The sequence below is a fragment of the Narcine bancroftii genome, chromosome 3 (genome assembly GCF_036971445.1).
Source record: "Narcine bancroftii isolate sNarBan1 chromosome 3, sNarBan1.hap1, whole genome shotgun sequence".
NCBI lineage: Eukaryota > Metazoa > Chordata > Chondrichthyes > Torpediniformes > Narcinidae > Narcine > Narcine bancroftii.
The window spans coordinates 89,482,898-89,627,076 of NC_091471.1; the positions used below are offsets into that span (position 1 = coordinate 89,482,898).

The 144,179-nt window shown below is 40.4% G+C and overlaps 2 protein-coding genes across 9 annotated transcripts; both read left to right on the forward strand.

The window, feature by feature from the left end:
- The first annotated feature begins 7,896 nt into the window (after positions 1-7,896).
- Positions 7,897-18,172, forward strand: shld3 (shieldin complex subunit 3). Of its 3 annotated transcripts, none has more exons than XM_069924519.1 (2): positions 7,897-7,963; positions 16,468-18,172. In XM_069924519.1, exon 2 carries the CDS (start codon positions 16,658-16,660, stop codon positions 17,420-17,422), a length of 765 nt encoding a protein of 254 aa, XP_069780620.1. In that variant the 5' UTR covers positions 7,897-7,963; positions 16,468-16,657; the 3' UTR covers positions 17,423-18,172. The 3 variants fall into 3 exon arrangements, with proteins under 3 accessions (XP_069780620.1, XP_069780619.1, XP_069780621.1); XM_069924518.1 differs by lacking the exon at positions 7,897-7,963 and adding an exon at positions 13,469-13,628; XM_069924520.1 differs by lacking the exon at positions 7,897-7,963 and adding an exon at positions 13,475-13,551.
- Positions 7,901-89,263, forward strand: trappc13 (trafficking protein particle complex subunit 13). 6 transcript variants are annotated; one of them, XM_069924516.1, is made up of 14 exons: positions 7,903-7,963; positions 8,358-8,453; positions 25,195-25,263; positions 27,437-27,536; positions 31,883-31,967; positions 42,654-42,781; positions 47,998-48,070; positions 53,854-53,898; positions 74,751-74,768; positions 77,047-77,180; positions 81,511-81,709; positions 85,444-85,544; positions 87,060-87,210; positions 88,392-89,263. In XM_069924516.1, exons 3-14 carry the CDS (start codon positions 25,197-25,199, stop codon positions 88,497-88,499), a joined length of 1,209 nt encoding a protein of 402 aa, XP_069780617.1. In that variant the 5' UTR covers positions 7,903-7,963; positions 8,358-8,453; positions 25,195-25,196; the 3' UTR covers positions 88,500-89,263. The 6 variants fall into 6 exon arrangements, with proteins under 6 accessions (XP_069780613.1, XP_069780614.1, XP_069780615.1 ...); XM_069924512.1 differs by lacking the exon at positions 8,358-8,453 and having other exon boundaries at positions 7,901-7,963; XM_069924513.1 differs by lacking the exon at positions 8,358-8,453 and having other exon boundaries at positions 7,901-7,963; positions 87,063-87,210.
- The last annotated feature ends 54,916 nt before the right edge of the window (positions 89,264-144,179 follow it).

Sequence of the window (144,179 nt, forward strand, 5' to 3'; positions counted from 1 at the left end):
TATAAAATGGGTTTGTACTTACTGAATCAAGAAATGCATAGGTCTTCAATATGAAGCTCCTTTTTTTTTTAAGCTTTATCTTTTGGCTTGGCTTCGCAGACGAAGATTTATGGAGGGGTAATGTCCACGTCAGCTGCAGGCTCGTTTGTGGCTGACAAGTCTGATGTGGGACAGGCAGACACGGTTGCAGCGGTTGGAAGGGAAAATTGGTTGGTTGGGGTTGGGTGTTGGGTTTTTCCTCCTTTGTCTTTTGTCAGTGAGGTGGGCTCTGCGGTCTTCTTCAAAGGAGGTTGCTGCCCGCCGAACTGTGAGGCGCCAAGATGCACGGTTTGAGGCGATATCAGCCCACTGGCGGTGGTCAATGTGGCAGGCACCAAGAGATTTCTTTAGGCAGTCCTTGTACCTCTTCTTTGGTGCACCTCTGTCTCGGTGGCCAGTGGAGAGCTCACCACGTAACACAATCTTGGGAAGGCGATGGTCCTCCATTCTGGAGACGTGACCTACCCAGCGCAGTTGGATCTTCAGCAGCGTGGATTCAATGCTGTCGGCCTCTGCCGTCTCGAGTACTTCGATGTTGGTGATGAAGTCACTCCAATGAATGTTGAGGATGGACCGGAGACAACGCTGGTGGAAGCATTCTAGGAGCCATAGGTGATGCCGGTAGAGAACCCATGATTCGGAGCCGAACAGGAGTGTGGGTATAACAACAGCTCTGTATACGCTAATCTTTGTGAGGTTTTTCAGTTGGTGGTTTTTCCACACTCTTTTGTGTAGTCTTCCAAAGGTGCTATTTGCCTTGGCGAGTCTGTTGTCTATCTCGTTGTTGATCCTTGCATCAGATAAAATGGTGCAGCCAAGATAGGTAAACTGGTTGACCGTTTTGAGTTCAGTGTGCCCGATGGAGATGTGGGAGGGCTGGTAGTCATGGTGGGGAGCTGGCTGATGGAGGACCTCAGTTTTCTTCAGGCTGACTTCCAGGCCAAACATTTTGGCAGTTTACGCAAAACAAGACGTCAAGCGCTGAAGAGCTGGCTCTGAATGGGCAACTAAAGCGGCATCGTCTGCAAAGAGTAGTTCACGGACAAGTTGCTCTTGTGTCTTGGTGTGAGCTTGCAGGCGCCTCAGATTGAAAAGGCTGCATCCGTGCGGTACCGGATGTAAACAGCATCTTCATTGTTAAGCTTTAACCAGTACAGGAACTACCGAGAGGGCTCTGTCACCAGCCCCAGTAAGAGTGTTTGTCTGAACCGAAGGTGAAGCATCCCCTCTGACTGTGTCTTTTGTCTTTGATTCAGATTGTTTGACTTTCTTCTCAACTTGGGATGCTTTGAACTGAATATATCACAACTGAGTCACTTTCTTACAAGTTTTGCTGATGTATCCCTTACCCAAGCAACCAAAACATATTCCATTCTTCTTTAAAAAGGTTAATTTCTCATTGTACAATTTTTTCTCCAATCATGAACATCTTTCTAAAGCATACTTATTTTTGCAATACAGCTTTCCTGAACAGTCTGATCTTACTTTTCTTTTGTTTCCTTGTGCTTGTATCTGACACAGCAGTAACAAAGGTACTTCCCTTTGGTTTCTGTTGAGACGATGATTTAGACTTCTTTACATCTTCAGGAGCTATTGAAGTATCTTGAATATTTCCAAATGCTGGTACAGTGTAAACAAATACATGCCATTCCAAGAATTGTACAACATCCTCAAAAGTGGTGTCCCTTCTGGAAAGCATCTTAAGCTCTGCAACTTTGGTTTTCCAAAAATGCTTCAGCTTATAAAGTAATTTATTTACAATAATTGACAAATTAGCAAGCAAATTCAGCTCTTGCAAATGTACACTACTTCCCATTGCATTACTACATCTTCTCAGAAAGAATGCATCTGCTTTAAAGCCTTTGTGTCCTTTGATTTTATTACTGACCAAGAAAGAATCTTGTCTATGTGGACCCTTGTGATTTTATGTTCATCGCCATCATGACGACACAATAATTCTTTTGTCCTTTTAAAACCTTGTTCTGGATTCATATATTGGCAACTTTTCACTAACTCCTTCATCTTTCCTCCAGTATACGGTTCCAGGTAATACAGACGAACTTTAGCATTTTTAGTAATACCTTCAATGTGATGTTCAAAGGAGTTCATGAACATCAGATATTGTAATGGATCTCCATTAAAAACTGGAATTTCCTTCTTGGGTAAACCATATGAACCTTGTGGCTGTGCTAACATAGCAGAAGTTTCATTTTATTTTGTTACGAGTGATAATATATTGTCTTGTCCACCATGGCTTGCAACTGATGGTCTTGATGTGAATGGAGAAAACGGATCTTGAACTGGTGCCAAAGTACCTGGAGTTGTAACTGATGGTATTAATGGGGTTCCTTGGAATGTAAGTGATGGCATTGATGGGGATCCTTAACTCATCGCTGGTTCTTCAGCAACATAAAAAGACATTAATGGTTGAGTATGATCAACTTGCATGTTTGAACTTTTTTGAAATACTCTCCTTTCGGGAAGATTCATATATTGTGCACTCTGAAGAGAATGAATGTCGCTAGCTCATTCCACAGGATTGGTCATTGTTATTTGAGCACCAGCAGTGCCACCCATGGCTCCTTTCCTGAGTATATTTGTTTTTTGTGACTACGGTATCCATTGATCTGCTGGAATGTTAGGTGCAAGCTCTTTGGGTATTTCACTTTGAGTGATAAATCTTGCAGAAGTCTGAGCTAATGCTTTGACTTTGTCCATATTCATAGCATGTTGTTCCTCAAGCTAAATCTTTATTTCAGCTTCTTGTCTTAGTTACTGATTCTTCATTTCAGCTTCCATATCTTCCAAAGCACGTCTTTTCTTCGACCACTGTTGTTGTGCACAGATAGTAGCCAAGTCTGCTTGCGCCTTAGCTTGCATAGCTGATATGCTTGAAGCACATAAAGCTGTACTTGCTCTAGATGCCTTTGAAGACTTTGAAGATCTTCCTTTGCTCATAACCTTGAAAATACTATCGACAGGATTCACATCTTAACTTTCAGATACTGCTGATTGAGTCTCTATCTTCTGCTTTTCGCTTGGTACAGTGGGACTTTGCAATGTACATTCATCTGTTCCAGTTCCACTAACCTTTAAGTCAGCTAATGAGGTCTGCAGTACTTTATTGATGTCTTCTTCTTGCTTGGCAGTTGGTGGCTGGCTCCAACCTCCTGCCAAGCATGTCAGTCCACCTTCCTGGCTCAACTCACAATCAAACAGTTATTTGGGAGGAACTGTTTGCTTAAGGTCTTTAGCACAATGAGACGACTTCTTCTTCATCTTGGGTTGTTCACACTGCATCCTGGCTTCTTCTGGCTCCTGGGAACAGTAAACAAATTTGAATCTTGCTTGGTCCCTGTAAGAGAATATGTACACAAACTTTCCTTATCTCTGGATGTTTATAACTTTTAAGAATACATTCTTCTGGGCTTCCTGCCAAATTCTGCAAACCAGAGCTGTACCTTATCTTTCTATGGTCACAGGTCTTCCAAAACTTTAGCTCAATTTTAAACTGCACATTTCACAAACATAAATAGATTCTCATAAAATTGGAAAATTCTATTGTTACAGTGAGAATGTCACTTTACTTTTAACAAGTTGAGTTCTTTCAGACAAACTTTACGAGTCTTTTTTCCAAACAAACTTCACAATTATAATTTTCTTTGAATCAAAATATAGAGGACACTTTCCAGGATCTAGTATTTCCTAATTTCAAAATGTGGAAATCTTATTAATCCAATAAACCAAACTTTGTAGATGCAGCTTTAAATCATTGATAAAACAGATAAACATTTTGCATAACTTTGCATTAAGATTTTCATAACGATGAATAAACAAAGCATATACTGTATTTAAAGATATAACAATATTCAACTTTAAAGAGATATACAAGAAGAAATAAGACGAATTCAAAGAAAATGATCTCGAGCTCACGTTCCCTTCATAGTTCGTTGAAGAATGAGATGCAAGCCCTTAGTCTGCATGGATATTACAACATATTATGTCATAGTCACTATGGCAACACTACAAACAATAGTCTTTCTTAAAGAGACAAGCACAAAATTAACTAAGAATTAAAAACACAAGGTTTTAACCTTTACACCATCTGATACTGCAAAGACCACTGTCAACCTTTGTATTTCTTTACCCCAAAAACCTCATTCAGATCATTGACTATGTCCAAGGTCAATATTAAAAGATTTTTAATCTGCAGGAAAGTTAAAGGTTATGGGAAACAGATAGGGAAGTGGAAAGCAGTAGCTTACTACTTCTGTTTCTCATGTTTTTAATAATCTTGATTGACTAAATGGCCCTTTTCATTTATTCAGTAAGGATATATGCTTATTTAATAAATGCTTTGATGTATGAATTGGACTTGGGTCACAAGATATAGAAACATTGGCCCATCGGGTCTGCTCTGCCAATCCATCAACCAATTCAACCCCACTCCCCAGCTTTCTCCCATAACTCTTGATACCCTGACTAATCAAATACCTGTCAATCTCTGCCTTAAATACACACAATGACCTTTCATACCCGCCTGTGACCACAAGTTCCACAGACTCATGAACCTCTGACTAAATACATTTTTCCACATCGCTCTTTTAAATTGATGCCCTTTTATCTTGAAGTTATGCCTTGTCTGAGAATCCTCTACCATGGGAAACATCTTTGCCACATCTATTCTGTCCAGACCATTCAGCATTCAAAATGCCTCTATGAGGTCCACCCTCATCCTTCTGTACTCCAACGAATAAAGCCAAGAGCCAACAATTGTTCCTCATATGCTAACCCTTTCATTCCTGGTATCATTCGAGTAAATCTTCTCTCAACCCTTTCCAGCGACGGCATGTCTTTTCTCAAATTTGTCGAGTAAAGTCAAGTTTATTGCATTTGATTATACAGGCACCACCCGACGAAACATCGCTCTCTGGTCCTCGGTGCAAAACACGCAGATGTACAACACATGCAGACAAACAATACATATGCAGGACAAGTATTTAATCTATCAAATAAATAAATAAATGATATTTCATGAATATGAGAGTCTCAGATGGTTAGTGTGAGCAATTCTTTAGGTCGTTCAGCATTCTCATTGCCTTTAGCAAGAAACTGTACTTCAGCCTGGTAGTGGTGGCTCTGATACTCCTGTATCTCTTCACCAACAGGGCAGCTAAAAGATGCCGTGTGCAGTGTGGAAGGGGTCCTCAATGATTTTGCACACACTCTTCAGACAATGATCCTGGTAGATCACATCAATGGAGGACAGGGAGACTCCAGTGATCCTCTCTGCCATTCTTATGATTCTATGGATTGAACGGCGATCCATTTCTGTGCAGCAACCATACCACACTGTGATGCAGCTGGCCAGGACACTCCCAAAAAAGCTCCTATGGAAGGTTGACATGATGGTGGCTGGTAGCCTTGCCTGCTTCAGTTTTCTCAGGAAGTGCTATCTTTGTTGCGTGTTCCTGACAAGTGAAAAGATGTTGAGTGTCCATGATAGGTCATTACTTAAATGAACTCCAAGGAACATAGTGCTCTCCACTCTCTACCACAAATTTGTTTATGTTTAGCAGAGGGTAGTCGTTCCTGGTCCTCCTGAAATCCACGATAATTTCCTTAGTCTTGACCATGCTGAGAATCAGGTTGTTACTTCTGCACCATTTCACGAGATTTTCCACCTCTTCTCTGCAGTGTGACTCATTGTGGTTACTGATGAGGCCAAATACTGTTTAGTGATCTGCCAACTTGATGACACCGTTGAAGATGGATCTGGTGAAACAGTCGTGGGTCAGTAGTGTGAACAAGAACTGGCTGAGCACATAGCCCTGAGGTGCACCAGTGCTCAACATGATGGTGACAGAGGTTCTTCTACTGACCTGGATAGACTAGTCAGGACAGATATAATGTGCCCAAAACTGTACACAGTGAGGTCTCACCAGTGCTTTATAGAGACTTAGCATTAAATCCCTGCTCTTATAGGTTATTCCTCTAGAAATGAATGGCAACATTGCATTCACCTTCTTCACCATTGGCTCAACCTGGATGTTAACCTTTAGAGTATCCTGCATGAGGATTTGCAAGGCTCTTTGCATTTCAGAATTTTGAATTTTCACCCCATCTAAATAATAGTCTGTCCATCTGTTTCTTCTACCAAAGTGCACTTTCCAAGTTTGCCACTTTTTAGCCCATTCTAATGTATCAAAGTCTCCCTGCAGCCTTTTGGTATCCTCTACACCGTGTCCCCACCACCTATTTTTGGATCATCTGCAAATTTAGCCAGAAAGCCACCTATTTCAAAATCCAAGTCAATTATATACAATGCAAAAAGAAGCGCCCCCAACACTGACTCATACAATACACCACTGGTAACTGACCAGAAAAGGATCCCCGTTTCCTGCCGATCAGCCAATGCTCTACCCATGCTCATATCCTTCCTGTAATTCCATGGGCTCTCATCTTGTTTGCCAGCCTTATGTATGGCATCTTGTTGAAAGCCTTTTGAAAGTCCAAGTACACAACATCCACTGCATTTCCCTGCTATCCAACTTGTGATCTCTTTAAAAAAAAATGCAATAGGTTCCTTGAAGGAAACCATGTTGACTTGGGGCCTATCTTGTCATGTACCTCCAGGTACTCCATAACCTCATCCTCGACAATTAACTCCAACAACTTCCCAACCATCGACATCAGGCTAATGGGCCTATAATTTCCTTTCTTCACCAGTTAAAGATTGATATAGTAACTTGTTAAAATGTTGGCTAAAATTATTCAATTTTACAAACAGAATTTCTTCCTATGCATTTAAATGATGCATTTGAATTATGTAATGAATTGAGATTTCAGAAATAAAGGCATTAAGTACATTAAGGATGTTTGATTCCGATAAATAGGGGAGATATAATCTATCCATATATTTATATTGTGTTTTATATTCTAGTTTAATCTAAAATAAATAAGATAATATAATTCATACAATGCAGATAAGTGTTACAGATTGGCAATTATTAGCTTGGCTCTATTTCAAAACATTGTCAAGGGTCACAACAGGCAACATTGCAAGTTGATGAAATGGAAAATCTGACAACTATTTCACTCATCACCCCTGACCTCGCTCACATTCAGAGTACAGGTACTTCATTTTGAAAATCATGGCATCATAGACCATGAAGGTGCTTGGAAGTTGTGGAAATAATGAGCAGGCACCTCAAACATTGTTCCTACAAAAAAAACTGAGAGGACAGGCGAGCCAATGCCAGATCAATATCAGTACTGAAGACATAATTACTCCTTACACCAAGACTACTTAAACAAATTAAAGACAAAAGTTGCAGATGGTTTTCATCCTCCGAGGCGGTCAGGCCTGCTGAGTTTTTCCAGCAATTTTTTGTTGCTACACAAGTACCCTGTCGCGGCAAGAGATTAACAGGTGGACATTGGAAAATATGTTAGCATTTTCTCAAAGCGTCCAAGAAGAAGAAAAAAATACATTCCTACTGACCGCTGGAGAGCTGGTTCATGACTTCTTAAAGAATAGATCCAGATGAATGCAGGAGAAACTCACCACCTCATAATCCACCCGTTGCCCCATCTGGGCATCGCTCTTCAATCACATGGACACCCAAAGAACTAGAATGCAAGTTATCTGCACTCACTCCCCCGTAAGATGAGTAAAAATTCAATAAAACTTCAACTATGTATCTGTAAGAAATGCCTGGAGATGAATGTGTTGAAAAGCATTAATAAAATATGACTTGGACGGAGATTTCTGGTCTCTCTCGTTTGGTTTCGAAATCTCTTGCACCGCAGTTCCCGACCTTGTCTCCTTTCAGTATCCGTAGGGCCGTTGGCGCATGCGAGTCGGGGGCAGGGAAGATGGACGTGAATCAGCTGAAGCAGGAGCATCTGCTCGCCCTGAAAGGTAATGGGCAGGGCTGGGACCCCGCTGCACTTAAAATCAATGTGGGGCCAGGGCCGGGTATTTGGGGAGAGGCCGAGCAAGGCAGACGGGAATGGAGCTGATCAGTTCGCTCTGGGCGAGCAGCCTTTACTGAGATTTCTCGCCCCACTCATCAGCAGTTCCCGGCGGTTGGGATCCGCATTCTCTGGGGAGGCAAGAGCTGCGACTAAACACTTATTCCCAGGTACGTGCAGTGCCAATTCATTTTGAATGGCCCAACTCTGGGAATAGGTGGGATCAGTGAATATACCTGTAAACACTCAACTTCCTGTCCGGAACCCCATCACCTTTCAGATTCATTGTCAGAGAGGGCATACATTACATCACATAAACCCTGAGATTCTTTTTCCTGCAGGCGAGGCAGAATAAGGGCAGTGCAAAAGAAAAAAACAGACTGCAATACAGAGAGAAACAAAAAATATCAGTAAAATGCTGTCCTGAACCTGGTGGTGTGAGTCTTGTGATACCTATTCTTTTTTCCTGATGCTGGGTGGTGTGGATCCTTGATGATTACTGATGCTCTCTGATGGCAGCGTTCCCTGTAGATGTTCTTGATGGTAGGGAGGGTTTTACCTGTGATGTCCCGGACTGTGTCCACTATCCTTTGCAGGGCTTTTCATTCAGGGGCATTGGTGTCCACAGACCACAAAGTGATACACCTGGTCAGCACGCTTTGCACCTCTGAGCCATTCTTCAGTTTTTTCCCCTCCCCTGCCTTCACCCTTGATATCACTCTTTCCTATTTTAGAAAGGGTCTTGATCTGAAATGTTCACTGTCCATTGCTACCCATTGTGTCTCTCCACATGTCAAGATTTCATCATCTGTAATTTTCAGTATTTTACTTTAGCTTAAATGCTAAGTTCTTGTAAATTGTACTTTGGATTGAATCGCAAAATCAGATGTGCCAGCAACCTTTGCCATCAAATCGGAGTTTGAAACCCTCCAAGCATTTTTTAACCCAATTCCAACTCGAGAAAACGGGTGATTTTGTTGAAAATGAAAGATTCACTCTGACAAATGAATCAGAAGTCTCAGATCTTTAAAATTTGCTTCAATTGGTTCTTAAATTTTAGCCATAAACTTAAATGCACCATCAAATTATAAATTAAATTTTGCAGACTCAAAGGTTTGTCTTATTGTAAAGGTTCCATTATTGTCAAGTAAATACGCATTTAAAAAGTAACATATATGAAATTCTTTAACCTTGTCTACCGTAAGGAAGACAGAGTCACCATTTTGTCAAGCATCCCTCACGGAAATGAGGCCCCAGTGAGGAATGGACTGACGACCCCGGTTTACAAGACCATTGCTCTAACCATTGAGCTATTAGAGCATGGATGTAATAATATATTAAAATGCAATATATACGATATACTTCAACATTTGTCTGCGTAAGGTAAAGAATCTCCATAAGCATTGCCTAGCTTCTCCAAAAATAGGAGAAAGAGAAGAAAAGGGAGTCCCTTCAGAGATACTGCTTGTGGATTTGCCTCCAGCAAATGTTACTCTGCAGCTGCACAGACTTCAGTTCAAACCATCAATAACCTGAGCTCCAGATCCAAACCTTGATATGATCAGGAAGCATTCAGATCTCTAGGCCCCTCAGGAGCCATTCTTGCCCTCAGCATCCTTTTGAATCCCAATTCCAATACCTGGTTCCCATGAGCCATTTTCCATCAGCCTCTGTGGGTCCTTCAATTGCAAGTCACCAATAGCCCTGCAGCCTGTGTGGGTCCTTCAGCTGCTGAACCCCTCATTGGTCTGCTGCCATGGTCACCATCCTGCAGAATTATCTGCTATGTTTCTTCTTCTCTGTTGTCCCAGTTTCTGGTGCCGTGTGCCGCATCACTGCTCCCCTGGAATCTGCAACACCTTATGGTATTGCTGCCCAGCACAGGCTGGATCTGTATCTTGGGTACAGATGTGCGGTTGCAGGATTTTTTTAAAAAAAACACTGTTGGCTCTTTTAACAGGCCATTTTCAAGCCTGGAGGGAGTCATCAGCATTAGGATCATGCAGTTGAACCCTGTGGAGGAACACTGTGACTCCACTCTTCTGGGCCTGCACCAGTGGCAGTGCTGCCATTTTTTGATAATTAGTTTTGTAAACTATCAGAATCTAATCGAGGAGTGTTCTACAGGCTCTATTATCAACACCCCCCACTAATTTATAATTATCAGGTGGTGCGGACTAGAAGGGCCTAATGGCCTGTTTCCGTGCTGTAATTGTTATGTTATGTTATAATTGGGAATATAAAGTGTACATGAAGTGTACACAGATGCATCATCAAATCTCATGTAAAACATGGATAATGTATTATTGACATATTTGCTTTTTTTTTGGGGGGTGTTAGAGATGTAGAGAATATTCATAAACTTTTAAAATTATATTATAGAATTATAGGAATTGTTTGAAATTTATGTTTAGAGAGGATAGGGAGTTATAGTGTTTTATAGGACTGGAACAAACCTTGTTCATGCTGACCAAGTTTTTTTTTTATCCAAGCAAATTCCATTTGCCTGTGTTCCGCTCATATCTTAATAAGAACCCTGTACGACCATAAATCTAATTCTGAATACATTTGGCCAGATAACTCTGGATCCCGTGATCTGACTTTCTGAACTGCCTAGCATACAGGTCTTGCTAAAGTCCATGATGCCGTTTACAGCCCCGCCAACATCAATCTTGGTCACCTCTTCAAAAAAACTCAAATCAAATTTCTGACTCATGATTTCTCACACACAAAGCCATGCTGGCTATACCCAATCAGGGATTAAATTAAAAGCAGTGGGACTACTGTGAGGAAATAATTTGAAGATACAAAAATTGTATCTTATTTAATATTAAGCACATTAGTATTTTTAAAAATCTTTCCTTTTTACCTTTCCGTAAAACCAGAAAGAGAGTGCAGAGATTAGGGCAGAAGGTCAAAAGCATGATCCTGCATGTTCTGAGTTTGTGAGGAAGGACAGGCACTGGACAAAACATAAATGTGGTCAGTTAGAGGCTTTGAAATGTGTCTATTTCAAAGTCAGGAGTATTAAAAATAAAGTGAATGAACTTAGAACATGGACCTGAACTTAGAACATGAACTGCAATGTTGTGGCTGCTACTGAGACTTGGCTGGTGTAAGGGCAGGATTGGAAGATGCAGGTACTGGGGTTTAGGTGTTTTAAAAGGAATAGGATGGGAGGTAAGAGAGGGGGAAATGGCATTACTGGTCAGAGATAATATCACAGGTATAGAAAGGAAAGATGCTGCTGAGGGAGTGTCTTTTGAGACAGTGTGGTTGAAAATCAAAAATAAGGGAGCAATCACTGTATTAGTAGTAGACTCTATGCCTCCATATAGTCCTCAGGTCACTGACGAGTAGATAAGCAGACAGATTTTGGAATGGTGCAGGAAATACAGGGTTGTTATGGGAGACTTCAACTTCGCTAATATTTACTAGCACTTCCTGACTGCAAGAGGGACTGAATTTGTCTGGTGTGTTCAAGAACGATTCCTGACACAGTATGTGGACTAGCCGACAAGAGGATCTAATTCTGGGTAATGAACCTGGTCTCGGTGGGTGAGCATTTTGGTGAGAGTGACCACAACTCCCTGAACTTTAGCATAGCTATGGATAAGGATAAAAACAGACTAAATGGGAAAGTATTTAATTGGGGAAGGGAAAATTGTGATCGTATGAGGCAGGAACTAGTCGAAGTAAATTGGAATCAGTCGTTCAAAGGTGAAAGTACAGAACTAATATGGAGGAAATATAGGGACCACTTGTGCAGGGTTCAAGATAGGTTTGTCCCACTGAGACAAAGAAAAGATGGTAAGAAAAGGGAACCTTGGTTGACGAAAGAGGTGAGGTAGTAAGTCAAGAGGAAGGAAGCAGGAAACAGGAAGAGCTCATGAGAAGTATATATTAGCCAGCAAGGAGCTTAAGAAAAGTCCTAGGAGAGCTCGAAGGGGGCATGAGAAGGCCTTGGCATGTTGGATTAAAGAGAACTCCAAGGCGTCCTATGTGTATGTGAAGAACAGAAGGATGACAAAAATGAAGGTGGGTGGGGCTGCTAAAGGATAAAGGAGGCAACATATGGCTAGAGGTGGAGGAGATTGGGGAGGTTCTAAATGAATACTTTGCTTCAGTATTCACAAGAAAAAAAGGACATAGGGTGAGATTGGTATAGAACAGAATTGTGTGCTGAACAATGTTGAGATTAACGAAGAGGAAGTGTTGGATCTTCTTCAAAACATTGATTGATAAGTCCATGGAACTGGATGCAATATACCTCAGGTTGCTGTTGGAACAGATAGCTGGGGCAGTGGCTATGATCTTTGAGTCCTCTTTGGTCACAGGGGAGGTACCAGAGGATTGGAGAATGGCAAATGTGTTCCTCTTGTTTAAAAAAAGGTAATAGGGAGAATCTTGGGAATTATAGAACCGGTGAGTCATAAGTCAGTGGTGTGCAAACTATTGGAAAAGATTCTAAAGGATAGGATCTATGAGCATTTGGAAAAGTATGGTTTATTCAAGGATGGTCATCATGGCTTTGTGAAGGGAAGGTTGTGCCTCATGAGCCTAATTGAGTTTTATTGATGAGGGTATGGCAATAGATGTGGTCTATATGGATTTTAGTAAGGCATTTGACAAGGTCCCCCATGAGGGATATGCTCAGAAAGTCATGAGGCATGTGATTCATGGAACCTTGGCTGTGTAGATAAAAAATTGGCTTGCAGGTAGAAAGCAGAGAGTAGTAGCGAATGGAAGGTATTCTGCCTGGAGTCAGTGACTAGTGGAGTTCCTCAGGGATCTGTTCTGGGACCCCTGCTCTTTGTGATCTTTATAAATGACCTAGATGAAAAGGTGGAATGATGGGTCTGTAAATTTGTGGATTATGCAAAGGTTGAAGGAGTTGTGGATGGTGCTGATGGATGTTTAGGTTACAAAAGGATATAGACGGGGTGCAGAATTTGGCAGAAAAGTGACAGATGGAGTTCAATCCAGCTAAGTGTGAGGTTATGCTTTTTGGAAGGCTGAGTACAGGGTTCATGGTTGATTACTTAGAAGTGTGGATGAAGAGGGACTTTGGGGTTCAAATCTATACATCCCTTAAGGTCACCGAGCAGGTTGATAGGATAATTAAGGCGGCCTTTGGGATGCTGGGCTTCATTAATGGGGGATTGAGGCCAAGAATCGAGAAGACATGTCTACAAATCTCTGTTGAGACCACACTTGGACTATTGTGTTTAGAATGTGGAAAAAGGAGAGGTGCAGAGCAGATTTACCAGGATGTTGCCTGGATTGGAAAATAAGTCTAATGAGGCAAAGTTAGTAGCTCTGGGACTTTTCTCTTTGGAATGTAGAATGATGAGCTGTTACGTGACATCACAAGCATGAGTGTTCCATAACAATGCGGTGCCTGGAACATGCTGATAGGGGAGGGAATAAAATAGCAATATATAAGAGGCATTTCATCACACATGTGAAAAGGCAGAAATGGACATTGTGCAGGCAGTTGGATTTATTAGATGGCATCAGGATCAGTATAGACATGTTGGGCCAAAGGACCTGTTCTTTTATTGTCCTGTTCTAACTTTCAACAACCTTGAGACTATGCAGTGTTTGCTTATGTACTATGATTACAAATGGCTTAATTTAAACATTATGACTTGAATGTCTCCAAAATATAACATGTTGAAATGGTTTCATTTTCTAAAATGCTGAAAATAATTGTCTATATGATAGTTTACATTTTTGTACTGCACATGAGACTGCACATGTGATTGTGCTGCATGCAACAGTGATCAAAGGAATGTAAGAAAATGATATTGGTAGGCAGAAAAAGGTTGCTTCCTGCTTGGTCACTGTTGGTAAACAGCAGTTCTTGTGGGAAAATTTATTGAGGTGTTAGTAATAAATTGCATATTTGTTGATAATTGACCATTTTTAACTTTTGGATGGAAGCCATTTATGTTTCGCCTCTCAGCTTGCCCATTCAGTGAAATCATACTTGACCAGATTTTTAAATCCTTTTGTCTGCCATGGTTTCATATCCTTTTGTACACTTGTCTGAGGTAAATCTGTTAATCTCAGGTTTAAAGTATTTAGCCTGGCATCCTTTTTTAAGGGAGAATTTAAAGGCCACTTCATATCAGGCCTCCGCCTGGAGGCCGGCTACAAGAGCAGATCAAAAACTTAAAACTTACCTGTCAGATAGCACCCTCTGGAGCTGATGGAGGCGGGGCGACTGGTGCCATAGTGCCACCCATCATAAATATGTGGCAGAACAATAGCTGTCTTCCCTACCCATAATCTCCCAAGCAGCTGGAACTGCTCTGTGGTTCGTAGAACAGTTCCAGCTATGTGGGAGGGGGGTAATGGGTAGGGAAGATGGCCATTGCTCTGCCGCGTTCTGACCCACAGAGAGCGGCTCCAAAGGCCGAAGTGGCCCGGTGTGGCTGTCACAGCGCGCATTGGATGGCCCCTCCTGCCCCGAGGGTCCCCACTGCCCTGACGGCTCCCACCTGCCACCCCTGCCTTGAGGGGGTCATGAAGGGAGAGGGGTGAGTGGGGAAATGGATCGCAGGCTGATGGCATCATCAGCTCATCCCTAACCAGCTGCTTGCAGTGGTTGTACATTCAGGTCAGGTAGAGGAGTGCAGCACACTGCTGATTATCCTTCCCCAAGAAGGGTTGGAATCGGTGCCTCAGAGCCGGCCGGCCATGGCACATTCAGAAAAGTATGTCTTTAGCCATAAGGGCGAAGCCTTTTCAGACTGGCATTTTACCTGCATAAAAGTGCCTTAAGATTGTGGTGATAATATTTATACCCGGCTACTGTAGTTGAATGTTCTATGTGTGGGACCCCTCATACTTTTTTTTGAACCTTTGCACACCTTGTGTTGAAAACCACTGGTGATTTGCATAATTGAGAAAGCTTTGAAGATAGTGGGCCAAATCTTTCTGGTAAGTGCAAGCAGTTCTTTCTGAAACTGCAATCATCTATCCACGTAACTGTACAAGTTTTGGACTTCAGTACCTGTTTGGAGAAAAGCAGAAGTTCCAAGCAGTGTATTTCCTATTTTAAACAAAAACTCCTAAAAAGGAGTTACATAAGTCAAGTCAGAGGTGGACATAATAAATGGAGAACAGTGCTGGTCCAATTTATATCAAGACAGTATGACAAATACAGTAAATGTGAGATATAATTTCTTGCATCAGTTATATCTCATGTCACAAAAATTAAATAAATCAAAAATTTCAGACCGAAGTTTTAGATGTGAGGCCTTTTTGGGTAGATCTAGGGAATTTCCTAGAACAAATTATAGGAAAATATTTTCCACAAAACCCAGAATTGTTTTTACTGGTGTAAGACCAATAATGAAGCTGTCCAAATTTCAAGCGCAATTAGTAAACATCACATGTCAGTAGCCAGGAAATGTTTAGCAGTTACCTGGAAATCTGATTCCCATCTAGGAATGGCATGATGGAATGCTGAAATGCAATGTTGTGTTCCCCTTGAGAAAATTACTTACAGTTTGAGGAACAAATAGGATGTTTTTATCAACATTTGGTAGCTGTATTTATAGCAAATAGCTGTAAATCTTTAGTTTTCCTCCTTGCTTTGGAGCGCCCCATCTGTACCCCTTCCCCCGGATCCAGAAAAGCTAGATAATTTAAGGCCTGGAAGGTGGATGGAACATACCTGACAACCTCTCATTTTTTTCTCTTTTTAGTTTTGTATACAAAATTTTTTTTAAAAATTAAAATGTTTTAGTAAGCCTGTACATATTCCTATTTTCTTATTGTTTATGTGGACAATGAAAGGTTGAACTATTTAGTTTCATACCTGGAACAGATATTTTTATCTGGCTCTACATTTTCCTTATTCGTTTTGCACAAAAAATATACAGAGCCATGGTGAGGATGATTAATTGATGGAGGGCTGTGGAGTTGGAGATGCTTCCTTTTGGCTTCATTTTTTCACCATAACTATTTGCTCAAATAAATAATATTTTCAGTTCTTCTTAAATTATATAAGCCCAAATATTGGCAACTTGATGCATAGCCTATTGAATTAACAATTATTCATATTAGAAAATATAAGGTGCTTGTCTTCAGATGTTCAAAAGTGTTCTCCGAACCAATTAATTACTTTCAAAATGTAGTCTTGATTGTTGTCTTGAAAATACAGCAGTGAGATAACAGAATAGTTAATCTTTTTCCTTTCTACCTTCAAAAAAATAACAATTAAATAACATTGGACAATTTTGTGTACTATCAGCAGGTAGTACACAGATAGCAGAAAGATCCAGGTCCAGAAATTGCACACATCAGGTTGAGATCATGATTGTGTGAGAACCATTAAAAGAGGAAAAGGTGTAATTGTTTTTTAAGCTCTTATTGAAATGTTTGAAATTGCTAAGTTTAAGCATTGTTGTCAAGATTCAAAGACATTTATTTCTGCAGGGTAGCGCTTGCTGAAGGGGATTGATTGATGCCTCACAATTTTATACTTCTTCATGAAGCACTTTATCTTCTAACTTGTGTTAAAACTATGAAGGAATTATCCACTGATTAAAAAATTTATGGAAGCACAAGGAGAAAGACTGGCCATTCTTCACTGGTCAGTGAAAATTCAAGATGAGAAAATTAGTTGATGGCCAAAATTGTTAGTCATATGGAATTAGTAGTACATTATAGACCTAATCAAGATTGTTCAGAACTATCAAAAATTGTAGAAAGATTGCTTGAAGACTTCCCTCAAAGAAGAATGCCAACAATCACACCATGGCCTCCAAACAAACTGCAAAATTTACCACTGAAGCCTCAGAAAAGTCCACCAATTATTTCAAAGGAAGAAGCAAAAAAATTGGAAAAATATTTGGTTGAGAGAGAACTCAAAGCAGAAACTCAAAATTATAATTGTACAGATAGTCTTCTGGAATTTTCCACAAATCTGCAGAGGCATAATCCAGTAATTCAAGTGACTGCAGTAGAATTCCTTTCAGAAATCGGTTTGCCATGTGGAATTACAACTAAGGAATACAGATCAGAAAGATCTTGGAGTATTGCAATGCACAGCAGGCAACGGAGAAACCACACTTTTACAGTCAGTCAAAAATTTCAGGCAATCAAGGAAAAGTTGCATCTTCATTCTTTTCAAAGGGCAAAATGGGTCGTTGATCAATCCAATTGCAGTTCTTGGAAGCTGGAGGAAGTCTGGGCAAAACTAAACAATGTTATGAAATATGGTGACCTTCCTGGTTGTAATGCTAAAATACATGCACAGTTTGGTCAGATATGGATCTTCTGTGATGTTCTATGCTGTGAATATGTTGGTAATCTGATTAAACAGGAATTAAATCTTGTGGGTAAAATCAACTTACTTGTACGGGAACACGGTGTTGTTTATCAGTTGTAGCAAAATGTTATTTTAAAAACAACCTGCCATTAAGTATACAGGTTTACCCTGCTTTACGAATGCTTGCTTTATGCAAATTCACTTTTATGAAGAAACCTGTGTTCGCTATTTGAAATAAATTTGAATGCGTTTTCGCTTTTATGAAAAGAGCCTTCAATAGTAGAGAATGGGTCTTCACTTTACACCATTTCAGCTTGCAAAAGTTTTCATAGGTACACTCTACTTTTGTAAAGCGGGGTATACCTTGTACCTGTATATGAATTCTGTGATACTGTCTATGGACTTTTAATCTAAAGTTGCATGTAATATTGAAAAAAAATTTGCATCTAATGCTAATAAGTAACATGCTGTCTTTAATTTTGGGGAGACCATTATCTTAGGTGTCAAGTCTAGCGCTGTGGTTGCTCTCTATCCTCAAAGAAAATAGTCACTCAAATATCACTCCAGTGATTAATACTTAGTGTAAATTGTTATGTGGCATTCTTTTAAAGATGAAAAGTTTAATTCTATCTAATCATAGAGCCAATATTTAATTCTCAAACAACATAATCAAAACTAGATAACTGATGATTATCATGTTGTAATTTGTATAATCTTGCTCTGCATATTGGCCACGCTATTGCTTGAATCACAATTGATGATGACTCAAGGCTGAGGATGTTCTGTCACATGAAAAGAATTGTATAAGCATAGATTTTCCTGTTTGTAGGATTCTGCGAGTGCAATGGATCATAAATTGAATAACTTTTCTTTTACAAGACTATCATTTTAAGAAGAAAAAATTTCTAACTAATGATTACATTTTATGTGTGTTTTATTGGCAGTTCATTGTAATATATTTATCAGTATGGTGCTGCATTACTTGGGAATGGAAAGTTAGTCTTGTTGGTCACTGCTGTGTCAGGCATTTAAATCAGTCATGGTGCTAAAATTGGCTTCCTCTTCATAAGGAAGATTGAAAAAAGCCAAAGCTGCCGGCTTCTAATTGTTATCTAACGATCTTTGCAAGGAAGGTAGATAAATGTTGGTCTGAGTACAACATTAAATTTGATTATAAGAAGTCACCATAATTGAGTTAGCTGTTAATACTTGTAGAAGATCTCTTTTGACTAGTTGGGGATATTTGAATGACATTACGTTGTTCTTTCTTTTTAAAATATTTTAATTAATTTTAATAAAGAACTTATACAAAAAATATAATTCAATAAAATGATATGGATATTTATACAAACTTAAGAAAATATTCAGTATATCCAAAACATACATAAATTGTATCCATAATTTATATTATTCCAAATGATATTTTTTTTAAAATTTAATAACAAAAAAAAAGAAAAAATAATAAAGGAGAAAAACTGAAAATCCCTGTGTAACAGCATTGCCAGCATTATCAACATTAACAGCGTTAACATATATGATTAATATTAAAAGAAAAAACAGGCATAAAAAATATTTTTTAAAAAGTGGAAAAGGTACGAGTCTGACAATTTAATTTACATTGAAGGGAACTTGTAAAGTAAAATAATGAGTCATAAATGACTCCTATAACATCTGAAATCTTCTATCTGAAGATAGAATAACGAATCATTTCCATATTCAAACAAGACATGATGTCATGCAACCACTGATCATGAGTAGATGGGGCAACATCCTTTCATTTAAGTAAAATCACATGCCTCGCCAAAAGAGAGGCAAAAGAAATAGCACGACTGAACCAGAGACAAAGAAGAATCATTCCCTCCCATTGTACTAAAGAGGGCCACCAAAGAATTCAGTATTAAATCTATATTAAATTTTTTTGACAAATTATGGAAACCTCCAATATTTTTCTATACTATGAAGCTTTTCCACTTTTGCACATGGCACAACAGGGGCTCATATCAGGATAAAAACTAGACAAATCAGCCTAAGACAAATGTGTTTGATGTACCACTTTAAATTGTCCCAACCCACATCTGAAATAGTCAAATTTAAATTCTGTTCCCAAGCATTTTTAATTTTAACAAACGAAGTCTGATTTAAACATAACAATTTCTCGTAAATAATAGATATTAAACCTTTACGAGAAGGCATTAAACTAAAAAAATCAGGACAAAATTTGAGTCAGACTCACTTGGAAAATTGGGTAATTGTGTTTCAAGAAAATGCTGGACTTGCAAATACCTAAAAAATTGAGATTTGGGCAGGTTATATTTAGCAGAAAGCTGCTCAAATGAATAGATCCTTAAAACTTAAAATAGCATCATGTAAAGAAGGTTGAAAAAAGTGATCAGATTCGATAGGGCTTGAAAGAGAGAAATTATGAAATGTAACATTTTTTCTAAACTGTGCCCAAATTCTCATAGAATATTTAACAATTGGATTATCTATTAATTTAGTTGAAAATGGAAGTGAAGAGCTAGAAAGCGCTAAATTAGAAAACATTTTGGGGGGAATTCAGCTCCATTGATACCATAATGAGCAGTCAGAATGATTATGAAAAAAGGACCAAAATGTAAGACTTTGTATATTGAATGCCCAATAGTAAAATATAAAGTTAGGCAGAGTCATTCCACCATCTTTCTTAGATCTCTATAGAAGAACTTTATTAAGGTGGGGATGCTTACCCTTCTATATGTAAGAGTCAAGTAAGTAAAAAAAAATGATGTAGGAGTTAATGAAATGATTATCAATAAAAAAATAATCAATATGTGAGCAAGTGTGATGAACCTGTGGGGTGGGGGAAATACTCTATTAGTCGGATAAAATAAATGCCAAACTCCTGAAATGCCAAAATCCAATAGAAAAGAATGTATGTATTAATGAGACAGATTTACTTAATGTAGCCAGATGAGAAGATGAACAATCTAGGATAGGGACCAACCAGCAAAAATGCCCACTTAGAATAAGTGAATATAAACTTAAATCTGGCAAGGAAGTAAAAAAAAAAGTTTTCAGAAAAACCACAAATCATCAACATTGGGAGCATAAACATTTGAGAACACCACCATTTTCTCATGTAATTTCCTTGAAACAATAACAAAATGATCATTAGAACCTGAAACATTAGATATACCAGTGGTTCTCAACATTTTTCTTTCCACTCACATACCACTTTAAGTATTCCCTATGCCATAGTTGCTTTGTGATTGCTTAAGGTGGTATGTGAGTAGGAAGGAAAGGTTGAGAATCACTACTCTAAACCCAATTATTACTGAAATATTTTGCTTGAGAAAAATTGTCATTGGCCCATTTCCTTTGGAGTTATGAAAACATGCACATAACGAGTCAATTAGGTATAATTTTAAAATAGTGGTTTTCAACCTTTTTCTTTCCACCTTAAGCAATCCCTTACTTAGCACAGAGCACCTATGGCATAGGGAATACTTAAAGGTGGTATGTGAATGGAAAGAAAAAGGTTGCGAACCACTGATGTATACTAAAAGTAATATTCTGATTAATAAGAATAGATACCGCTCTGGATTTAGCTTCAAATGAAGAATGATATTGCTGCCCTTTCCACCACAACATCAGGTCCGAAACTTCACTGCCAAGTATATGTGTCTCCTGTAAAAATATAATCACAGATTTAAGTTGTTTTAAATATGAAGCTGCTTTCCTTCATTTTACTGGATAATTTTGACCGTTCACATTCCAACTCAGGAACCTAATAAGATTAGCTATGGTCACTCAGTTATAAAAAGTATACACTAACAGTGAAACTAATTTCAGAATTTCCAATGCACATGTGCAGAGCCGAGTTCCTGCAACATGTACAATGACCTCCGGCATGCAGATGGCCTTATTAAACCAGAGAGTACCACTTTATAAGTTGGAACAAAAAAACATAAAGCACCATGGCAACGCAAAACACTCGTGACCCCATCCTCGTCCTTCTCCAGTCCCACCCCTCGTAAGACTGACGAATAGACTGACAGTGCACTAATTAATTCTAGAAACCCACCATCTTCCAGTAGAGATTAGATGTTCCTGTTATAAAGGAAAATAATAAATGTTACCCCTGAAGCTGTTCACAACAAACTAAAGGAAGCCATGTTTAATCTAAATACAGTACACAAATTGACAAAAACATAAAGACTTCTTGTGAATTTTTTTTTAAACGTGTTACAGGATATATATATATATATATAAATAATCCTGTTTTGAAAGAACAATCTTAATTGTAAATACAATCAAAGTATGTTGAATTTTTATCCTTTAACTACTCCAAATTAAATCAACTCACAATAACAATGCTCTCCTTGTGAAAGCCTCAAAAACAAATGAATTAACCTTTAACATATTAAAATCTAATCATCGGTTCAAAGCAGCCATTCAACAGGGAAAAAAAGAGGGAATGTCATTCAGGAGTTGGAGTGGGAAGGTTATGAGGGCACTCCCAAGCGTCCTTCACCAAACCAAACCATTTCTTGCTCCTGCTGGGAAGAGAGATGCAAAGACGTGTTGGGAACAGCAGTGAAGGCTTACAGCCCCACTTGTATAACTCCAGCATAACTTCCCTGTAGATGGCCTGCTGCTTCAAATTTCGGGAAAGTAATCTTCTACATTCTAAATTTTTTGTCTTGGTATTGTAATGTACCTTTACGACAGGCTTCACGGATCAGCAGTTCCTTCATTTAATAACGATGTTGGTATATAATCACTGAATATGGTTTTTGCCATGATTTAGGCTCTGTGAAGCTCCGGTGGTGTCAGAAACATCTCGTCCCTAAACACTATTACCAACAAATTAGAAAAATTTATTAAGCTTACCAGTTTCAGTATCTTAAACTAAGCCTACAATGCGCAGGTCTGCTGCCTACTTCAACTTTCCAAATAGATAATTCTTGCCGTTAGTCTCTCATTATTGTCTTTTAGGTGGCAGACCCAGTTGTTCAAATTCTTTAAAAGTAGATTCTGCTAAGATCAAATGCTCACCTTATTCTTCTGTAGATTTTACAGTGCCAAAAGCCGATCATCTAAATGTTTAAATCCTGCATCAATAAATTCTTTGATTTGTTCAAGTACGTCGGAGAAGCCCTCAGTAGTCGGGTTTGCCTATGGATTAGGTGGAGTTTCTTGTTTCTTTCAATTTTTTTTCTGTTTTTCCAATCTTTCCAGCTCTTGTATCCATTTCAAATGCAGATTATGCAATTTGACACCACTTTGAAAGTTTTATAAAAAGTAAACAGGGGAAAAAGTATACTGGAGGTATGGACCTGTGATAGAGACGTCTACTCCATATCACACCCTAACCGTAAGTCTCTGACATAACATTGTTGATGCTGTGGTACTATTCAAGCATGAAGGAAGAAATATGGGTACTGTGGCAGTGAAAACTTTGGAAACATTCTGTAAATAAGTGATGTCTAATTTATCTATGTTAAGTGTTCAACTTATCAACAGAAAATATTCCTATTGTGATGCTAACTGTCCAAAAAAATTAGTACCTTTATCTGTGAAGGTTGTACTTTATTTTGCAATTTGAGTAAAAATATTACAAAAATGGGATAGAGGGTATCAACCAGGGAGGTAATCATAACACAAATCTTGTGGCCAAAGAAACAGTTCATTCTGATGGTAGAAATGAACTCCAGTGCTATGTTTTAAAGAAAAATACTTTTGTTGGCACAGCAATGTATTTCCATTCTTAATATCTTCAACTGAGAAGGGAGGAGTAAAAGAATGTTTGGAAATAAGTTGAGAATACAAAGCAGATGAAACCCACCCAAATTTTCAGACACTAAAAATCTGATGTGTATGAAAGCTGAGTGTATAAAAATACAATGGAAATAAATATTTAAAATGTGTAAATAAATTTGTCACTCTTTATTTTTCATATCAGTTTACAGTTCAATTGTTTAACTTTATGTTTACATTTCCACATAACTCCAGGAATCTGCGTTGCAATACTTATCACTTAAGAATTCAATTCTTAAATTCACCCATGCTTTATAGAATATGACTTGCTATTTTTATATCAGTGAAAAGTTAAATAACTTTCCCATAAGTCTCTGAGCCATCATGTTATTGAGTTCACTTGGCATCTTTAAGATTGTGTTATTCTATATGACCAAACGAAGTTGCACTTTAAGAACCTGCACACTGCAAAAAAAATCATTTCATTTACTAGTGGGAAATTACCTCTTTTTTTTTAATAAATGGGATAATATGCCAAAATCATAGAGAATGGCAATGAATCTTTTTCCTTTTCACATTTAGAAACACCTTGTAATCCTACTTTAAATTTTTTTAGCATATTTTATGAAATCACAATAAAGATTATTTGAAGATTAGACAAAATAGGCAATCATACACCTCCTGACCATTATGGGTTTTGCTTTACTAGTTTAAGTGCTCAGAAAATCTCCACGCAAAACCTTTCCTGTTTCCACAAAAGTGTTGGGAGGAACTCAGCAGGTCATGCAGCAGCCCTGGAAAATAATAAGCAGTTGACATTTTGGGCTTGAGCCCTTCATCAAGGATGCCAAAGATTGGGCAAAGGACTCGAACATTTTGTATGTTCCAATTTACCAGCATATGCAGACATCTTGTTTAATTTGTTCTGCAACACCAAATTGTGGACCTGTCTTGTCTCCCAAACTCCAAAGCTAGTCCGAAGGTTTATATAAATAACTGCTAATTGGACAATGTTCTTAATTAAAATTCTAAGTCACATGTATTTCATAGAACAATGCACCATGGGAACAGACCCTTAGGCCACAATATCCAAACAGAACTGACTAGAAGGGCCGAGAGGGCCTGTTTCCATGCTGTAATTGTTATATGGTTATATTTATTATTTGCACAATTTTGATTACAAAAGCTTATGAATTCCACATCAAGTAAATTAGTCCAGTCCAAATATCCAAGCTAATGAATGTAAACATAGAAAAGTAAAAATCAAGTTTTATACCACAATATAGATGACAATTGCTCACTACTGTAAGAATGATCCTTGACAAAAGTGAATGGATTAATGGTTATATAACATAGAGTCCACGCCCTTTGGCCCACGACGTTGTGCTGACCTGTGTATAACTAACACAAAAAATCCCTACAGGGAACATATCTTCAATGTGACTTGTTTTTGAATGAAGTAAAACATGAAAGCTTGCAGAAGCTGTGATTGTAGTAAAAGCACAGAAACGCTGGAGGAACTCAGCAGGTTTTAAGTGTCCATAGGAGGTAAACTATATATAACCGATGTTTCGGGCCTGAATAAGAACTGAGTTGAGCATCCTATTTAAAATTATCCAAATTATATTCCTATGAACTCTGGAGAAAAAAAATAATGATGAGTTCAGAGGTTTTTTTTTCTAAATTTTAATATTTTGTTTTGAAACAAAGTATCTGCAAGGCAATGTCTTGTAGGACAATCCAAGTGGCTTTAATTCCTGTATAGTTAAGGAAACAGTCAATCTTCAATTTCTATCTTCCAGTAGTTAATCTTTGGATTAATATCACATGAGTCAAATGATGCAGCAATTTCATAATATTTTTAGAATATTTTCTATTAATTTCGAGCAAATTAGTTTGAGTTTGAAACATGAGTGGACATTGCGAGAGAAGGAGGTAAATATAGTTGAATATCTGGATTTAAGTGAAAATTATGTCACAGATATGATGGATCCGATGGCTTGCAGTTTCAATAGTCTTATGTTAGCTGTTAAATTTGAGCTATTTTCTTTCAGTGTAAGTGCAATTACTTTTTGTATTTGACAAGTTTTTGTAATTTTTTGCCTTAATTGTTTTGGATCTCTATAATATAATTCTTTTCTTGTTTATTGTAGTAATGAGATTAACAAAACCAACATTGTTTACCAACTTGCCAGTGACTTGTGAAGATCGAGACCTTCCAGGTGAGTTAAGTTAATGACATGGTGATAGTGCACAATCATTTTAAATGTCTATGAGTCTAAAATGCAACATATAAACATATACTCAATAATTAACACAATAATTTAAAAGTGAATTCAAACTGTTCACTTGCAATGAAATACCTTGGAGTGCGAAGATGGTCACTTTAACTGAATGAAATATGTTTTCTGTATGCTGTTATTTCTCAGAATTAGATTCAAGCTCATTGCTGATCTAACCTAAATAAATAGACAATAAGTGTTTATGTAAGTCTTTTTATGCAAATACATTTTTAAAATTAAAAAATGCAACATAGTGTATACCCAACACCAGAGGTACATCATGTAGTAAGTAAATGATAGTTGTACCATTTTTGTTTGGTACAATTTGAGCCATCTTGTGTTAAAACCAGAAGAAGAGTGAGGTTAAGCACAGACTAGGATTTTGTAGAATTGGTGTAAAGGAGTGTTATGACTTATGAAAGTTGATAATAAGCTTTAATTGCTACAAAACAGTTGATATTTGAGGTATGTATCCTCAATTTGCATCGCTTTTTTCACTCTAATAAGCAATCTTGAATGCTAGCAGCTGAAGAGAGATTACTGTATATACTCATGTAATTGTTGATAGCATGTAATAGTCAACCCCCTCTTTGTCCTAAAATCGGGTGTTTTTGCATTACCCATGTAAAGGTTGACCCCTACTTTGGCCCAGCCACCCGCCCAGCAGAGCTCCTGATGCCCCAGCCATGAATCCTTGCCCCAGTCGCCTGCCCACTGGAGCTCACGATGCCTCAATGGTGAACCCTCGCTCCAGCCGTCTGCCCACCGAAGCTCCTGATGCCCCGACAGTGGACCTTTGTCCTGACCGTGGATCCTCACCCTGACCACCTGCCCATCTGATCTCCCGATGCCCTAGCCTTCCAACCTCTTAACTGCTGATCCTCAGCCCAGCTGCCTGCCCATCCAAGCTCCCGACCACGGATCTTCACCTCAGCCACCTGGCCATATAAACTCCAGATGTCCTGGCCGGCCACTTATCCGAGCTCTTGATGCCTTGACCACTGACCTACCACCTGGTTATCCGAGATCCCGAAGCCTTGAATGATGTGTATACTTACCCGAGGTTAAAAATTTGACCTGTGTAAAAATTGACTCCCCCCCCCCCCCCCACCTTTTATGGCACAAAAAAGTGGTCCAAAAATTTGGAGATTACATGGGGTATATAGATATTGCTAATAAATAACAATGGAAATCCCAAGGGCATACACATTAATGAAGATCATCGTCTGCTAGGTTGAGTCACAGTTCTCTGAAATAGTCGCCTGTTTAATCAAAGTAGGGAGAAAAATACCAGTTGAAACAAACTGCAGCCTATTAACATAATCATCTCTTCACACTTTATTAACTATTGACAATTAAGCACATTTGATTGTAACAAAATGTTACTCCTGAAAGTATATAATGAAGGTTGGAGATGTTATGATGGACAGAATCAACAGCCTACATCCCTAAGAAAAATGCATTGAACCTCACTGATGCCCTCCAAGTCCACTGCTCTATCCTTGGTCCATATCTCTATGTAAAGCTCTAAATTGTCTCCAGAATTGTCAACACAAAACTCCCCTTGGAAGATGTTTTAGAAACTATCTTCAAAAACGGATTAATTCTAAGATCTATCCAGTATTTTATTAAAGAAATTTAAAGTATGATTTATAACACAGGCCATCGTTTGGCCCATTGTGTTCATATCTAAAGGAAGTGACATCATAACTGGGTATTGGCAGACTCTCAGTGTCAATTCGTTGATTGTGATATTGATGACATCAGAATAATTCAATCTAAACAATTTGACATTAATTTTATTCTTAACTTTTTCTTGAATTAATATAACCATTTTGTTTCATACACGAAGTGTGTAAATAGCTAATGAAATAGAAGGCTGCACAGGGAAATATGTTCTTACAGGAAGGAGAAGAGCTCGAATTCCAAGCAAATTGGTCAAAATAAAATCAAAAATGGTCCTTATGCTGGAAGGTGAAGAAATAGCGATTAATATCTGCTTCCAGCATGCGTATTGAACAGTCTGAAATATTAATTTCCTGATTTTTGGTTACATACTTTTTTTTAATGAAGAACTACCCACTTAATACTAACAGTCTAATTTTTATAATAGGGGATCTTTTTAGCCAGCTAATGAAGGATGATCCTTCTACAGTTAAAGGAGCAGAGATTTTTATGTTGGGCGAAATGTTGACTCTTCCTCAGAACTTTGGGTAAGAATGCTTCAATTATGTTTATGTTTTCTGTTGTAGGAACAGGAGTAGGCCAAAAATGGCCCATCAAGCCTGCTCCGCCATTCAATACGATCATGGCTGATCTAACTCCACCTACCTGCCTTCTCCCCATATCCCCTAATTCCTCTATCATGTAAAAAATTATCTAACCAAATTGTAAATATGTTTAATGAAGCAGCCTCAACCACTTCCCTGGTTAGAGAATTCCAAACATTCACTACTCTCTGGGAAAAACTATTTTTCCTCATCTCTGTCCTAAATCTACTCCCCCGAATCTTGAGACTGTGTCCTCTGGTTTTAGTTTCCCTGGCCAGCTCAAAAAACCTTCCTACATCTATCCTATCCATACCCTTTCATAATCCTATATGTTTCTATAAGATCTCCTCTCATTCTTCTGAACTCGAGCGTATACAATCCGAGACGATTTAATCTTTCATCATAAGTCAACCCCTTCATCCCAGGGATCAACCTAGTAAACCTCCTCTGGACCGTCTCCAAAGCCAGTATATCCTTCCTCAAATATGGAGTCCAGAACTGGACACAGTTCTCCAGGTGCGGTCTCACCAGTACCTTGTACAGTTGCAACATTACCTCCCTACTCCTGAATTCAATTCCTCTAGCGATGAAGGGCAACATTCCATTTGCCTTCTTAATAACCTGCTGCATCTGCAACCTAACTTTTTGTGATTCATGCACAAGCACTCCTAAGTCCCTCTGCACAACAGCATGCTGTAGTTTTTCACCCTTTGAATAATATTTATATCATTTATATTTGCATTCCTCCTTATTCTTTCTCATTTATACCCCAAATGTTAAATAAAAGAAAGTGAAATGAAAGAAAGATTTGTAGTATGGTCCTTGTGGTACAAAGGAATTAGAATTTGATGAAATAGCCAGTGCAGTCAACCAAAAGACTAACATTTTGTTCTGTATTGGATTTTCCCATAATTAATTCTGTATCATTTATTGAAACAAAGACAAAATACTGCAAATGATGGCAATTTGAATTAAAAACAGAGAATGTTGGAACTTCTTAGGAGATCAAACAACCCCTGTGGAAAGAGTAATGGAGCAAACACCAGATTGATGACCATATATCAGAATTGGGAAAAGTTTAAGATGAATAAGCACAAGGGAAGGGAGGAGAAAAAAGATCTGTGATCAACTTGAGGTAGGAACAATGTGCAAAATAAATGTAAGTGGAGAATGATGAGATGAGAGTTTATTTTCATAACATAAGTATGACATAAGTGCAATGTACAAATGAATTGACATTCTCGTTGCTGCAGTGCACAGTCAAATACAATGCAACATAAAGCAACGAATAAAAATTAAATTAGCTCACAAGAAGAAAAAAAAGAATACATGTAAAAGATTAGATAAGTATTCACAGTTTCAGTTAATGCAAAAAATGATGTTAAAATAATGCTGACAGACCTTTGGACCTGGAGTGGTGTTCTGATTAGGGTAATATGGATAGGTTCCTGAGCCTAATAAGGGTTGAGGTAAAGCTTTTGAAGCCTGGGTTTCAGGCTTTTGGCTTCTGTACTTTTTAAAGTTTGAGGTGGGAAGAAGCATGCCCATGGTGATGGCGATAATTTACAATGTTGGCTGTTTTCTTGATGGGGTGCTTCATGTAAGGGTGCTTCATGTAGAGGTCTTCAATGGACAGGAGCGGTCAGTTCCTATGATGAACTTGGTTCGGTTTGCTACTATCTGGAGCTGATTGTGTTCCTGAGGGTGTTGGTGGAAGAATTGTATATCTGTTCAAGAAAGATCTCAAAGGTCTTGGGCACAGAGAGAATTGATGTCTGTGATGAAAGTAGGAGGGTGTATTGGGAAGGGTTGTGGCTGTCACGTGATAGCATTGCCCTCTACCTAGTCAGAGGACACACCAGCTGCCAATCAAGGTTTGGTTCTGCACCACCTATTAGGGCACACATTGCCATTGGTTCAATGTAAAGTACCTGGTCTGGATTCTCCAACCTGCCTGTACTTGGCCTTGGGCCATTGGCTGTTGTAATTAGATTAACCCTCCTGGCACCAAGACATTTTTACCCTGCTAATGACCTGGGCTAGATCCTCCAGCAACATAAAGGTGCCATGTGTGCTTTGTTCTCCCTTTGCCAGCTTGGGACCACCCTGCATCCCTCCAGGCCTAAAAACGTGGAAGGGCGCTGGAGAAACTGTTGGTAAGATGTGCACTGTTTAAAAGGTTTGGGAGCATTTAATTAGTGTCCCTTGTAGCACTGAATCAAGGGATGGTGGGGCATCATAGTGATTTTTCCATGATCATTGTATGTACCAGTTCCTTTTGTGTGTGTGTATGTGTGTGTATTTTGTTCCCATGCTATTTCCTCATGTTCGTTATGAATTGTCCGCTATTACTTTCCCACGGCTGCTGTGTGTGTGTTTGTGTGTGTGTGCGTGCGCGCGTGCACTGCATCTGTTACCATTTCCTACAATTGGCTTCTAAAATAAAATCCTTCCCATTAAAAATGTGTCCAGAGACCTTACCTTTGAGACCTACGAAAGACAGAATTGATAATGATTTGTAAGAATGTAGGCAATAAAAGCACTGAGTGTCTACTCTGTCATCCAATAAGATCATGGCTGATTATCTCAGCACCCACTTCCCTACAGTAACTCTAAATCCCTTGATTTCCTTAATATCCAAAACTATCAATCAGTCTGGAGTATACTTAGTAACTAGACACTATTGAGGGTTCAAAAAATTTACTATTGTCTGGTGGAAGAAATCTTGTCTTTCGTGGCACAACCCCCTCACACTCCACTCCTTCATTTTGAAACTCAACATCCCAACCCAGTCCTTAATGAAATCACTGTCATTGCCGCTGTAGGTGGAGAGTGGAAAAGGGAAGAAAATAAGTCAAAGTAAATGCTGTGGGACAAGTGCAGATTGAAACATGTGCTCTATCAAGGTATCACCTCTTGGCAATGTGATTGTTTTGATTGGTCTCTATGAAGATTTTTCTAACCATTCTTAATTTGGACTGTGTCTGTTTTATCTTTCGCCACATTTTCATGCAAAGCAGAGTCAGGTACCATATTTGATGGCATATAAAGACCTGCTGGTATTTAGGACCCCCCCCATTTTTAGCATGAGATATCAGGAAAAAATTCTTTTAGTGTATTTACCTCATTCAATTTGCTCGGGGGGGAGGGGTCCCGTCGCTAGCTCCCTCCCATCAATCGCTCCCACCTTCCTTCCCATCAATTGCTCCTTCCTGTCAATCACTCGCTCCCTCCCTCCCGTCATTCGCTCTTCCCACAGTGCTTTGAGAGAAGCGCTGGGCATCAATGATCAGGCTCGTCAAACAAAGCCTGATCAATGAGACCTGCACTCTCTCAAAGCACTGTGGGAGACAGTGAGTGACAGGAGGAAGGGAGCAAGTGATAGGACTCTTCGAGCAAATTGAATGAGGTGTGGGGGAGGGTGGTAGTGAGTAAGTGGCCTGAGCCGCTCGCTCACTGCCACCTGCCCCTTTCAATCTTCAGGGAGCTGTGCTCATCGAACAAAACCTGATCAATGTGGCCCAGCACTCCCCTCAAAGCACTGTGGGAGACAGCGAGCGGCAGGGGGACAGTGAGCGATGGGAGGGAGACTGAGTGACAGGAGAGAGAGAGAGAGAGTCTTCTTTTCAGGGGAAGTGAGCGACTGCAGCGACTCCAGAAAACATGGGTGAGTAGTTTGAGTTCTTTCCTCCTGTCGCCATCTTGCAAATAGCAGTACCAAAATGTCACCTTCGCATATAGGTCCTTGGGTGGTATTTTAGGCAACTTTTTTGGGAAAAGAAAAGTGGGGGGGAGGTTCTAAATGCTTTCAAATATGGTACTTTTGAAAAGTAGTCAATATTTTGTATCTCTTGTGCTTCCTTTATCATCAACTCCATCTGTTCACCTGCTCTCTTAGTTAAAGAACCAACACTTTTAATTATATATTTAATTTTGTGTATATATCTATCTATTTGAAAATTTTATATATAATATATACATAATAGAGAGAGAGAGAGAGAGAGGTATAAATACACACATGTAGAGTTTCAAATGGATGGCTTTTGAAGGTTATCCATATGCAGGATTAGTAAGTAAGGTCCAAATTGCCAAATGCAGGCGGAAGGAATAGTGGGACAAAATTTAAGGTAGTAGAAATATATAAAAACATTCTCAGTTCTTGTCTGAAAAATGCTTTGTTCCAAAAGCTGTAGCATTAACCCCTGTAAAGTAAATTTTGATATAAATTGGTTTGGTGTTACTTTTGTCTCTTCATCAATAATAATGTGACATTTGGTTTTTTTGTGCAGGAATATCTTTTTAGGAGAAACATTTTCAAGCTACATTAGTGTACATAATGACAGCCCTCAAGTTGTTAAGGATATTTTAATTAAGGTAAGGCAATCAACTGTATTCTGCACATGATTTACATGTGGAAATGTCAGATTTCAGATTTATTGTCAGAGTACATGATATCGCATACAACTCTGAGATTCCATTTTCCTGCGGGTGTGGCAGAATTACCACTAATTGGTAGTGTAGAAAGTAAACTGTACACAGCATAAACATGTAAACAATCAAAAGAACTGTAAACAGGTAACAAATGTAAACAACTGTGCAATACAGAAAGAGCAAAGAAAAATCAATAAAGTGCACAAGTAAGAGTCCTTAAATGAGTCTCTGAGTTTCTCGATGAAGATTCTGATGGTAGAGGGGTAGTATCAGTTTCTGAACCAGTGGTGTGAGTCTTGAGGCACCTATACCTCTTTCTTAATGGCAACAGTGAGAACAGAGGGTGTTGTGGGTCTTTGATAATTGCTGCTGCCCTCTGATGGCAGCGCTCCCCGTAGATGTACTCAATGGTACTGCCATTTGCCTGTAATGTCTTGGGCTGTGTCCACTACCTTTTGGAGAGTTTTATGCTCAGGGGTATTGATGTTCCCATACCAGACCATGATGCGTACTTTCCACCACACATCTACAGAAATTTTCCAGGGTTTCTGGTGTCATACCAAACCTCCACAAATTCCTGAGGAAGTAGAGGCCCGGTGTGCTTTCTTCACAATGCCATTGGTGTGTTGGGTCCAGGAAAGATTCTCCAAGATAGTGACTCCCAAGAACCCAAATTTGCTCACCCTCTCCACTCCTAATCCCCCAATGACCTCTGGCTTTCCTTTCCTAATGTCAACAGTCCAATTAGCTCCATAGTTTTGGTGACATTGAGTGCAAAGTTATTATTGGTGAAGCACTAAGCAAAGTTTTCAATCTCCATCCTGTGTGCTGACTCATCCCCTTCCTTTATATAACCCACTACTGTGGTATTGTTGGCAAATTTGTTGACGGTGTTATTGTTGGTGGTGTAAAGTGAGTAGAGCAGGGGGATAAGAACACAGTCCTGTGGTACACTGGTACTAATGGAGATTGAGGAGGAGAAATTCTTACTAATCTTCGCTGATTGTGGTCTGGAGGTGAGAAATCCATGATCTATTTATATGGGATGTTGAGTCCCAGGTCTTGGAGTTTGCTGATCATTGTTATAGGGATGATTGTGTTAAATGTTTTTGTAACATGGAGGAAAAGATCAATGCAGGTACCATTTGGGTTGTTTCTTTCTAATATTTTGTTTAATAATTTATTTGTGACTTGCATTTCAGTACTGAGTGGGCAACATTTTTTAAATATTTTCCATAAATATATTCATACAATCTTTAAACCTTTATACATTTCAAATATATATTAAATGTTTACAAACAAAAGAAAAAGATAAATTTCCCCCCTTTTTCTTTCCCCCCACCTACCAATATAAGAATATAACTTTGTGTACTGTCAGAGCTCTCATTTCTTTCATTCTTTTTTTTCTGGGATATCACATCTTTACATATCTTGAAGGGTCAAGTTTACAATTGGGCCCCCTACATAATCTAAGTAGGTTGCCATATCTTAACAAAATGTCATATTTATTTTGTAAGTTGTAAGCAGTTTTTTCCATGGGTCTACAACTACGCATTTCCCCGGCCCATCGAGCAATAAGTAGGGGAGAGTCAGACTTCCAAGTAATTGCTATACACTTCTTGGCCATAGCCAGGGCTACCTCAACAAAACAGATTTGAAATTTAGTCAATTTATTGCTCATATCCATAATGTTGCCCAGAAGATATAGCTCAGGGTTATGTGTGAAGGTCACTCCTGTTATTCTTGTTAGTCTTTCAGCGATATCACACCAGAATGGTCTTACCTTTACACATGAGCATGTAGAATGTACAAGAGTTCCAATTTCAATGCAACATCTAAAGCACATTTCAGATATTTCAGATTATGATTTATGTACTTTTTGTGACATAAGATATAATTAATGTAGAAATTATATTGAACTAATCCATATCTTGCATTAATCTTTGATGTGATGCTGTCCAAACATCAGACAGACCAGCATTTCTCTGTTATCTTAACACCTAGATCCGACTCTCATTTCTCTCTCAATCTTTGTAGTCCTTGTTTAACACTTGTGTCTTGAAGAGCAGAATACATCGTACTTATGAATTTAGGTGCATTTCCCAGTCAAAGCATCACCTCTACTTCATTAGTTGAGGGTAGGGTCATTGTGGAACCCCATCTCTCTCACAAGAAGGACCTCAACTGAAGAAAGGAATAAAAGGTTTAATTTGACAGATTGAATTTCTGTTTTAATTGTTCAAAGGATACAAGTAGCCCTTCTTTATAGCAATCTTCAATATGTTTAATTCCTTTCTCATGTCAAAGATTTAAAATTCTATTGGCCAAGTTCATGGGCAATAATTCATTCTGGCACAATGGTGGTTTTGGTGATATCCCCAATTTTTTTCCAATATTCTCGTGCCAAATTTTAATCATATGTATTGGGGTTATCTGTTTTTTGTTATTAATTTGACATTCCATTTATAAATGAAATCCTTTGCTGTATTCTTTCTCATTGTATGTAGTCCCATTTGGATCCATGAGGGAGAGTTCCCTTCTTCGAAAAAGGATGAGAGGAACCGAGCCTGGGCTGCTAAATAATATATTTTTTAAAATGTTGTAATCTTAATCTCCTCCCCCAACCTATATTCCCATGTCAATTTTTCCATAGCGATCCGAGGCACTTGGTTATTCCAAATAAATTGTCATATCTGATCATTAAAGTGTCTTAAGAAAGGCAAAGAAATTGGCATCACTTTAATTTTCACGCAATTAATCCTTCCAATTAAAGTAATAGGCAGGTCTCTCCATTCTTTTAAGTCCTCCTCTATCTTTCCAAGCAAGTGGAGATAGTTAAGTTGTATGGAGTTGGTCGATTATTTATCTACTGTTATTTCTAAATATTTAATTCCATCCATTTTCCATTTAAACTGGCTTCCTTTTTGATATCTTTCATAATCAAAATTTGTTAAGGCTTAATTTCACTTTTTTCTAATTAATTATATATCCTGAAACTCTCATTTTTTTTTATAGTGTGGTCTATAGTTTGACCAAAGACTTAGCTGGGTCTGATAACTATAGCAGCATGTCATCTGCAAATAAATTGATTTTATGTTCTTCCTGGCCAACTCTGAATCCCTTTATATCCAGATCTCAGGAGACAAACCCTTGACAGACATCTATAAACCCACCAACTCCCACAGCTACCTCAACTGTACCTCTTCCCTGCAAGGATTCCATTCCATTCTCTCAATTATTCTGTCTCCGTCGCATCTGTGCCCAGGATGGGCACTTCCATTCCAGATCATCAGAGACGTCCTCCTCCTTCAAGCAACGTGGCTTTCCCTCTACCACCATGGACTCGGTGCTCACCCGTATCCTTCATTACCCGCACATCTGCCTTTGCCCCCATGCGCAACAAGGACAGGATTTCTCTTGTCCTAACCTACCACCCCACCACCCTCCATATCCAACATCTCCTCTGCCATTTTTGCCACCTACTACTTGATTCCACCACAAGGCACATATTCTCCTCTCCTCCCTCTCCACCTTCCGCAGAGACTGCTCCCTCTGTGACTCTCTTGTCCACTCCTCCCTCTGCAGGACCTAGTCCTGCTCCATTTGTGCCCATACCTCCTCTCTCATCACCATTTGGGGCACCAAACAGTCCTTTCAAGTGAAGCAACAAATAATATGAATTTGCAGGGGTCATCTACTGCATCTTTAGTGAACCTGTTGTGGTCTCCTCTACATCAATGAGACTGGTCCTAGACTAGGAGATTGCTTTGTTGAGAACCTTGGCTCTGTCTCCTGGAATAGCTTAAATCTCCCATTTCACTTCTCCATCCCATTCCCTTACTGACATGTCTGTCCATGATCTTATATACTGACAGACAGAGACCACCTGTAAATTGGAAGAATAACACCTCATCTTCCAACTGGGCACCCTCCAACCAGGTAGCATTAATCTCGACTTCTTTGGCTTTCATTAACCCTCCATTTCTTCCCTCCATTGCCTTTCCCTATCTTTCTCTCTCTATTCACACAAAAATGATAAATTCTTACCTCATCCCATATCATATCCAATTAACACCTTTTGTTGGTCAGGATTCCACCCCCATTTTTGAATTCTGAGACTTTCTGAGATTTTCTGCTTCTGGCTCATTTTCCTTATTCCTTGAAGTAGATGCTGAAAAGACTGGCTGAGTTCCTCAAGCATTTTGGTGTCTATTTACTATGTTCACAGCATCTGTAGACTTTCATGTTTCAATAAGTCAAGTTGTTGTCAATGCTTAATTGCCTTTAAGGTGATGAGCCACCTTTTTTAAAAATAACATCAGTTGCTATCTTGAAACTTCCATTTGCTGTCAGGTAGAAATTTACAGGTAGGTGTATTATGTGGTCAGTAAGGCTTTATTACTGCCTTTTGGGAGCTAGAGACAGTATTTGAGATTTCCTCATATTATTTATCACTTCTGTTGGCCCTGTTCTGCTGTTGATACAGGATATCAAGCAGTGGTAGAGAAGTCTGCAAGATTACTTGAAAGGAATGATTGTATCAAGCTATTTCACTGCCCACATGTTAATGGGGAGGAACTTGTAGGATTGACTGTGTTAGGATATTCCTTTGTCATATTCAGGAGGTGGTCTATCCTTTTTATTATTCTTTATGTAGCTATTTGATACAATTATTGAATTATTATTGTTGAATAATTAGTATTACATCAAGTGAAGCTACAACTGTGATGGAGTGCACATTTGCAAAATGCAAGTTTAATGCTTGTATTCAGAAACCTCTTGTGATGTTTTTGTTGTAATGGAGATGAAGATTTATTTGGATGTTGACGGGATTTCAGGACTGAGTTACAGGGAAAGGTTAAGCAGGTTAGGACTTTATTCCCTGCAGTGCAGAAGAATGAGGGGATATTTGATAAAGGTATACAAAATATGAGGGTTAAAGACAGAGTAAATGCAAGTTGGCTTTTTCCACTGAGGTTAAATAAGATACCAACCAGAGAACATGGGTTGAGGGTGAAAGAGGAAATGTTTTGGGGGAACATTAGGGGGACTACTTCACACAGAGAGTAGTGGGAGTTTGGAATGAGCTGCCAGTTGAAGTGGTGAATGAGGGCTCAATTTTAACATTAAAGAAGAATTTGGACAGTACAAGGATGGGAGAGGTATGGAGGGCTATGGATTGGGTGCAGGTTAGTGGGACTAGGCAGAATAATTGTTTGCCTTAGACTAGAAAGGCCTGTTTTCTGTGCTATAATGTTCTATGTAATTGGTGAAATTGTTCAAGAACTTGTAAAGAAAACTTGGGTAATCCTCAAATTGTTTGAGGGCCAGCCAGGGAAGAAGTAACCCTGAGTTTTAAATGGAATGAGGGAAAGCCCAAATTACAAATTTGGCCTTCCAACCTGATTGTCAATGACATATTGAGCTCCTGCCCTGACTTATCCATTTCTAATGGCATCAGAACCACTCGCACTGTGTCTATTTGGATGATATTGCAGATTTTTGGTCTTTTCTCAGTGCTCTCTGCAGCTGGTCATTTAAAGATTTCTTCTTGATTTTTATTTTTCTGACAATTTTTTCTCCATTAGTGCTGTGTTGTATTTTGACCAAGACTGTTGTGCTGACCTCTATATTCCATCCAAAAAAAAGTACTAAACCCTCCTGACCTTGTAACCCTCTATTTTCCTTTCATCCATGTGCTTGTTCAAGAGTCTCTTAAATGCCCCAAATGTTTCAGCCTCCACTACCACCCGGCAAGGCATTCTAGGCACCCACAACTCATTGTGTTTTTTTAAAAAACTACCCTTGATGTCTCCCCTACACTTTACTTCCTTGACTTTGTAGAGATATCTCCTGGTTTTTGCTATTCCTGCTCCAGGAAAAAGGTGCTGGCTGCCCATCTTATCTTGTAGACCTCTATTAAGTCTCCCCTCATCCTTCTTCACTCCAAAGGGAAAAGTCCGAGCTCTGCTAAACTTGCCTCATAAGACTTGTGTGATAGTACGGATTCTATCACCAATGTGTATATGTATATGTTGTGGTATAGGATGATGGTGGTGATTGGCTGAGAGCGTAGCCATGCCTACTGGCAGGTCTTAAAGGGTTGCTCCTAGCCAGACCCAGATCATTCTGGACTGTTCGACCTACATGTGATACGCTCCCGTCTTCTAGTTAATAAAAGCCTTGGTTTGAATCAAAAAGCCTTTGATTCTTTCGACGTGCACTACAATTTTATTAACTAGAAAGTTTTCAAGGGATGGAGCATATGCTGCGACCGGAACGGCTCAACATCGACCCGCAGTCGGCTACAGCTTCGAATGACTTTAAGCACTGGGTGAGGTGTTTTGAAACTTCATACAACTCTCTGACCTTGCCGTGGAGGAGGACGGCCATCGACTACTAGTATAGATGTCTATGGTGTCCCTGAGAGTCTATGAGAGCATCCAGGACGCAGCCAGTTATGCTGCAGCCATGAAGGTGTTGAAAGGACTCTACGAGCGACCGGTAAACAGGGTCTACACCCAGTGCAAACTAGCGACCAGGAGGCAACTGCCTGGTGAGTCCTGTAGAGCTTATAGCCAAGCACTAAGGGCACTGGGCAGAGCCTGTACCTGCTCAGACAGAACTGCTGCTGAGACCACTGACGATCTCATTCGGGATGCTTACGTGGCCAGAGTCCGATCGAATGAGGTGAGGCAGCGCCTGCTAGAGCACCGCTAGGAGAAAACCTAGAGGACGTGATCCAGATCGGAGAGACAATGGAGGATGCGGTCTTAAGTATGGACGCTTACTCTCAGGGCTGGACCCCACGCTATGAAGTGAGTAGGTTGCCCTCCCTCAAACCTACTACCACATGGCCCACCGACGACATGTCGGCCGCTGCTACACTGCCTGATGCGACCCCGAAGTGCTACTTCTGCAGGAGGGATAAGCACAGCAGGTCCCAGTGTCCGGCAAGGAAATCCAGGTGCCAGAAGTGCCTCAAAAATGGCCACTTTGCTGTAGTCTGTCACTCCAAAATGGCCACCGTCAAACACAGCACCTCGTGTGAGGCCCAACCTTCACCCTCCCATTCACATATCTCTTCTTCAGAGCTCTTGTCCAATGAGATCAAGGGCTCCACCACACGGCAGCGCCTGACGTCACTGGGCAGGCGCCGAGCGCGGAAGGTACAGCCCACCCTTGCCGAGATGACATTGGCCTGCTTGGACCTCCCACATGGAGCAACGACCACTCAGGCCCAAGCCCCGACTTTAACAGCTGCTACCGACCAGGGACCCAACGCTGCCGACCAGGTACCCTGCGCCGCTGCTGCTGCTGCCGACCAGGGACCCGACGCTGCTGCCACCACCGACGCTGCCGACCTGGTACCCGCCGCTGCTACTGCCAACAACTGCCCGCCTGACCGCCCCACCACCGCCGACTGCAAGCAGCGACCCCCAGCACTTACCCTTGGCTGCAGACACCCCCAGCAGGCTGCAGGCAGCAGCCCCAGCTCCTGGATGCTGACAGCTCCAACCCGACTGCTTCTGTGACGTCACCATGCACACGTAGTGCACTTCAGGCCCGACGCTGCATGACGTCATCACACAAGACTCCACTGTTCCCAGCACAGGTCTCTGCATCAGTGACCCTGAACCAGGACTACCCCCATCCCCTTACAAAAGCAATGGAACTGATTAAAGTGCATGGACACCATACCAATTGCTTATTTGACACGGGGTCAACCAAGAGTTTTATCCATCCAGACCTGGCCCACCGTTGCGGACTGGTTATTCTCCCCACTGACCAGACGATTTCATTGGTGACCAGGTAACACTCAGCTGGGGTAAAGGGGTATTGTGTGGTGACCCTGAAAGTCCAGGGCATCACATTTACCGATTTTAAACTATTAGTCCTCCCCCAACTGTGTGCTCCCTTATTGCTGGGACTGGGTTTTCAGTGCCAGTTCTGAACTGTTTCCCTGCACTATGGGGGGGCCCCATGCCCCACTCTCTGTGTGTAACCACTCCACCCCAGAGGCCTCCTGCCAGCGACAGCTCAAGGCATCCGCCCTGGCGACCCACTTGTAGCCTCTCCACCCTCCAGGTCGCTCCTCCAGCACTCTTTGCAAACCTCACCCCTGGCTGGAAACCAGTAGCCACCAAAAGATGGCAATATAGTTATGAAGACAGGAAATTAATCAGAAGCGAGGTGCGCAGACTGCTGGACAAGGGCATTATTGAACCCAGCTCAAGTCCCTAGAGGACCCAGGTGGTGGTGGTAGTTAAAAACGGGGAGAAGCTGCAGATGGTGGTTGACTACAGCCAGACAATCAACCGCTTCACCCTTCTGGATGCGTTCCCCCTCCCACAGATTACGGATGTGATGAATCAGATCACCCAATACTGTGTGTTCTCCACCATTGATACGTTCGGCCTATCACCAGCTCCCGATCTGCCGAGAAGACTGACTTTTCGTAGCCTTCGAAGCAAATGGGCAGCTGTATCAATTCCTCAGGGTAGCCTTTGGGGTCACGAATGGTGTCGCGGTTTTCCAGTGGGAAATGGACCGGATGGTAGACCAGATGGGCTACAGCTATTTTCCCGTATCTGGTCAATGTCACCATCTGCAGCCATGACACGCAGGACCATGATGCCAACGTCAAGAAATTTTTTCAGACTGCGATTCGGCTGAACTTAACCTACAATTTTAGCAAGTGTGTCTTCCGGACCACTCGGCTCACAATTGTGTGGTGGAGAACAGGGTGGTAATGCCAGACCTTGACTGCATCCATCCCCTTATGGACTTGCATCCCCCCCACACCCAAAAGGCACTCAGACACTGCCTGGGTTTCTTTTCGTATGCCCAATGGGTTCCACACTATGCCAAAAAGGCATGGCCATTTATCAAGACCACCTCCTTCCCCCTGTCAACCGAAGCCAGAGCGGCCTTCGACCGCATCAAATCGGACATCGCTGCTGCAATGCTGAATGCCATCGATGAGTCCATTCCATTCCAAGTAGAGAGCGATGCATCCGATTTTGCACTTGTGGCCACTTTGAACCAGGCCAGCTGGCCGGTAGCCTTCTTCTCCAAGACCCTCTAGGGCCCTGAGAGCCGACACTCCTCTGTCGAGAAGGAGGCCCAGGCCATAGTCGAAGCAGCATCTTTGGGTACCCTAGTTACATCCACAGTGAACGGGGGTCCTCGTTTATGAGCACCGAGCTGCGGAATTACCTTCTGGACCGTGGTATTGCTTCGAGCAGGACCACCAACTATAACCCACGCGGTAATGGGCAGGTCGAAAGAGAGAATGTCACCGTCTGGAAAGCGGTTAGGCTTGCCCTCCGGTTCAAAGGCCTCCCACCGCTCGCTGGCACCGCTCACTAGCGCCCTAGACTCCATCCGCTCCCTCCTATGCACCGCGACCAATGCCACCCCCCATGAAAGGATGTTCTCTTTCCTGAGGAAATCCAAATCAGGAATAACCACGCAGGTGTGGCTCACGGTTCCCGGGCTTGTCCTCCTGCAACACCACGTCCGGTATTCAAAGAACGACCCTTTGGTTGACCAAGTGATGCTGCTCCATGCAAACCCGCATTATGCATACATCGAGTACCTGGAAGGGCAGGAGGACACAGTCTCGGTAAGGGACCTAGCCCAAGCTGGATCAGACCCAACAGTGTGCCCAACCCAACCTCCTCCAACTCCTTCTCCCCTAGCTCATGTGCTCAAACAGAGGGATCAGCACCACCCCACCAACTCAGGCCAGCCTTTCGACAACGCCATTGGGGAATTGAGCGAAGCGGTGGCGGGACCCAACAAGCCCGCCAGTGACACAACTCCAGCGACCCCAATCCCAGCACCACGGTGGTCACACCGGACGATCAGGCCTCCCGACCGTTACAGCCCCTAACCTCCCACCAATTTCCCCCCCCCTTTTTTTTTTTTACAGCCCTCTATTCACCCCAGGGTCAGTTCTCAAAGAAGGGGTGAATGTGATAGTATGGATTCTATCACCAATGTGTATATGTATATATAGTGGTATAGGATGGTGGTTATTGGCTGAGAGTGTAGCCACGCCTACTGGCAGGTCTTAAAGGGTTGCTCCGAGCCAGACCCAAATCCTGGACAGCTTGACCTACATGCGATACGCTCCACTCTTCTAGTTAATAAAAGCCTTGGTTTGAATCAACAAGCCTTTGATTCTTTCGACGTGCATTACAACTTTTTTCCAATCTGGGCAACATCCTGGTAAATCTCCTCTGCCCCCTCTCCATAGCTTCCACACCTGTTCTATATTGAGGTGGACAGAACTGAACACAATACTCCAAATGTAGTCTCACCAGAAATTTGTAGAGTTGCAACATGATCTCAATTCTTGAGATCCCATCCCATAGGTTTTCTTAACTATCCTATCATTAAATATATTACAGTATATATTAAAAGAATGTTAAGTGAATGAATGTGATTCAGATTAGAGTTCTTTCTGTTTGAAATTTTAGTTGAAAACCTGTGTCTCCTAATTTCTATTTCTGTAACTTGGATATTTAGATATTTGCTGGTCCTGAATTTTACAAATTAAAATGCTGCCAATTCAACAAAATTTCCTAAGATTGTCAGTAAAACTGTTTCTTTTTACATTAGGCTGATCTTCAGACGAGCTCTCAACGTTTAAACCTGTCAGCCTCCAATGCTGCAGTTGCTGAACTTAAACCCGATCGGTGTATTGATGATGTGATTCACCATGAAGTGAAGGAAATTGGAACACACATGTATGTTTTAACTTTAAAGAGTTTTTTAAAAAAAACTGTTCCATCAAAGCATTAAACTTACATCACGAGAGTTATAGAAACATTCTATGATGTATCTGAAAGAATTGCAATTCAGGCCAAACAGTGAAGTTATAGCAATGCTCTACTCAAATATGCTATATGTGGCTTTGGAGCAGAAAGGTTTCAGAGTATGTTAACATTTCAAAGTTTGCATACTGCTGCCAAAAATTAAAAGGATAATGATAGTTGTGATTTTTAAAAAAAATCACTTTCATTAAAATGGCACTTGTGCTTAATTGTAGTGCTTTGGTCAAAAATGATGTTCTTTCCAAGCAAGTGTAATTTTCATGTCAATTCATTACTCTTGCTACAAAATTGATCTACTTAAATATTAAATATTTTAAATTTATTTTAAACACCTCTAAACTTTAGTCTAACTGAAGACACCAGAAACTTGAATCTAGAGTCACCGACTTCAAGATTCCAGATTCCTTTATTGCCATGTAAAATTAAACAAAATTGCCTTCTGCCTATCGTAAGGCAGAGTTACCATTCATATCACCCAGGGTCCCTTACAGTACAAAAGAAAGAGAACCAAGAGAGTCCCTTCAGAAATACTGAATGTCTGTGGATTCCTCTCCAGCGCTCCGGCAGCCTCTGCAGGCGCACAGACTGCTGTTCGATCCATTGGCAACCCGAGCTCCAGATCCAAACCTCTGACATGGTCAGAAAGCCTTCAGTGCCCAAGGCCCTTCAGGAGCCCTTCTTGCCCTCAGCACCCTCTCAAATCCCAGTTCTGATACATGTATTTGGTTCTCATGAGCCAGTCTCCAGCAGTCCGCAACCTGTGTGGTTCCTTCAAGTGCAACGAGTGGGTCCTTCAGCAGCTGAGCCCATCACTGGTCTGCCAGCATGGTCACTATACTACAGGGTCATCTCCTATTCTTCTCCTTCTCAACGGACATTGTTTCTATCCATTTCTGGTGCTCTGTGCTGGACCGCTGCTCCCAGGAGTCTGTAACCTCACATGACCACTGCCAAGCCATCTTAGCCACAGACCAGTAGTTGCAGGATTTTAGTTTAAAAGCACTATCTGCTCCTTTAATGGGCTGTTTAATGCCTGTACAGAGTCGCGTGCTTGGACGGGGCAGTTAAACCTTTTGGAGTAGGGCTGTATCTCCGCTCTCCTGGTCAACACCAGTGGCAGCTCCACAGTCTAATTGAAAATTGAAGCATGAATCTATGGCATAGGATTAATGCATATATTTTTCTTCTAATCTAAGATGAACTGTGTTGAAGTGGAAGATGCAGAGTAAAAACAAGGCATATACCATTAGGGTGGGCAAAAGAGATGAGAAGTGGGAAATTAGTAGTCTCATTTCCTAGTAGTTGGCTGGAAGTAGTTGGCAGAGTCTGCTCAATTCCACTTCACATTTTGCTTTACCTGCTATGTAGCCAGTGATACTAGAATAAGAACTGAAATACACTTTAAACAGCATTTAAAACTTCTGTCTTTCTTGCTTTAATAAATATTTAAAAATCTACATTAAGATTTTGATTGTGACATTTCCAATGGTAAAGTATGGTTTAATTTCAGTAATGAATTAGAGGTGATGTGTCATACTAATGAGACATTCATAATATTGTTTGATGGTTTAGAAATTATTTTGTAGGGATTTTAATCCTTTATTTACTGACATAGCAAGGTAATAAATGCAGTTTAAGTTATTTGTTGCTATTATTTTTATAATTTTCCAGTTTTTCAGAAATTAAATAGTGAAATTGCAGGATGCAACATTAGATTATCCCTTGTTTTACAATTTTGTGGTTGATGTGCATTTTCAAAACGTCAAATTTCCAGCATCTCTGAAGTCTGTCCAATTTCAGCTTGTTTTTTGAACCTCATTGTGACTGTGGAACATTTTGCTCTTTATTGATTGGACTAGCATCAATATTTTTAGAAAAATTATGATTATTTGGTGATGCTGATAAGGATTAAGACTCATATGCATGTGTAAAGTGTAAAGTTTGGTGAGAATGATGAAACTCTTCAATAGTAAGAATTGTTTGCAGTATTCCCCAGCGCAAGCAAACAAAATGGTTTGGAATTACATTGTTTATTGTCATTGATACACAGTAAAAAAAAATTGTTTTGCATGCTATCCAGGCAAATCAACTCAAGTAGTACAATAATAAACAACATTGGAGAGAGTTGCATTACAATAAGTTAAATAGTTCAGGGTATAGAAAAAAATAGTTAAAATAGTATAAGGGCATAATCTTTTGCCAAAGATCGATTAATTTAAGAATCTGATAAGAGTTTAGTTAGTACCATTTTAAAAAAAATGGAAAGCACTCTTGTATATTACAATTTCATGATCTGTATTTCAGTGTAAGGAATTCTAAAATGTCCTGAATGCTTGATGGTTTACATTAATCATGTAAGCATGATTGAAACTTTATTTAGGGTTCTATTTAAGGTTGAAAAATTGCAATCTTTGTTCTTCCTAAGTTGATATGATAATTTTATTGGCTACTTGGGCAGCTAGATTACTAATGGGTGGTAGTAATCTTTTCAACAGACACATGACATTTAAAGATGTTCAAAAGAGGGAGTTATTGACACCAAAGTTGCTAGATCCTTTTGGGAAGCACTGGTGTTTAGTGGTGAGTGCAGTTAGTTTGTTGAATGTAAACTTTGGGCTAATAAGTGAGAAAACGAAAAAAGTCAAGCATTTTGTCCATTTAATCTATTTCACTTTGTTCCCCAGTTCTCACTGTATCAATTATTTCAAATATTAATTTTTTTTGTGGTAAATTGTATTAATAGTAATTTTCACTCATTTTTAATTGAGTTTGGTGATCTTTTTAAATTAAGTCCAAAACTACATGCGAATAAAAATCAGTTGGTGAGTTGGGTGAAGTAATGGCAGATGGAATTTAATCCTAAGTGCGAGGGGTTGCATTTTGGGAAGTCAAATAAGGGCAAGACATATAGAGTAAATGGTAGGGTCTATTGATGAACAGAGAGACTTGGGGTACAAATCCTTGAAGAAGCAACCTAAGTGAATAGAGTGAGGAAGAAAGCATATGTTATGCTTGCTTTTATTAGATGAGACCAAGAATATAAGAGTTGGGATTTAGGATGTTTTTACAACTTTAGGCTGCACTTGGAATATTATGTGCAATTCGGGTTGCCACATTTTTTTTGCAATTAACTGTTTGCATCAGAGGGAGTGCAGAAATTTACCAAGATGTTGCATAGATTGGAGGGCTTTATATATAAGGAGAGATTGGATAGACTGCATTTGTTTTCCCTTGGAGTAAAGGAGTTGCATGTTGACCTGATAAAGGAATATAAAGTTGTGAGATGCATTGATGTAATAGGTAATAAGAATAACTTTCTTATGGTGGATGTCTAAAAGTTTTAAGGTGAGAGGGATGAGGTGTATAGGGGTAAAAAGAAGGAAGTTTATTCCTACCCCCCACAGAGTGGGGTTGATGACGGGAACACACTGTCTGCACAGCAAAAATATGCACTATTAATACATCACTTTTTTTGCACTCACTATAAATGTGAATATTTATCCTTTTAATTTTAAAAAATCTCTTGTGTGGTAATTTAATTTATACTTGTGCCAAGAATTTATTAAGGCATTTAACAAGGTAGGCTGAAACAGAAGATACAAGATGCATGGGATCCACCGAAAATTAATTTGTGCAGGTAGTCCCCGACTTGCAACCTATGCAACTTACAGCCATCTGTACATACGACCAAATTTTTTTTTAAATAAAAATAAAAAGTTAATATAAAAGTCATGCTTTTTGGGTGGAAGTAGGGGCCTCTATATATGGAAAATAGCATCTACAGCAGGGCTGGCCTTAGTAGCTGCCGTGTCGTATTTGATGAACGATAAACTGGATACAGTGAATTTCCAACCTATGTCCATCTTGAGATATAACCAGTCAGAACGGAACAAAGTTGTAAGTTGAGGACTACCTGTATTCAGAATTGATTGGCTCGAAGAAGGCACAGAGAGGGTAGTGGTGGAAGTATGTTATTCTGGCTGAAGTTCATGAGCAATGGTGTTCTGCAGGGATTGGTATTGGGATCCCTGTTGTTTCTGATGTATTTATAAATTAATTAGATAAAAAAATGGGTGCATGGGTTTGTGAGATGGCAGATGACATTAAGATTGGTGGAGCTGTGAATGGTGATAACAAAGGATATAAATCAGTTGTTGATATGGGAAGAGAAATGCCAGGTGGAGTTTAATTTGGAGAAGTGTGAGGTGTGGCACTTTGAGAGGTCAAACTACTGGGTTTCCATCCTTATGCCAGTGTTCTGAGTAAATACTGATGCAAAAAAATGTTTAAGATCTTCCCATCTCGTGAGGCTCCACACATAGATGACCACTCTGATCTTCTCGGGTTCCAATTTTGTCCCTTATTACCCTTTCATGAAGGGTATAGACAGAGTAAATGTGAATAGTCTCTTTCAACTTAGATTAGGAAGATAAATATGAGAGATCAAATATTGCATCCTCCCTCATTAGTACCTCTTCAAATTGATTAAGAAAACTTTTCTGAACACATTTGACAAACTCCAAGCCATTCAGCCCTTTTACAGATGGGAGTCATTGATTGGGTCGATGTTCAGAATCTTTCTCCCAGGATAAAAATGTCACATATTAGATGATATGCATTTAAGGAGAGGGTGATAAAGTTTAAAGGAGATGTCCAGGGCAAGTTTTTTACACAGTAGGTTTTAGGTGCCAGGAATGGGCCAAAAAAGGAATGGTGGAGGAAGCTACAATAGTAGTATTTAAGAGGCTTTTAAATAGGCACATGAATATGTAGGGAATAAAGGAATATGTATCATGTACAAGGCGCAGAGTTTTCGTTTGACTTGGACAACCTGTTTGGTGTTCACATGTGGGTCAAATCACCTATTGCAGAGCTGACTATAAATGTATCTTTAAGTAAGTTTACTTCAAGCCATTTTATAATTTCCCATTCTCTTCCACAATTTTAAGACTCTAAACCTTGTTTCTCTTTGATTATGCTTTTTGGCTCATTCTCTTTCAGTTGGGATTCTTTGGTTCACCTTATCCAATTGATTGCCTTATCTGATTGCCTAAATAATTAAACCCATTTGTTATATCGTATAAAGTGTGGCATTGATTTTGTTTTTCTCGTGCCGTTTTCTTTTGCAGCTTAGTCTGTGCAGTTAGCTACAGTACACAAGCTGGAGAGAAGATGTACTTTCGAAAGTTCTTCAAATTTCAGGTACTATGCACAAAGCTTGGGGCATCATAATACATCATCAAAAAGATAGTAGGTTACTCAACAATTTTCATACATTACTATTCTTATTCAAATCTGTTGTCTTCAAATTTGAAGATTACGTCTCCCTAATATGCAAAAGATTAAAGTTTTCATGCATCAAACATACTGGTAAAGTTTGAACTCATTTAATTAAACTATTTCTGGATGTGTCATGAAGACTTTTATTCCTAGTACCTTCTTTTCACTCATGTACCACTTTAAGTAATCCCTATGCCATTGGTGTTCTGTGATTAGTAAGGGATTGCTTAAGGTGGTATGTGAGTGGGAAGGGAAGGTTGAAAATCACTGTGCTCTAGACCCAATTGTTACTGAAGTATTTTGCTTGAGAAAAATTGTCATTGGCCTTTGGAGTTATGAAACCATGCACATAACGAGTCAATTAGGTACGATTAAAACAGTAATTTTCAAACTTTTTCTTTTCACCTACATACTACCTTAAGAAATCCCTTACTAATCAGAGTACCTATGGCATAGGGAATAATTAATGTATAGGTATGTGAGTGGAAAGAAAAAGATTGAGAACCACTGATCTAGGCTATTAGAACTCCAGGCTATAATGAGCTGAAATATTCAAATTTGAAGATAAAATAGAGTATCAATCAAATTATTCATAACTGTAAATAGTTTTGAATATATTCAAATATTGACCTTGGTAGTCAACCTTGTCTCCCAACTTCCATTCCTTTCCCAATGTAGTTCTATGTTATTGTTTATGGAAGATCTTCACATCTACTAAACTTGAAAGTTCAAGTTTATTGTCATCTGATTGTACATATACAGAGTACAAAGCTCGTCGAAACAACTTGTCTCCAGACCATAGTGTGCGCACACAGGCACACAATACACGCTACACAGAAGTGACATATATTCAGTACACAGTGATCAGCAATAAATGTATATAAAAATAATTTACAGATTCAAGGTTCCTTTTATTGCTACATAATAATAAATTAAAAATGTAACATACATGATATATTTCAACAATTGCCTGCCATAAGGCAGACAGAGAGTCACCATTAGTATTGCCTGACATCACTTACAAGAGAGAAAGAGAAGCAAAAGAGAGTCCCTTCAGAGCCACAGAGTGTCCATCCATTCTCCTCCATCACTCCCACAGCCCCGGCACCCTATTCAATTCATCAACAATCTGAGCTTCAGATTCAAACCTCCAATATGATCAGGAAGCCTTCAGTGCCCAAGGCCCTTCCGGAGCCCTAGATTTGTTCATCAGTCTCACCGGCTGCAGGAGGAATCTGTTTCCTACCCTGGAAGTCTTGGTTTTTATACTTCTGTTCCTCTTTCTTGATTGTCATGTCTCAAAGATGCAGCGAGCTGGATATGAGGGTCGGTGATGATTCTTTAAGCCCTCTACAAATACTGCTCCTTATAAATAGTTGTGGTCTGGTGCACTAATCTTTATCTTACTCAGGGCAGTCAATCCCTCCCATGGGACCCCTCTACCAAACTTCAATCCACTGTCTCCAAAACCATCTCAAACCTCATCACCTCTGGTCACCTCCTCTCCACGGCTAACAACCTCGTTCTCTCCCACCCCTGCACTGCCCATTTCTACCTCCTACCAAAAATACACAAAACCAACCATCTGGGTGAACCCATTGTTTCTGCCTGATCCTGCCCCACCGAACTCATTTCATTTTACCGTAACTCTATCCTTTCTTCCCTGGTCCAATCCCTCCCCACTTACATCCATGACACCTCACATTCCCTCCAACCCATCAACGACTTCAGATTCTCCGAACTGGACAGCCAAATCTTCACGATGCATGTCCAATTCCTTTATACCTCTAACTCCTACACAGAAGGTCTGAAAGTACTTTGCCTCTTCCTGGACCAAAAACCAGACCAGTCACCCTCTATCACCTCCCTCCTCTGCCTGGCAGAACTTGTCCTCACTCTAAACAACTTCTCCTTTAAGTCATATCACTTCTGCCAAATTAAAGGAGTAGCCATGGGCACCCACATGGGTCCCAGCTACACCTGCCTGTTTGTAGGCTTTGTGGAGCAATCCATACTGCAAGCCTACACAGGCAAGATCCCTCCCAACTCTTCCTCCATTGTATGGATGACTACATCAGGACTGCCTCATGCACCTGCGATGAGCTCGTCAACTTCATCTACTTTGCATCCAACTTCCACCCCAACCTCAAACTCACCTGGTCCATCTCCAATAATACTCTTCCCCTCCTTGATCTCTCTGTCTCCATCTCGGGAGACAAGCTTTCCACCAACATATTTTACAAACCTTTCAACTCCAACAACTACTTGGACAACACTTCCTCACACCCTGCCCCCTGCAAGAATTCAATCCCCTTCTCTCAATTTCTCTGTCTCTGCCACATCTGTTTCCAAGATGAGGTCTTCCAGTCCAGAGCATCCAAAATGTCTGCCTTCTTGCACAAATGTGGCTTCCCCTCCACCACTATCGATTCAGCCCTCACCCACATCTCCATTTCCCACTCATCTGCCCTGGCCCCCTCTGCCCCCAGATGCAACCAAAATAGAATCCCCCTCATCCTCACCTACCACCCCACCAGCCTCCACATCCAATACATTATCCGCTGGAATTTCCGGCACTTATTGCAGGATCCTACCACTAGACGCATCAGCAGATTTTCACACGTTAACTGTTGATGAAACCACGGACATATCTGTCAACAAATGTCTCATTCTGTACTTCAAATTCAGATCTAAAGATTGTACTGAGTATAAAGCATTTTTTGGCAGAATGGTTCTACTGTAGGCATGTGATACTTCAATGGTTTCAGTGATAAAGCAGTTTTATGAAGAGAAGAAATGACCTCCACAAAATAGTGATGTGTAGCGGCGGCTACACTGCTCCTGTAATAACACACGCAACCAGACGGGTTGAGCTCAGTGAGCAGACTAGTTTATTCCAGGCTGCTGGGCTGCACTTATATTCCCAGCTCGGACCTGGCTGAGAACCGCCCTGGAGGGCGCTGACGTCATCTGGGCATCATGTGGTCCCCAAGCACTGGTTTCTGAGCCCCAAGCTGGAAGGAAGGGAAACCCCCAACGGTACCATTTTGGCTGGCTGCCCCGCCGCGTAGCTTACAAGTGGGGCCGGTTCGTCTGCCTTGTGGTGAGCTGCCACACAGCCCCCCCACCCCCCCACCAAAACCGGCGCCAATATCCTTTTTTGATGGGCGGCCTCGCTTCTTGGGCTGGGCAATGACCACAGGCTCAGTTGGGATCTAGGTGTCCATGTTAAACAGCTCATGCCTGCCGCCCAAGTCCAGCGTGAACGTCGAGCCGGAACACTGTATAACCCTGTACAGCCCCTTGTACAGTCGCTGCAGAGGTGGCGCAGTTGGGCCCCGCCAAACGAAAACAAACTCCGTGGAAAGTAGCTCGCCAGGAGCATGAGTCGGGCGGGTGCCATGCCTGAGTAACGGTGGGGGTTCGAAGGAGTCCAAGCGTGCCCTGAGGTGAGGAAGTAGTTCATGCGGTGACCCCTGGGTATGTGTGGTGCGTTGACGAACTCACCAGAGGTAGTGGCAGTGACGCACCTTAGACGCTGATGACGCCTGCAGATCTTCCTTGGGAGTGGAGCGGATGCAGTTCATCCATCCAGTCGGGACCGGTAAGGCGGGCCATGAGTGCCGACTTAAGGTGGTGGTGCAGACGTTCGACCAGTCCATTGGCCTGCGGGTGGTAGGCCGTAGTGCAGTGTAACTGTATCCCCAACCTGTTGGCGAGCTGTTCCCAGAGCACCCCGATCGCTGGTGAGGTGAGCCGGGACGCCGAACCGGGCGACCTAACCATGCAACAGGAGTCGGTAGAGGCGTCTGGCATCGGGATCACCTTGGGCCAGCGAGTGGTGCGGTCCACCACCGTAAACAGGTAACAGTTGCCCCGGGAAATGGGTAAGGGCCCGACGATGTCCATGTGAATGTGGCTGAACCGTTCCTGGACGTGCTCGAACTCCTGTACGGGTGCCCTGGTGTACCTGTGCACCTTGGACGTCTGGCAATGGGTGCATGTTCTGGCCCAGCCCGCGATCTGCTTCCGCAGCCCATGCCATACGAACCATTCTGCCACCATCTGGACCGTGGACCTGATGGACGGATGTGAAAGGTCATGGATGTGACGGAATCTAGCAGAGGTGAAACTGGGCCTCTGTGTGGACGAACCAGGTCTCTGGCTCCTGAACCCAGAATTCAGGCAGTTTCACGTCCATAGCACTGATCCCAGGCTCACTCATGATGGGTTCAAAGACATTTGAACCAGTTGGGCTCACCAATTGTAGCAGTGGCTACACTGCTCCTGCAATAAATAACACACACAACCAGACAGGTTGAGCTCAGTGAGCAGACTAGTTTATTACAGGCTGCTGGGCTGCACTTATACTCCCAGCCTGGACCTGGCTGAGAACCACGCTGGACAGCACTGATGTCATCCGGGCATCACATGGTCCCCAAGCGCAGGTTTCTGAGCACCAAGCTGGAAGGAAGGGAAATCCCCAGCAGCACCATTTTGGCCGATTGCCCCGCCGTGTGGCTTACAAGCAGGGCCGGTTCGCCTGCCTTGTGGTGAGCCACCACAGATGTTTACATGGTGGGTCAGTAATGTTGGGCAGAGTTGATGATGTTGCAGCAAGACTGAAACAGGACATTCGACACTTAGATCAGCAACACTGTGCAGCATACCTTGAAGATCTGAGGATTTGTGATGCATGGAAAAAAGTTAGTAAGAGACATTTAAATAGTGTTTTCTTGATCTACATTTAAAATATGCAAATTTAAAGAAATTGCAGAGGCCTCTGAATGAAGCTGTTGCTTTCAGACCGCTTAATGAAGTCAGATGGTTATCTCGACACTGTGTGGGAACTTTAGAATAACAATGGTATCTCTTTCTTTCAGTATCCCTATTGGTTGCTAAGAATAAACATCAGCCTGATGCAACTACAGCTATATAGATCGGGGATTAAATAGTGTTGTTAATGCCTTTACAGTTTGGACTGTGCGTGTTTGCAGCCAAGATTTTTAACACTTACAAATAATTCCAGCCTAATGCAAAAGGTATTTGGCATCTTCTGGTCAAAAGCAGTTTTGAGGTTAGAAGACTGGTGCGTATGCTGGGTATTAAGCTCTTAAATCCCTAAGATTCTCTGTGACAAATTTGGTTTTGAGGCTTTAAGACCATGTGATTCCTAACAAATCTCTTGGTGCCTGCCACATTGACCACCGCCAGTGGGCCGATCTCGCCTCCAACCGTGCATCTTGGCGCCTCACAGTTCGGCGGGTAGCAACCTCCTTTGAAGAAGACCGCAGAGCCCACCTCACTGACAAAAGACAAAGGAGGAAAAACCCAACACCCAACCCCAACCCACCAATTTTCCGCTGCAACCGCGTCTGCCTGTCCCGCATCGGACTTGTCAGCCACAAACGAGCCTGCAGCTGACGTGGACTTTTACCCCCTCCATAAATCTTTGTCCGCGAAGCCAAGCCAAAGAGAAAGAGATAAAATGAATGGCCTTTTTGTGGCAATGAAGTTTTCAAATGCTTTCTAATCAGTTTGCTTTCTCTTCCATTAATCAGTTCTGCAACAGGTTTGAAATTCAACATATCAGTAACAAAGGGACTCCCTGTTGGTGTAATTTCAACGGGATCTAAATTTAAGCGTTCTGATTGGATGAACTGTCAATGAAATCTGTCTTCAGTTTACTCTTTCTATGTTTTCAGGTCCTTAAACCACTTGATGTAAAGACCAAGTTCTACAATGCTGAAGTAAGTAGATAGGATTGATTTTTGCCAAGGGAGTTTCAAAATTTAATTTCTCTTTATTTATTTAAAGATGCAAATCTCTTTATTTGTAGCTATTAACAAATATATCTTCTCCAGGGTGTTTGGTCTAAACAGGTTATTTTAAACAGTATTATTTTTCAAAAGTACATCTTTATTGGAGGGAATGGTTCAGTCAAATTTTTTGTAGCTGGATTTCTGATGAGGTGAGCAAACCACCTGAATTTACTAAAGTAAGTACCTTATTCGCATTGACTGTGCAACTATTGCATGTACTTATGATATGCAATGACTGGCACTTTTGGGATTAATATCATTGAACGTTGTTTTTGGTGACAATCTCCAGCAACAATATCTATATTCCAGTCATTCCAAGATGATAATTTAGATTTATGCATACAATTAAAGGAGAATATTGGCAATTCTTTTGTTTGACAAATTTAATGCTTTGTATTTCACCATCATGTATGGCTGGAGAAATGAAGAGATAATAATTCTTACCTGATCCTTCAGGGGACCTTTTTTTCCTCAATGACCATTTTGTTTTTAAATATACCTGTATTTATATAATCATACACTGTCTGCCAAAGCCATCTCAAATCCTCTTTTAGCCCTCCTTGTCTCCCTCTTCACTCTGTTCCTACATTCCTTATACTCAAGACACTTCCTCCAACCCATCTGCCTGTATCTGTTCGAACCCTCCTATTTCTTTTTGTTCTGTGTCTCTATAGGCACTTTCAAGCAGGGAAAATACCAGTCTGTAAAGGCAGAGGTTCTTCACCCTTATGGTTAAAGACGGTACCTTCCTGAATGCGCCGTCCAGCTCCGAGGCATTAATTCCAACCTTTCTCAGGGAAGGATAATTGATGGAGCGCTGCGCTCCTCTGCCTGACCTGAAGTTACAACGGCTGGTTAAGGGCGGGCTGGTGATGCCATCAGACCGCGACCCATCTCCCCACTTATTCCTCTCCCTCCAAGGCAGGGGCAGTGGGCAGGAGCTGTCATGGAAGCGCGAGCCGTCAGCTGGGACCAGCGGGGCAGAGGGTGCCGTTAGTGGGGATCGTAAGGGCGGCAGGAGCCATTAGCAGGGGCGGGGGAGGGAACCGGCAGGGCAGCGGGGGCTGGCGGGGCAGTGGGAGCTGTCAGTGGGGGCCGGCGGGGCAGTGGGAGCTGTCACCGGGGGCCGGCAGGGCAACGGGAGCCGTGGGCGGGGCAGTGGGGACCGCCAAGGCAGCGGGGTCAGGCAGGGCAGCAGGAGCCGACAGGGGGCAGGCAGTACAGGTTGAGACCGCAACACCGAGCTGCTTCAGCCTTCAGAGCCGCTGTCTGCAGCTCAAAATGCGGCAGAGCAATGGCCCTTTTCCCTACCCAAAATCCCACACACAACTGGAACTGTTCTGGGAACCACAGAGTGGTTCCAGCTGCCTGGACAATTATGGGTAGGGAAGATAGCCATTGCTCTGCCTCATTTTTCTGATGGGTGGCACTATGGAACCAATCACCCCACCTCCATCAGCTCCAGAGGGCACTGCAAGGCGCCTCTGGATATGAATGGGACGTTGGAACAGCCTTTTAGGTCTGCTGTCTGAAAGGTAAGTTTTAAATTTTAGATCTGCTCTTGTAGCCGGCCTCCAGGTGGAGGCCTGACATGTAATGACCTAACATCTCTTTTTAATCAGGTTTCCTTTTCCTGCTGTTCCCACCCATTACCGCAATGGGAACATGTTAATCCTGGACCTTCCTTATCACACTCTTAAATGCTTCCCATTTGGCATTTGTGCTTTTATTCTCTAACATTTGCCTCCAGACTAACTCTTGCCTAATCATGTTGAAATTCGCCTTACTCCAATTTAGGATTCTAATTTGAGGATAGTGTTATCCTTTTGCATTGCCAACTTACCAGTAAGAGTAGCGATTAGCGCAGTACTGTTACAGCACCAGCGATCCGGACTAGGATTCAAATCTGGGTTATCTATAAAAAGTTGGTACGTTCTCCCTGCGTCTGTGTGGGTTTCCTTCAGATGCTTTGGTTTCCTCCCACCGTTCAAAATGTACAGGGATTATCGGTCAATTGGCTGTAATTGGGGGGCATGGCCTCAAGGGCCAAAAGGGCCTGTTATCATAAATTTAAAACTAACAGAATTATGGTCACTATTCCCCAACTGATACCTCAGTTACCTAACCAGCTTCATTTCCCAGTACAAATATTGCCCTTCCTGAGTTCATATCATAAGATATAGGAGTAGAAGAAGGCCATTCAACCCATGGAGTCTAGCTCTGCCATTCCATCATGAGCTGATCCATTCTCCCACTCAGCCCCACTCTCTTGCCTTCTCCCCATAACCTTTGATACCCTGACTATTAAGATGACTATCTACCTCTGCCCTAAATAGACCCAACGATCTGCCCTCCATAGCTGCCTTTGGGAGCAAATTTTAAAAGTTCACTCTCTGGCTAAAGAAATTTCTTTTCACATCTCTGTTTTGACACCCTTCAATCCTGAAGTTGTGCCCTCTTGTCCTCGACTCTCCTACATGGAAAACAACTTTGCCACATCTAGTCGGTTCAAGCCTGTCAACATTTGAAATGGTTCTATGAGGTCCACCCTCATGTTTCTGAACTCCAAGGAATAGAGTCCAAGAGCATTAGTCATTGGTTAATCCCTTCATTCTAGGAATCATTCTTGTAAATCTTCTCTAAACCCTCTCCAATACTGGCACTTCCTTTCTTAATTAAGAAGCCCAAAATTGTACCTGTACTCCGTGAGGCCTCATCAGTATATTATAAAGCTTCTACATCACATCCTTGCTCTTGTATCCTATTCCTCTCGCTATGAATGCCAACATTATATTCGCCGTCTTTGCCACTGACTGAACCTGGAGGTTGAAAATTAGGCACAAGGACTCCCAAGTCTTTTGTACCCCCGAATTTTGAATTTTAAATAATAGCCCTTTTATTCCTTCTACCAAAGTGCATGGCCATACACTTTCCAACATTGTATTTCATTTGCTACCTCTTTACCCATTTTCCTAAGCTAAGTCTTTTTGCAGCCTCTCTATTTCCTTCTCATTATCTGCCCCTCCATCTATCTTTCTATCATCTGCAAACTTAGCTAAAAGTCATTTATTCTGCAAAACAAACCATAAACATATAGCGTAAAAAGAAGTGGCCCCAAAACTTACACCTATGGTAACTGGTAGCCAATCAGAATAGGATCCCTTTATTCCCACTCTATTTCCTGACAATCAGCCAATGCTTTACCAGTGCCAGTATCTTTTCTATGACCTCTCATTTTGTGGAGCAGCCTCATTCTTGCCATCTTGTCAAAGGCTTTTTGAAAATCCAAATGTACAACATCCACTGTATGTCCTTTGTCTAGCCTGCTTTTGGTTCTTTCAAAAAATTGAAGTAGGTTTGTAAGGCAAGATTTTCCCTGAAGGAAACTGTGCTGACTTTGGCCTAACTTATCATGCACCTCCAGTTATTCTGTAAGCTTCTCCTTGACAATGGAATCTAACAACTTCCCAACCACCGATATTTGGCTAACAGGTCTATAATTTCCTTTCTGATGCTTTCCTCCATTTTTAAATAGTGGAGTGATCTTTGCAATTTTCTAATCCTCGAGAACCATGCCAGAATCTATTGACATTTCATTACAATCTCTATAGCTACTTTTTTCAGAACCAGAGGGTGCATTCCATCTGGTCTAGGTGTCTTACCTACTTTTAGGCCTTTCAGCTTTCCAAGCACCTTCTCTCTGGTCATTGTGAGTGCACTCACCTCTTTTCCCTGATACTCTTGAAAATCAGTATACTGTTAATGTCTTCCATAGTGAAGACTGATGCAAAATACTTATTCAGTTTTTCTGCCATCTCCTTGTCTCCCATTATAATTTCTCCAGTGTTATTTTCTATGGGTAATATGTCTGTTCGAAACAGACACCCTTTAATCTTGAAGTTGTGCCATCTTATCCTAGGTGCTCTCACTGTGGAAAACAACCTTTCTACATCTACTCTGTCCATGCCTTTCAACACTTGAAATGTTTCAATGAGATCCCTCCTCATTCTCCTGAACTCCAACGAATATAGGCCAAGAGCTGTCGAATGTTCCTCATGATTCCTGGAATCATCCTTGTTAAATTCCTCTGAACTCTCTCCAACGTCAGTATATCTTCTCTTAAAAGAAGCCTCAATATCACATTCATTGGGGTTCCCGACCTACATCTATACCAAGTGCTGGTTGCTTAAAAAATTCAGGCTCAAAATTGATGACCTGGAATCTAAGCTTCAAACACTGGCAAATCAGGGATGGTGAGAGGTACCTGGACACTTTGTTTCAGGAGACAGTCACACCCAGTAGAACATTTGCCTCAAATTCAGTCTGTGGTCAGGGACAAAAGGGTGTGACTGTGAGTGAGGCAGATAGTAGGATCCCAGAAACAGTGCTGGAAAAACCTCAGCCCTTGATCTTGTCTCACAAGTCCAAGATTCTTACTTCTTGTGGTGGTGAGTGGGGGTTGTAGGAAGGATGAGCAACCTGACCATGGCACCATAGTTCAGGAAAGCTATTCAAGAGAGGGGAGAGAAGAGAAAGGTAGTGGTAATCGCGGATAGTATAATTAGGGGAATAGAAAACATTTGCTGTCAAAGGAATAGTGTATCCTGAAGGCTTTGTTGCCTGCCAGGTGCCCAGGTTTGCGACATCTAATCTGACCTGGAGAGGAATCTGTAATGGGAGGGGAAATATCTAGTTCTCGTGATCCATGTGGGTACCAATAACATAAAAAGAATTTGTAAAGAGGTCCTGCTAAGGTAATTTGAGGAGCCAGGTACCAAATTAAAAAGCAGAACCAAAGAAGTTGTAATCTCCGGATGGGCACAAGGTTCAGAGGATTAGAGTTGAATGCATGGCTCAAGGATTGGTGTGGGAGAAGTGGGTTCCAATTCATGGGAAATTGGTACCAGTATTGGGGAAGGAAGGAACTGTTCAAAAACGATGGACTCCATCTGAACTGTAATGGAACCTGGATCCTGGCAAATCACATAACAAGGAATATGGACAGGGCTTTAAATTATATAGTAGGAGGTGGGTACAACAGATTGGAGAGGATTAAATAAAGTATGAAAAGAGTGTGGATAAAGTAAAAGCAAAAGTTAAAAAAGAGAAAACTAAGAGTTTAGGTGGTAAAAGTTGACCATCCCGGTGAATTCGTGTAGACCTTTGAAGGTGTCAGGCTTGGGAACTGGCGTATGGCTGTGACCTTTGAGGGTGCGGGGTGACCCATCCGTGGAGATGGTATGGCCCAGGAACTGCAGGGACTCCTTGCCGAACTGGCACTTGGCCACATTGACAGTGAGGCCGAACTCTGCCAGACTGGCAAATGGTGCACGAGGTCCCCCGACAGCGCCATCTTCTCACGGCTGCCCCGTCGGTGTGGCGATATAAGTGAGGCCGGTTTGCCATGAGTGATGTGCGCCGCCACAACATAATAAATTTTTTATAATTATATAAATAAGAAAAGGGTGGCTAAAGTGAAGGTTGATCCCTTGGAAGATGAGAAGGGGAATTGATATTGGGTAAAAAAGAAACGGCTGAGGCTTTGAATAACTATTTTGTGTCGGTATTCACGGTAAAGAACACATCAAACATGACAAAGACGTTATGGATGTAATGGAAGGTGAGGACCTGGATGTAATAGTATCACTAAAGAGGTAATACAGAAAAAATGAGTGTCTAAAGATAGATAAATCCCCTAGTCCTGATGGAATGCATCCCAGAGTACTGAAAGAAATGGCAGAAGTTATAGTTGATGCTTTGGTGATAATTTACCAAAATTGTCTGGAACTCTGGGCATGTCCCAGTGGATTGGAAGATAGCGAATGTCACACCACTATTCAAAAAGGATGCAGGGAACCATAGGCCAGTTAGTTTAACATCTGTAGCTGGGAAAATACTTGAAGCTATTGTTAAAGAAGAAATAGCGAGGCATCTGAAGTGAAATGGATCCATCAGACAAATGCAGCATAGATTCAGCAAAGGAAGGTTCTGTTCGACAAATTTACTGGAGTTTTTTGAGGACATAATGAACACGGTAGGTAGGGGAAGAGTTGATTACCTGGAAGGCATTTCATAAGGTGCCATATAAAAGAGATACAAAAGATAAGGGTGCATAGAGTTGGGGTGTGACATATTAGGATGAAAAGAGGATTGGTTAACCAATTGAAAGCAGAGAGTTGGGGTACAGTGGTGTTTTTCTAGTTGGCAATTGGAGCTGAGCGGTGTGCACAAGGGATGGGTGCTGGACCCGCAACTATTCATGGTATAAACAATCTGGAAAAGGGGCCAGAGTACAGTGTATCTAAGGTTGCTGATGTCACAAATTTGAGCAGAGTCTGCAGAGAGATGTAGATAGGTTAACTGAGTGAGCGAGGGTCTGGCAGATGGAGTACAATGTTGGCCAATGTGAAGTTATTCATTTTGGAAGGAAGAATAGATCAGAATTCTATTTGAATGGCAAGCAATTGCAGCATGCTGCCATGCAGAAGGACTTGGGAGCACTTGTGCATAAATCACAAAATGTTGGTTTGCAGGTGCAGCAGGCTATCAAGAAGGCAAATGGAATGTTGGCCTTCATTGCTCGAGGAATTGAATTTAAGAGCAGGGATGTAATACTGAAACTGTACAAGATACTGGTATGACTGCATCTGGAGTACTGCCTGCAGTTCCTGTCTTCTTACTTAAGGAAGAATGTACTAGCTTTGAAGGCAGTTCCGAGGAGGTTTGTCAGGTTGATTCCAGGGATGAAGGAGTTAGCCTATGAAGAGAGATTCAGTCATTTGGGACTGCACTTGCTGGTATTTAGAGGAATGAGAGGCGGTCATATAGAATCATATAAAATTATGAAAGGCATAGATAAAATAGAGGTAGGTAGATCAGCTACAATCTCATTGAATGGCAGAGCAGGCTCGACCCATTGGATGGGTCAACCCTTGCTCCTATTTCTTATGCTTTTGTATTCTATTCCTCTTGAAATAAATGCCTGCATTGTACTTGCCTTCTTCGCCACTGTCTCAACATGCAAGTTTACCTTCAGGCTATCCTGCATGAGGATTCTCAGGTCAATTTGGATCTGGGTATTTTTGAATTTCTTTTCCCCCATTTTAAAAAATACTTAATTTTTTCTACCAAAGTGCATTGCAGTACACTTTACGACATTATATTTCATTTCCACTTCTCTGCCCATCCTCCTAATCTGTCTATTTCCTTCTGCAGTCTCCGTGTTTTCTCGACACTATCAGCTCCCCTACCTACCTTTGTAAACTTGCCCACAAAGCCATTCATTCCATAAACAAAATCATTAATATGCAACATAAAAATAATTGGCTCTCACACCAACCACTTGTAACTGGCAGCCAATCAGAATAGATCTTTGTATTCCACACTCTGCTTCCTACCAATCAGCCAATGTTCAGCCCACATCAGTGTGTTTCCTGTTATAATTTGGGCTTTTATCTTGTTATGGAGCTTCATGTGCAGCAGATTGTTAAATGCCTTCTGAAAATCCAAATACATGAGATCTACTGCATCTCCTTTAACCAGTCTGCCATCCACACAACACGCAACCAGCTGTCCCTGTTTGTGCCTCTTCCTCTTCTTATTCACATTGGTTCCCACCCCCTGCCAATCTCAATTAAACTACTCTCTGCCCCCCCCCCCCCACCCCACAACAGCATTAGCAAACTTCCTGCTAGGATAATGGGTTCCCTCCAAATCAAGCACAACCTGTCCAACTTATACATGTCACTGCTTCCCCAGAAAAAGTTCCAATGATCCAAGACCTTTAAACCTTGCCCCCTGCTCCATCTGATCAGCCACTCATTTGTCTGCACTATCTACCTGTTCTAACCTTACTTAGTTCGTGGCACCGGGAGTAATCCAGAGATTACCACTTTGGTGGTCTTGCTTTTCAAACTCTTTCCTCACTCCCTAAACTTTCCTTGCAGGACTTCTATCCCACTCCTGCCTATATTATTGGTGCCAATATGTACCACGACCTCTAGCAGCCCACTCTTCCCCTTAAGAATACTCTGCAACTGCTCAGAGACATCCTGGATCCTAGCACCTGGAAGGGAACACACCATCCTGGAGCTGCAGAATCTCCTATCTGTTCCCCCATCTATTGAGTCCCTTATGACTATTGCTCTGCCAGACTTCACCCTTCCCTTCTGAGGCTCAGAGATGACCACAGTCCTGTTGTTCTGGCTGCTGCCTTGTCCAAATACTAGTAAATAGTAGGCCTATTAACATATTGCGGTATGATCTTCTCCCAGACACACTTAAAAAAGTTCACTCCATTCAGTCCCAACACTCTTGAGCGTTCCCAGTCAATATTGGGGAAGTTAAAATTACCTCCAATAATCACTTTGCTATTTCTACAGACGTTAGTAATCTCTCTGATTTCCACCCACACTGCTACTGACCTCTTGAAAGACTACTGTGATATCTTCATTGACTAATATGCAAACCCAATCCCCCACCTCCCTTCCCACCATTCCTATCACACATGTAACTACAATACTTCAGAACATTGAGTTGCCAGTTCTAGACCTCCTTCAACAATGTGTTATGGCTACAATAGCCCATGGTCTGTACCTATCCATGCCTTAAGCTTGTCTTTTTCTCAGAAAATATGCAAGTTGATGTCCTCTTTTGCCTTCTTAATTTCCCTGTTGAGTGTGCTCAGTATCCTCTATATTCAAGAGTTTCACTTGATTACAGCTATTTTTAAACAAAAATAGTCTTTATTCACAAACTATTTACAAAATGAAAACTGTTCAAAGCCTTTTCCCACTCTTAATTTCATATCCATACGTTGCCATCACTTTACATTGTTACATTCATTTGTATTCACACCATTGCCAACAGTGACCACCAGGGCAGAGGTATAAGGGATGGGGCTGAGAACTTTACACTTGATGACCAGGTTCTTCTATGTTATTGAGAGAGAGCGCCATGCCCACAGATCCAATTTCTGGTGGACTCATGCAATCTGCAGTCTTATCTGAGACGGGGTTGAACCATCCAATCTCCACCAGGTGAGCTGCGGCTGTGCTCCAGCTGTAGGGTTGCTGAAGGCGTCGCACATCTTGCACCTATTATTTTTTAGGTCCCATTTAATTTTTCTTGACTGGAGCCTTATTATCGCTTGTCATGCCTAATCCTGCCAGCTTTTCTCTTCATCTAACATAAATGTGATACCCTATGATAAACATAATAACTGCCACCTTTAACATCACCAAGCCTCCACCTACCTCCTGCTGACTTCCCCAAAACTCCCCTTCGTTCACCCCCACCTTCTCCATTCAGAGAACAATCCCCTCCCCCTGCTCCTCAGCTTTTTTCTCTTCTGTCCTCCCACCCATATCTTTCAATTACCTCTTCTCCCCCTGACCCTCCCTCTCCATCATTTTATTCAGGCGCCTGTCTGCTTTTAGCTTGTACCTTAAGGAAGGGCTCAGGCCCGAAACGTTGGTTATGTATCTGCCTTTGCTACATAAAAAAAATGCTGCATCACTTGCTGAGTTTCTCCAGCATTTTTGTGTAAATGTTAACTTGTTTTCTCATGTTTAAAAGCCTCTCACGTGTCAGATGTCACTTTGCCCGCAAACATCTTATCCCAATCAGCCTTTGCAAGTTCCTGTCTGATACCAAAAGATTACCTCAAAACCTCCCTTACTTTTCTACTTTGTGCCCTTTGCAAGAAAGCTCAACCTGCCATTAGCCTTCCTAATTATTTTGTGTAATTACAATGTATATCTTACTGTAAATGAACCATCGTGACATTAGTAGTTTCAGCTTTCCATATTTAGCCTAATATGCCATAACACATCTGAAATATCCCCAAACCAAGGTGTTGGCGTGGTAGTTTCAATTTTGAACTGTTGACTGCAGGCTGAAATTGTTGCCATCCCTTCCACAGTGGTGGCCATTGCAATGACATTATTGTGCAAGTGTCAACATTTAAGCAAAATTCTATTTACTCCTACAAGATGATTGAATCAAGGTTTGAGGTTTGTATGAGAATCTAAACCTACCTGGGCCACTTTCTCAGCTTGACATACATACCTTTCTCCAGGTGAACATCCATTTAAAATTTTTGTGTCTGGATTCTGCAGGAATAGTGAAATAGCTGAACTTGCCTTTCAGGGGTGATGTCCCACAGAAGGCCAAGTCAAGAATTGCTATGTCCAAAATTTGGCTGGTAGACCATAGTCTACTTGAGATGTTCTTGCTACCAAAGAGTTTTGCTTTTTGTAATGTGTCTTCATCACTTAATACCCTCTCTTCAAAGTATCTGCAGATCGTTGGTAACAATAAAAATTTGTAAAACTCCTAGCATTAAAACTTGAAACTTGTTTTTGAATTATAAATGTTGGTAACTAAGTATTAAGGTAAAAATTATGTAAAAATTCAGATGCTATTATTTTTGATTTTTTTATTGGCAAATTTAGTAAATTGTGGTTTCAGTCTTTGCCTCCTGGCAAAATCTTTGCTTTTGCCATCTCATAGAAACTTGAAAGGTTATACATTCTTTGCTAAGGATGCTGTTAATTGAAACATCTTTTGAGCCTAAGTTTGGTATGGTGTTGCTTAGGGAGAAAATGCATATTTTTTTAATAAAGGAGTAAGCTAAAGGTTCAATTATTGTCACGTAATACTACATTTAGAATGACCTTTTAACTTTTGTCTGTTTGTTCAGGGCCCCTCACAGAAACTACAGCTCCTGGTGTTCCTAGGCAGTCTCCCCTCCCTCCAAGTACTGACCAGGCCTATGCCTGCTTAGCTACAGACATCAGACAATCTCATGCATGTTCAGGCTATTAAGCTTCTGTACTTGTGTTGGTACAATAATCATTCCCAAAAGGTATTTTTTGTAAAGATCGCAGAAAACATAATTTAAATCTGTTCTTATGCTATTAAAAAGATTGGTGCTGTGTAGGTTGGTAACTTTTGTCTGAAATTCTTGATGAAATCAACTACATTTAATTAAAATGCATCCTTTTGTAACCTTGAGATAATTGTCAGGTGTAGTATTGTTTTGAGCCATACATGCAAGACCAGGATTCTGTTGACAGCTGATTACATGGCCACATATTTATATTTTTGTAGTGAATCATAAAGACCATTGTTATCAAGATTGAATAAAGAATTATACTATACTGGTTAGAGTTTCTGGGTAGAGAAGATTGGTGACATGAGACTGCCGAATATGGAAACAAAAGCGCCTCCCAGCATCTGTCTGTATCTCCACCCTTCCCTTCCCCACTTGGCACTATCTGCCAGTGAATCACTCTTCACTTGGATCCATCTATTGCTTGCCATCTCTTGCCCACCCATGCACCCACCACGCTTCAATATACTGGCTGTCTCAGATTTCAGATTTTTTTTGTCAGAATACGTACATGACATCACATACAGCCCCAAGGTACCTTTTTCCTGCAAGCACAGCAGAATTACCATTAATTGATAGTGCAAAAAATAAACTGTACACAGAGTAAAACGTAAATAAATGAAAGAACTGTCAACAGATAATGAATGTAAACAAACTGTGCAATTCTGAGAGAACAAATGAAAATCAGAAAAGTGCACATTTAAAGAGTCTCTGATTCCGTTTGTCATTGAGTCTGATGGTGGAGGAGTAGCAGCTGTTCCTGAACCTGGTGGTGCAAGTCTTGTGGAGCCTATACCTCTTTCCTGATGGCAGCAACGAGAACAGAGTGTGTGCTGGGTGATGAGTGTCTTTGATGATCGCTGCTGCTCTCTGATGGCAATGTTCCCTGTAGATGTACTCAGTCGTGGGGAGGGTTTTGCCTGCGATGTCCTGGGCTGTGTCCACTACCTTTTGGAGGACTTTACGCTTAGGGGTACTGGGGTTCCCATATCAGACCATGATGTCATTGGTCAGCACAATTTCCACCACACCTCTGTAGAAATTTGCCAGGGTTTCTGATGTCATACCAAACCTTTGCAAACTCCTGAGGAAGTAGAGGTGCTGACATGCTTCTTGATGCCATTGGTTTGTTGGGTCCAGGAAAGATCCTCCGAGATAGTGGCTTACAAGAACTTAAATTTGCTTACCCTCTCCACCTCTGATTCACCAATGATCATGGGATTGTATACCTCTGGGTTTCCTTTCCTGAAGTCAACAATCAGCTCCTTATTTTTGGTGACATTGAGTGCAAGGTTGTTGGTGGTGCACCATTCAGCCAAGTTTTCAGTCTCCATCCTGTATGCTGACTCATAACCTTTCTTTATACAACCCACTACCATGGTATTGTCAGCAAATTTGTACATGGTGTTATTGTCGTACCAAGTTACAGTCATAGGTGTAAAGTTACAGTCGTGGAGTAGAGCAGGGGACTAAGAACATAGCCCTTTGGTGCTCTGGTACTGATGAAGATTGTGGAGAAGTTCATACCAATCTTCATTGATTGTGGTCTGGAGGTGAAGAAATCCATGATCCAATTACACAGTGGGGTATTGAGTATCAGGTCTTGGAGTTGGCTGATCAGTTTTAAGGGGATGATAGTGTTAAATGCCGAACTGTAGTCGATAAAGAGCATCATGATGTATGCGTCTTTGTGTTCCAGTGCTTTGTGTGGAGCTAGTGAAATAGCATCTGCCGAAGACTTATTTCTACGATAGACGAACTGGAATGTATCCATGTCACTGCTCAGACAGGAGCTGATCTGCTTCATCACCAGCCATTCAAAACACTTCATCACTGTTGATGTAAATGCTACTTGTTGATAGTCATTAAGGCAGGTGTGACAGGCCCAGAGGACCCCAAAACCCAGCAGCAATAGAAATTCACCAAGACAAATGGTTACTTAAATAAATGTTCCTTTAATTATCTTTAAACATGAAAACAAAATCAAACTTTAACTTAATACTATTAACTTAACCTAACAACCCCCTTCTAATTCTAAGTGCATATTCAGGAAAGTTCTTTGATTCACAGTCCAATCTCACTTCTCACTCCTCCAAGTTCACTGGTATCAGGCAATTCTTCTACTGTGCACAGAATTTAACATTTATGAATCTTCACCAGGCTTTGGTGCTTGAAAGGTAAATAGTTATTGCTCAGGAAGGTTCTTTTCGGTTTTCAAAGAGATTTGTTGCTCAGTGGACACAAACTGATACTTTCCCATCAGCCACTTCAGTGACTTGCCAAATAAATTTGCCCTATTAGGGTTTTCCAGATGATAACCTTTTTCCTCCAGGAAACCAAAGAGTTCATTTTTTGTTTCCCTTCTCTCAGGTGAAACATTATACAAACAGCCATCTCCTCTTGTATGGACCACAAGGGTTTTGAACAGGCTGAACTAAGAACTCACAAGCCATCTTCAAAGTGGTATTTTCCACAAGTTTGCCAGCTTGTCCTGTTCCAGTCCCAGTTGCTGCTGAACTGTAGAAATGAATTATCTCTCTCTCAGAGAAAACCACATGACCCTCTTAGAACAGCAAACTGCACTCAGACAGACTGCGGCTCTGGACCTAATCTTCTGAGTCCGTTCATCTGTTGCTTTCCAAAACAATAATCCATTGCTCCACAGCATGTCACCTACTTGTGCAGTCTCTATAGGCATTCTTCAAAGTTTTTGCAAAGGCACTCGGAGCCTGAAATGTCTGGCTTGACCAGAGCTCCAGCATTTTAAATGAGATCGGTTTTGAAGTGTTTGTATCTGTCTGTAACCTAACTAAAAACCCTACGATCTATCTTCCGAAAACATATCTATACATAATATAAAATATAACATAATCTGTAACACAGATAACTGCACTCTTCTTGGGCACCGGTATGATTGACGCCTGTTTGAAACAGGTGGGTACCACACCCTGCTGGAGTGAGATATTGAAGATATCCATGAATACCTTGATAAATTGGTCAGTGCAGATCTTTAATACTTGGCCAGGCATTCCATCTGGGCTGGATGCTTTCCTGGGATTCTCTCCTGAAGGCGGCCAGCACATCATCTTCAGAGAGGGGTGGTTCTTTGCTGTTACTGTCTTCAAATTGGGCGTAGAAGGTGGTGAGTTCCTCTAGGAGAGAATCTTTGCTGTCTGCTACTTTACCAGATTTATGCCACGCCACAGCTGTCATGTGTCCCTTGTTGTTTCCATTTTCATCCAGAATCTCCACTTCACCCAGGAGATAGCTTTCCACAAGTAATACTTCCATCCTTCCAAATTACTGTTGGCTTTTAATCAGTAGCAGTTTCATTTTAAAAATTTCTGCAATGTGAAATCGAAGGAGCAGAACTAAACATTTCCATAGGTTACTTGTTTCTTTCATACTTGAATAATTAATTGATAATCAGAGATGATGGATGTGTTTCTATGTTCTTCCATTTTATTTCCAAGATCCATAAATAGACATAATGAATAGAAATTGCAATTGCAATTTAAATATTTTAAATTACCCAATCACATTTTTCTGATATCCCTGGCAATAAAACAAATAACCTATTTTTGTTTATTGCAATTAGAAGAAGCAAAGTTTATGATGTGGAAAGGAATAATTTCTATTTCAGGTACTTCCATGTGAGGCAACTACTACAGTGTAAAGTTTCCCTGTGCAATCCATTTCTCATCGTAGTTATCCTGCAATCAGATGAAATTTACTCAAGAATGTCAAACGAAGGACATTGCCTATTGGAAATCTAAGTTCCTGGTGCTGAATCTAAGCAGCATAAACAACCTGCATAGAAGACTTTATTTGCTGATACTGAACTTAAAAGTCAGATGTTAGTATTTTAAATCCATTGGGTAATTTAATTTACCATCCATCTCCTCTTGCCAAAGCCCCTATCAACAACTATCTGTGAATACCAATTCAACATGCCCAGATTTGAGATCTGAGAGATGAAGAAACTTTAATACAGGCTGAATTTCATAACTAAAGACATTATCTTATGACATTTAAAAATCAGCATTTTAGCTGTTAAGACAATCAAAATGACATATGTTAACTCTGACACATAATTCAAAGACATATCCAGGTACAGAACAAAACACAATGCTTGTCCATGAAATATTTTCAAAAACTGAAGATGCTGGAAATCTTGAAAAAAAATTTCTGGACAGTCCTTCCAAGTGAAGTAGCCATTCATTGACATTTTTTCCAAGCTATCATACTGTCCCGCATCGGACTGGTCAGCCACAAACGAGCCTGCAGCTGACGTGGACTTTTACCCCCTCCATAAATCTTCGTCCGCGAAGCCAAGCCAAAGATACTGCATTTAGCATTCACAGTGCAGGCACCTCAACTTTGGAGAAATGATACACAGATTGGGTGACCATTTTGCAAAGCAGTTCAGTTCAGTTTGCTGTTATGGTTTGAGGGTCTCAAAGCTCTTGACACCTGCCACTCTAATTCTCTGTTCCACTCCCATTCTGATCAATCCATTTGTAGCTCCTGCCCAACCTAAGCACAAGGAACAGCACCTCATCTTCCCCAACCTAAAAGATTTCCCCCAACTGTCCTCTCCAAAAGAAGTAGACTTTATTCTCATTAAGTGCTGTGACCTGTCATTTAAGAAGCCATTCTTTTTCAATATTTTTATTGGTTTTATTAAATAAATGTTCCATAGGTACATAATAATAAAATAAAGTATTAACAAATCTCATATAGCAATACAAATAGTATTGAGACCTGTTACATTAAAAAGAAAGATAAAAAGAAAAACACTAGACTAAATATTGAATTCAATCCCCTCCCTTCAGAGGCTACTGACTAACACAAACAGTCCACTACTATAATAAAGGATGGTAAACATTGGGTTCAAAAACTACTTAATCTTACAAATTTTGAAAATAATTAAGAAAAGAACCCCATAAAGGAATAAAGTTAAGATTCATTTCAGTAGTGGATCATCTAATTTTTTTCCCAAGTCAGACATGCCATCATATCGGACAACTATTGATTATGAGTGGGAGGGACAGCATCTTTCCATCTCATTAAAATAGCCCTTTTTGAGATAAGGGAAGCGAGGGCAACTACGTGGGATTGTGAAGCATTCAGAATTAAACGTGTTGGCCCACTTATTCCAAAGAGAGCAATAAAAGGATTTGGAATGAAATTAAAATTAAGAACTAAAGACAGGGTACGAAATACCTCTTCCCAAAAATTGGAAAGAGAAGAACACAACCAGAACATATGATAGAGCGAACCTTCTAGCACAAAGAGAGGATAAATGCACTTGTTTCAGAAAATAACTGTTGAAAATCTTGTTCCCATAGTTTTTAAATTCTGTCCAGGGAGCTGTCCCCCCTAGAATTTAGAAGAAATTCATAAAGGCCAGATACCACCCTTTTATAATTAGATTGAAAATTATAAATCATCCCTATCATATTAGGTTCCAGGTCTTCAGGGAACTTCAAAATTAAAGAATTTAAAAAGCTCCTAACCTGTAATTAGCAAAAAAAAAAATGGTAACTCGGTTTTGTAAATTTGGTGGATAATTGTTCAAAAGAAGCAAGATTTTGGTCAGTAAAAATATCTGAAAAAGATTGGATACCTACATTTAATCTGATGATAACCGTTATCTTGAACCAAAGTTTTAAAAAAAAGGAATGACCAAAATAGGACTAATTAATAAAAATTGATGGTACCCAAAATGTTTCCTAAATTGAAACCGGATTCTCAATGAATGTCTAACAAAATTATCAATTAATTTGGATGTCCAAAAAGATAAAGGTGCTCCAAGTATTGAAAGAAGATAATTTTTTTTTAGAAGATTTACTTTCTAAATTAATCCAATTTAATGCACCTTAATTTTCCTTCCTTATGATGAATCCAAAAAGTAATGTATGTAATATTAGCTGCCCAATAATAAAATCGAAAGTTAGGTGATGCCAAGCCCTCACTTCTTTTTATATTTTGAAGGAAGACTTTCCTAAGATGGAGGAATTCACCTTTTCATATAAAAGGAGATATGACAGAATGCAATGAATCAAAAAAAGGGTTTGGGAACAAAAACGGGTACAGCTTGAAAAATATATAAGAATTTAGGAAGGATATTCATCTTAATAATATTGACATGTCCAATTAATGTCATCGAAAGAGGGGACCACTGTTTCAAGGACTTCTTAACATGACTCATTAAGGTAAAAAAATTCTTTAAACAAATGACTGAATCTCTTAGTAATACTGAGATAGTTGAACTGATTTTTAGCTATTTTAAAAGGAAAAGAATCTAGAGAGCAAGAAGGACTCAAAATGAACAACACTTTCTTCTGCAAATTCAATTTTTAGCCTGAAAATTTCCTGAATTGATAAACAAGTGATAAATTGGATGGAATCGACCAATCAGGATTGAATACATACAACAAAAGGTCATCTGCATAAAGTGACACCATGTGAACATGTAAGAGGCCATTCTTCAATCTACAACAAATGTGCTGTTGCAAAATGATGTTTGAAAACATTTGTCCAGAGGTCATGAATTATGGTTATATCTCCTAATTTTTGATGTGAACCAATTTTGAAAGAATGTTTTGATTATTTAGTGGAGGTGTTTTGTACACTTTATTTTAATCTAAGTACCTCTGCATAGTGCACAGTCAGACCATGATGCATAGATCAGATTAATAGGCATCGAAGCTTGAAAATTCCAACAAGTAAACTTTAAAATATATACATTGACTAAATTATCTTTTTTATTACTTAGCTCTTTCTTTCAGCAATACTTTTAATTTTAAATGAATGTACTTTCTGGTTCATGGGGATCCTGGGAATCCAGCATGTATATTCTTGTGAAACTGACTAATTTGCAGGATGCTCACCAGGAAAGAGAAGATGCATCTTTCAGTCAATATTTAGTGAACCCAAATTATTTTGAATAAAGATTAAACATTATAACGGCCAGGTTGGTAAGCGCATAGGTATTTCAGCGTCAGCGACCAATTCCTACACTGTCTGTAAAGAGTTTCTACATTTGTCCCTTACCTGAGTGGCTTTCCTTTGGGTGCTCCAGTTTCCTCCCACCCTTTAAAACGTACTGAGTTGGGTGTGATTGGGCAGCTTGGGTTCGTGGACCAGAAGTATCTGTTACCGTGCTGTATGCCTAAATTAAAATTTGTCATGTTAACAAATCTTAAATGTTCAATGTAAATTTATGGCCATGTATATAAGTACACTGTTCAGATGTAAATTTATTGCCATGTACATAAGTACACTGTTCAGATGTAAATTTATTGCCATGTACTAAGTAGACTGTTCAGATGTACTGAAATGCTTACTTGCTGCAGCCAAATGGTTACATAAAATACACCAACTACATTAGTAAAATTTTAAATTCCAACAAATGCAAGCCAGAAAAAGATAATAATCACAAAACTTGAATAATCAAATGTTCACAGTGTCGATAAGTGCAAGAAAAATATAAATGACATTTCAGTAGTGTAGACAAATTTTGTGGTGGTCCTAGGTTAATTTAAAGTTAGGTTCAAGAGCTGAATAGGTGTTAGATAAAAATTGTTCTTGAAGCTGGAGGTGCCATCTGCCTGAAGACAAGATTGTGACCAAGGTGATGGTGATCCTTTATGATGCTGGCAGCCCTTTCAAGTATTAATTTGAAAATACTCTGTACGACCAGTGACGTCATGGTCTGGTATGGGGATACCAATACCTTTGAGTGGAAACCCCTGTAAATGGTAGTTGTTACAGCCCAGGACATTGCAGGCAAAACCCTCCTTGCCATCGAGAACATTTACAGGGAACGCTGCCATCGGAAAGCAGCAGCAATCATCAAGGATTCACATCACTAGCACATGCTCTGTTCTCGCTGTTACCTTCAGAAAAGAGGTATAAGTTCCACAAGACGTACACCACAAGGTTCAGGAACAGCTACTACCCTTCCACCATCAGACTCATCAACAACAAAATCAATCAGGAACTTATGTAAGGTCTCTTACTTTTACACTTTATTGATTTTTTTTTCTCTGTATTGCACAGTCAATTTGTTTACATTTCTTCATGTGAATGTATCTTCCTGAGTATAGGTTTTTTTTGCACTACCAATAAGTGGTAATTCTGCCTCACCTGCAGAGAAAGAATCTCAGGGTTGTATACGATGTCATATATGATGTCATATATGTACTCTGACAATAAATCTGAACTTTGAACTTTATTTTGAAATATTTGCAATGGAATTACATCCCAGAAAGAATGTTAGTACTGTATATCATTTGAATACTTGGTTAAACCTTGTGCAAGGAGGATGAAGGTTTTAGAGTATTTTACAGGATTGTAATTGAATTTTGTATTACCAATTCAGTGATTTTTCCGATAGAGTATCTGTCAACTACTTTCCACAACGCTGTATTTTTTTTTACTGCTATTCCTCCTGTAAAACATGAGCCAATCTGTTTATGCCCAGTAAATGCAGCTAGTCCTTTCCAGAGTTTAAAATAAGTGATTCGCTGCTCCCAGGCTTCTTTTGCCATATCCCAGCAAGCATCAGATGTGCGGAGATAATTTTTGTATTAATGTTTCACTCATGAGTGTTTAATTTGGATCAGCATAAGAAAGAGAAGCTAAGAGCAGTAGATGATTGCAGAGATTTGTGTGATCATGTACTCACCATTGTCGGAAGGCTCGGATATGAAAGTAATCACAGGATCTAAAGGAATATTTGGCACTGTAGCCAGTTAATTAAAATTAGAAGTCAACTGAACAGAGTTTTTCTTAGATTCCAACTCATGTATAATTAGTTTTGGATACTGAACCATAGATAGATAGATAGATTATCTACTAAATCAGATTATCTGGTAATTATTACATTATTTTGTGGGAACTTGTTTGCTATGTTTATATAGCTTCTACCTTTTTAATTGGGTGTAAGCCCCATTGGGCTGCCCTGAGGTGATAAAAGTTTGAATGTCTTGTCATAAATCTGCCTGCATTCCCATGAATTTAGAAGGTTGAGGATTGACATTATGCAGATATTTGAAGATGTATCAGAGATAAGATGAATTTTAAATGTTTCCACTCACAAGGCTATCCAAAGAAAGAATAAATTAGCAACAAAGTCACAAAGCTACTGTTTCTACCTTTGGATGTTGGGCCATTTAATATTTTAAGGCTGTAATTAATAGAATTTTGTTGCATTGTGTACTAAGTAGTAATAAATTAAAGGTGGGCAATTTTACTCAAGGTACAGACTACCCATGATCAACATGAATGTCAGAGAGGCCCAGAAGCCCTGTACCTGCGCACGAGTGCTGATTTGTACAAATGAAAAGTTTATGTGCAGAAAATTTCAATGACTAAGCTTTTTATAATTGGAACCAAATATTATAAGACATAGACACATATGAAAGCACACTGTACAATATATGTCCCTGCATTGTTTCCACAGATCGAAATATTAAGTTAAACTTTACTTCACTCATGGCGCAAAATAGGAAATACCCTGATGTTTTTTTCCCCCTCAATCCTGAGGAGCAACTAGGTTACGCTGCACAAATTTTAGACCTTATTTAAATTTTTAAGCAAATCAAACACTTCAGCTGGGTTTATTTCTGCTTAAATATGTTCTTCGGATTGGTTACTTTGAAAATATTAGCCTGCTAAAGGTACATTTGGTTATTTTGCCTGCTTTTTGTGGGTGCTTTATTTTGTCTTTATTTCACACTGTTGGTATTATCTTGGAAACACAATGAAGAAGATAAATATGCTTTTCATAAAATCTTTTGGGTAAAGTAGTTGTTCTTTTTAACATTTAACCCTTATTTCTCTAATGTTTGCTTTTTTTTAATTTTTCCCCTATTAGAGTGACCTCAGTTCTGTGGTAATTTTTTTAATTTATTGCTCCATTGTGCATTGATTTTAATTGCAATATAATCACAACTGCTTCTATTAACATTAGCTAAATTTGTAGTAAATAATGGAAAAGCATTAGTCAAATGTAATTACCTTTGTAAAAATAAAATCAGTTTTATATTTCATGCAATGATTACTGCATGAAGATAAATAACTACATGGTTTATTTACAAAATCTAGTTTACTGAATTGCCTATTTAATTTTTGTAAATAATACCAGAAAACTTAAAAAATAACTTTTGTGTTGCGATTGAAAGTTGCAACAAATATATACTTTTCCATTATATCACTAATCTCATCATCCAAGCTTGCTTAAAATTTCTGCTAAATGGCAAAACAAATCGATTTAATTAAGGGTGTTTGAGCAATGGATTTGTGGGAACATGACTTGTCAAAGGTGCTAGTTTAATAATTAGTGCGAGGTTTGCGTTATGATCACAAGTATTTTTGATGATTTTAGTGTTTATATAGCTGACAGTGCATCGGGATATGAGGCGAAGTGGGCAAGTAATGCAAATATAAAATGGAACATAGTTAATATTAAACTCTGATGAGATATGCTATATTTCACATTCAGTAGGAGCCTATTCAACTGGTGCTGCCAATAGCAAGAATTTCTTCTTAATTTTATTTTACAACAAATTAGATAGAAACATGAAATTTTGAAATCTTTAATATTTTAGGTCAATCAATTTTCTTTCATCAGAGCTACTCTTTTGCTAATTTAACTTTACAAGCAAAGGTATCTGCCCAAATAATTTAACTTGTTTATACTTGATTACATTTGGTGTATAATCGTAGGAAATTGTCCACCACATTAATGACTATGTAGACTATGAAATAACTCTTTAGTTAAATCAATTTAATGTTCAGAATGAGCATTCTTTATTCTGCCCAGTGTTGATAATCTTAACCGTCAAGCAGTTCTTGTCACTCATTTATTTTTACACACTCCAGGTACTCTTTTGCGAACCGATATTAAATTCAATGCAAATCTGTTACAAATCTGTGACAACTTTTGTAGGTTTGGTCTTGTAAATGTATGTGCTGAGATTGTACAAACGTATTTCATATATGCACCTTAATGCTGATAGAGCAAGAGGATCTCATTCCTTTTGGGTTAGTTAAATTCAAAATTAGATACTGCAGAAAAATGATGCTAAATATCATGTCACCCTGGCCCACATTTAACAAATAAAGCAATACTTTTTGTTTTAATAATAGGCGTATGACGAGCTAAACTGTATAATTATCCCACATGAATTGCAGTAACCTGTAAACTAAGCAATTTAATGTTTCATTTCTTTTTCATTAATATTATGCACTGATGACAAAAAGGGTAAACAATAAATTGCTATATAGCTTGTCTTCTCTCCATTGTTTTATATATGTATTTTTGCTGATGCATTTTGCTTTGCATTAGTAATGAGGAAAATAAATTTATTTATCTATTGTTTTTATTTTAATAGTTGCAAATGATCATTATTTAATTAAATTGGTTATGATTAAATTGATCCTTCTATGTGGCTTGCAGTTATGTAATAGAAAACAAAGCTAGATTTATTTACCGCTCACCAAGGCTTTTAACAATAGGAACACATCTGATGCACCCATTCAAGTGCTGACTGCTACATCTGTTTCTATTGATTAAATATAAAGAATCTTGAATGTAAAACTTATAAATTTTATTTCTGTTTCATTGCATGCCTATTAGTAGATTTTATGATTTATTGCTCAGTTTTAAAAGGAGTATTCAGCAGTATTTTAGGCAATAATTCATCAATAGAATAATCTTTTCTTAAAACACTTTTCTATTAAAGCTAATTTATAAGTTGCATTTTTAAAATGTTCGTCAACCATACTACCTTTTTTGGTTAGGAGTGAGGTTAGCTTGGTGCATGATTTTAGGAAAGGTAATGCTGTTTTGTAAATATTCTTCACAGACAATCTTCTGTTTATCCCCTCAGAATTCAACTTTTGTATGGTGAAAATAAATTGTATTAAAGTAAATTTATCACAAATCCATTGCTGTAACTGAATTAATTAGTGAATGTGAAAATCAGATATTTATCTAAATTATGCTTCTGCTTTTTCTTCATTAATTACCTGCACTGTGATTCAAAGGCATGAACTAATAATATTTGGGTTATTCTCAGAGAAGCTGATGTGATTTTATTCAGAAAGTTTTTTCTTCTTTGTTTCCACCCCTGTATCCTTCTCAATCCCTTCAACACTTAATCCTGTAGACAGATGAAGTCTTTTTGGAAGCCCAGATACAAAATATTACAACTACACCAATGTACATGGAAAAGGTTTCACTCGAGCCATCCATAATGTATAATGTAACTGAACTAAACACCGTCAATACAGGAGGGGATGGGTAAGAAACTTTAAAGTTTTCTTTGAATCTGTGCTACTGTATAATGCTTCTGTGCATAATATTTTTTGTGCTTTTTTGGGGAAAGATCAATTTCCCTATTTCCTTTCTTTGGTGACCTTTCACTTCTCCAAAAACAATGAAGTACCAAGCCATTTTTTTCTGTTCTGTTAACTGGAAAGTAATATGAACAAAATGTGTTTCCAAACAGAGTGAAATGCTGGATCACTCAGCTGGGTATGATTCCAAAATTTCCCTGAAATCAATGTTGCTCAATGAAACCTAGCATAAAGTTTAATAAATCAATATATTTTTGAAAATATAATTATAGGGGAAAACATTTTGCAGAAAATGTTTGTAAATGTAAAATATCTTACAATGCCTCAATGTTCATTTAAAACCGATTTAATTTAATGATACTGTTGTAATAAATGGTGAGCAAACAGCTTTTTTTTCATGCAAGATAGTCATTGCATATCACTGCATGTCTATTTCTACAATCCGTTGGGCAGTTTTAATTTTTCATGGTATTGTTATTATTTGCTTTGAAATGTTTTCACAAAAGATTCTGATGGATTATATTTGGCAATATAATCAGTTGTTTTCATTACTGGAAGTGAACTGCTATTCTGATTAATTATTTCTACTTCATATACTGGAAGTGAACTACTTCTATTCTATTCAACCAATAACTTATTTGCCAAGTATAAAAGAACATTTTTAAGGAATGTATAACATAAAATTAAAAGATTGTTTAAATCTCTTGTGAAACAAAAATAATGACCTGGCAATTTGATTATTTAGCAATATATGCTGGCATATATTGGCAAGGACAATTTTTTTTATTTTGAGGTCACCTTTCATTCTGATATTTGTGTATACAGGTACACAATCCTTTATCTGGACATCTAAAATCCGGAAAGCTCCAAAATCCAGCAAGTGGGGACCAGCGGTTGGGGGAAGGGGGAGACTGCCGGGCGGCCGAGGGTCCGCGGTTGGGGGAGGTGGCCAGGGGAGACGTCCGGGCGGTCGGGGGAGATGTCCGGGCGGCCAAGGGACCAATGTTTGGGGGAGGCAGCCGAGGGACCGCGGTCGGGGGAGACAACCGAGGGACCGGCAGTCGGGGGAGACAACCGAGGGACCGGCAGTCGGGGGAGACAGCCGAGGGACCGGCGGTCGGGTCAGACGTCCGGGCGGCCGAGGGACCAGCGTTTGGGGGAGGCGACTGAGGGACCAGCGTTTGGGGAAGGCGGCCAAGGGACCAGCGTTTGGAGGAGGCGGCCGAGGGACCGCGGTTAGGGAAGGCAGCCGGGGAAGAGAGCCAGGTGGCCGAGGGACCAGCGTTTGGGGGAGGTGGGCTGGGTGACTGGAAGGGGGTGGGGGTGGATACTGCAGCACAATTCGGGTGGGCTTTCCGAAATCTGGAAAAATCTAAAATTCAGAACACACTGTCCCTCAAGGGTTCCGGATAAAGCGTCGTGTACCTGTACCAAAATATAGAATAGTCACATCTCCACAAATGCATTAATTACATAATAATGAGTAATGCTGTCAAATATTTTTTGACTGCACTGTAATAGAGACTTCATACAGGCAACCCCATATTATGGAGGTGGGAGTAAGATGGATGTGTTCCTAGAAAATCGTCCACATTCTGATTTCTTTTTCCCATGTGTATTGTGTTGATTTATTTACTTTTTTACCCCCTCCCCTCACAAATTCTGTGAGAGAAAATGTTATTCCATATCTGAAATATATGGATAATAATTTGTGAATTCTGCAAGGATAAATTTCTGTAACCCCAATGGCTGGAATGAGGGAGTTGCCTGAGATGTTCAAGCAAGTTTTTGCAATTTCTGTTTCTCCTGTCATTATATTTCTCTCATTATATTTTTCTCAGTAGAGGCTGATTTGAAAGGGGAAGAGATTCATTTATTTAATTGTAAATCTATATCTTTGCATTCTCATCTGAATTCCATTTGGTTGAGCTGTAAATACCTCTACAGTTTATCGATAAACTTCTGAATATTCTGATTTGCAACATGCACGTGTCTGAATATTTATTTCAAAGCTGAAATAAGAACAAAAGATCCAAATAAAATTTCCAAAGCATTTTATGTCCCTTGAGAGCATAGTTGTTTGATTCAAATTGACATATCATATCTGGTTGGGTATTTTCTTTTGGCAGCAAGGTCAGTTTTGGGTTCATGTTTGATCAGTTATTATCCAAGATTTAGTTCATTTATTTACAAGCTGGCAACCGTGCAGATGTCTAAAGTTTTTGAGGAAATGGTGAACATGTTACACATGGTAATCGTGTAACATTGATATTCTGTGGTTTTGTATATATTTCTTTGGCTTGGCTTCGCGGACGAAGATTTATGGAGGGGGTAAAAAGTCCACGTCAGCTGCAGGCTCGTTTGTGGCTGACCAGTCCGATGCGGGACAGGCAGACACGATTGCAGCGGTTGCAAGGGAAAATTGGTTGGTTGGGGTTGGGTGTTGGGTTTTTCCTCCTTTGCCTTTTGTCAGTGAGGTGGGCTCTGCGGTCTTCTTCAAAGGAGGCTGCTGCCCGCCAAACTGTGAGGCGCCAAGATGCACGGTTTGAGGCGTTATCAGCCCACTGGCGGTGGTCAATGTGGCAGGCACCAAGAGATTTCTTTAGGCAGTCCTTGTACCTTTTCTTTGGTGCACCTCTGTCACGGTGGCCAGTGGAGAGCTCGCCATATAATACGATCTTGGGAAGGCGATGGTCCTCCATTCTGCAATTGATAAAATACACCAAGATCACTTTTTTGCAATAGGTTATCCATAGTTCGGCATTTTGTATATATCCAATTGCAAGTACATTCTACAGCTTCAACAATCAGCTATGACTACTCTCCTTAAAAATGAAAATTGGTGTTCTATTTTCCCTGTTATTTAGTCCATATGATAAAAATGTGCAATGGTGTTCCCTGGTAATGTACACTATATTGCTTTGCAAGGGTAGTCACAGTAGAGTAGTTCCCCCTTATCCGCAGGGGATATGTTCCAAGACCCCCAACAGATGCCTGAAACTGTGGTTATACTGAATCCTATGCAGGGTTATTATCCTCGATATGTTCTGTGAAATTGGGCACTATGTGATCTGGACATCGCGCGAACAGCATATTATATACTTAGCAAAGCTATATGGGATTCTGTAGTGTACCTGTAAACTTTTTATTTGTAAGCTGGGATCAGTGTGTGGACTGACATGGGTCTGTGGGGAGAGAGCGAGGCAGTGGGATCACTGGGGACTGACAAGGGGCTGTAGGGAGAGAGAGGGGCAGTGGAATCAGTGTGGGGATCGACACAAGGCTGTGGGGAGAGAGCAGAGCAGTAAGATCAGTGTGGAGACTGATACAGGGCTATGGGGAAAGAGCAGGGCAGTGGAATCAGTTTCGGACCACAGTTGACTGTGGGTAACTGAAACCACAGAAAGAGAAACCGTGGATAAGGTGGGGGGGTGGTGGGGGCGGGGGGCACTGTACTGTGGAAATAGTTTGCAGTTTAGTACAACACACAAACAGATTTTAAGAAATCTGCGCAAAACCAAAATTAACAGTTTTGAAACGCAATAGATGGGTATAATTCAAAATGAAACAGACAGCATGAAATTCTGTACTACCCTTGATATTTTATGTTTTAATTTCAACATGTGGTAATACTTCTTTTTCAGCCATTTTTCACCAGCTGTGTGTTACTGACAGTATTAAAACCTCGTTGGGAAATCCATACAACTATTGTCTGAATTTGTACACAGCATTTGGCTGGATTTAGCAAATTTATAGAGAAATCACGGAGAAATATAAATCGAAGTTTTCCATTTTCTGGCCTGGCTCATCAGATATCCAAGCTGTAACTAATAAGAATTGCTCTGATGTAAGAGACTTATCCAGTCCAGGAAGTATTCAGATTTAGTCCACCTATTTTGATTTGGCTAATGGGAGTCAAAGAGCAACAGTTGCTCACTGAGCTATTGGGAGGATATGGCCAGTTCAGGTTTCTATTTCACTTGGCCTTCTTGTTATCAATCCTGGTAATACATGTTTGGATATTGGGTGAAGATGGAATAAATAAGCACTGTTATGCTCTCTATGAGTGGAATATAACTCTCAAAAGTCCTGTTTTCAGGATTGTTCAGGAGAAAATAAAGCAAACAAAATTAGTTAAGAATAATATTAATCAGATTTTTAATTAATTTAAATAGTGTGCGTGCAGTATAAAATTGACATGGTTGTTAAGCTTTGTATCTTGATGTAATTTCAGATTCTCTATCCAAGTAAATACATATTTCTTGTCCATACAGGTCTTCCACATTTGGGAAAATGACCTATTTGCAGCCTAGTGACACAAGGCAATATCTGTACTGTCTCAAACCCAAACCTGAATTTTCAGAAAAAGCTGGGGTCATCAAGGGAGTTACAGTTATTGGGAAACTGGACATAGTCTGGAAAACAAATTTGGGTGAAAGAGGACGGCTACAAACAAGTCAATTGCAAAGAATGGTTAGTAAATGCTTGTTCAATATAGTTTTCTTCATCTTTGGTTTGATGAAACATCATGTGCCCTTTCCATGTGTGGAATAAGGTACTATTCCCACTAAAGTTTACTCAGGTTTTGTATTCACTAATGGAGCAATCACCTGAAAGGTAACATTTTGAATGGCATCTCTTTTTTCAAGAAAGCAGCATTAAAATTTTAATAATACTTGTTTAATAATGAAGTGGTTTTACTGATAAAATACATGCAACACTTTTTCTAGATGTGACTTTTTTTTAACAGATTATTAATGTGTTAATTTATATTACTGTGTGACCTTAACCAGTGTTGAACTTTTCAGCTATGGAATTATTGTAGAGTTCTACATCATAGAAAAGAGCCCTTGAGTCCCAATCTCGTCTTATTTATATGCATTTGTCTTATATCCCTCTAAACATTTCCTGTCTAAATGTCTTTTGAATGTTACAATCATCCCTGGTTCTACCATTTCCCGTGGGAGCTTGTTCTATGTATACTCTACCCTTTACATGAAACAAGTGCCTCTCAGATCTCTTGTAAAGCATTCCCCTCTAGTTCTAGATTCTACTATCTTAAGATAAATAGTTCATAAGCATTTTCCTATGTTTATTCATCATGATTTTATAAACATCAGTGAGGTTCACCCCTGAGCTTCATGTGCTGAAAGGAGAAAAAGCCTCATTCTTTCCATCTTCTCTGACAAGCCTACCTGTCCTGGCAATATTGTTGTGAATCTTTTCGCCACCCTTCCCAACATAACCGAAAGCTGCCGTCAGAGAGCAACAGCAATCATCAAGGATCCACACCACCCACCACAAACTCTGTTCTTACTGTTACCATCAGGAAAGAAGTATGGGTATCACAAGACTTGCACTACAAGGTTCAGGAACAGCTACTACCTTCCCACCATCAGACGACTCAACAACAAACACCATTAGGGACTCATTTAAGGGCTCTTACTTTCGCACTTTATTGTATTTTTTCTCTCTGTATTGTACCATCAGTGTTGACATTTCTTCATGTGAACATATCTTCTTGAGTACAATTTTTTTTGCACTACTAATAAAAATGGTAATTCTACCTGGCCTGCACGAAAAAGAATCTCAGGGAAATATGTAATGTCATGTATGCACTCTGGTAATAAATCTTAATCTGAAATCTTAATGATTTACTTCCTATAGCTGGATGACCAAAATTGTTCACAATACTCCGACTCTTCTCACCAAAGTCTTGTACAGTTGTAAGATGATGTCCCTGCTGCTGTACACAATGCCCTGACTGATAAAGGCAAGTGTACAAAACACCTCATTAGCTTCCATTCTCTTGGGACTATGTACCTGGTACCCAAGTCTTTTTTTCATAAAAGACTCGCAGGATTCTTCCATTCAACATTTTAAATCTTGACATGACTTAACCTATCAAAGTGCAACACATTATACAAGGAGTTAAATTCCATCTGTCATTCTTTGACTCACTTTCCCAGTTCATCTCGATCCTCTTGTAATCTTAGATATCGTTCTTCATTCTCCACTATGCCACCAATGTTGGTGTAAATCACAAACTTAGTGTTAGATGTCCTTGAATCAGTCTATATTTTGACTTTCAGCCAGAGTAATTTGAAGTTTCTCCCTTAGCAAACACCAAAATATATATTTTTTCCTTCTATATTAAACAATTAATTCTCTCCAGGGATTTTGCCCAACATCATTAAGACTATGGAAGGATGCTTTCCTGGGATGTGCATAGAAAATATTTTTTTTTTTTGGTTTTGATACGGATACAGGTGCCTAATCTTTTATCCAGAATTCTGAAAACTGGCAAACTCCAAAAAACACCACTTTTTTTGGTAGATGACATCTGCTCATCGAAGATGGAGTTTGGCACCAAACATGACCCAACGTAACCCTCGCTCAACTCCCGTGTATCCTGCCGTGTTCCGCTACTTTATAAGTGCCTCCGAATTGCCTATTGCTTTCATTCGGCCCAGCAGCAGCTCAATGGTGATCGTCGCTACCCATAAACCCCCATGCAGCTGAAACTGCTGTACCAGTGCCAGCACAGGGGAACCAAGAAAGGGGCCGTTCTCCTGGCGCTGGTAAGAGAGATGGCAGCGCGACTCGGTCAGGTGGGAGGGGAGAGAGAGATGACAGCATGACTCAGGGGAGAGAGAGATGGCAGCCCAACTCGATCGGACGAGGGTGGAGAGAGATGGCAGCGCAACTCAGGGGGGAGCGATGGCAGCTGGGAGGGATGGCAGCGTGACTTGGTCGGGCAAGGGTGGTAGGGATGGCAGCGTGACTTGGTCGGGCGAGGGTGGAGAGAGATGGCAGCTCGACTCAGGGGGAGAGATGGCAGCGCGACTTGGGCAGACAAGGGGAGAAAGACGGCAGTCCGACTCGGGCAGGCGATGGGGTAGAGAGACAGCAGCACTTCTCGGGCGGGCAAGTGGGGAGAGAGACATATTATGAGTTCAGTGAACTCCATATACCAGCAATAATAGAAATACACTGGTATTTGTATAAAGCAATGGTTCCTTAAACAAAATTAGTTTAATTCTCTTGAGTATAGAACAAGTTCAACACTTAACTTATCAACACTTAAGTTATTTACACAATCCCCCCCCCCCCCCAACTAATCTAAGCGCAAGTGTGTGTAATGTGTTTTCAAGAAAGTCCTTTTTACTGACCAATCTTCTATTGTCCACGTTTCCAAGGCTACAGTTTTCAGTAATCTTCAATCCTGTGCACAGAATCAGTCATCACATTCAAGCAAACTTCAGTGCTTTACTTAGAATTACGAAAGTTGTGGAGGGTTACAGAGAGAGGGTTGTTGCATGTTGGACACCCCAAGCAGGAGTATCTTCCGGAAGAAACTTGTGTTCTTTTCAGGTTCTTCTCACAGAGTTCTTCTTCCCTTCACCACACCGGGAAGACTAGCCGCCACTCCTGATTTCCACAGAGAGTACACTCAGGCTACCATATTAGTACTCTGCCCAGTCTTGAAAAAGGAATCCTTTTCAGCAGGCTCCTCTCCTGTCCAGCCTTTCTCAGACTGCCTTCTGCTAACTGCCTTCACGCTCGTTCTCTGCCCCTCCCTTCCTGATGTTCCAGTCACTGTTTTTTTTAGATTTCAGCTTGCAAATGTTGCAATTTCCAGGCTTTACTAAAAAACACATAGCCCCAACTCTCTGCAAATGTTTCAGTTTCTAGGGTGTGCTTGCACATGTTGCTAAAGCTCAGAACCTTCTGTTTGTACTTGCCCTTGGAACTTTGGAAGGCATTCTTCTGTCTGTAAAATGCATGCAACCTAACAGCTAACCCAATTCTAATCCCTTTTATAAGCATATATTTAATTAACCCATTACATCACAGACGGCAGTGCTACTTGGTCGGGCGAGGGGGGGAGAGGGACAGCAGCGCAACTCGGGAAGGTGAGAGGGGAGAGAGACGGCAACGCGACTCAGACAGGTGAGGGGGAGAGACGGCAGCGTGACTTGGGTGGGCGAGGTGGGGTGGGGGGTAGAGATGGCAGTGCGACTCGGGACGGAAATCAAAGTGTTTCCGAAATCTGGAAGATTCCAAACAACGGCAGGTCCCGATGATCCTAGATAAAAGATTAGGCACCTGTACAACTTTTATTTTGTATTTGTGACAGAAAAACTATAAAGAAACTTATTTATTGCTATTTGTAACCAAATATTCCTTGTCTATTTTTATTTTAGGCCCCTGGATATGGCGATGTAAGACTTTCCTTGGAGATGATCCCAGATACTGTGAATCTTGAAGAACCTTTTGAAGTTACATGTAAAATAACTAATTGCAGGTAATAGTTCACTAATGAACTTCAGGACCAACTTTTAACTAAATTCTATATCATTAAGGGAGGATACTTTTCAGCTAAATTGTTAACTGGTCCACCCCCAAAAAAAACCTGAAGTTAAAATTTAAACAAATGACCATGCATGAACTTGACTTTACTCTTTCTGCAAAAATATTCTTATTCTGGTATCTGCACTCATCAGATGAGTGATATTTTATTGAAATGTTAAAGAGTTTTGTGACAGACATCGGTTGAGTAGTTCCCTCCTTAGTATGGAGACCTTGAGTGAGAGCCAGGCTACTGGGGAGAAATAATCTGCAAGGTAGGTATTATTACTCTTGATTCCCCTTTAAATTATTGTGTTCCAGATGAAAGTCATAATTTTCTAATGCAACCCTTGTAATGGAACCTTTAAAAAAAATCTTTCAAGAAGGGGTAACATCTAGATAGAACATGTGGTTTTCTGTCATCAAAATCATGTCCAAGTAAATTATATAGTAAATATATCTTGTAGAAAACTATGCATTTATTATTTGTCTTGACTCCCTTGAAAACAAAACACCATGAAATCTGTTCTGGTCAAGGGTTCTCTATTCATTTTCTATTTTCTGTTATTACCGCAGCTTCATCAACTAATCCAGAAATTGGCATTTCTAGAATCAATATGATGTAGATACGAAAACATCTATCCCTCCATCCAGCTCTCTTTCCTTTGGCCAAGGGCCACACCTAGATGCATCTTTAAGTAATATTGCTTAAGTAGATATTGGCATGGCAGTGAACAAGTGCCAAATAAATAATTTAACATGCACAAGAGTTGTGATATAAAAGGAGTGATGCAATCTTTTAACATTGCATGGATGAATGCTGTAAAGAAAGCTTCAATTGAATGGTTAGTTATGGGTCTTCACATCAGCAATTTGTTTCTGATCAGAAGAGGTAGCTATGTCTATGTTTCACTTGTATTGTATTTTTTAATACAGATTGACCAATGTGACCACATTGTTAACCAGATGCTCATTTTGAAGCTGATCTAAAACAGCCCATCTCAGTTAAACTCATTCCAGCCAATCGTTTAATGCCAGGAGAGACTTAAATTGCTAACTACTATTGTTAGGATCTCCTTCAGAGCATAATATCCTTTCACACTCATACGAGGCTGCATCATAATTGAGAATGGGAATGTCAATAGATCCCCTTTCACCTTTTAATTTATGATTGTCATCCAACTAACCTGATCCGATAGTTGCAAAAGTGTTGAAATGAACATTTGGCGGGGAGGGATGTGTGGGTGCGTGCGCTTTGGTGCTCTTTATGCCTCAATGAAGTTTGATATGCAGATAATGTAAGAATTTTAAACATGTGTGCCTGAATTTGACACATCCCTGCTCTAGTTGAGCAAAATTTTCATGTGACTAATCCTTTTCAGGCAAGATTGTTTCAAATCTTAATTGTTACATGATGATGTTTGACATTGTGCTGAGCCATCAATTCCTTCATAGCTTTTTCTTTCTCTAGCAGTGAGAGGACAATGGATCTTGTGCTTGAAATGTGTAATACAAATGCAATCCACTGGTGTGGAATTTCAGGAAGACAGCTGGGAAAGTTGAGTCCAAATTCATCATTGCATCTTGCACTGAAGTTGCTGGCTTCTGTGCAAGGTTTACAGGTAAATCTGATGATTGTGAAAGGAACAATAGGAGAGGGAGAAGTTATTGTTTTGATGGCTGTGCTTTGCACTTTGAATATGAAATTTGGATTTTACTATAAATGAACACAGGGAAAAATTATTGGTTGTTTTCAGATTCTGGCTGAACTTTTTTCCTCATTCTTTTTGAGGAAAATATGGTGGGCTAATGAGTGTTTGAGGAAATTATCATCCACAGTGTGCAAGTATGTAGTAGCCAGTGATGCTCCCAGCAACATATGAATGCCTTCCATAAATCTCAGTCTAATTTTGCTTTCAAGTACTGTTCACATTTAAAAATACATAGTGCTGTTCTGTGAAAAATCCTGGGGTCATGTTATGCTTTCATAATGCCAAGCTGGCTAAAGCCCCCACGTGGGGGCTTTATGGAGTGAGGAAGGAGGGTTAAGCTTTACAGCTGTCAGTCCCGTTGAGGACTTCAATTCTTAATGTTTTTGACTTACAAAACCTAATCAACTTCAAAGAAGTACAGTAATCTAGTGACAGTAATGGAATTTAAATCTTGGTAATTAAACACAAATCAAAAAAAATGTTGTTCTTCAGAGTGGCTATGACTATTGTAAAAAACAATTTGGTTTATATGTCCTTCAAGTAGGAAATCTGCCATTTGTTTATCTATGATGTGCAGGAAAAGGTCACATTCAAATAATACAATTTAATTTTTACCATTTGGTGATCAAGTGACACAATGGATTGAGTGGCTAGATTCTGCATGTGTCTGCAATGGATTCATGTGTTGACATTCTGACTTTAATCAGGTGCTAATTACAAAGCCACAGAGGATGGGAAATGCAAATAAAAATGCAAACAAAAAGATAACTTGGAATATATTCAATCTTTAATTTTGCTTTATTTACATTGAGATAGCAATGAAAACTATGGATTTTTTGTTTAGCTCATAATAAGGCAGTAGGGACACAAGGTCAGACAACATCCATGGAGAGAAATGGACGGTCAATATTTTGGGTCAGGGCCCTTTCTCGAGACTGAATCTTGTGTTTGAGTTGCAAAATTTAGTGCATATCTTGCATCACATTCAATAATCTGATGTTTCAATTTGTCAGTCAAACGTGAACCATCCCTTGAACAAACTTTGCCTGTATATGTATGACATTTTAAAAATTCATTTTATTTCTCTTTAGAGTATTTCAGGATTACGACTGATGGATACATTTTTAAAAAGAACATATGAATATGATGATATTGCACAAGTATGCGTGGTCTTCTCGCACTTGAAGCCAGAAAGCTAGAAAGTTTAGTGATGGTATCCCCTTCCTGTGGTTAACTGTGGTCAGTAGTTCTGTTGTACTAAGGCATGTTTCCCCTCCCACTAATGGGAAATTATTGCCAAGTTGATATGAACCAAATGTAAAATTTTAAAATTAGGATCTTCATTGGATTGAAACACTGCATCTTGGATCCCAATTTCAAATCCAATAGACTGATTAAATGATGATAGTCTCTTTTTAAATAGTTCACTCATTTGGACAGTTGCAATCCATTTCTTTATGGCACTAACTCACTACATGATGTTGTTGATATATTAATGTCAATGTCCTCTGACTTGCTGAGTATTTTCTACTTTTATTTCATGAGTGTTATTGGTCAGTAAATTGGTGATCTAATTCAGCAAGGTTTTGAGTGTGAGAAATGTGAAACTGTCACAAACATGCAGAAGTAGGATGCCTTTTTTAGGATGAAGTGAAAGGATATGCTGGAGGGGGTCTTTGTATTGAGTTGGGCTGTACCCGTCCAGATAATGTTTCATACTGACAGTGAACAATCTGGTATGTTCCATTCCACCACATTTAAGCTCACACTGAGTATAAAATCCACATTTTTTTTAATGTTTGCACAAAGATGATTTTAACTTTATGCAGTAAAGCTAAATGTACTTGTGGAAACAGTTTAAAATATACATTAAAGACATTTATTTTGTTAGTAATGAAGGCAACTTGTGTTCTAAAATAATTAAACTATTGTTTTATTAATTAAACCACTGTTTGATTTTAAAGTTGTGATTTTGATATTGTATTCATTGGGGGAATCTCATGTGACTGCCTATACCTGAATCAGTCAGCACAGAAACAGGTCAGGCATAACTGTTCAACATGACCATGTTTTAAATGTTAATAGAACAGAACAAGCACTTCAGACCACAATGTCTTGATCCATACAAACCTATTTAATTAAACCCTCCATTCGCTCACATTACATAACACCCTATTTTCCTAATTCATGTGCCTATCTAAATGTCCCTATTGTATCAGTCACAACCACGACCCCCAGCAGTGCATTCCAAGTACCCACCACTGTGGGAGGAAAATAGTGAGCTTTCATTTCACACAAACTTTCGTCCATTCACCTCAAACAGATGTCCTCTGGTATTGGCCATTGCCACCCTGTGAAAGAGTTAGTGGCTGTCCATTCACTCTATGTCCCCAGAATCTTTAGCATCTCTATTAAATCACCTCTCTTCCTCCATCACTCTAAGGAGAAAAACCCTCGCTTAGTCAACCTTTACTTATAAGACGTGTTTTCTAATCAAGGCAGCATCCTGGAAAAATTTCCTTTCCACCTTCACCAATGCTTCCACACTTCTCCTATAATATGGCAACCAGAACGGAACACAATCCTGTAAGTGTGGTCTCAATAGAGTTTGAAAGAACTGTAACATTACCTCGTAGCTCTTGAACTGAATCTCCTGATTAATTAAAGCTAGCACACCAAAGGCCTCCTAACCACTCTATCAAAATGTACGGCAACTTTGAAGGATCTATAGATCCCTGTTTCTCCACCCAGCTAAGAATTCTGCCATGAACCATGTATTCTAATTCGGGATTTTCAGATTTAATGCCATCTGCTACTTCTCCATCCAACTCTTCATCCTGTTGTTACCTACAACCACTCTCTACACCATCCGTAACACCTTGCCCTCTTCTGTGGAGCCTCATTTGTATAGAATTATCTTGGATATTATTATTTATACCTTTTAAATCGTATCTATGTCAAAATCTTCCCTTTGGTTTTTATACAATAAACTAAATACAAATTGCAATCCGACTTTGACTTTTTTTCCCCCCAATTTGGTCAATAAAAGAGTCTGCCAGAAAAGTACATTGTTCATTGACCACATAGACCCTTCAGTAGATGGCGCCAAATTCAAAGTCACATCCGAACAATGATCACAGGAGCCTGCTAAATTTTCTGTGGTGAAACATGATAGGGTGCAGGTGCTGTGATTGGAGGGAACACACCGAAATGCTGGAGGAACTCAACCAATTTTTTCAGCATCTAAAGGAGACAAAGATATATTGCCGACATTTCAGACCTGAGCCCATCTTCAAGGAAAAATCAGAAGAAGCAGAAGTAGGATATGTCAGAAAGTCTCAGAATTCAAACAATGGATGAGGAATCCAGGCCAACAAAAGGTGGTAATTGAATATGATGAGGGACTACTTGAGAATTTATTGTGCGTGTGAAAGGAGAGACGACGGGGGAAGAAGGAGATGGGGGGTGGGGGGAAGGTGTAACAAAAGCCAGAGAAGTTGATATTAATGCCATTCGGATGGAGAGTGCCCAGTTAGAAGATGAGGTGTTCCTCCAATTTACAGGTGGTCTCAGTCTGGCAGTGCATGAGACCATGGAGAGACATGTCAGCAAGGGAATGGGATGGAGAATTCAAACGGGTGGCCACTGGTGGGCAGTTTAGTGGTCAAGGTAATGTGGAGCTCTTGTCTGAAAACTACCAACCTGAGCTACTGTAAAAAGTAAAAACACAAATCTGGGGAAACTCACCAGATTGCAACTCCTCCCCTTGCCCCTCCCTGCCCTCATTTTATTCAGATGCCTGCCTGCATTTTGTCATACCTTGATGGAAGGGCTCAAGCCCAAAGAGTGGTTATGTATCTTTATTTTTATTCTATGAAGTTTGGCCTGCTGAGTTTCCCCAGCATTGTATTTTTACTCCAACCACAATGTCTGAAGACTTGTTTTACTTCTGAGTTACTGTAGGAAATACTTATTCCGCTTTACATTATACCATGACATAGAATCAGAAATCATGGAGCCTTGAACCTTGTAGAAATAAAATTTAAAGGCTTTAGGAAGAAAAATTTTAAATGTAAAGGCTTTAAGGAGAAAATATGATTTTAAGTACAGCAGAAATACTGAGTTTTATATTCACCCACATGAATGCAGAATGTTGCATATCGAAATATGCTTCTCGTGTTTTAAACTTTTAGCAGCTCTCCCCTTAGTGTCAGATGCTCCACCCAAGTTTATCCAACCTCTTCCCATAGCTTATTCCTTCTAAACCAGGCAGCATCCTGTTGAGATTCTTTTATCACTGTTCCTGAAACATGGCAACCAAAACTGCACACAATACTGTACTCTGTCCAGCCTACCTAAGTTTTATATAGCTGCAACAAGATTTCCTTAGTCTTATACTTAATGTTCTGACTAATAAAGGCAAGCAGGTTATACAGCTTTACCACCATGTCTATTTTCATGGTTACTTTCCTTGGGGAATAGACCTGAACTCCAGATCCCTCTGTACACCAAGAATCCTGCCATTGACTGTATGCATTGCTTTACATTTGACCTTACAAAGTGCCACACCTCACACTTGTCCAGATTAAATGCCATCCCTCTGCCCATATCTGCAACTGATATATTCTATGATAGCCCTCTACACCCTGTCCACAACTCCAATCTTTGTTATGTGCAAACTTGCAAACCTATCTAGCTGCTTTTTTTATATCACAAAAGGGTTCCCAAAAATGATCCCTGTGGAACACCATTGGTCACTTCTGCCACTACCTTCTATGGGTCTGCCAGCTCTGAAGCTAAGCTATCAATTCACCATGGATCCCATGCATCTTTACATTCTGAATTGGCCTACCATGAAAGACCTTATCAAATGCTTGCTGAAGTACATGTCAACAACATCCACTGTTCTTCCCTCATCAATCACATTTGTCATCTCAAAAGAGCTCCAATTAAATGTGTAGAAGTGAGGGTCTGCCTCATGTAGGCTGATATAGATTGATCAATTTTAATTAATGCCCACACGTGCCTTGCTGTGTTGTGAAAGAATGCTGAAAGGGTTGTAAATACTTTGAGAAGTGAGGGTCCCCAAGACAACCCCATCTTAAACTAGTAAATTTCCACTAACCTCAAGTTCCCTGGGTCATGTGACTTGCATGGACAATGCCGAATCTTCCTCTTCGATGTAAAAATAGGATATGCATGTGTTGTGTGTGCTATGGAAAAAGTGTAAAACTACATGTGACCAATGTACCAGGTTCCAAATGTCTGCCTTAAGTCAGCAAGAATTCACAGTAACAAGAACTGCGAAATCCCTTGGGTACCAATCAAGAGTTGAAAAGCAATGTATCATTAAAGATAATGGCTTCAAATGCTGGTGCCTGAGTCAGTAAAAGGGATTAAGAACCGGAACCAACTCGACCAACGGCTGAGATCAAGCTAATGAAAAGAACATAAAAGTCATAAAGAACTGTACGTAAGCAGAAGAGTCCAGAGTCCAGCTGGATGGCAGACACTTCCTGCAGGACTAGCTGCTTGATAGCAGCACACCCGTGTTAACTGAGTTCGAGTTTTGCAAAACTAATGAAGTGGTACACTTCAGGTTGTATCCTGAAATTTTTTCCAAGATTGAAAGGCACAAAGCTTTAATAAATGTGCTAGGCATGAGCTACCCCAGTCAAAGCCATTTCAGCTCTCCCCAATCTGAATCATGCCTTTCCAGATGTACACCAATCCTATTCCTAAGTATTCTCTTCAATAGTTTCTCCACCACTGATGTAAGGCTCACGGGTCTATCATTTCCTAGATTATCCTTATTTCCCGCCTTGAACAAAAGACCGACATTGGCTTTTCTCAAGTCCTCTGGGATCATGTCTATTGTCAGTGAGGACACAAAAGAATTATCAAGGTCCCAGCAATCCCCTCATTTACCTCTTTCAATAACCTGGAATAGATCTCATCAGGCCCTGAAGACGTATTCACCTTAAAAAGGCCCAGCACGACCCCTTTCTCCCCACCAACGAGAAAAGTCAAGATAATTGGGAAAAGTAGCAGTTTGGTTAAAACAATCAACCATAAATAGATCATTATACTGAACTAAATTGGTATCAATCATTGGTTACAACCTCACTGGCCCTTTCCTATTTTAAATAAATTTTGTTGATGGTATTGATTATGGTGCAAGTTACAAGGATTAATCAGGGAAGGGAATTTGATGAACAGACCCTCTCCGTGGATGCTGCCTGATCTGCTAAACCCCTCCGAATCTCCTTGTCTGCTCTCCAGATTTTGGCAGCTTTTCACAGAGAAGGCTGCCTGTGTCCAAATTTGACAGGGTTAAAACTGAAAGCCATCGCTATAACATAGGTGTCATAACCAAGTATTAAATGATGCTAAAGGAAGATTAAGGCCATGGTGAGAATGTGAAACTCCCACAGATTGTGGTTCACCTGAATTGTAAAGATGTATTAAAAAGATTTGACAAGAAGGAGAGTGTTTAAAAAAGTTCAAAGTTCAGATTTATTGTCTAAGAGTACATACATGAGATCACATACAACCCTGAGATTCTTCTGCGGGCATTGATGACCAGTCTCAGTTGACAATGCCTATGATCAGTGTCTGTCTCCATTTCACAAGACAAGCTGTCCACTGTCATGTATTCTCTCTCTCTGGCTTGGCTTCGCGGACGAAGATTTAATGGAGGGGTAATGCCCACGTCAGCTGCAGGCTCGTTTGTGGCTGACAAGTCCGATGCGGGACAGGCAGACACGGTTGCAGCGGTTGCAAGGGAAAATTGGTTGGTTGGGGTTGGGTGTTGGGTTTTTCCTCCTTTGTCTTTAGTCAATGAGGTGGGCTCTGCGGTCTTCTTCAAAGGAGGTTGCTGCCCGCCGAACTGTGAGGCGCCAAGATGCATGGTTTGAGGCGATATCAGCCCACTGGCGGTGGTCAATGTGGCAGGCACCAAGAGATTTCTTTAGGCAGTCCTTGTACCTCTTTGGTGCACCTCTGTCACGGTGGCCAGTGGAGAGCTCGCCATATAACACGATCTTGGGAAGGAGATGGTCCTCCATTCTGGAGATGTGACCTACCCAGCGCAGTTTGATCTTCAGCAGCGTGGATTCGATGCTGTCGGCCTCTGCCATCTCGAGTACTTCGATGTTAGGGATGAAGTTGCTCCAATGAATGTTGAGGATGGAGCGGAGACAATGCTGGTGGAAGCGTTCTAAGAGCCGTAGGTGATACCGGTAGAGGACCCATGATTTGGAGCCGAACAGGAGTGTGGGTATGACAACGGCTCTGTATACGCTAATCTTTGTGAGGTTTTTCAGTTGGTTGTTTTTCCAGACTCTTTTGTGTAGTCTTCCAAAGGCGCTATTTGCCTCGGTGAGTCTGTTGTCTATCTCGTTGTCGATCCTTGCATCCGGTGAAATGGTGCAGCCGAGATAGGTAAACTGGTTGACCATTTTGAGTCATGTATTACAAGCCCTCTAACTCCCTTGTCTACAATTCTTCACCCCCTGTCCCCTGCAAGGATTCTATCCCCTTCTCTCAATTTCTCCCTCTCCTTTGCATCTGTTCTCAAGATGAGCTCTTCCAGTCCAGATCTTCCAAAGTGTCTGGCTTCTTCCACCAATGAGGCTTCCTGTCCACCACCATCAACTCAGCCCTCACCTGCATCTCCTCCATTTCCCACTCATCTGCCCTGCCCCCCACCCCCAGAAGCAACAAGCATAGAGCCCCCTTTCCTCACCTAACACCTCACCAGCCTCCGCATCCATCACATTCTCCTCTGGAATTTCCAACACCTACAACAGGATCCCACTACCAGACACATCTTCCTATTTCCTCCACTTCTGTATCTGCAGGACTGATTTACTGCATCCAGTGGTCCCTTTGTGGCCTCTATAGCGGAGAGACTGGGTGCAGATTGGGAGATCATTTCACTGAGTATCTTCGTTCTGTCCGCTACAGAGACCTCCCAGTAACCAACCATTTCAGTTCTGTCTCACACTCCCATACTCATGTCTATCTATGGTCTTATGTACTATCCCACCAAGACCACCTACAAATTGGAGGAACGATACCTGATTTTCCATCTGGGTACTCTCCAACCAGCTGGCATTAACATTGACTTTTCTGCTAACCTGTTCTCTTCCCCTTCCCTTCTTCCCTTTTCCAGTTCTCCTCCCTCCCTTCACCCATTCATCCCTCCTCCCTCTGATCGCTGCTGTGCCCTCCTCCTCCACCTATCATCTCCTGCTTTTGCAATCACACCTCCCCTCCCCTTACACTTTTGTTCAGACGCCTGCTGATATTTTTCCAAACTTTGATGAAGGGCTCAAGCCCGAAACATCGCTTATGTTCTTTTTATCTTTGTTATATAAAGGACACTGTTTGACCTACTCAGTTTCTCCAGCATTGTGTGTGTTTTTGTTTCTGCTCCTCCAGTCCAGGAAATGTTGCTGCAGTTGAAGTATGAATTGGCCTTGAGGCTTTGGAAATTATGGCCAGGGACTTCAGCTTCACATTCAGAAACCGCAAACCGTTTATATGGAAGCTGTAAGAACTGTTGTTCTTGTACTAAAAGGACACTCTGGGCAAAATTGATTGTGAACACATTTTACATTTGATCTGTGTAAAAATGTATTGCAGGATTGGCATTATGTGAAAGAAAAGTTTATTGTCCTACAATACAAATGCAATGCAAGTATCTCTTGCTGCAGCTTTCCGGGAACAAGATTGATTTGACTTACCCTCTTGGTAATCATTAAAATTCAGAAAGCTCAGGAAAATGAAAAGCCTTGAAAAGAAAAGGCTGTCCAACCTTTCAATCTTTAAAGTACATTCCAGCTGAATGTATTCCCTGTAGCCTAGGTGGAGAGTCTGCGGTTGATCTTTCCCAGAACAAAGGTTTCGCAGAGTCAGGCAGATCTGATGCAAAGCTTTTTCTAATCTGTTTAGACACACACACACACCCTGTAAACATGTCATTGCACCTTTCGTACATTTGAGAGATGCAAATAAAATGATGTGCACCAGCACATTTGATCTGTCAAACAATGTGGCATTGTCATTTTCTTCTGAATACAAGCATAATCAGGATTCCTTTTGTCATATAATAGTACAGAACATGTTCATCTCCAACATTGAAGTACTCAAGATGGCAGACACCGACAGCATCAAATCCACGCTGCTGAAGATCAAACTGCACTGGGTAGGTCAAGTCTCCAGAATGGAGGCCCATCGCCTTCCCAAGATCGTGTTATATGGCGAGCTCTCCACTGGCCACCGAGACAGAGGTGCACCAAAGAAGAGGTACAAGGACTGCCTAAAGAAAGCTCTTGGTGCCTGCCACATTGACCACTGCCAGTGGGCTGATATCGCCTCAAACCGTGCATCGTCTCAAACCGTGCATCTTGGCAGCTCACAGTTCGGCGGGCAGCAACCTCCTTTGAAGAAGACCGCAGAGCCCACCTCACTGTCAAAAGACAAAGGAGGAAAAACCTAACACCCAACCCCAACCAACCAATTTTCCCTTGCAACCGCTGCAACCGTGTATGCCTGTCCCGCATCGGACTTGTCAGCCACAAACGAGCCTGCAGCTGACGTGGACATTACCCCTCCATAAATCTTCGTCCGCGAAGCCAAGCCAAAGAACATGTTACATTACACAAAATTGCCTTCTGCCTGCTGTAAATCAGAATTTGTACTTCAGTATTTTTTTTGAATACTTTATAAATTTTTAAACCACAATATGTTACATTCAGTTCTAAAATTTCAAAATAAATTATACACCCCCCAAACCTACCCTCCCATCACCCATCCCTCCACCCCTAAAAGAAAAGAAAGAAAAAGGAAGAAAGAAATAAAAAACAGAGAATGTCAAGAAAATAAAACATTTATACTATAAAATCTGTTGGAGGTTACCAAGATGTGAGGTCTTCAGAGAAACCAACCATGCAAGCCAAAATCTTGTAAATATGGGATCTATATTTTCCAAAAAACATGATATTTATCTCGCAGATTTTCTCTAACGATATACAACTACTATGTTCTGCATGCTATCTTTTCATACCTAAATCTATTTCTGACTTCAATGTTATACATTTCCTAGCAACTGCTAAAGCAATTAACAGAAATTCAATTTGATAAATATTTAATTTTGGCCTTAGAGCCTTAATATCGCTCAATAAAAATGACATTGGATGCTGTGGGAATTTGACCCTCGTAATTCATTCCAAAAAATTACCTACCCCCTAAGCAAAATTGCCTAACTTTAGGACATTGCCAAGTTGAATGCAAAAAAGTTCCAATCTCAAATCTACACCTAAAACATAAATCTGATACGGAAGGATTTAATCTATTTAATTTTTGAGGGGCCAAATACAATTGATGTAAAATATTATATTGAACTAAACTTCTTACATTTATAAGTTTAGTCATATTATTCCTACATAACTCCATCGGATTCTTTTTCACTTATTTGTGTATTTAAATCTATTTCCCATCTTAATCTTGATTTATGCACCCCAATTTTTTGGGCCTTAGTTTGAAGTTATACATTAGTGAAATTAATTCATTTACAGTAGTGTTACAAATGAGTAATTCTAATTCACTTTGATTAGGTTACATCAAAGTTGGACCTATTTTGCCAGATAAAAAAGCTTTAACTTGATAGTAACAAAATAAAGCATTGTTGGTACATTAAGTTTTCCCTCATTCTTTCAAATGTTATGAATCTCCCATCCTCAAAACAATCTTCCATCCTCTTAATACCCTTCAGTCTTCAAATCCTCAGAAATTGGTTATCTATAGAGGCATTTTCCTCTATCTTAAGCCTTTCATACCAATTTCATTATCAATATTGATCCACAACTAAATCAAAGAAATATGGCAGGTTAGAGCCTTTGAAATTAAGAAATGGTAACCAGCAGATGATATAAAAGTCATCAAACATTTCTAATACAGGGCTTTGACCCAAAACATTGACATCTCCTTTCCCCACACAGATGTTGCTCAAACAGTGCTGGGCAGCAGACTATGAGGATTTGCAGACTCCTGGGGAGTAGCTGACCAGCATAGGGCACCAGAAACAAGAACAACCCCTGTGGACAAGGGAGATAACCATACAGTATGGTGTCCATGGCAGCAGACCAGTGAGGGGCTCAGCGTCTGAAGATCCCACCCAGGCTGCAAGACTGGCAACTTTCAGTTGAAGGACACACATAGGCTGTGGGCTGCTGGAGACTGGCTCATGGGACCCAGGTATTGGAGCTGAGATTTGAGGGCAAGAGTCCTGAGGGCAAGAAGGACTCTCGAAGGGCCCCAGTTGCTGAAGGCCTCCTGACTGTTTTGGATGTCTGCATCTGGAGCTTGGGATGACGATGGTTTGAACTGGTGGCTGCAAAGACTGCAAAAGCGCTGGAGGCGAATCGACAGACACCCAGTGTCCCTGAAAGGATTTTAGCTTCCCTTTCTCCTATTGTGACCCAGGCAATGCTCATGGTGACCCTTTATTTGTTTTTCAGTATACCAAAGTTGAAGTGTATCATGTAATATACATTTATTATGTGACATTAAAAGGGACCTTTGTAACCAGAGTTTGTTTTCTTAGATATTACATTTATTTTTCAAGTGTTTCGCATTATTCAAGAAATCAGGGTACAAGCAAGGAGGAGATAAGTGTACAAGGAAATAATGGTGATTGTTGATTTCATGCACTAGGAATTAAAAGTTGAGCTTTCAAAGATACTTGTAAAATGGACAGACAGCCTACTTTCTCATTCTACAATTCACTAAGAAAAATCACAAATGTACATAACTAAAAGTCTAATACACACATGTCAAACTTAGGCCCGCAGACCAAATTTGGCCCGTGATATAATTATATTTGGCCCGCAAGATCATATCAAATATGTATTAGAGCTGGCCCGCTGGCCGCTGCACACAGCTAATACTACAAATCCCAGAATGCTTTGCAAATGCATTGGCGCCGGCCCCTCAGCCCGCAAATCGCCCCCACCTCCTCTGTTTACTTTCATTAACATCTGTGACCTGTCGCCCAACTCACATGTAATAAACCCCTTACGAAAAATGGCCAAACCAAAGACAGAAAACAGGACCTTTCAAGACAGGTGGGAGGCAGACTATATGTTCATCAATTTAAAAGACAAACCTGTTTGTCATTGAAGCAAGTTGTTTTTTTTTTGACTTGTTGGCTTGTGAACAAAAATACATTTAAAAGGAGCTTAAAGGCTATAGAGAAATATTATTTATTGAATATTTTATTTCTCATTTGTTAATGCTTCTTCTGGAAAGAGTTTAACCAAAACTATCATTAAACTTTTATTTTAATAAGAAAAAGTTTAACATTACATATGTTGAAAGAAGAGAAAACATGCAGATGTTGTTGAAAATTTTCAATAAATATTTAGTTTGGCCCACGACTTAGTCCAAGTTTTTAATTTTGGCCCTCTGTGAATTTGAGTTTGACACCCCTGGTTTAATACAACGAGAATAAAGGAAAGGTAGAATCTTTTAGAAGGTTTATAATTCTTGATGAACCAAGGGGTCACTAGAGTTAAGACTTCATTGCACTCTGGCAGGTTCTGTTTCTTGAGCTTTCCAGAACAGTTTCAATGCCCACATCACCCACAAATGAGGAAAATTTAAGTGATAAATTTAAATGCATGCAGTGTACGAAACAAGGTAGACGACCGAAAAGTGCAATTAGAAATTGGCAGGTACAACATTGTGTGTATAATGGAGATTTTATTGAAGGAGGATAACAGCTAGGAGCTAAACAGAGGTAAATGAGAACATCTGCAGTTACAGGGGTCTAATACAGTACATGGAAGTGCTGGAGAAGCTCAGCAAGTCCTATGGATACTGCAAGATCTGCTCAGTTTCTCCAGCACTTTTGTGCACTGCACTGAGAGCTAAGCATCCACGGATGCACATCCTATCGTAACATCAGACAGGTGGACAGTGGGGAGTGGGGTTAAAACACCCTATATAGCACAGATAAAAACTGATGATCAAGGTTTTGGGCTTGATCCTTTCATCAAGTTGTAGATAAAATGTAGGTAGGGACCAGAACAAAATGGTGGGGGGAGTGGCAGGGGAAGGAACACAGTCCCACAGGCAGGAGGTAATAGGTGGATAAGGGAGGGAGTGCACAGCAGCAAACAGGGGGATGTGGTATGACTCTATGAATGGAAAGGGAAGGGGCAGAAAACTGGAGGAAAAAAACAGGGATGGAGAATAGAGAGGAAGAACAGGGCATAGGCTAGTAGAAACTGGAGGTCGACACTAGTTCTCTCCGGCTAGAGAGTGCTGAGACGGAAAACTGGGTGTGGCTCAATGGGTATATTTATGGGTGCTTGAAAGTATATGAGACCATGGATGAACATGTCAGCATGGAAGAGGGGGTGGAATGGCTCCGTGGTAACAAGTAAAATCAAATCCTTAGTGAGAGGGACATGGGATCAGAGGACGCTAATATGAATGATCCCAGGGATGAGAAAGTGAATATCTGAGGAGTGTTGAATGGCTCAGGGATGTAGTTGTTGGTGTCTGGAATGAGGATCTCATTGAGACAGTCCAAATATTGAAAGGGCTAGATAGACCATAAGACATAGGAGCATAACTAGGTCAGCTCATGGAGTCTGCCTTGCCAGTTAATCATATGCTGATCCATTTTCCCACTCAGCCCCACTCCCAGTCTTCTCCCCATAACCTTTGATGCCGTCTAATCAAGAACCTACCAATCTCTGCCTTAAGTACACCCAATGATTTGGCCTCCACTACCACCTGTGGCAACAAATTCAACAGATTTACAACCCTCTAGCTAATGAAATTCCTCTGCATCTCTGTTCTAAGCAGACACCCTTCAGTCCTCAGGAGTGGACACGGAGAACACGTTTCCAGTAGTGGGAGAGTCTTGGACAAGATGGCACAGCCTTAGAATTAAAGGTCATCCATTTAGAACAGAGATGAGCAGGATGCCAAAGGATTATGAATCTGTCGAATTTGTTGCCTCAGCTGGCTGTGGAGACTAAGTCATTGGGTATATTTAAAGAGAAGATTGATAAAATAATTTTTATATTTTATTTAAGTTTTCCATACATGTAATTATAGCCAGATATAAAATATAATAATCAAAAATTAATTTCAAATCCATTACATGATGATATAAACCACAACACCCCCAATCCCTCCCCACTAAACAAGCCCCAAGAAAGAAGGAAAATAAATTAATTATGAAAACGCATAGAAAAAGAATAAAGAAAAGTAGGAAAGCAAGAATAGAGACGTGGTTTCCGGGGGTTTCCCCTCACCACGCAGCATTAGTCATTTGTATCTTTTAATACATCCAAGGAGGTTAATGAGGTTTGAATCTTACGGAAAAGGTCTATATAGTAATTCCCTCAATTTGTAAATATGGGTGCCAAATTTTCAAAAATACATCATACTTATTTCTCAGATTATAAGTAATCCTCGAAAGGAAAGCAGCCATTCATCTCTGCGTTCCATCACTCCATTCAGATAAAGTGCCCTTTTTCTCTTTGTCCTTTTGACTTATGTAACCTTTTCTTTTGATTTTTCTGCCCACTATTTTTCTTTGTAATTTTCTTAAGACTATCATTGACCCGAAAACTCACTGCACCATCTGATTTTTTACTTTCTCCTCCCAACATTACTTTTCCTATTTTACTTTTCCTGGCTATTACTTTATCTTCCCTACCCTTTTCCCTATCACTCTGGTTCCCATACCCCTGCCAAATTAGTTTAAACCTTGCCCCACTGCTGTACCAAACATACTTGCCAAAATGTTAACACCTTTTGGATTTAGGTGCAACCCGTCCCTCTTGTAAAGATCATGCCTTCCCCAAAAGAGATCCCAATGATCCAAGAACCCAAATCCTTGCCTTGTACACCAGCACCTCAGCCAAACATTCATTTTCCTTACCCTTACATTCTTTTCATCACTTGCATTTGGAACAGGTAGTAATCCCGAGATCACCACCCTAGCGTTCCTGTCTTTCAGCTTTCGTCCCAGCTCACTGTAATCCCTTTTCATTACCTCCTCCCTTTTCTTGTCAATGTCGTTTGTACCCACATGTACCAAGACATCAGCTGCTCTCCCTCTCCTCTCAGAATATTTTGGACCCGATTTGTGATATCTCGTACCCTTGCATCAGGGAGGCAGCACACCATGCGGGTATACTTATCTGCCTTATCTGTCTGTACCCCTGACAATGGAGTCCCCAATAACTACTGCATTTCTCCTTTTCCTTTTCTTTTGCACCACTCTGCCAGGTTCATTGCCATTGAGCTGGTGCCCATGGCCATCTTCTGTCCGGTCATCTCCCTCAACAGAATCCAACACAACATAACTGTCATTTCAATTTTGGTCATATCCCTTCAATATTACCTAATAAAAATAACATTGGATTTTGTGGAAATTTAATCCCTATAATCCATTCTAAATAAATCGCAAAGTTTGACCAAAAAGATTTCACTTTGGGAAAGATCAAGTAGAATGTAAAAAAGTGATTATCTCCTGACCACATCTAAAACACTGTTCAGGTAGATCTGACTTCAATTTATTTAACTTTTGCGGTGTAAGTAAAAAAATTATATTGAACTAATCTATATCTAACATTTATAGTGTTTGTCATTCTATCTTGGCACAAATCTGACCAATTTATTTCAACAATATTAGTATTTAGACCTGTCTCCCAATGTTATCTGGACCATGTTTAAAAGTTCCCTTCTCCAATAAAGAATACATAGCTGAAATAAATTTCTTGATATACCTACAACATATCAACATTTCTACATCACCACATTTCGGTGATAGCATTGTTGGAGCCAGTTTATCTCTTAAATAAGCCCATAACTGATAATAACAAAAAATGATATTATTTTGTATCCCATATTTATTTTTTTAATTGTTCAAATTATATTTTTTTTTCCTTCATAACAATCTTCTATATATCTAATTCTTTTCCAAGACCAAATATTTAAAAATTGATTATCCATTGAGAATGGAATAAGTTGATTTTGTATCAAAGGCATTTTAGGCCAGACAACACCCCTCATGCCAATTTTGTTATTTACCTTATTCCAAATATTAATCAAATGTTTCAGTAAGGGTGCTTCCTTCTTCTCAGATAATAATTTGGATTCCCATTTATATATAAAATCTTCCTCTCTTCTATTTCCTCTCTTCTATTTTATCCATTTCTATTGTTAATCCATGCTAGGTTTTTTTCCTCATTAAAAAAAAAAGTAAAAAAATCTCAATAGAGCTAGCTGCCTTAAAATAATTTTTAAAATTTGGTAATTGAATACTCCTAACTCAAATTTCCATGTCAATTTATCTTAAGAAACTCTTTTTTTAATTTTTTTTTTATTTTTCACACTATAAACCATATTGACCAAGATACATACAGACATTTTTCTTCTTAAATATATACAGTGTTGTTTTCTCCCCCATTTCCCCCCTCTCTTCCCTCCCTCCCTCACTCCCTTTCCCATTTATTTAAAGTTAAATCTATAAGATACATTAAACCCATTAAACAATGTTGTCACTTAATAAAAATAAACAAGAAATTTTACTGAGTCAGTTCTTTTCATTATCTTCTCCTTCTGTCATTTTAGGTGGTGGAAGTCCACGGTAGGATTTCTCTATTGTGCTTCATGTATGGCTCCCATATTTGTTTGAATATTGTGATGTTATTTCTTAAATTATGTTATTTTTTCTAATGGAATACATTTATTCATTTCTATATACCATTGTTTTATTCTCAAGTTGTCTTCTAATTTCCAGGTTGACATAATACATTTTTTTGCTACAGCTAGGGCTATCAAAACAAATCTTTTTTGTGCTCCATCCAAATTGAGTCCAAATTCTTTGTTTCTTATATTATTTAGGAGGCAGATCTCTGGGTTTTTTGGTATGTTGCTTTTTGTGATTTTATTTAATATTTGGTTTAGATCGTCCCAAAATTTTTCCACTTTCTCACATGCCCAAATTGTATGAATTGTTGTTCCCGTTTCCTTTTTACAGTGAAAACATCTGTCTGATACTGTTAGGTCCCATTTATTTAACTTTTGAGGTGTGATGTATAGCCTGTGTATCCAGTTATATTGTATCATGCATAACCTCGTGTTTATTGTATTTCTCATAGTTCCGGCACATAGCTTCTCCCATGTTTCATTCTTTATCTTTATGTTTAGATCTTGTTCCCATTTTTGTTTATGTTTACCATTTGTTTCCTCGTTCTCCTTTTCTTGCAGTTTGATGTACATGTATGTTACAAATTTTTTGATTATCATTGTGTCTGTAATAACATATTCAAAATTGCTTCCTTCTGGTAACTTCAGACTGTTTCCCAATTTGTCCTTCAAGTAGGTTTTCAGTTGGTAGTATGCAAACATTGTATCATGAGTTATATTATATTTATCCTTCATTTGTTCAAAGGATAATAATTTATTTCGCGAAAAACAATTTTCTATTCTTTTGATCCCTTTTCTCTCCCATTGTCTAAAGGAAAGGTTATCTATTGTAAAAGGGATTAGCTGATTTTGCATCAATATTAGTTTTGGTAGTTGGTAATTTGTTTTATTCCTTTCTACTTGAATCTTCTTCCAAATGTTGAGCAGATGATGCAATACCGGTGAATTCCTACGTTGTACCAATTTTTCATCCCATTTATATAGTATATGTTCAGGTATCTTCTCCCCTATTTTATCTAGTTCTAATCTGGTCCAATCTGGTTTTTCCCTTGTTTTTTTTTAAACTTTATTTAAGATTTTATAACATGAATAACATATAGGATTACATTTAAAAAAATTAAGAATAAAATAATAAAATTACAATACAGTATCAGTAATCTAAATAAACTATACCCTCCCCAATAATTATTACACATTAATAACCCAACTCAAATTAGTCCAGCCCCCCTTTCCCCCACAAAAATAAAGAGTGAAGAATTAATAAAGTTAATAATATATGTGGGAAAAAAAACCCACTTACAAAAAAAAAACAAAAACATAACCGATTAAAATACTAACAAAAAGAAAAGTAATTAATACTAAGATATCAGACTTAAAAAACATATTTAAATCAAACTTAAATGCATATATTTAACAAACGGAGTTAAGATGAAACATATTTAACTCAAACTTAATATAAAAACTTAGTAAAGTTAGTAACATTATCTATCAAAAATTCTTAAACAATAATCAATTCTTAAAAAAAATTGTAGCATGAAAAAAAAGATGAAAAAAAACTTTCTCTATAGAGATAAACCTTCACCAAACATCAACTAACTTCACATCTATCATCATATTAGTCACATAAACCACCATCTTCATTCACATTTAAATTTCAGATATTCCTTATCTACTGAACAAACTTTACAAAAAAAAAGCACATCAATTTTTAGTTTTTTAAACAATCAAATACTTTCTTATGCTTTTTTAAATATTTAAACAAAAAAATCCCTTCACTCTTTAATCTAATAATACAAAAAAAAGGAAAAAAAAACGGGTAGGAGGTTAAAAATACCCCCTCCCGTCTAAACCGCACAATGCAGTAACTCCCAAAAAAAAATGGGTGTGAGATAACTCACACGTAGCAGATGACTTTCAGGAAATAGTGCCTATCCTGTTCTCTCCCCCAACTCTCACTTCATCTTAAACTAACATCATCATTATTTAATATCCCTTTTTTTAAAAAAAACATTAGAAAAAAAAAGGACAACTCTTCTTTTAATCAGCTCCAACTGCCGAGTCACCATTACAACCATTCCTTCTTGGAGCACGGCACTTTTCTTCCATCTCTTGTCTCCTTAGAGATCGCGGCGGACTATGTCTCTGTTGAAACTGAGTAATTGGCAGCTCTTGAGCAAATGCTATAGCTTCCTTTGGAGAATCAAAGAACTTTGGTTGGCAACCATCTTGGAAAACCTTCAAAACAGCTGGATATCTAAAGGTTGCCTTGTAACCTTTCTTCCACAACAACTCTTTAGCAGGATTGAATTCCCGTCGTTGGAACATAACTTCTTGACTCAAATCCGCATAGAAGAAAACTCGATTATTTTGAATCATCAAGGGTGATTTTCTCTGTTGTGCATTTCTAATAGCCACTCGTAAAATTATTTCTCTGTCGTAATAATTCAAGCAACGAACCAAACCAGGTCTTGGACTTTGACCTGAAATAGGTCTTCTACGCAAGGCTCTGTGAGCACGTTCCAGTATTATACCTTCCGGGAAATGTTCTTGACCCAGCACCTGCGGAATCCATTCAGTAAAAAATTTTCTTGGGTCTGGTCCCTCCATACCTTCCGGCAAACCAATAATCTTTATATTGTTCCGTCTGGATTGGTTTTCCAAATAATCAATCTTTTTCACCAAATTTTTATTTTGAGTTTGTAAGTCTTTGACCATTTTGGTCACATCAAAAACTTGATCACGTATTTCGTCTATATCTTCTTCACACGAATTAAATTTATCTTTCACTTCAAGCTTAAAAGCTCCAAACTCAGCCATCTGTTGAGAATGTATTTTCACCAGAGTATTAAACCTAGTACCAAGTTCAGTCATAATCTTACTGTTTTGCATGAATCTGGTATGCTTTGAGTTTTATCAATCTGGTTGATTACTTCCAGAAGGGGAGGAATTAATAAGTCTTTAAATGTTTTATAGAATTCTATTGGGAATCCATCCTCTCCTGGTGTTTTATTGTTTGGCAGTTTTTTTAAATATCTCCTATAATTCTTCTATTTCAAATTGTTTTATTAATTTATTTTGCTCCTCTGTTTGTAATTCAGTAGTTCAGTTTTAGTTAGAAATTCATCTATTTTGTCTTCTTTCCCTTCGTTTTCAGTTTGATATAGTTGCTCATAGAATTCCCTGAAGTTTTCATTGATCTCCATTGGATTATATGTAATTTGCTTGTCCTTTTTCCTTAATGCCAATACCATTCTTTTAGTTTGTTCTGTCTTAAGCTGCCACGCTAGAATTTTGTGCGTTTTTTCTCCTAGCTCATAATATTTCTCTTTTGTCTTCATTATGTTCTTCTCCACCTTATATGTTTGTAGCGTTTCATATTTTATTTTTTTATCTGCCAATTCTCTTCTTTTAGTTGTATCTTCCTTTATTGCTAATTCTTTTTCTATATTTGTTATTTCCCTTTCCAACTCTTCTGTTTCCCGATTGTAGTCCTTCTTCATCTTAGTTACATAACTTATTATTTGCCCTCTGATGAACGCTTTCATTGCATCCCGTAGTATAAACTTATCTTTCACTGATTCCGTGTTTATTTCAAAGTATATTTTAATTTGTCGTTCAATTAATTCTCTAAAATCCTGTCTTTTAAGTAGCATGGAGTTTAATCTCCATCTATACATTCTTGGTGGGATGTCCTCTAGCTCTATTGCCAATAACAGGGGTGAGTGCTCCGATAATAGTCTAGCTTTATATTCCGTTTTCCTAACTCTCCCTTGAATGTGGGCTGATAACAGGAATAGGTCTATCCTTGAGTATGTTTTATGTCTACCCGAATAATATGAATATTCCTTTTCCTTTGGGTGTTGTTTCCTCCATATATCCAAAAGTTGCATTTCTTGCATCAATTTAATTATAAATTTGGTTACTTTGTTCTTTCTGTTAGTTTTTTTTTCAGTTTTATCCATGTTTGAGTCCAAATTAAGGTTAAAATCCCCTCCTATTAGTAAGTTCCCTTGCGTGTCTGCTATCTTCAAAAAGATATCTTGCATAAATTTTTGATCTTCTTCATTAGGTGAATATACATTGAGTAAATTCCAAAATTCTGAATATATCTGACATTTTATCATTACATATCTCCCTGCTGGATTTATTATTTCCTCTTCTATTTTGATTGGTACATTTTTATTGATATATAGCTACTCCTCTGGCTTTTGAATTATATGATGCTGCTGTTACATGTCCTATCCAATCTCTCTTTAATTTCTTGTGTTCCATTCTTTTTTCAGTAAATTTAACAGTTTCTTCCTTTTGATTCGGTTATGTATTTAATATTTAAAGTTGTATAGTTCAACATAGCCATTTCATACTTTGTTTATCTTTCCTTTCCGTTTCCTCATCACCACCTTCCCTTCTTATCCATTTCTGCTTTTTTTTTTGAACACATTATAAGACAACATTTCTAAAACATAAAATATTTCCACTATTCTCATATCTAAAATTCCTTTAACCCCAATAGTCCCTCCCCTTTCTGAGTTGCCCTTTGTCCCTTGTCGGGCAACCACATCTCCCCTCTCCATTTGGATTTGCGAATTCACTCGCAAGCGTCAACTGATTTCGCAGTGATTGTAATTCTTCCCCACCCAGCCCCCCCAGAAAAGATTTTAATCTTCATATCTTTGGCTTGGCTTCGCGGACGAAGATTTATGGAGGGGGTAAAAGTCCACGTCAGCTGCAGGCTCGTTTGTGGCTGACAAGTCCGATGCGGGACAGGCAGACACGGTTGCAGCGGCTGCAGGGGAAAATTGGTTGGTTGGGGTTGGGTGTTGGGCTTTTCCTCCTTTGCCTTTTGTCAGTGAGGTGGGCTCTGCGGTCTTCTTCAAAGGAGATTGCTGCCCGCCAAACTGTGAGGCGCCAAGATGCACGGTTTGAGGCGATATCAGCCCACTGGCAGTGGTCAATGTGGCAGGCACCAAGAGATTTCTTTAGGCAGTCCTTGTACCTTTTCTTTGGTGCACCTCTGTCACGGTGGCCAGTGGAGAGCTCGCCATATAACACGATCTTGGGAAGGCGATGGTCCTCCATTCTGGAGACGTGACCCATCCAGCGTAGCTGGATCTTCAGCAGCGTGGACTCGATGCTGTCGACCTCTGCCATCTCGAGTACTTCAACGTTAGGGATGAAAGCGCTCCAATGGATGTTGAGGATGGAGCAGAGACAACGCTGGTGGAAGCGTTCTAGGAGCCGTAGGTGATGCGGTAGAGCGCACCAACCCTCTTTTCAATCTTCTTCAGCATGATGCTGAACCAAGCCATGAAAGACCCCAACAATGAAGACGCTGTTTACATCCGGTACCGCACGGATGGCAGTCTCTTCAATCTGAGGCGCCTGCAAGCTCACACCAAGACACAAGATAAACTAGTCCGTGAACTACTCTTTGCAGACGATGCCGCTTTAGTTGCCCATTCAGAGCCAGCTCTTCAGCGCTTGACGTCCTGCTTTGCAGAAACTGCCAAAATGTTTGGCCTGGAAGTCAGCCTGAAGAAAACTGAGGTCCTCCATCAGCCAGCTCCCCACCATGACTACCAGCCCCCCCACATCTCCATCGGGCACACAAAACTCAAAACGGTCAACCAGTTTACCTATCTCGGCTGCACCATTTCATCAGATGCAAGGATCGACAATGAGATAGACAACAGACTCGCCAAGGCAAATAGCGCCTTTGGAAGACTACACAAAAGAGTCTGGAAAAACAACCAACTGAAAAACCTCACAAAGATAAGCGTATACAGAGCCGTTGTCATACCCACACTCCTGTTCGGCTCCGAATCTTCATATATAACAAAGGTCACTCTCTTAATTCCTTCCTTACTTCCTTTCTTCCCTTTCTTTCCCTTCTTAGTTCTTACCTATACTCTATTTTTTATACATATACATACACACATATACATATATATATATATATATATATATATATATACCTACATACACACATACATATAGTTTGTTGTCATTTTTGTTCTTGTTACATCTCTTCATCTCTCTGTCTGTTTTGTAGTTGTTCTGCAAATTTTCGTGCTTCTTCCGGATCCAAGAATAGTCTGTTTGGCTGCCCCAGAATAAATATTTTAAGTACTGCTGGGTATTTTAACATAAATTTATAACCTTTTTTCCATAGGGTCGTTTTTGCTGCATTAAACTCCTTCCTCTTCTTCAGGAGTTCAAAACTTATGTCTGGATAGAAAAAAATTTTTTGACCCTTGTATTCCAGTGGTTTTTTTGTCTTCTCTTATTTTCTTCATTGCCTTCTCCTATATATTTTCTCTTGTTGTATATCTTAGGAATTTTACTAGAATGGATCTTGGTTTTTGTTGTGGTTGTGGTTTAGGGGCTAATGTTCTGTGTGCCCTTTCTATTTCCATTTCTTCCTGTAATTCTGGTCTTCCTAGGACCATGGGGATCCATTCTTTTATAAATTATTTCATATTTTTGCCTTCTTCATCTTCCTTAAGGCCCACTATCTTTATATTGTTTCTTCTATTATAATTTTCCATTATATCTATCTTCTGAGCTAACAGCTCTTGTGTCTCTTTAACTTTTTAATCAGATTCTTCTAATTTCTTTTTTAAGTCATCTACTTCCATTTCTATGGCTGTTTCTCATTCTTCCACCTTGTCTACTCTTTTTCCTATATCTGTCATGATCATCTCTAATCTATTCACTTTTTTTTCTGTACTTTTTATTCTTCTTTTTATTTCACTGAATTCTTGTGACTGCCATTCTTTTACTGTTTCCATATATTCTTTAAAACAAAATATATCCATGTACTGTCCCTTCCCTTCATCTTCCATTTCTCTGTGTTCTTCCTCTTCTTCTGAGTCCACTCCAGGATCTGTGTCCTTTACCTCTGTCTCTTCTGGTTTTCTTGTTGGGTTGTTTGTTTTATTTTGTTGGGTATTTTTGGTCTTCTTATTTTTATTAGAAGTGTTTTGATGTTGGTATTCTTCCTCTGGGTTGGTCATCTGTTGTTTCTTTGATTTCTTATTTTTACTCTCTTCTTTCTTGCTCTCGTTATTCTCTATGTTTACCTCTTGCTGTTGTGTAGTAGTTGTCTGTTTCAGCTGTGGAGATCTACTCCTCAGCTGGTCCTCCCTCCCGTCAGTGTTATTTTTGTCTTGCGCATCACGCATGCGCGAGGATTCACGCATGCGCGGTTGCGCACTTTTGTTTGGCTCCGTAAGCCATTTTTATAGTCCCGAGTTCAGGGCTTCGACTGCCCTCAGGGAGCGGGTTTCTCTCTCCAGGGCAGGCCTCCTCGTATAGGTAAGGCCTTCACCTTCTTCTTCCAATGTCTTTCCTTCTTCTTTTCTTCCCGTTGCTTTTGGTTTTTCTTTCTTCGCTGCCATTTTCTCCACACTTTTACTTTCACTTTGTTTTGGTTTTTATGTTTGTGCCTTTGCTTTTTCTCTATCTTTTTTGTACTTTTCTGGAGAGGGGAGTTCCCCTACCAGCCACTACTCCATCACGTGACTCCTCCATATCTTAAGAAACTCTTGACATCTTATCCTTGCAAAGAACATTTCTGATGTATTTATTTAATTCTTTTTTAATATTTGTTTATTTAATATTTAACTGTGAACGACTACAATAACAATATATACAAACATTCATCAGTAAAATATACACAGTGACATTTTTTCCACTTTTTTCCCCACCCTCCCCACCCCAAATAATATAAAGCAAAAGTGAAAGAAAGAAGGAAAGTAAGAAAAATAAATAAACAATAAAAGAATACAAAAGAAAAAGAAAAAATAAGTTGTGTTGTAAATTCTATATTTAAATATTTCCGTATTTGCCATTTATCATTTTAAGAGGTGGAGGTCTGAAATCGGTGGTTACTAGTAGACTCTACGTATGGTTTCCAAATTTGTTCAAATAAAGTATATTTGTCTTTTAGATTGTAGGTAATTTTTTTCTAATGGAATACACTTGTTCATTTCCATGTACCATTGTTGTATTTTTAAAGTTGCTTCCATTGTCCAAGTTCTCATTATGCATTTTTTTGCTGCTGTAAGTGCAATCATAATAAATCTTTTTTGAGTCCTGTCTAATTTTAGGCCTAATTCTTTGTCTTTTATGTTGTTTATCAGGAAGATTTCTGGATCTTTTAGTATCTTATTTTTTGTAATTTTATTTAATATTAAGTTTAAATCTTCCCAAAAAGTTTTTACTTTGTACATGTCCAAATTGCATGTAACATTGTTCCAATTTCGTTTACAATAGAAACATCTGTCCATCATTGTTGGATTCCATTCTTTTAACTTTTGTGGTATCACATATAATCTATGTAGCCAATTATATATTGTATCATACGAAATCAAGTATTTATTGTATTACTCATGGTTCCTGTGCATAGTTCCTTCCATGTTTTGTTCTTTATTCATATTTTAAAATCTTTTTTGCAACCTTGTTTAGATTTGTACATTGTTTTATCATTTTCCGTGTATTGCAATTTTCTGTACATATCTGTAATAATTTTTTTTTACTATCACTGTGTTTGTAATTAAGTATTCATTGCAGCTACTCTAAGGTTTGTTCCCAATTTTTCTTTTTTTAAATAAGTTTTTATCTGATAGTATGAAAATCTTTTAATTGTTCAAATGTTAACAAGTTATTTCCCAAACAGCAATCTTTTATTCTTTTAATTGTTTTTATCACCTATTCTTTAAAAAAAATTCTATTGTAAATGGAATTAATGGGTTTTGCATTAGTAGCATTTTTGGTATTTGATAATTTATCATCTTTCGCTCCAGATGTATTTTCTTCCACATTTTTAGTATATGATGTAGTATTGGTAAATTGTTGTGTTGTACCAGTTTTTGATCCCATTTATGAAGTACATGTTCCGGGACTTTTTTTTCTAATTTGTATAATTCTATCTTGAGCCAGTCTGGTTTTTCTCCAGTCTGATAAAATTCTGATAGGTATCTTAGTTCTGCTGCTCCATAATAATTTTTGAAATTTGGTAATTGTAGTCCTCCTTGTTTATACATCTGTGTTAATTTTTCTAAAGCCACTCTTTATTTTTTACCCTTCCATAAAAACTTTCTTATTTGTTCAGTTTCATAAAAAATTCTTGTCAAGGGAATTGGTAATGTTTGAAATAGATATTGTATCTGTGGAAATATATTCATTTTAACACAATCAACCCAAACCAATAATGTTATTCCACTTATTCAAATCCTCACCAATTTTTTTAAATAAAGGTACATCATTCAATTTATTTACATTCTCTAACTTATTATCTTCCTGAATGCCTAAATATTTTATTCCATTCACCGACTATTTAAATTGGGTATCTTTTTAACTCTGAGTGTAATCCCCTATAGTAAGGGGAATCATTTCACTTATATCCTAATTTACTTTATAACCCAATACTCTGCCATTCTCCTCCAATCTTAAATATAATTTGTGTAGTGAACTTATTGGTTCCGTCAAATAGATCAAAGCATCATCAGCAAATAAATTAATTTTATATTCTTCTTGATGAACCTTAAACCCTTTAATGCCTAGCTCAGACCAAATCATTTCTGCAAGAGGTTCAATTGCTAAAATAAATAAAACAGGTGATAAAGGGCATCCTTGCCTACTACTATATAAAGCTTTAACCCAATTTATAAATTCCCATCCCATCCCAAATCTTTCAAACATCTTAAGCAAAAAAAAAAACCATTCTAATCTATCAAATATTTTTTCTGCATCTAAAGCCACTGCCACACTTAAATCTGCCCTCTTTTGTGCTAAATGTATTATACTCAGTAATCTAGTTATATTATCTGCAGATTTTCTCTTTTTTACAAACCATGACTGGTCTATATTTATCAACTTTAGTAAAAACTTCATCAATCTATTAGCTAAAATTTTTGCAATGATCTTATAGTCTACAGTTAACAAGGAATTTGATCTATAGGATGATGGCTTTAAAGAGTCTCAATCTTTTTTTTGGTATTACCGTTATTATCACAGTAGAGAAATTTCTGGGAGTGTATGTGTTACCATCACCTGTCCATAAAAGGAGGAATAAAATTCAGGCTGGAAGCCATTCTCTCCTGGAGATTTATTACTTTGTAATGAGCTTAATGCTTTCTCCACCTCCATTGATGTGAAAGGAGCATCCAATTCCATTTGCTCTTGTAGAGTTAACATTGGTAACCTTATTTGTGACAAAAAAAACTTCTATTGTGGCAGTGCACATCTCTCATGGTGAACTGGCTCCAGCTTGTATCGCCACGCTGGCGGGGCAGCTGTGGGAATATGGCGCTGTTGGGGGTTTCTCAGTACCTCATGGCTCAGGCCATGGTGCGCACTTTGGGCAGCATGATGATGTGACCGCTGGCACAGGGCAGAGCTCCCACCTGCCCTTAAAGGACGTGTATGAAGTTCAAATAAATCAGTTCAATTGAAACCCTGCTGTGTCCTGTGGTGTGTTTCAGTGCTTGTAGCTGTCGCTACACTATTTTATTATCATCTCTCTGCGACTCAAATTTCTATAACTGAGAGTAAAATGGTTTAAAAGCTTAATTAATTTTCATGAGATTAAGTAAATCACATTTGACTCTGTTTTAACTGCATTAATAGTTCTTGAAACTTGTTCTGTTTTCCATTGCCAAGCAGGAACCTTATGAACCCTTTCACCTAACTCAAAATATATCTGCTTAGTTCTCATTATTACTTTCACTGTTCTATATGTTTGTAATTTATTATGTCTTCTACTTTTTCCCACAGAGACCTGTCTTTGCAAATCCTTTTCTAAAGCATGTTATCTCTTTTTCCAATTGATCCAATTATTTCATGTAATCCTTCTTAATTTTAGAAGTATAGCTTATAATTTGTCCCCTTAAATACACTTTCATCACATCCCATAAAATAATCATTAACTAAATTAGAATTAGTCTCAAGGAAAATCGGAATTTGCCTTCTAACAAAATCGCAAAAATCTGATCTTTTTAATATCATTGAATTAAATCTCCATCTATAAATTGATTCTTCTTTATCTAACATTGTAAATGTAATTAATAAAGGTGAGTGATCAGATAAAATTCTTGCTTTAAAGTTAACTTGATTGACTCTAGCTTGAAGATGTGCTGATATTAAAAATAGATCTATCCTTGAATAAGAATCATGTCTTTTTGAATAGAAAGAGTTCTCGCTCTCTCTCTTGGGTGAATTGTTCTCCATATATCTATTAAATTCAAATCTTTCATTAATGTTAAGGTGACTTTCACTGCCTTTGCTCTTATTACTGTTCTAGATGATCTATCTAAAACTGGATTGAGACAAAAATTAAAATCCCCAGCTATTAAGACATTCTGATGTGCTCCTGCCAAATTAAGAAAGGTTTATTATAACAATATTTTTATCATCCACCATTGATGCATATACATTCAAAAGAGTCCAGAATTCTGAAAAAAAATTGACAATGTACAATAACATAACAGGATCAATCACTACATTTTGTATCATAACTGGAAGAGTTATCTTTATCAAAATTGCTTCTCTCTCCTTGCCTTTGAATTATATGAAGAGGCTGTAACATATCCCATCCTGTTTCTTTTTAATTTTTGATGTTCTCTTTTGGTTAAATGAGCCTTGTAAAAAAGCCACATCTACATTCAGTTTTTAAAATGTGTGTCAATATTCTCTTCCTCTTCACAAGTCCATTCAGCCTGTTAACATTAAAACTAAGAAAATTTACTTTAGTCCAAATCCAAAAACCTTGCCCCTTTACCTTTCTCCCCGCACCTCCTTAGTCATCCAAATATTCCTTGCATACCATGTTAAGGGTATCCAGGTAGAAAAAGGAAAAAAGAATTATATATAAACAAGTTAACTTTATAACAAATAAATTATTCAAAAATAAAAGAAAAAATACAAGAAAAAAACAAAAATCTCCCCATTTAATGTTTTGTTTAAATAATATATGACATTACCACCCTCCATTTTACAGGTTGCAGTGTCTGCCACAAGGGCACACATAAGTCCATAGTAGTCAGTCCATAAAACCTCCAAACTCTAGGATGTTTACCATTATCAATCTAGGTCTATGCAGAAAGTAAACATTACAAAAAGCTTTATGTAATGAAAACATTTTCAAACTTCCTGTTGCTGTTCAGTTGGTAGTGTTTCAACAAATTCTTCTGCACGAACATGATCGGTTAAGAACTTGTTCTGTCCTCCTTGCAGAAAAATCTTCAAAGTAGCTGGATGACACAGAATAAACAAGTAACCCTTTTGCCATAAGGCATGTTTCACCATGTTAAATGCTTTCACTCTCTTCAGCAACTCCAAATTTGTATTAGGATAGTAAAATATCTTCCTTCCATGAAATTCCAACAGACCTTGTCTCTCTTTAGCACCTTGTGCTTCTAGAGGCAATATTTTCTCTCTATCTTGGTATCGAAGACATTTTATAAGTATAGATCATGGCATCTGATCTGGAGGAGATCGTGGTCTCAAGTCTCTATTTACCCTTTCAATTTCAATAATATTTTCAAATTTATCTGATCCTAGGACCTCCAGAATCCATCGTTGAAAAAAACTTATCATGTCATGACCTTCCTCACCTTCTTTAAGGGCAATCATTTTAATATTATTAATTCTAAAATTCTCTAATAGATCAACTTTCTCCCAGGGTTGCTTCTTTTCAATGGTCCATGCATCAGTATCATTCTCTACTTTCATCATTCTTTCCTATAAACTTTCCATACCAGCTCCACAGTTTAACTCTTGCATCTCCAATTTATTTTGCAATTTCTGGATAATAGCAAAATACTTCTTCATTCACCTACTGAATTTTTCAATTTGTTTTTATCTCCCTCAGTTCTTTTAGAAACTGGGCATTTTTACATTCTTCCTCTTGTAGCATTTTCAGTTTTCTACCTTTATCTTTAAAAACTTTCATTTGTCTTGTGACTTCCTCTTCTTGACCTTCTTCCTCTTCATCACCGGCCTGCGAATCAGACAGAAAATTCTCTTCTTGTTCCTGGAATAATGTTGAGTATGTATCAGAGCCAGCAGAAACACTGCTGGTTCTAGCGACATCTTGGACCTCTTCTGGTCTGCGCGCATGCACAGTTCAACTTCTTGCTCGATGCCATCACCCCCTGAGATGTGGCTGTGATGGCGCTGTGGAACGTTGAACAGCCCCCAAAGGGGCAGGACTCACATTGGGATGTGCTCACACCTCAAATCCTGAATCCATGGAACTAGTAGACCTTTTTCCTTTTTCGTTGTACTGTCTGTGTTCGTGACAGGCCAGTGAAGGTCTTCGCTCTTTGAGATGACATAGTTAAAACATTGTAAAAGGATTCTGAATAAGTATTTAATAAATTTGGTTAACTGTACTTTACTTATTGAGCACTTATTTTTACTAATTCCCGGGAAAGTCGGATTTCCATGTCCTGACTCTACCACATCATATGGTGTCTCCCCCCACCCCCCTACCAACTTGATGAAATCCTTGATAAGGAAGGGCATCAAAGTTTGTGGGGAGAAAGCAGGAGAATGGAGATAAATGGAAAAATAAATCATCCATGATTGGAATGGCAGAGCAGACTTAATGGGCTGAAATGCCTAATTCTGCTCATAAATCTTATGGTCTAAAATTGTCCAGCTATATTCCATTCACAAAAAGTGGAACAAATCCAATCCTACAAATTGTTGTCCATTTACTCAATTCTCAGTCATCGTTAACTAGATGGAAGAAATTGTTGACATTACATTCAGAAGCAATTACTTACCAATAACCTGCTCACCAATGCCCATTTTGTTTTTTTTTTGAGGTCCATTGAGACTTCAACATCTTCACAGCCTGATCCAAACATGGACCAAAATGCTGAAATCTAGTATAAAGTAAGAGTGATCTTTCTCAACAACAAGGAGCTCTCGTAAAAGGGAAGTCAATACCTAAAGAGGAAAACATGCCAGCAGGTGGCGTCACACAAAGGAAGATGGTTACGGACATTGAAAATTAACCATTCCAGCCCAAAACCAATGCAGCAGAAATTCCTGCAGGCAGCTTCTGAGTCCCAACCATTTTCAGCTGCTTTAACAATGACCTTTCTTCTACTACAAGATCAGAAATGGGGATATTTGCTGGCTGTTCTGTGTTCAAATCCATTTGCAACTCCTCTGTAAATGAAGCAGCTCATTCCTGCATGCACAAGCCAAGATAAAATTCAGTCTGATGAAAGACAAAACTGCTGGAACACTAATGACAACTTTGTTTGAGTGATTCCAGATAAACAAGAAAGTCTGCAGATGCTTGGGTCAAGTGCAATCAGGATAGGTGTCACTTGAAGAGACTTTGCAGTGGAGCAGCTGAAGACAGTTCTGCATTTCATGCTGTGCTTGGAACTGGAATTTGAGCAGCTACTTTCTGATGATTTATGGGAAAGAATTTTTTGACTTGTCAATACTTCTTCAATACTTGTCAATACTTTGTGTCCATCACTCTTTGATTCAGTTCAAGGTAGTGCATTGGGTACATATGAATAAGGATAGATTGGCCTGTATTTTTCCTAATTTAAGTCCTATTTGTGATAGGTGTAAATCCGAAGAGGCCACTTTGACTCATAGGTTTTGGTTCTGTACAAATTTAGATCATTTTTGGCAAGGAGTTTTTGAAACTTTAGCAAAAGATTTACAGCCAAATTTACTCACAGCTATTTTTGGGATCACGGTATTGGGATCAGGCTTTTCCCCTGCTTCAGTCCAAATGATAGTAGCCTTTTCAACGTTGATGACAAGGAGAGCTACATTACTCAAATGGAAAGATTGCAATCCACCTACGTTACTTCAATGGCTTTCCTCCATTATGTCATGCTTAGGTTTATAAAAAAATTATGTCAGACATTTGATACTACCTTTAACTTCAAAAAAATCTGGCGACCATTTATTCAATATTTTCGTATGACTCAAACTAATAAACAAAATGGAACCACCCATTATTTTTCTCCAAATGCATTGTGTTTATTCAGGAAGAATCTCTTTTCTACTTTGAAATTATTCTCAGAATGGATTGACCAGTTGATTTTGTTTTTGGGGAGTTAGATTTTTTTTGTTTTATGCATTAACTTTTTATTTCCTTACGCAAATGAAACTTAATATATGGAAATGATAAATTAATTTGAGAGTACTTTGTTTTATTCAAGGACAATGTAGATTACGTTTTCACATTTTCTGTATATTATTCTGTTTTTAATCTTTTTTTGTCGAACATTAATAAAAAGATTAATAAAGAAAGACTGCTCTGACGGATCTTTGATCCTTTTCCAGTATTGCACAGTTGTCCTGGTGGATGAAAAGGTTCCACTCATAGTCACTGCCAGTTTCTTCCAGACTTCTTTTGCAGCCCAGTTTTCAGGCTTTGTCTGTCATTTCTAAAAAGTGCAACTTTCCTCAGCGTTATTTCACACAAGATACATTTTCCATATGGCTAGTGCATTTGCTTCTGTCATATCCAAATTTAGAAAGGAAGTGTTTAAACACAGATGGCCTTTAATCACACCACATGCTTCTGCACGCCCACAAATCACTTACATTTCTTCTTCAGACATTGTTTAAGGAATAGTTGCTATGTTTAAAAAATTTTAAGATGTAAAAACGTCATCAAATAAACAATCAAAATTCTAATATAATGAGGATTAGGGAGATTAGGGAAAAGAAGCTATGAACTTAGTTGAATGCCTTTTCAAGTTAGAGAAGGAGATTAACCTTTTCCCCTAGATACTCCAGGGTACTGTGGTAACTTGGATTAGTAACCCCTGCAAAGATAAGCATTTACTTCATCAAGCTTTGTTCAAAAAAGCCTCTGCCATTCTCATCACATCAGAATTTTGATTGTGCATTGTGAAACACATACGACTGCAGAGGCTGTGGTTGTAGTAAAAACACAGAAAATCTGGAGGGCCTCAGGAGGTCTTGCAGCGTCCAAAGGAGGTAAAGATAAAGATCTTGATTTTTCGAGCTGGAGCCCTTCCTCAAGGTATGTTATATATCCGTATATGTCAGCGTATAACTTTTAAAATGTCATCTCCAAATCAGGGGTCATCTTATACACCAAGTATAAAATCCAAACCTTAATATCCTGTAGTTTAGAGTGTCCTCCATAGTGACGGAGGACAGGATGAAACACCTGCATAACTCCTATGATCCTATTGCTAAAGATTCTTCTACTGAAACTTACATTTGGGAAGCTGGATTAATAGTAATGTTATATTAAAACAATAAAAGTGTGTCATTGATGCACTATCAATTACTCCAAAGACTAGAAGTTACCTGACTGATAGGCTTTTATTACCATAAACAGAAGGCACGTCTCATATTGCTGACCTGTGACCCAAGCTTGTTCTGGGGAATGGGTTATGGCATTGCCGCTTTTATTACAGGAATCAATGGGGAGGAGCCACAGGTACAATCGGCAAGGGTGTGGGCCAGCCATACATGTACAAATAGTAATACAGTGCTTCAACCACAATGACCCAGTCTTCATCCAGGGCTCAGTAGTGGAAAGGGTCAAGAGCTTCAAATTCCTGGGAGTCAACATCTCCGAGGATCTGTCCTGTAGCCTCCACATTGAAGGCTCACCAACAGCTATGCTTTGTGAGGTGGTCACTGAAGACTCTCGTAAACTTCTGCAGGTGTACCGTGGAGAGCATTCTGGCTGGTTGCATCACTGCCTGGTATGGAAGTGGCAGAGCGTTGTTAACCTGGCCTGTGACATCACGGGCACCAGACCACTTCATTAAGGAACATCTACGTGAAGCAGTGTCTTTAAAAAGCAGCTTCTATCTTCAAAGCTCTCCACCACCCAGGCCATGCCCTCTTCACTCTGCTACCATGGGGAAAAGGTACAAGTGCCTGAAGACAAGCACTCAGCAGCACAAGGACAGCTTCTTCCCATCTGCCGTCAGATTCCTGAATAATCAATGAATCAAAGACATGGCCTTACTTTTCGTGCCCTGTTATTGTTAATATTATTTTATTTTGTCGTAGGATGGTTATAATCTGCATGTTTTCTCTATGATTCTGCTGCAAAACACTGAATTTCATGACTTGTTCATGACAATAAATCCTGATTCTGATTCCTTCATTCAGCACATTTGGAAGACCTGAAAAATAGTTCCATTTACTTACATTTTGCAGATAATCATATTTGGACACTTTGTTTAACCACAAAAAAATGCTGGAGGAACTCAGCAGGTCAGCTCAGTTCAGGTCAGCTCAGTTCAGGTCAGCTCAGTTCAGGTCAGCTCAGTTCAGGTCAGCTCAGTTCAGGTCAGCAGACCACAGGAGATAAAGATATACAACCAATGTTTCAGGCCTGTCATTACATTCTAGTGACAAATTCTCCTTGCTTCCTGTCTCCTTTGGCAAACTGATCAAAAGTGTTAAAACCCATTAGCCCATGCAAGATCTGGTCAAAAACCAAGCAAATTTCATAAAGCACTCAACCTTCATTGATTCTGCTTATCATGTCACAGAAGATTTCCCCTCAACAAATGCATGCTGACTGGTCCAAATCAATCTGTGCCATTCTAAGGAAAGATGTATACGTTACCTTAGAATGGATTCCAAATTTTGCCACCATCAAAATTAAATTGACGAATCTGAAATTACTTGATTTATCCCTTTCTCTTTTAAACAACAGTACCTGTATTTACATAGAAGATAGGAGCAGGAGTAGGTCATTCGACCCTTCGAGCCTGATCCGCCATTCAAGAGGAGTCACGTGATGGAGTAGTGGCCGGTCGGGGAACTCCAGCCCTCTCTGGAAAAGTTAAAAAGAAACAGAGAAAAAACAAAGGCACAAACACAAAAACTAAAATAAAGTGAAAATAAAGGTGTGGAGAAAATGGCAGCGAAGAAAGAAAAGCCAAAAGCAACAGGAAGAAGAGAAGAAGAAAAGACGTCGGAAGAAGAAGGTGAAGGCCTTACCTGTCCGAGGAGGCCCGCTGTGGAGAGAGAAGCCCGCTCCCTCAGGTCAGTTGAAGCCCCGAGCTCGGGACTACAAAAATGGCTCGCGGAGCCAAACAAAAGTGCACAACCGCACATGCGCGAGGAGTCTCGCATGTGTGATGCGCAAGACAAAAAGAACTGACGGGAGGGGGGACCAGCTGAGGAGTCGATCTCCACAGCTGAAATTGACAACCACAACAAAGCAGCAAGAGGAGAACATAGAAAATAAGAGAACAAGAAAGAAAGAGTAAAAAGAAATCAAAGAAACAACAGATGACCAACCCAGAGGAAGAAGACCAGCAGCAAGACACTTCTAATAAAAATAAGAAGACCAAAAATACTCAATAAGATAAAATAAACAACCCAACAAGAAAACCAGAAGAGACAGAGGTAAAGGACACAGATCCTGGAGTGGACTCAGAAGAAGAAGAGCCTGCTCTGCCATTCAACGAGATCATGGCTGATCTTAAAGTTCAGTACCCCGTCCTCGCCTTCTCTCCGTAACCTTTAATACCCTTATACTGAAGAAATATATCTAATTCCCTCTTAAATAGATTTAATGAACCTGCCTCTACTGCCCTCTGTGGCAATGAATTCCACAGATTCACCACCCTCTGGGTAAAGAAATTCCTCCTCATCTCGGTCCTAAATGGTTTGCCTATTATCCTCAAACCATGGCCCCGGGTTCTGGATTTTCCCATCATTGAAAACATCCCATCTGCATCCACTTTGTCCAATCCTGCCAGAATTTTATATGTCTCTATGAGATCCCCTCTCAATCTTCTAAACTCCAGGGAGTACAATCCCAATTTGCGCAATCTTTCCTCATAAGTCATTCCTGCCATTCCAGGTATCAGCCTGGTGAATCGCCTCTGCACTCCCTCCATTGCAAGAACATCCTTCCTTAGATAAGGTGACCAAAACTGCACACAATACTCCAGGTGTGGTCTCACCAAGGCCCTGTACAGCTGCAGTAAGGTATCCTTGTTCCTATACTCAAACCCTCATGATATGAAGGCCAACATACCATTTGCCTTTTTAACCACCTGCTGTACCTGCATGCTCGCCTTCAGAGACTGGTGTACAAGTACCCCTAGGTCTCTCTGCACTTCCCCATCTCTTACTATATTGACAGTTCTCCTGTAGCCAGGATTAGATTTTTTTTTATTCTGAATGCCTTTAAGTTTGGAACTTTTTTAACAGTTACAATATGAAATAGAGAAAGAGGTAATAGATAGGAGTACAGGAGGAAAAAGAAAGGTCAGACTTGATCAGGGAGGGGTGTGGATCTGTGAAAGCAGAGCTGGAGAAAAGGAGACAGAGGGAAAGGGAAAGAGAGAGGAAGTGAACTAGTGGAAAGGTGACATAGGGAAAGGGGAAGGGGAGAGATAAGCAGGGGAAAGGGGGAAGTTAACAGAAACCAGAGATGTCAATGTTAATGCCATCAGGTTGGATAGTACCCAGATGGAACATGAGGTGTTGTTCCTCTAATTTGCATGTGGTCTCAGTCTGGCACAGCATGAGACCACTAACAGAGATGTTGGCATGGGAATGGCGTGAGGAATTGAAATGGGTTTCCACCGGGATATCCCCTGCTATTGCGGTGAACAGAGTGAAGGTACTCAGTGATCTCCCAGCCTGTGTCCAGTCTCTGATGTCGAGAAGACCACAACGGGAACACCGGTTGTAGTAAATGACCCCTGTAGATTCACAAGTAAAGTATTGCTTCACTTTCTACAAAGTGCTCACAGAAAGGTCAATTCTGGAGTTTTAAGATAATAACTTGAAAGAACAAAGTGTTGTTTTGCTCAGGAAGGTGGGGGTTTTGCAAGACATGCGTCACATGCTCTCTTTGGAGTTTCAGTTGGAGAGAGATATAGAGGACAAGATCTCTCCGTCAGTGTGTGTGGGACACTGAACAGTGCAATCCAGGAAGAACTGATGAAAAGTTCCAAAAGCAATGGATGGCTGGAAGTGCTATCTGTCTGATGTTTCTCTTGAAATAGAGGAAGGAATGGAACTCTGTGGTAGCTTGAAGAAAGAGGTTACCATCTAGAAGACCCTGATGGGCAAGTTTAATCAGCGAGACCCTGAGGTGACTAGTGGTGGTACCTCAGTTGTGGAAATCCTGGAGCAACAAATATCTCTCTCTGCAAACCCTACAAGAACCTTCCTGAGCGATAAACATTTACCTTTCAAGTACCAAGCCTGGTAAACTTTATACATGTTAAATTCTGTGCACAGTATGGTGATTGCCTGCAACCAGAGAACTTGGAAGAAGGAGAAGTGAGATTGAACTGTGAACCAAAGAACTTTTCTTGAATTTACACACACATTGTGAGAAGTGCCTTCACATTCACAAAATATGCTCGAGACAAAAGTTGAGAACAAAGAACATTTATTTACATTTACAACATTGCAAGGTTGGGTACTCTCCCCCTACCTCGGGAAAGTACACCGAGGGTGGGAAGCTCTTTGTTTTTATACATTTTTCAATTCACCTCCCCTTACATTTTTCTTACATTTATCCTTCTTGGATTGGTTTGGCACTTTTCCCTATTCGCCTGACTCTTGACTGACTCCGACTTTCTCCTATCCCGTACTCACACCTCCTTTCCCCACCCCCTATTAAACAAGCCCTTTGTGTGTACGTGCATATTTCTATATCTCCTTAAATTCCTCTGTTATCTTGTCTACTTTTTCATGCGCCATTTTACACAAAGAACATTTTAGCTATTTCCTTGCTTTTTCTACCTTCTATAACTGTTTCTAAACTCCTACAATAATCAAAAAGTAATTGTTTCTAAACTCCTACAATAATCAAAAAGTAACTGTTTCTAAACTCCTACAATAATCAAAAAGTAACTGTTTCTAAACTCCTACAATAATCAAAAAGTAACTGTTTCTAAACTCCTACAATAATCAAAAAGTAACTGTTTCTAAACTCCTACAATCCACCCCTTAAAAAGAGCTACGCTTTCAAACCTGTCTAAATAATAGAGGTATCTTTTTTCCCATAGTTCCAGAAGGTTCTCTGCTGCTTCAGCATGATTCTGTTGTTGCAGAACCATAATGGGGCTGATTTGTTTAACTAAACACTGGAGGCAAGGAAGAATACAAGGGATTAGAATTAAGACAAGAAGAATAAAGGCAACGAAGACAAGTGCTGAATGTATCCATGAGCAGGAACCACTAAACCATTTAGAAAACCATGAGTCAATGGCAGGGTGCCATGTCTGCACCGGTACATGAGAGAGTTTCCGTATACCTGAAGAGATGTCTTTAACAGCTTGTCCATTATCATGAATTTTAAGGCAACAATTAGAAAGATTCAGCTTGCCACACACACCACTTTCTGCAGCCAATAAACAGTCCAGGGCCGGGCGGTTTTGATAAACTGTTGCTCGTATCTGTTGCTGTTCCTCTGCCAACAAATCTAAGGCAGTAGCTGTCTGGTTAGTAATAATTTCCAAGATAGCCTGCAAACGGATTAAACGATTGAGCATGTAGATTGGAGTTGTGTACCCCCATGACCCATCCTGTGCCCACGTAGCTGGTCCATTGTATAAAATAATGCGTTCAGGGGCCAGTCATCCCCCCATCTGCCAATCTCAACCGAACGGCATTGTATGGGGGAATGTAGTCGAGTGGAAATATATTTATCAGAATCTGGAGGAAGAAGATGGAAGTGTGGTTGTATCATTCCAATACAACAAGTTCCACTCCAGTCAGGTTCAAGGTATGTATAAGCCATATTACAACAAATCCAATATAAGCCGTCGGGTGCATAGCCGGAAGGACTAGAATTTTCCCAGAAGGATCTCAGCGCAGGAATTGCCTGATAAGGGTTGAAACCAGTGCAATTCCAAAACCCAACATCGGCAAGGTCAGATGTATCATTAATGGGAACCAGGGGTACACAGGAAACATCTGATCGATTAGAAAGGGACAGGAATCCGGTAGGCGGGGCAGGAACCCAATTTCCACTAGTGATATTTTTCCAGCGCCGGCAAGCCAAATCGCCTTTTGGGTACCTGCCATGTTCTTTTACCAAACACTCAAAGCCTTGTGGATAATTTTCCAACTTCTAAAACTCACGGGATCGATCAGAAGCGCTAGTAGAAATATTGGAGGCAAGGAGTGTATGATCGTCTAATGGCTCACCTCTCCATGGCCAAGTTCCATCCCGGGTTGGTCCGCTACAAATCCAACAGTTGTGAACACCAAGCTCTTGGACTGTAAGTTGATGCAAATCGACCCATAGGTTATCCCTGAGCCTATGTTTGTTGGCTTGTTTTCTTGTCCTTTTGTATAAATCTTTTGGATCACCTTGTGGCAGAGCAGGCGTATCTTGAGGCCTCTCTGTTGTATTCTGGCGCTCCACTTTAGAGAGATCCCGACCAAGATACTATGATGACCTGACAAGGGGTTCCCCCTGTTTTCACAATTGAGCTAAGCATATTGGCCCAATAGGTGGGCAGGATGGAGACCTACTCTGTTTAGAGCCCTCCCCTGTACTCAGGTGGACAGTATAGATTTTATTCTCGTTCCTGCACCAGGAACATTCAGGGAATAAACAGTTCAGACTTTCCTGTTGAATTAAGCATCGTGCCTGTGTACCTGACCACTCCTCAAAATACTGAACTTTCCAAACTTCCCCTTTATCTTTCCCAGTGGGCCCCTTTTCCAATAGGACTTCACACAACCAAACTGAGAACAGGGAGGTATGGCAGATTTTTTACATTCCTTTTCCCCCTTTTTCTTAATACAGTGAGTAAGATTTGGTGACGTAACATTAACCAAGAAACATCCCGTTACAATAACACAAAATAAAAGATACATATTCCTCACTTTCTTGAATTCTTCTTCCGCAAAGTCAATTTAAGTCCATCGGTATGTCGTTCAGATTGCCACTCTGAGTCTTTGGAGTCCTTGCAATTTTCAGGGGGAGGACAAAAACGTTTTACTCGTTGCACATGTGTCCAACCTCTCTCTCGAGTCCGAACAGCAGTGTCTGTAACTAAAAGGACACAATAAGGACCATCCCAGGTTGCCGTCAGCTTAACGTCTTTCCAACACTTAATCAATACCCAGTCACCGGGTTGAATGGTATGGATGGGGAATTCCAAAGGCGGTGTCTGCGCTAGAATCCCCCTTCTCCTCAGATCAACCAATGCGGTGGAAAGTTCCTGCAAATACTTAGATATAAATTGGTCATTTCCCTCCGGTATTGGGAGGTCTGTATGGGAGCCAAGATAAGGAAGGCCGAACATTATTTCATACGGGGAGACGGCAACATCGCGACGGGGAGCAGTACGGATACGGATCAAAGCCAGGGGTAAACATTTAAGCCAGGAAAGACCTGTCTCAGCACACAGGCGGGTGAGCTGAAGTTTAAGCGTCTGATTCATACGTTCTACTCGTCCTGAACTCTGAGGGTGCCATGGGGTATGTAATTGCCAATCTATGCCCAAAAATCTACAAACCTCCTGCAGCACACGGGACGTAAAGTGTGGTCCTTTATCCGAGTCAATGGTCTCGATAATTCCGTATCGTGGAATTATCTGCTCTAGAATTAATCGAACCATTGTTCCGGCTCGGTCATTTGAAGTAGGAAAAGCTTCGACCCAACGGGTAAAGTGGTCCATCATTACTAACAGGTACTTGTAATTGCCAGACCTGGGTAATGCAGTGAAATCAACCTGCATGCGCTGAAAGGGGCGCACAGTCAGGCTACGACCTCCACTCATGGACTTATGCATGGAGGCTTTATTTACCCGTTGACATAGGGGGCACCCCTGAACACTTTGCTTAGCGAGGGTATAAATACCAAAGCAATAGTACCGGCTACTAAAGGCATCAACCAATGCCTGCGTTCCCCAGTGCGATTGCTGATGGAGTCCGGTTATAACCTGTCTTTCTACAGCCTGATTTAAAACTTGTAACCCGTCTGTTGTCCACCACAGTCCATCTCGGGTTTAATACATCCCCTGTGTCTCCATCTGTCTCTGCTCTGTCTCGGTAAAAATAGGATTTTTCTGTGACTCCTGGGGTACAGGTAACAACACATGAATTTGTATAGTCTCTCCCATAGAGGCTTCCTTTGCAACCTCATCTGCCTGTCTATTACCTTGGGCTTCGGGGCTTTCCCCTATTTGGTGTCCCCGCACATGGACCACGGCTACCTCCTTAGGCAGCATTAAAGCATCCAAACATTTGATTATTAAATTTTCATGAACCAATTTTTGGCCCTTTCCTGTAATCAACCCCCATTCCTTCCAAATTTTTCCAAAGGTATGTAGAACCCCATAAGCATATTTAGAATCTGTGTAAATTGTTCCCACTTTTCCTTGTAGTCCCTGGAGGGCTCGATGCAGCGTATATAACTCGCATGTCTGAGCTGACCAGGGACCGGGGAGGCGACCATCTTCGATCACGGAACCGTTTTTGCCATCCACTATGCCATATCCACTGTAATGGGTTCCTTCTATACAATGAGAAGAACCATCTATAAACCATCTTGCTCCCTCACATAGAGGCTCATCTCCTAGATCTTAGTCTGCAAATCTATTATTTCCAAACATTCGTGTTCTAACTGGTCAGAAGTTGTCTCACTTGACGGAGATACCAAGAATGCTGCTGGATTCTGGTCCCGATTAGTAACCAGCGTCAAATCATCTCAGTCCAACAAAATTGCCTCATATTTTAGAATTCTCGAATCAGTCAACCACCTCCCCGCACGCTGTAACAGAATAGTTCGGATGGTGTGCGGGGTATGGACAGTCATGGGTGCACCAAAGGTAATCTTTCAACCCTCTTCTACCAGGACAGCGGTGGCAGCAATAGCCTGGACACACTCCGGCCATCCGCGGCAAACTGGGTCCAATACTTTGGACAAAAACGCCACTGGTTGCCGGAGCCCCATTCGCTCCTGGGTCAATACACCCGTAGCTGCCCCAACCTTTGCATTAGTAAATAAGTCAAATGGTTTATTCAAATCAGGTAATGCCAACACTGGAGCCTTGGCGAGACAACTCTTTATCCTCTTAAATCCCTCCATTTCTTCCTCTGTCCAGACAACAAGAGAATTATCTAGGCTAGCTAACTTATCATACAAAAATTTTACCAAACTAGAATAATTTTCTATCCAAATTCGGCAATATCCCACCAGACCAAGGAACTTCCTGAGCTCTCGGGCATCCTTGGGAGGTGGGACCTGCAAAATGCCATGTATTCTCTCCGGGCTTATTCGCCGACACCCCTGACTAATTAGATGGCCCAGGTATTTTACCTCTGGCTGTACAAATTGCAATTTTGCCTCACCTACTCTCAACCCCTTTTCTCCCAGAAAGTTTAACATATCCACCATATATTGTTTAACAGACTCTTGTCCTTCCTCCGTAATCAATAAGTCATCCACATATTGTATAAGCTGACAATCCAATCTTTTTGGAGCTTCTTCCAACACTTGTTCTAATACCTGGCCATACGATTAGGGGACTCTGTGAAGCCTTGCGGAAGAACTGTCCAGCGATACTGGTTCTTTCGTCCAGTATACGGGATCTCCCATTCAAAGGCAAACATGTCCCTACTGCCCTCATCCAGAGGGCAAGCCCAAAAGGTCTATCACACTAAACCATTTACTAATTGAATCTATTTTTCCCATAATAATATATGGATTAGGTACAACAGGGTATCGGGCAAAAATTACCTTGTTTAACTCTCGTAGGTCTTGTACCAGCCGATAAGTACTGTCTGGTTTTCGGACTGGCAATATTGGGGTGTTAAAGGGGGACATACAGGGTTCAAGCAAACCATCCAGTAGTAGTTGATCGATTACGGGTTGCAATCCCTTCCTTCCGTCCATAGAAATCGGGTACTGTTTACGCCTAACTGTCTGATTGGGATCCTTTAACGTGACCCGAAGTGGGGGAACATCCAACCCCCCTCTATTTCCCTTCTTCGCCCACACTTTGGGGTCAATCAACTCGTGATCTTCTTGTGTCAATGTACAGAACTGGACTCCGATCCCTTTCCCCTGGGGCCGAGTCCCAGTGCCTAACGAATCCTGCAAATCTCGACCCAATAGACAAACTCCCGCCTGAGGGACGAGTAGAATGTCTCCCCTTATCACCTTTTTCCCATCTGTATCCTAAGGCCCTTTAATTCAGGAACCTCAAAAACTGTTCCTTTGGGTTTGGTTAAAATACTAGAACGAGCAGCTCCCGAGTCTACCATAAAAATCATATCTTCTTCGTGGGGTCTTATGCTTAAGTTTACCAATGGTTCTCCGTGCAGCCCCACGGCAGTCTTTACGGGAGAACCCTGACTCCCCTAATCTTCCTCCTCCATCAAAACATAGGATCGTGTGTCCCTAGCCCTCTGGGGGCATTCCCTCTTGAAGTGTCCCTCTCTTTTACAATAGAAACAAATCTTGGGCCCTGTCTGCCATCCTTTGTTGGGACCACCTCTTGGAGCCCCCGTTCGTGGTCGTGGACCCTGGGGTTCGTCCCATTCTTCAAATCCTGGCCCTTCTCTTTCTCTCATTCCCATCCATCCACCCGGACCGTTGGTCTGGCGTCTTTGACTTCCCTGCTGTCCATTTACGACTTCCTTTACCGCCTGCATTAATATCTTCGCCTTTCCTTTCTGCTTATCCTCACTCCTTTAGACATATGCCCTTTGGGCTATTTGTAGGAGCTGGGATAATCCCTGTTCATGCCAATTTTCAGTCTTTTGAAGTTTCTTTCGTATATCTGGGGCTGAGTTTGTAACAAATCCTGTCAAAACTAATTGTTCCCCAACTGGTGACTCTATATCCAATCCTCCATATTGTTGTATTGCTGCCCGCAGTTAGTCAAAAAGGCTGAGGGGGTTTCCTCTGGGCCCTGGGAAACCTCGAATGCTTTCTTAACATTCTGTCCTTTTGGTACTGACTCCCTCACTCCCTTTATCAGGTTCACCCTGTATTCTTCCATCCGGGTGTGACCATCTACCGTCCCCTTATCCCAGTGTGGATTGACCAGAGGGAATTTGTCCTCTCCAGCAACTGCTCCTGGACCTCCCTGGTGTTCCCGATCCCACACCCTAATTCCAGCTTGTCGAATCATTCCTCTCTCATCTAAAGAAAATAAAGCTTTGAATATAGACATTAACTCATCCCAGGTGTAAATGTTAGGTCCCAGAAACTGATCTAATTGCTCTGTACAGGCTTGAGCATCTTCAATTAAAGACTTCATTTCCCGTTTAAGATTTCTCACTTCTGTGCTAGTCAAGGGGACATTTACAAAGCCTATTCCACTCACTGGACCTCCCAAAGGTACCTCACGAAGGGGAAACATTTGCGCCTGAGAAGGGTCCGGTCCCCAGGCTCCTGATGGAACTGGATCTTCCTTATGATGTCTGGGACCCAAAGCAAATTCCCCAGCCTTCTCTTCATGAAGTTTTTCACATTGCTCTTCCAACAATCCCGTACAGTCTGGGTTATATACCTGGGGTGTAAGAGGCGGCGGAGGACCCTTAGCTTGTAACCTAGTCCTTATCGTGTTTTCTCGTTCATTTTCATTGATGAGTCTCGGAGGGGTTGGAGTGGCAGACATAGGAAGGGGAGGATAAAGCGGGTGGGGAGGAGAGGGCAAGGGAGGAGCCGGCTCAGGATATGGTGGAGGTAATGCCTGCAAGGGGTCCCAATTTTAAGGAAGAGGAGCCAAATGCTCCGGATCCTTAGATTTCGCCGGATCCCTTGTATTCATCACCATCTGGTCAAATTCTACAAACAACCAGCAGGCAGCATAATCCCTACTTTCCGAGTCCTCGGGTCTATACTCATAAAGCCAGGTATTCAACGCCTGGCATACCCAATCCTCATCCGAACCGTATTTTGGCCAAAATACTGAAGACCCCTTAATTGGATTATTAGGCCATTCATGGCAACAATATTGAATCATTTTCTTTTTGTCTTTCCCACGGGTTTTCCCCACATCCCAATTCATCAATTGCCTTCCCAATGGGCTTCCTGGGGGAATTCGGTCAGTCGGTCCTATTCCCGGACCTTTCGGTCCTATTCCCAGACCTTTCAGTCCTATTCCCGGACCTTTATTCCTACTTCCTCCCCCACCCATGGAAAAAAAATAAAGTCTTACCCGGCAGGCCAGCCTTCCCAGCACGTCACTTGTACGGCTGTCCCGTTGTTTGTTCTCAACGTCTCTTCTCGGATATCACTCGCTACATCCACTGGCTGGACACTCGATGACCAGGTGTCCGGCTAAATCAGCCGGGGTGCACCGACCCCTCTTCAAACAAGCACCAGTCAGTGGAGGGAGTGTTATCCCGGACGAGTCCCCAAGTTGTGAGAAGTGCCTTCACGTTCACAAAAGTTGAGAACAAAGAACATTTATTTACATTTACAACATTACAAGGTTGTGTACTCTCCCCCTACCTCGGGAAAGTACACCGAGGGCGGGAAGTTTCTTTGTTTTTATACATTTTTCAATTCACCTCCCCTTACATTTTTCTTACATTTATTGGTTTGGCACTTTTCCCTATTCGCCTGACTCTTGACTGACTCCGACTTTCTCCTATCCCATACTCACACCTCCTTTCCTCACCCCCTATTAAACAAGCCCTTTGTGTGTACGTGCATATTTCTATATCTCCTTAAATTCCTCTGTTATCTTGTCTACTTTTTCATGTGCTATTTTACACAAAGAACATTTTAGCTATTTCCTTGCTTTTTCTACCTTCTATAACTGTTTCTAAACTCCTACAATAATCAAGAAGTAACTGTTTCTAAACTCCTACAATAATCAAGAAGTAACTGTTTCTAAACTCCTACACACATTACATATACGTGCACTCAGAATTAGAAGGGGGTAATTTGGGTTAGTATTGAGTATAGTATAAGAATAGAGTTAAGTTAAAGTTTGATTCTATTTTCATGTTTGAAGTTGATTAAAAATAACTTTTGTTTTGAAAGCCACTTTTCTTGGTGAATGTCTATTGCTGCTGGATTTTGGGGTCCTTTGGGCTCATAACACTGGTTGTACTGTGCACAGAAGATAACATTAATAAAGTTCACCAGGCTTTGGTGCTTAACAGGTAACTGGTTACCACTCAGAAGGATTCTTGTTGGTTTTCAGAAAGAGTTTTTCTTGTTTCACGTCACCACAGAGTTCCTTTCAGTTTCTCCTATTCCAAGGGAAACACCGGACAGCCAGTCCTCTCTTTTGACCAGGCTGTTTTCTAAAGCTTGCCACCTTGTCCTTCTGGAACCGATGTCTCTGTCTCTCTCTCACTCTCTCTTGAGAACAAAACCTGCTTTTTTTCTCCTCTCTGCCTGCAAAGATCACATGACCTTCCAGACAGTAAGTTGTTTCCAGACAAAGCTGCTACTGCCTGTTGTTACATTTGTTCCCTTTTCAAATAACAGTCCATCATGTGTCTAAGCACTCTTGTAAAAGCTGCAAACATTCTGCGTTTTAGTGTTTGTGTGTGACCTGCTTTAACAAACCTTTCCCAATTTCTCTCCCAAACACCTCCATGAGAGGTGTGAATATGAGAGCTAAAGGACACTGTTGCTAGCCTGGGAACAGTAGGTGGTGATAGAGAAATAGCAGACAAACTGCAGGAAACACAAGGTCGTTTAGTAGAAAATTTTAACTTTAAACATATTGACTGGGACTCCCATACTGTAAAAGGGCTGGATGGTTTGGAGTTTGTCAAATGTGATGAGGAAAGTTTTCTAAATCAATATGTGGAGGTTTATGTATATGTAGAGTCCAATACTGGATCTCCTATCAGGGAATGAGACAGGACAGGTGACAGAAGTATTTATTGGGGAACATTTTAGGTCCAGTGATCACAGAGGGAGGAGGTGTGGGTGCGTGTAGCATTTCCTGTGATCACAGGGGTAGTTGCCAAGGGATTGATTGGTGGGGAGGGAAGAGTGAGCTTAGAATGTAGTCCAAAAGTTTGCCACCAGATGGCAGAGAGGGGAGGAGAGGGAGGATGTGTCTGGTGGCAGGTACCTTGAAGAAGAGTTCAGGCCTGAAATGTTGGTTATACATCTTTAGCTCCAATGGATGCTGCGAGACCTGATGAGTTCCTCCAGCAGTCTTGTGTTTTTACTCCTCCCATTGAGGAGGAGTGGTAAATTGCGCATCAACAGGATAGCTTCTTATTTGCAGCCGTTCAGCCCCTGAATGGAGCATACAACGACTCTCATGCTGCCTTTGCTATGTAGCATTGATCTTTTCTATGTAGCATTGATCTTTTCACTGTAATGCCATACTCTGTAATCGTGCTCTTCGTCTTCTACTTTGTATGGTTGTATACATATTAAAGGTGACTTGCTATTTTGCTTGCAAAACAAACCTTTTCACTGTACCAGTTATAATGTGATAATAAACTTAAACTTGAATTTCTCATCGAAAACAAACCGTCACAATTTGCCCAGTTAATGTGGGAATATTCTTTTTCGCTTCCATGCACAAAATTTACTAGATTATCTAATATAAGAGTCAGAAACTCTGCTCACTATTTCTTTATTGGTCAATGATAAATATCTTTTTTGTAACCTTCCCTTTATCCTTATTAAGAATATAAAATCTGGGTTTGAAATGAACAATCAATCAGTTTTGGTAGAATACAGTTACCTACTGTAATGTCTATCCTTTTTGTTAACAGGAAATTAGCAATTAATCTATTATTCTACAAAGCATTCAAAGACAGCTCTTTTTCGATAGAGTCAACATGAATGGCTTTTTTGAACAATATAAGTCTCTATGACTATTTGAATTGATGCTTGAATGGACCTTTGTATACAAAGTGTGAAATTTGCATGTCCTTCCCATGAATGACTATGTATGACTGTATCTGGTTATGGCACAGTAGATGTAATCATTCATCGAGTAGGACATGAAGTCATGGTGTTCCAATTACATTTTGAAGCATCCAGGTGACAAAGAAAGTTTATACCTGTGAAAAGAATTGTGATGATGTTCAAGTTTATTTATCATCCGAGTGCACAAGGACAACCTGGCGAAACAGCATTCTCCAGTCCTTGGTGCACTTCTTCCGTGGACTCCCTCTTACATCTCTATCCTTTGGGTGTACACCCACTTAGAATGTTGACATATACACCATGTCGAACACCACTTTGAGGAAGCACTGAGATGGTTAAGGTATAGAATGTGCTCTGGGCAATGGCCATCATCAAAATGTGAGTCAGGAGCACCTACACTGATCAAGCTGCTTGAGAGCTAAAGGACACTGTTGCTAGCCTGGGAGCAGTAGGTAGTGATAGAGAAATAGCAGACAAGCTGCAGGAAACACAAGGTCGTTTAGTAGAAAATTTTAACTTTAAACATATTGACTGGGACTCCCATACTGTAAAAGGGCTGGATGGTTTGGAGTTTGTCAAATGTGATGAGGAAAGTTTTCTAAATCAATATGTGGAGGTTTATGTATATGTAGAGTCCAATACTGGATCTCCTATCAGGGAATAAGACAGGACAGGTGACAGAAGTATTTATCGGGGAACATTTTAGGTCCAGTGATCAGAATACTATTGGTTTCAAGTTAATTTTGGAGAAGGATAGGTCTGGGCCTTGGGTTAAAATTCTAAATTGGAGAAAGGCCAATTTTGAAGAAATGAAAAAGGATCTAGAATGCGTTGTTATGGATCCAGAGAACCCCCAAACCCAGCAGCAATAGAAATTCACCGAGACAAATGGTTATTTAAATAAAAGTCACTTTTAATTTTATTTAAACATAAAAACAGGTTCAAACTTTAATTTATTACTATTAACTTAACCTGACTTAACCCCATTCTAATTCTAAGTGCATGTGTAAGTAATGTGCATTTATTCAGGAAAGTTCTTTGATTCATAGTCCAATCTCACTTCTCACTCCTCCAAGATCACCAATATCAGGCAATTCTTATACTGTGCACAGAATTTAACACCTGTGAATTTTCACCAAGCTCTGGTACTTAAAGCTAAATGGTTACCGCTCAGGAACGTTCTTGTTGGTTTCAGAGAAAGATTCGTTGCTCGTTGGAGACAGACAAACTGATTTACTTCTATCAGTCACTTCAGTGTCTTGGCAAAGAAACCTGCCTCATCAGGGTTTTCCAAGTGATAATCTCTTCTTTCAGGACACCACAGTGTTCCTCTTGTTTCTCTTATTTCAGGTGAAACACTCTAACCAGCCATTTCCTCTTGTAAGGACTACAAGGGTTTTTTTTCAACAGGCTGAACTCAGAACTCACAACCCATCTTCAAAATGAGGTTTCAACAAGCTTCCAAAAGCCACTCCAGAACTCTCAAACTGAATTCTCTCTCTCTCTCTCTCTCTAAGAGAAGAAATTTGTTTGGTCTTTTCTCTCTCTCTGCTTGCAAAACCAGAACTCCTTGTTGGGCTGCAAACCCAATCTTTGAAAGATCTTTATCAGCCCTTGAGCCCTTTTAAGTTCTTTCCCAAAGCAGTTTTTATTTTCTTTGCAAAGGCACTTGGAGTCTGGACTGTCTGGCTTGAGCAAAGCTCTGGCATTTTAAATGAGATGTCTTTTGTGAAGTGTTACTGTCTATTTGTAACCTACACACTAAACCCCACAATCTATCTCTTTTTAAAGACATTTTTATATAATATAAAATATAATATACCTTGTAACAGCATGGATTGGGATAAGTTGTTTTCAGGCAAGGATGTGCAAGGTAAGTGGAAGGCCTTCAAATTTGGAATTTTGAGAGTACAGAGTTTGTATGTTCTTGTCAGGATTAAAAGCAAAGTTAGCAGACATAGGGAACATTGGTTTTTGAGGGCTATGGGGATCTGGACTTCAGGAACTGACTTACAGGGAAACCTTAAGGCCAGGACCTTATTCCCTGCAGGGCAAAAGAATGAGGGGAGATTTGATAGAGGGATTTTAAATTACGAGGGGGATAGACAGAGTTAAATATAAGTAGGTTTTTTTTCCACTGAGGGTAGGTGAGATACAAACCAGAGGACAAGGGTTAAGGGTGAAAGGGGAAAAATTTAGAGGGAACATAGAGAGTGGTGGGGGTAGAACGAGCTGTCAGCTGAAATGGTGAATGCAGATTCAATTTTAACTTTTAAGAAGAATTTGGACAGGTACATGGATGGGAGAGGTATGGAAGACTATGGAGTGGGTGCAGCTCAGTGGAACTAGGCAAAACAAAAGGTTTAGCACAGACTGGAAGGGCCAAAGAGGCCTGTTTCTGTGTTGTAATGTTCTATGGTTTTAAGACAAAGCACCTTCATCATGTTGTATGGCACTACAACACACTAAATGATGCAGTCTGCAAATAGATCCAGCATTCAGGTTATGATCCTTGAGACAACATAGTCCATCAACTGGAGCAGAATTTTACGTAAGCCCAAGCTGCAACCACATATCCTCTGCTCACCATCAACATCGATATAAGGGAGCAACTCTGGTTCAAAAAGATTACAGGAGGTGTGCAAGGTGCAACATCAGGCAAACTTCAGAATGAGGAATCAATCTGTGTGAAGCTCAAGACCAGCTTACTTGCTGTGGTGAAACCACTTTGTGTATGTAAATACCTTGACCTTATATGTTCGCACCTGCTCTCACTGGCTGGTCGTGACTCCTCCCCTTTATTCCCCATAAAGGCTGTCATGCCACAACCCTGCCCCAGTTCGAGTCTGGGTCAGTGAGAGCCAACAACTTAAGAGATGCTGTCCATCTCTAGCTAAGTTCCAGTTCCAGTACTTCAGTCTTTGGGTTAATTGACCGTGCAATAAATTTTATTAGCTAGATTTTGCTTCCTTAGAACATGGACAGTATCTGAAATTGGATTGCCTGGAAATTTACCCAAGAGAACCAAAGCAGCCAACAAATTCATTCTCTGGCATCGCTGCTTCAAAAAATTCTTTACAGTTTCCGCAGACATGATCCAGGACAACAAAGATAAGTTCTATCTACTGCTCTCGTATATTGGGCACTGGGTCTACCGAATGGTCAGAGACTGCCAAACCTACAGAGACACCATGGACATCTTAAAAGATGTTTAGGTTTAGGTGAACAAGGTCTATGCGTGGCACATACTCTACTCGCGTAGGCAGCGACCCTGGGAGACATTCAACAACTTTGTCAGGGCCCTGCAGGAGTTTGAAAGGGACTTTCACTGCCAAGCTGTGAGTGCAGAAGAGCATGCACAGCTACTGATGAGAGACATCTGTGTAGTGGGCGCCAGCTCTGACTACATGAGGCAAAGGCTACTTGAAGAGAAACAATTAAGCCTACCTCAAACCATTAAGCTGGCGAATACCCTCGAAGTGGCCATCCATAAAGCTGAATTATTCTCCAGCGAGCACACGGCCGCCTCGTGGGGAACACAGGCGCCACAACTTGGGAGGTGGTATTGCAAACCCCCTCCCATTCCAACCTGACTTCTGCCGCCATCGGTGACCTCCTGATATGCTATTTCTGTGGGCAGGGCAAGCATTCGAGGAAATGCTGCCGTGCCAAGGATGCCACCTGCATAAATTGCTGGAAAAAGGAACACTTGCAAAGGTCTGTAAGTCAAAGCAAAGCCCCAAGCCCAGCAGTGCCGTGTGAGAACAGGAACCGCCAATTCTGGGAAAAGGGGAAGCCCACGCACACGCACTATGGAGACCACCGACTGCTATGACGCAACTTCCATCATCTCCCTCGTCACTTCCGGCAATGATGTCACCTTCATGTTTTCCTTCTTCTCTTCTGGTGAGTGATTACGGAGCCATGTGCGAGCCATGGGGGCCGCCATCACAACCGCCATCTTGTCAGATGACCTGAAAACAATGGAACCCTTGGACGAAGAGCTGACGCTGGCATCGGTAACCCTGGATCAACACTGACTGCATCAACTCTCCAGGGCCACAATGAGCATCCAGGTAAATGGCCACCCCACCTCATGGCTATTTGACATGGGAAGCACCAAGAGCTTCATTCATCCTAACATTGTGCAGCGATACGCCCTGAAGGTGCAGCCCATGAAATTCAGCATGTCCCTAGCCTCACAGGCCAGATCAGTAAAGATTTGGGGGAGCTGCACATTAACCCGGACGGTCCAGGGAACTGCATGCACTGACTTAAAGGTTCTTTGTTCTGCCACAACTCTGTGCACCTGTCATCCTGGGGTTTGACTTTCAGTCTAACTTGAAGAACATCACTATGAAGTATGATGCCCCCAACCCCCCCCCCCCCCCGCCACCTCAGTCTGTATCGAGCAATTTGTGAACCGGCCACTGCCATTTTCCCATGTGGTCGACCAGCAGCTCCAAGCCAGATCACCGCGCCTGACATGTGGCCTCTCCACGCTTCAGATCCACCCCCCCCCCCCCCGGCTCCTGTTCACTAATCTCACCTCTGACTGTTGCCACTAAAAGTCGGTGATACAGTGTCGAGGACAGGGCATTCTTTTAAGTCAGAGGTGAGTCGCCTCCTCACTGAGGAGGTGATAGAACAAAGTACAAGCCCCTGGAGAGCCCGAGTAGTAGCAGTAAAGAGCGGGGAGAAACAGCGGATGGTCATAGATTACTCCAAGACCATCAACAGGTTCACCTGGATAGACGCCTACCCCTTACCTCACATCGCCAACATGGTGAACCAGATCGCACAATATAGGGAATTGTCGGCCATCGACTTTAAGTCAGCATACCACCAGGCCCCCATTCACCCTGAGGACCACCAGTACACTGCCTTCGAGGCAGATGGATGACTGTATAATTTCCTGAGAGACCCTTTCGAGGTCACAAATGGAGTGTCTGTCTTCCAAAGGGAGATGGACCGGATGGTGGACGAACACAGGCTGCTGGCCAACTTCCCACACCTTGACAATGTTACTATCTGCGGCCATGACCAGCAGGACCATGACAGGACCTCCAAAAATTCCTCCACATTGCGATGTGGAGGAATCTGATGTTTATCTTCAGCACGTCGCCTGGCTATACTAGGATGCATCGTGGAGAATGGAGTCATCAGTCCCGACCCTGGCTGCATGTGCCCACAGTTAAAACTCCCCTCACTGCTTCAAGCCCCTGAAAAGGTACCTGGGATTTTCTCTTACTATGCCCAATTCCCCAGCTATGCAGAGAAGACCCGACCCCTGTTGACTGAATCAAAGCCGACATTGCAAAGGCCACGATGCATACAGTAGACGAATCCACCCCATTTTAGGTGGAGAGCGATGCATTGGACTTTGCCCTGGCCGTGACACTTAACCAGACGGGCAGGACCATAGCGTTTTTTTTGTGCACCCTCCAGGGCCCCGAGATCTGGCACTCCTCCATGGAGAAAGAGGCTCAGGCCATTGTTGAAGCAGTACGGTAGTGGAGGCATTATCTCGCTGGTAAGCATTTTACCCTGCTGACTGATCAATGGGCAATCGCCTTCATGCTTAACAACCAGTAGCTGGGTAAAATCAAACACGATAAAATCCTGAGGTGGAGAATCGCGCTCTCCACCTCCAACTATGACATACTGTACTGGCCCAGAAAGCTCAACGAGACCCCTGATATCCTGTCTCAGGGGAAATGTGCCAGGGCGCAGATGGACTGACTGCAGTCACTGCATGATGGATTCTGCCACCCTGGGATCACCTGTTTTTTCCACTTCATCAAGGCCCGTAACCTCCCCTATTCCATCAACGACATCAGGATGCTGACCAAAAATTGCCGGGTCGGCGCGGAGTGCAAACCACACTTCTACCAGCCTGACAAGTCACACCTGATGAAGGCCACTCAGCCCTCTAAGCATGGACTTCAGAAAGCCCTTATCCTCTACAAACTGGAATGTGTACTTCATCACCATCCTCGATTAATACTCACGGTTCCCTTTCGCCATCTCCTGCCCGGACATGACCGCAGCCACCATCATAAATGCTCTGAACAATCTGTTCACCATTTCCAGATACCCCTGCCATGTCCACAGCGAAAGGGTTTTATCCTTCATGAGCGACGAGCTGCATCAATCTTGCATCTAGCTGTACCACCAGCTACAACCCCAAAGGGAATGCCAGGTGGAGCGGGAGAACAACATGGTCTAGAAGGCAGTACTACTGGCCTTCAAGGGCCTCCCCATCCCTCACTGGCAAGAAGTCATCTCAGAGGCCATCCATGCCTCCCAACCCTCCTATGTACAGCCACCAACGAGACACCTCATGAGAGACTCTTCATATTCCCCAGATCGGCATCAGGAATGGCCCTACCTCCCTGGCTGACGTCCCCTGGGCCAGTACTCCTGCAGAATCATCTAGGAGCCATAAGTCTGACCCACTATTCGAGAGGGTCCAGCTGCTCCACGTCAACCCACAGTACACCTACATGGCATTCTTGGATGGATGAGAGGATACAGTATCCACCCAGGACCCGGCACACGCGGGAGCAACTGGACTGCCCCTTCCTTCAGCTGGCAATGTGTACTTCATCACATTGATGAAGCTCTCCAGGGCCCCAGGTTCCTACCCCACCTCCTCAGCCAACCTGGCAGCCGGTACACATATGCCCACCCCGTTGGCTCAGCCAAGCACCCCAGCTGGGCTATCCGAGAAGGAGCAGCTGCAAATGACAGAGTCCACCACACCACTGGAGGTACACCAGACACAATGCCAAAGGAGGCTGCTGGACAGACTGAACTTATGAGGGTGTCTGACTGCACCACATTCCACCAAGATTTCTTTTAAAAGAGGGGGTGAATGTGGTGAAACCACTTTGTGTATGTAATCACTGGTATCTATCGTTGGAGGCTGGTGGTGGGCTGGCGGGGGGAGCGGGGCAGTGGGATCAGTGAGGGGACTGGTGGTAGGCTGTCGGAGGGGGGGGAAGCGGGCAGTGGGACCAGTGTGGACTGACGGCGGGCTGCCAAGAATCTCCACCCTGCCACCAGCCCCCACGCTGATCCCACTGCCCCGCTCCCCCTGACAGCCCACCACTAGCCCCCAATGATAGATAGCGGTGATGCTAGTAAGCCAGGCAGCAACGATGATCACTGTCAGTGTTTCTCACCAGTATCACCCCAATTTCACCTTTGCATTTAAAACCCAGGGAATATTTTTGAGCCATTTTTTTTGGAAAAAAATAATGGGTTTTATATGCCATCAAATACAGTTCTTGGCAGACTTCTGAATATGATTTATTGAACGGAAATCCACAAAATTACTGTGCATCTGTACCAAAACAGATTTTTGAGAGCATCTGACAGATAAATGATTGCTTAGTTAATCCTCAATGTAAAGTAATTTTAGAATCAGAATCTTTGAGCACACATTGCTTGTACATCAGTCCTATGAAAGGTCAAGTTCCCTTGCTCTTTCCCCATTGCCTTCAATGTCAGCGACAAAAGCTGTCCGAAAGTCAATCACCATCAGTGGAATCTTGCATCCCTCTATCTGCAACTAATCACAAGGAACAAATAGCACTAAATGGAAATGTTACCCTTTCTGCAAACTAAACAATGGACATGCAGGCAGCATGATGTTGGAATTTCTAAATAAAAGCTTCTAATGACTGACTTGGAATGCAATACTTGATATAACAAGTTCTTACATGCATGAAATCAAAGGGTTTGTGATAGAGAGACATTTGTTGCTATTGGTTTGTACTGAAAATGCAAATAAGTAATGATTATACAATCATTTATTTTGGTCCTCAAGAAAGTTTCTGCTGGCATTACCTTTCTTCTTGTTTTTACAACGGTAACAGAGTTAGCCTTAGGTTCAATTATTTTACATAATAATCCTATTGTACACAATATAAATCTTTTTATTTATCTTTGTGAAACCAGACAACTATTTAAATGCAATTATTTGATATCACAGCATGGCTTAACCGTAACAAATTTTAAGGTACACAGGAAGTCCAGACCCAACAACATTGGAGAACACAATTCATCAAGTATATATAGGTACACAATCCTTTATCCGGACATTTAAAATCTGGAAAGCTCCAAAATCCTGGTACAGTGGAGGTAGAGGGAGAGGAGAGAGAGAGAGAGAGAGAGAGAGAGAGAGAGAGAGAGAGAGAGAGAGAGAGAGAGAGAGAGAGAACAGTGCGACTAGGTTGGGTGGGGGGGGGGGGGGACGATTTGGCCAGTTCATTGTAGCTAGCCAGGTCCTTCTTTTGTGACTCGAGCAGTCGCTGCCTCACGTACCTCGAATGAACCCCCACAACTAAAGTGTTCTGGAGTTATTCTTCCTCACAAACATGGCCCATAATTGCTTCGTATCTGTACTTCTTAGCAAGCATCCACAGATCCAGCAGGCAGTCATTGATGGTCCCCCCTGGCCGCTCTCCTTCCTCCTCCAACAATGATAGCACTGAGTTTGAATTTTTATCACGGCACAAGCCTTTTCACACTGTTTCCTCCGTCGGCATGTAGTGCAGCAAGTGGGTTCAGGAGAATTTGGGGCAGATAGATTGGGACTGGAGTTGGATCCGGGAGTGGTGCAGGCCGTGGACTTCCCCTCACATGGCAAACCCTCACCCAATGCCCTTTCTTGCTACAGCTAGAACACGCAGAGTCTTTTGCCGGGCAACAAGATCGGGGATGCTGGCTCTTCCTACAGAAAAAGCACTCCCTAGCACAGGAAGCAGCAGCCATTAGGGCAGGGGTAGCGGAAACAGCCATTGCTTGGAAGGGATCGCCAGGGTGTGCGAGTTCGCTGGCTTCAAGGTCATCATTCTTAAGCTTGGCCTGTTTCATCGATTTGGCCAGTTCATTGTAGCTAGCCAGGTCCTTCTTTTGTGACTCGAGCAGTCGCTGCCTCACGTACCTCGAATGAACCCCCACAACTAAAGTGTTCTGGAGTTATTCTTCCTCACAAACATGGCCCATAACTGCTTCGTATCTGTACTTCTTGGCAAGCGTCCACAGATCCAGCAGGCAGTCATTGATGGTCTCCCTTGGCCACTGGTGACAATAGAGTGAGTCGGTGCCTCGCTAGGACCTCGTTCTGTGACTTCAAGTACCGAGCCTTCAATGCCTCAATGGCAGCGTCATATGTAGTACAGTCCCTGATGATGCATACCCTTTTGTTCCTATCCTCGAAACAAGTGTTGACCTCCTGAGTTCATCGGTGTGGAAGATGTCTCTGGTCGCGTTC

Excerpts from the sequence above, each read along its gene's own strand:
- shld3 (XM_069924519.1), top strand. The coding sequence starts at position 16,658 with ATGGCCAAAATTGTTAGTCATATGGAATTAGTAGTACATTATAGACCT.
- trappc13 (XM_069924512.1), top strand. The coding sequence starts at position 7,918 with ATGGACGTGAATCAGCTGAAGCAGGAGCATCTGCTCGCCCTGAAAG. Across the intron at positions 27,537-31,882 it reads ACTCTTCCTCAGAACTTTGG|GAATATCTTTTTAGGAGAAA; the intron begins GTAAGAATGCTT and ends TTTTTTGTGCAG. Across the intron at positions 85,545-87,059 it reads TGTAAAATAACTAATTGCAG|CAGTGAGAGGACAATGGATC; the intron begins GTAATAGTTCAC and ends TTCTTTCTCTAG.